Genomic DNA, 143,827 nt, shown 5'->3' on the forward strand with positions numbered 1-143,827 from the left:
AACTGGGTGGAGCAAATCTCCTCAAAACCAACTGCCTCACATTCTGTCCTAGCAAGGTAATCTCAATAATATCTGAATTATAAATAATACCCCAAGGATGTACTGGGAAATACATTATCAAAAACTAGGAGAAATCTCCAGAATGCAGTTGTTTCATACTCTGACCTAAATCCAGAGATAATTTAATGTAAACGCATATATAGCAGCTGCTCACTCATACCAATGAGCAAAGGGGCTTAATTCCTTTCCCCAACTCCAAAATGGAGTAGCACTGCCAGACCTGTACACCATCCTAGTTTGTCCATAAAGTTTGTGATGACTTCAGTGGACAATATTTCTGAAAGAATATACCAAAGCGAGAGCCCTCATTGCTTGGTGCATTTGCACTGATTGTGCAAACATGATGCTCTAAAAATAGGATACACAGTTGAAATCGGAAGGAGCATAACAGGCTGCAAATATAGCATGTGGCATGATATGTATATGATTAATGGCTTGGGTGCGCAAACTCAGCTCTCAACTTTCAGTATCAAATCTCCAGGTTTACATCAGCTTTTAGCGGGAAAATCAATTTTTTAAAGCATCTGCCTAGGCAGATTTTGAAAGAAGTATTGAACATTAGCAGCGTGGTTTATTGTTCTTTGTATTCAACTAGATATGAGAATATCAAACTAGGTCCAAAGTTTCCCAGATTATTCTCTTTGATCACTTTGATCTTGGCCACCCCAGATAAATCAACGTTTTGGTCATCACATCAACACGGCACCTGCATCCCTGTTGTCCAAAAGCCTACATGAGTTTTCGCCATGTATCTAGCTAAGGAAAGGCTATATAAATCTTTCCTTTGGGCTCCCAACATGCTCGCGCTCCCCTCTGGCAATGCTCAACTTGGATGCCAATTCATTCATGTTGCCCTGACTCCCTGCCCTGACTCCCTCCCCCCAACTCATTCATGCTACATTCTCCAAGCCTAGAATGGTAATTGTATGAACCTTACTGTCCTCTTCCCCAATGTAACCATTTCCTATCTTATTTTCCCCTGCTACATGTGCAGTGTGATTGCTTAGTGTTTGTATGTATTTTACTCCTTAAATAAAGCTACAATCTTATTTTTAAAAGTATTTGATGCTTGCCTTGGATTCCTAAAGGGCTTAATTACCTCATAAACTGTGCAAAAGATCCTTATTGGTTATCCCCCTTTTACAAAGCCAAATTCTTCATTTTTGATCAGAACATTTGGGATAACATAGAATGCAGATCCAGGTCATTCTTTTTTTCTTTCCTTTATTTTTTTAACTCCGGGGGCTGAGGGCAGCGCGACAGCTCCCCCACACACAGGTCTTTTCCACACACTGGTAAAAAGAGCATTATGCCAGCTGAATGGTGTAACACTAAATATTATTGCACCTTCCAGCTACTCCTCACCTTTTTGCTGTCTCACTCTTGTCTGCCACATTTTCACACTTCTCACGCTCCACAAGTGCTGCTGGAAATGGTGGAAGAGAGCAACGTGCTTTATATGTGACTCTCTTCCGCCTATCAATCAATTCAGGCAACCAATCCCCTTTCTCCATGTTTTAAAGGTCCCGTGATGCCCACTATTTTTTTTTTAATTATGCTTCTTCTAATCATAGATGCATAGTGTTTTTTGAACACTACCCCTTATGGAATCACAAGTCTTGATACTTCTAAAAATTAATCTCATTCCTGATTTTGAGGAGGGGGGACTTTAGAGAGGCATGCTTTGTTTCACAACTTTTGGAAAAAAATATGTCTGGCATCACCTGCATGCTTGTCCACCTATTCATTGCTCCAGGCAGTTCGCCTTAAAAAAAAAAAATCCTGTCCCCGGAAGAAGGGAGAGCGAAGCAGGTGCAAAGGTAGGACATTGGAGGCAGAGGTAGCGCTTCTTTGCCTCCATACATTTCTTTTGCTGCTGGCCTGCTGGTTGCCCACTGAGGGATAGCACTTTTTAGGTTGGTGAATCTACTTTTTGGGATTCACCAATTCACACTTTAAAATGTCGGATATAGCGAGCAGTTTGCTGGCCAGATGCGGGAGGTTGGGATGTCATGCAGAGCAGCCAGAATATAGTGTCTTCATCAGGTAAGCATGAAGCTAAATTTATGGCATGCAGGAAAACCCACAGTTATTGCTGGCTGCAGCAGCTCAGCTGGGCCTTCCAACCTGACTGCGATGCCACACTGGTCCCCAGCCACCACTTCCATCTCTGCCAGGCTGTAGCTCCATTCCTGGCTCACCTTCCCCCCCCCCCATCCCTCTGTGCCAGGCTCAGCTTTGTAAAGCCCCCACTACATATACATTCCCCACATATGCCAGAGTTTAAAAAAAAGACTTTGTTGTCAGACTACACAATCACTGAACAAACAACATCAGCTATGTCATCACAGGCTCATTGACTTGCTCATCTTCTAACATAGTATGCACAAAGAAATGCCAACAATGACCTGCTATGCCAAAGAATAGATGAACACAGTACCTGACATCAAGAATCACAAGATTTGTAGGAGAATACTTCCACTCTCCAGGACATTTAATGGGTGATCTCAAAGTAGCTGTTTTATTACATAGGAACTTCAGGAACAGCTTGAAAAAGGAAACTGCTGAGTTACAAGTTATTACAACACTCAGAACAAAAGAATCCCTAGGGCTCAACAGAGATATTGGCTTCTTATCTCACTACATGTGCTCATGTAATCCAGCCCTCACATGTGCATTTGACATATTTATTTCCTTCACTGTGTTTCTCTCTGAAATTAAACCCAAACAAATTGAAACCTTTTAACTAAGCATATTATTCCCTTTTGGCCCTTGAATATATTAAATATCTTCATTATGCTATATGCTAAATTACAGTTTCCTTTATTATCTATATGCCAATTTGCTCATATCCACAGGTGTTACCAAATGTGTAATTCCAATCCCAATTGTATTTATTGCTTAGTTATCTATGCATCTTGACTCTAATTATCCCCAGACATACACTATATAGTGTTGCAGGTTTTAGTGTACCTGAAGGAGTTTGCCCATCTACACATGCTAAGTCTCTCTGTTCTTGCTTATACCCAGAATAGAAATTGGATGTGCCACTGGATTCAAACTTGATTCTTGTGTTTGTATGCTAATCTATTGTTATTCATAGATATTATAAACCTCCTTAATCCAATCTCAGCTATAATCAGCCATTTACTTATGCATCTTGATTCTAACCAGTTCTTCTTGGCAACCACCCCTTCCCCCATATGTAATGGTTGAGGAAATTATGTTTCATTGTATATGAAGATTTTTTTCTTTCTTTTTGGTGTGAATCATAGATTTGAAAGGGGCTATGTAGGGGCTATGCTGGCCAGCTAGTCCAACTCCCTACTCAATACAGGATAAGCATCCATGATAAGTATCTGTCCAACCACTGCTTGAATATTGCTAGTAATATACTGTGATCTCTCATATTAGAAGAGAAGTTATACTGAAAGAGCAAGTAAACACAATTGCTATTCGCAAATTCCCTGATTCCTGGAAAACAACTGTAACAAGGTGGATTATTTGCAGTAATGTAAAGATTATCTTGACGTGACGGTTACTGTGGTTCAAGGTTCTTCTCCCTCCCTCTCCAGGGTGCTGTTGGCTGGTTTTGGTGGAGTGACTACACATTTACATAAATCCCTGTTCAACTTTAACCACTGACACTGGCCTTTTAGAGAACTGTTATGTGACAGCACAAAGTCCACCTACCTTGATAGCTAGAGTGATCTCTCCATTTCAGTGGTGCTTTATCAGTCTTTTATCAGCTAGATAAATAACTCAATAGCTCTTGTTTAAACACCTCACAACTCAAAGCATTACTAATCACAAACAGGGAAAACTGATCTCTTGCTCCAGCAGATGATACCACTGGAACATCTTTGCAGTGACCAAGACTTCTACCTCCAAACTCATATAAACTTTTTTCTTTCTCAGAGACTTCTTTTGCCTTCTTCATGGCTAACCCGTGTCCATCATAGTCCCCTGGCCTTGGTATCAGATTCTAGTGGTTTCCTGGAGACTGAGCTCTCCAAATCAAGATACAAGTTGCTGGGTCTGAAGCCAAGAATGCAGAGAACTAAGATGTTGCTCCAGAAAAGGCTGAAGGTGGAGGTCATAAGTACACCCAAAAAGAGGTGGAGATGCTGGAACTACTGTAGGAGCAGGCTACCAGCATTTTAAAAGTTGTGTCTAGTTATCATGGTGAGTGTTCTGATGGGGCTGGGATGTTTCTTGACCTTCTGGGGCTTAACAGGTCAACACCAAGGTGATACATAGAGATTTTCCGATGACTGAGAGCAATTCCCCTGGAGAAAATGGCAGCTTGGGATGGTTAACTCCATGGTTTTGAATCTCTAAAGAGTTCTCTCCCTTCCCCCAAACCCCACACCCTAATCTCCAAGAATATCCCAAGCCAGAGATAACATCCCTTCAGAGGGGTTCAGAATCTGAGTCCAGTGAGGAAGACAGAGTTGTATCCCACTTACAAAGTCTCTTAGGACAATTCCTGCTGAACATCAAAGCCATCTTCTGGAAGCCACCTGGATGCTTCTTTCAAGTGTAGTCCCTGGACTACAGTCCTCTTCTGCTTCTTTGCCTGGTAGAAAAGAGTTACAATTTGGATATTGTCATAGGAGTCCTGCCTTTCTCCCTCATGCAAACTAGAATTCTGTTTGCCAAGGCGTGTAGGGAAAGGACCACAGCATGATTGAGGTGGGAAATACTGCTGCTACAGTTGTACCACACACTCTATCTGCCCCAGAGCTGTTAAAATCGCTGCTATAGGTTCTGGGTTAGATCCTGCCATGCATAGTAGGAGTTGAGAAGCAACATTGCTACTGCATGAGCTGTGAGTATTCTGGTCTCCTCTATGCTGCAGACTCCCGTACTCCAATCATCAGCAAACGCTTTTGGAAACATGGAGGGTACAGATGAGGAGAGGAGAAGATGTGGAATATCTACAAAAGTTTCTGCTTGACAAGGTAGACTCAAACCCACTGTCTCTAGGTTAGCAGCCAGCAACCCTTCTTAAACAAAGTGAAAGCTATGTCAGAAACTATCTAGCATAGTTTCAAGTGGGTAGTCCTATTGGTCTGAGGCAACAGAACAAAATGGAAGTTACCAGTCCGTACATATTGGTAGAGGGTGAGCAGCAAATCAGCATACGTCATGCAAGGACCAAATGGGAAGAATAAGTTTCGTTGATATGTTTACAATTTCTTTGGGTTTAATTCCAAGGGAAAACATAATAAAACAAATAAATATATCAATATTGGAAACTGATGTGTAAATATACCCTTCTTAATTGTGGGAGGCTGAGCGAATACGCTGTTGTTACACTTTATCTATTTCTTCCCAAGTTGCTTCTATGCCAAAGGAGAGGGGAAGATATAGAACATGAAGGAGATCTCCCTAGAGAAAATGGCTACTTTGGTGGTTGGATTCTATGGAATGATACCCTCTTGAGGTCTCTCCCCTCCTCAAACTCAAGGGAGCTTTACAAAAGAAATTAAAGAGCAAAGGCCTCATCAAAAGCCTCCCCTTTGGTATAGCAAATCCTCCCGATCCAGGTTGGAGGTAGTGGCAAACCCCACCTGCTCAGTGGTTAAGGTGTGTGTGTGAATTAGCAGAAAAGGAGCGGTGGGGGGGGAGCCCAGGGAAGGGCCCATGTAATTCCTCCCACTCCAGGGACCCCGATTCTATGGTAATCCCTTATTCCTCCTGCTCTGCTACCTTTATATTTAGATAACACTCCAGGCAACTCAGAAATCTAGGGTTCTCCTCCCCCCAAATTATGTTGGTTTTTCATCTTCCCCATGTTATAGTTGTGCTTATAGAACATTTTGGTCCCCCCCCCCAGCTTTGCTGCATGTTTTCTCCCAACCTACTTTGGTATAATCTTTTCCTGAGAGAGATTGTACCCACACTGAGTCCAGCAGAGTGTGGAAGGGAAGCCATAGATTTCTATATCTTGGTCTCAGCCAACAGTCTGATGCTGTATCCTGTGTTTACCCTTCTCCCTTCTGCTATCATTTTTGCCTTTTACAAATTATCAATAGTAGTACATATAATTGGTCATTGGATGACAAAAGCTCTCTTACACAGGGGAGGGGGGTGAGATAAGATAGTGGGGAGGAGGGAAGAGTGTGGAACAAAATCTCCCTGCAGAACCACCATTGCTGAAGCTTTTGCATTCATGGTAGTGATGAAACTCCGGCCACCCCCACTGAAATAACCTTAGAAAGAGGATGAAACAATAGCATTAAAATAACAGAACCAAAACCAGAAAAATGACACTGATTTTTTTAATAGAGGAGATATTATTAAAAGTGTAGTTCAAACCACATCTTATTTGTTGTATTTATTTCTCTTACTGTACTTGTTTTTTGCCCTCTTTCCTGAGGCTCAGGGCAGATTACATTTAGATAAAATCACATATAAAGATAAAATATACAGATCTTTACTGGAAAATGTGTGATGACACTTCTTCATCAAGGGTTCATGTGCCCTATCCTTGGGTACATCTGGTCACTGTAGTCCTCATAAAAAGACATGTGATTCCATTACAGAGGTGCATTAAATCTGCTGTCAGGAATGAAAGAGGGAAGACTTTAATTAGTATGTTAAGTATTTCGTTTTTTTTTAAATCATGTTGACAACTTTCCCCTTAAGAGGCTCTATGCTAGGCTGTGCAGGTAGTAGAAGACATGATTTATAGAAGGCAGTAAGTCCAATCTTAATGAGAAATCTTGATAAGAATGTTCTTTATGGTAGTTAAAGAGGATTGCCATGCTAGAGGTGGAAAAAAAATCAAAGCTGTTGTGCCTGTTGGTTTTGCCTGCTGGCCATTAAGCAAAATAAACACTAGAGTACTTTTAAAACTTCTGATATCTTTGGCACATATTCTTTCCCCAATTAAACTCAGACACACTTCTCTCTTACGCCCAAGAGGATGGTTTTATGGTCAAAGTAGGCTTGACATCTGCAGTTAAGTGTATTTAAATATTGATCTACAACAGAAAAGTGGAAATAGAGGGCCATTTTTACTTGCAAAAGTGGTATGCAGATGGATGACTGCAGAACTCTGATTTATTGCGCTACTTCAGACCAACAGGGCTACCCATTTGAATCTATCCTTATGGGATGCAGAACCCTCCATTACTCTTCCCAAGATTCTTTCTCTGAGAGAAGTACAATTTCATCAGCAGAGCTCATCTTAAGAGAAAAAGCATGGCGGGGGGAGAGATCACAGAAGGGTACATCACAAAGAAGGTCACTCATCTTGTGCATCCCTTCTGACATGAAAAACAGAATCTTTTCACAGGATCCCTGTTCTACTGCTGGTGCAGAAGTAGGCCTTACTGGCCTGTAGCAAGGCCCAATCCTTTTTTCTTCCATCTGAGCCACAATTCTGAACAGGTCCCCTATGAGGACAGGTAATTCTGTTGTGCTACATCTCTACTTCAAAAGAGTTTTAACAAGCCAGTGGATTCAGAGATGCATCAAAATCATCTGCTTACATGTGGCTGAGGCTTGAAAAGAGTCATTGTGAGGACTTACCAAATATGTTCTCATGGTAAAAATCCCTTTTGGGGCTGGAAAACAGGGAAGAACACCTTTCAGGCTACTACAGGTCACAACACCTGCTTCTCTGGCTTTCTGTTAAAAGAAGCTGTGCCAGTGGTCAGTGATTCTTTCATCTGGATCCAGCCCACATATTTGAGGAATGCTTCGTGAGCAGGTTCTCTGTCTTTGAAATCTGCCAGCTCTTGCAAAGTTGTCAGCACTTGTAATTCATATCTTTTCCTGAGCTTTTGGGCTGTCCGCTGAGTTATGAGCATCATTCCAGCTTCTGAAGAGGTTTCCGTTGTGCATCCCATATCTATTTCCCTCACTTAGAAAAGGTACTGAATGAAGGGTAACTTGGCACGGCTGAGGAGCTCCTTCCTGATGATGAAGAGTTGCCCAGACTTGTTTTCAGTATATTAGATACTTTCTCTTTGGTTCGCCATCAGCTGTGTTTTCAGGTAGCCCTTTCTGATATCCATTGCCATCCACCCTCTAGTTGCTGAGAAGTAAACCCCACTGTTTTACCTTGACATGTTTGCTGAGAAGTAATTGTACCAAAGTTTGCCTGAGATTGACCTCCAATCAATGACCTTGCCACTCAATCCTGTGTTCTCATTTATGCAGAAATGCTCCCACTGAGTTCAGTTGGATTTTTTTTTAAGTATCCAGTATTAATATGATAAATTAAAGCCCACTATCAGTAGGACAACCTCCTATCCTCACATAATTGAATTTGGGGGGGGGGAGGAGATCATTTTGCTGCACGAGGGCCATTGGCTGTGTGTTCTTGGATGGCATGTATGCTATTTCAGATTTCAAAGTGCAGAAAGGCTGAATAAGATTGTAAGAAGGAACTTTTAAAAAATCCCTGCTTTTCACAACCTGGAGGAGTTCCAAAGTGGCTTACAAACATCTTTCCTTTCCTTCTCCCACAACAGACACCCTGTGAGGAAGGTGGGGCTGAGAAGGCTCTGAAAGAACTGCTCTGTGAGAACAACTCTGAGACAACTCAGAGACCTCGGGGTCCTTGTGGATCAAACTCAGATTAGTCTGCAACTCTGTAACCACCACACTATGCCAGCTCAGGTGTACACAAACCAAGTCTACTCTCTTGTGAGATGCAAGAAAACTGAAACATTTTTTATAAAACAATTCCAAGTTGTTTTATTAGATCCAAGAAGGTACATCTGGAAGGTTAGTAATAGAAATCTATTGCCAAGAATAACTGGCTTGGCAAGTCTTGGGGTACATATAGATACCCCGTTCCCCCCACCAACACACCATTTTCCCTGCCATTAGGTATTCCCACAGAAGAAGGGCTTTTATCTGCAAAGAATAGCTAGAACAAGGCAAAATCTACAGTTTTATGCCTAGTGGCCAAAAGGCAGCCAGAACTACCCACTGGAGCCATAACATGCAGAGCAAGAGATAATATCATAAAGGACATCTCCATTTTCTTGGGAACAGACTCCAGTGGGTGTGTGAGCACTGAGAGCCAGGCACAAGAGAAGGAGAGGGAGGAGGGAAATCAGGAAAACAGGTTTAGAGCTTGAAGTCTCCCAGAGCTCTGGTTCCCTTGTCACCTGAATCCATGGCATATAGTATGGGGCTACCTGATGACAGGTATATTTGAGGTTAGATAAGTTGCATCGCTTGGGAGCACTTGTGATTATTTTCATTTTTATACCCATGTTTGCCAGCTTTTTAGCTTCTGCTTCTGTGCCATTTACCGTATCCCAATACAGAGAAGTGTAGAGTGTGAAGCTTTTCTTGGTCCAGGGATGAAGCAATTGGGCAAATGTCATTTGATGACATGGCATCCTGGGCAGCTGAGTGAGACCAGCAGCACAAGCGAGGTGCCCTCCTGTTGCCTCTTCACATTAAGGGCAGGATTGCCATGAGTGTCGCATAAGACAGGCTGCTGCTGGCATTTTAAGCAAAAGGGTTTCAGCAGCACTTCAGTGTCTCCTCCAACCGCTAAAGGGATAACAAGAAAACCTCTTCCAAGAATAAACCAGGCGTTCACAAAGGTGAAAAGAGCTATGCTGGCCATGGCACCTGTTGCCCATCTTGTTCCCCCCAAATGTTGACAGTGCTGGGGGTGGAGATGTCCATTTCAACATGAACAAGAGTTAAACTCTCCCCTCCTCATCCTGAAGCAGAGCCTGGCGCAATGGCTATTTCTATTTTTAAAATTCCCAGAAAGATCTGACCACAGATCTTCCAGCATTTAGTTAAGAATGGATTAAACGGCTAAATCCATTTCTGAGAAATGGTCTTAATATATTTGGGAAACAGTGAAGTGGCTGCTCCATCCATTCTAATGCTGACTAAAGCTCCCTCTGCTGGCTGACACCACTCACTGGAATTCCTTTCCTGTTTACACTTTTTGTAAACGGTTTGACCCTTTCCAAATCTCTCTCTCCTTTCCGGACATCATATTTGACCAAGTGTTTTATCGAGAGAGATGAGTTGTTGCTGGGGGAGGGGGACAGAAATGCAAGAAGACAGGATGTCTCTAAGCTCTATAAAGTTAATTAAGTCTCTCTCTTTGAAGCCACCTTGAAAGGACTTTCTTCTGGCAAAGTGTTCACATTCTGAAAATACCAACTTAGAGTCCAGCAAATAAAAAACAGGCAGCTGGGAGAAAGCCTCAGACCTTGCAAGGCCTTCAGAGGCTGGGGCGGGGCAAATTTATGGATGATAGGATACAGCACTGTGGTAAGTCAGAAAAACTGTCTCCACAAAGGGTTCGGTAGATCCTGAACAATAGGAATCATAGCAAATTTGTATTATTGTTTGATATATGAAGTATGTATAGAGAGTTCTGATTCTGCCTTGATTCCTCTAAACTCAGATCTTGGTTGTCTTGGTGTTAAATGTCTATATTGATGCCATTCGATTATATTTTTATTATTAAAAATTATTTAAGAACATTCATTCACACAGCCTTTTCTAAGTTCTACATTTGTCTGTCATCTCTTTCCGCTTGGTTATCTAATGGTGGTGTTGTGGGAGAGCCAGCGTGGTGTGGGGGTTAAGAGGGGTGACCTCTAATCTGGAGAACTGGGTTGGATTCCCCAATCCTCCACACGCAGCCAGCTGGGTGACCATGGGCCAGTCATAGTTCTCAGAGTTCTCTCAGTCCCTACCCTACAGGGTGTCTGTTGTGGGGAGGGGAAGGGAAGGAGATTGTAAGCTGCTTTGTGACTTCCTCAGGTAGTGAAAAGTGAGGTATAAAAACCAACTCTTCTTCTAATGTCAAAGTAGACATGATGCACAGTTCCCCAGGTGCATGTATTTTGAAAAGCAGCCTAAGATGGCTGCAAGTTTGAGCACAGAAATGGCCAGTGACGGCCTGCCCCCATCCATCTTCCCACTCAAAGTTATCAAGGGTTGCTGTGGGACCTCAGTTATCAACTGTGTAGGACCTATCCTGTGGAGGGCACAATTCTATCTCCCATGCTTTTCAATCTCTATGTAAAGCCCTTAGGACAAATCTTCCATATCTTAAGGGTTGGATGCTATCAATATGCAGATGATACCATCTCTGTATAGCCTTGTCCTGATCCCCTTGTGATGTAGTAGAGGTCCTGAATCACTGCCTGGTTGCTGTGGTGAATTAGCTAAAGGTGAACAAATTGAAACCATACCAGGAAAAGACAGAGGTAATTGGAGTTGGGAAGGCAGAGATCTTGAAGGATATTGTACTTTCTACTTTTGATGGAGTCCAACTGATCCTTGCTGACTCTGTTAATAGACTAGGGATTATATTGGACTCAATGTTATTACTGGAGAAGCAAGTTAATGCAACTGCAAAAAAAGACTTCTTTCAGCTCAGCCTCACCCGAAAGATGGCTCCGTACCTTGATATGGGTAATCTGGGCACCTGGATCCATGCCACAGTAACATCAAGCCTAGACTACTGTAATGCACTGTAAATTGATCTCCTGCCAAAATCAATTCAAAAACCTCAGTTGGTGAAGAATGCCAAGCCTTGGCTATTATCAAGAACATAAATATTACTTCCATCCTGGAGGTACTTCACTGACTTCCCATTAGTTTCTGGACTCAATTTAAGACATTAGCTAACACATGGCTTTGGATCCTCATATTTTTGGGACTGTTTCTCCCCCTATGCTCCATCATGACAGTTTCGCTCATTCAAGCAAGATCTTCTGCAGGTGCCAGCCTGCAAATGGGCAAAATCAACAACTGACCCTACCTGGGCCTTCTCTGTTGTGACCCCCACCTTAAGGAATTGGCTGCCTGAGGATGTCAGAAAGGCTCCCCCTCTCCTGGCTTTCTGCAAACTGCAAAACTGAATTATTCCAAAGGGCTTTTCTATGCAGGCAATAGAGTCACGTGTACTAAATGTTCCACCAACTTCCTTGGATTAATTATTAGGGATTGTGGTCTATGCTACTGTGTGTAGTTTGTTGAAACTAGGATCCTACTATATAATTTTTGCATAGTTTAATGTATAATGATAATACTTAACAATTTCCTTCAGCGTTGTTGTTTTTAAGACTTCTGGTTGGTTCCACAACAATAGTTCCTGTTGCCTTGTCCACTGAATATCCCATCCTGCCAGTTGCATTGATTCACTCTGAAATGTGCATTGAGTACAAGTAAGAATGGAAGCCTATAAATAACTTATATTAAAATAAATAAAATAAAGAAGCTACTCCAGAAAACACACCCATAGGAAAGGGTTCAGTAGTCACAGGTGTTGCTGTTCCTTGATTCTAAGGCTTGGAAGACTAAGGCTGCTTTTGGGGGTTTTGTTTTGTTTTTAAAGTTTATGAAAGTTATCATGCAAAATATATTCAGTTGCCATCTAAATTCTCTTTCTATTAATATTTCCTGTTCTTTACATTGTTCTTTTTTTTTTCTCAGTTGGATAGTCATGACAATTTTCCTGTTGGTTTCCCCCCTCGTCTTTACCCTCTGATTTCTTCTTTTCATTCTTTTCATTGTCTTAGGACAGTTCTTTTCATTTACTCAGTTTAGGATTGCACAGTGAGTTACTATAGACTATAATGTCAGTCCTTTCTTCTGTGTTACGTTTTCCTTCTATATTCAAGTCCAGATTTTTGTTTTTAACTTTGAAGTGCATCATTCCCCACGGCTTTTCCGTTTGTTCTTTCCTCGCTTCCACTTTATTTTCCTCTGATCTCTTCTTTCCTTAGAGGTGTTTTCAGTAGTTTATCTGTTCTCTTCGTCTCATTTCAGTCCTTTTTCACTGTGGCCGTATTCTCCTCCCCCACCCCACTCCAGTGCAGGAATATTTGGCTGCCTCAGGGCTGATGAGAAATGTCTTCAACTTCATACACTGAGTGAGATCTTGAAGCCAGGGAATACAACCAAATGTCAAGGCTGACCAGCCTGGGGGTGGTCATCATATTTCTGGACCTTCTCAGCTCAGCCTTAGATGAGCAGGCAATGAAAGGTCAGATGTGGTACACAAGAGATGGATTTGGCTGAATGCTGCAGACTGCTAGACTTCCAGGCTACCTGAAGTAAACAGTAATCTTCCCTGAGCAAAAGGAAGGAAATTTCTTAGCAAAAACTAGTTGCTATTGATCTGCTGTTAATTAAGCTGATCTCAGATTCATTTTTCACACTTTGGATAATGCACTTTAGAAGTAGATTTCACTGTTTCATACAGGGAAATCCAGCTATAAAAGCACATTGAAAGTGCCATTATCCAGCGCATGCGAATGATATCTCAGTTGAACTTGGTAATGAGAGTCTTGTATCCTAATTTGAACTCATGCTGAGTTAACAGTCACCGGCTGGATAAGGTTTGCATGAATTCTTACCTCCATCACCTTGTCATCTTTGCCCCAGATGCCAGGTCACTTTCTCAACTCAGCTCCTCTGCTATCTTAATTTCTTAAGGACAGTGCTCAGGGGCAGGGCCTGCCATTGATAAGGGGGTACTATTATCTGGGCAACTTGGAAATAGCTGCTGTTATAAAACACGCAGCCTGCAAGACCAGTTAGTTGTGCATTTCATGAGTAACTCTGAATACACTTTCATCAGCTTAATCTATCCCAGCAAATTACCTGTGAGATAACAGATAAGTAAACATTGCAGAGAGGGAAACTGGGGCCATGAACATTTCAAGTTTCTAAAGGTTACATTTTAGAAACAAAATGCAGGGTTTGCAGCTTGAATTTCTCAGGCTATTCAGATTTTTAAAATGACAAAGAAGCCATGATTAGATGCAATTTAAACATCTTAAATATATTCTTCCCAATCAACCTACAGCCATCCACCCCTGGAGCAATGTCTGCACCCTATATTCAGCTTGCAAAGTGTGCAAAATTTCTGCTGTTCATTATTTTCATTGTCTCAATTTAGGATTGCACAGTTAGTTGCTGTAGCCTGTGAACATGTCAGTCCTCTGCTGGTTACGCCTTTCTTCTGTATTCAAGTCCAGATTCTTGTTTTTAACTTTGAAATGCACCAGTCCACACAGCTTTTCCTTTTGTTTCTTCTTTGCTTCCACTTTATATTCCTCTGATCTCTTCTTTCCTTAGAGGTGTTTTCAGTATTTTATCTGTTCTCATTTCTGTCGTGTTGTTTCCTTTTAGATATTACCCTCAAGCATACCTTCTGAATATGTTGTTGCATATTCATTATAGATCACGTCTATCCTGTGATGGGAGGGAAGGCAGCATGGTATAGCCAGTCTCTTCAGTGCTCAGAAGCTAAGCAGGGCAGGCACTTGGAAGTGAGACCTCCAAGGAAGGCTTTGCAGAGAAAGGCAACAGCAAACCACTTCTGCTGCTCCCTTGTCTTGAAAGCCTTTTGCAGGGGTTGACGTCACTTGTGCCTTGACAGTGCTTTACGCCCATGCATGCTCTGGATTGTTCTTCATGTGTGTCCTTTAATGACCTGAAACTGAGTTTAAGATCATCCAACCCAAACATGCACCAATGACTAATGTCCATTTAGTCATGCTACTGCTGCCGTTATGAATCCATATTGTATTCAATCCACAGCACTTCAAGCTGGCTTTCCCCATCCAAGTAATGGTATCTGGACTTGTAGCAATCTTGCTGATTTCAATAGCCACCTTTCACACTCATCTCACCCACGCAGGTAAGCAGGACACTGCATTATTACAGCAGTTGAGCCCTTTGATATCACAGTTGGAGGAGGAAGCCCAAGGGAGGTCCACCTGGCTTCAACCAGGACCAGGGCCTTTTCAGTCCTGACCCCAACCTGGTGGAATGAGCTTCCAAGAGGAGGGTCTTGGAGAACTGCAGGGCCTGCAAGATGGAGCTGGCTAGCCAGATTATTGAGAGGGGCCCCCCTGTAGTTGTCCCCCGGAGGCACTGTTATAGAAAGGTCTCCTTGTGCCGCGGGGTGGGAGGAGTGGGAGTCTTGCCATCTATTGGGTTTTATATGGGGGGTTATTGTTGGTTTAATGGGAAATGTTATTGTTGGGGTGATTTTCTTATGCGCTGCGAGCCACTATGTGGGAGCGGTGGGTTATAAATGAAATAAATAATAATAATAACTATCTCTGAGTTCTGCCCCACAAGGAGACAGGCTAGTGGGAAACCAGCCATCTGTGGCCATGATTCAGAAGCATTTTGGGAGGAAGCAAGCCTAGAGGAGTTGCAGAGCTCTGTTTTTCTGACCACTGATGGGGCACTTCTATGTCCTCCATGATATACTGGAGGTTCCAGGATGCAATAATTTAAGAGTAGATTAGAGAGCTCTCCTGTGGGTTTTCCCCCAACGTCCTACCCCAACTTCCTACCTTCCAAGAACCTTTTCTGTGTGCTGCCAAAATCCCTCAATTCATCTGACATTACAGAAGGTTCTGAGGAACGTTCTGAGGACTGACACTGATGGGGACCTCATCATACTCTGTAGGAAATGAGGATCAAGCTACAGATGCTGAGTGATCCATGCCAGGATCTTCTCAGTTATTTGAAAATGTAGCTGTGTGACACCCTTTCCCCCACCCCCTGTGCAGCACTGCCTTATGGCACTACAGGTGCCAGTCAGCTTGGCTTGTTCCAAAGCTGTTTTCATTTTCCAGCCTACTCCTGACAAATAACCTCTTTTCTTTTTGCCCATCTTTTTTTTGTCCATTAAATGTGCTGTGGGGTGTATGTGTGTCAGACCCAATGAAATGGTGGAAGGTTAAGACTAAACCCCTCTCCCCCCTTGCGTTGCCCAGATCTGGAATGGGGCCCAAAACATGTTTTAAAAAACACTGGGAAGAATCAGTAAAGGATCATCCAAGGATCTGGTCGACTTTGAACACACCAAATACTCCCAGGGAATGATAGGATCCAAGGAACTGAATTGGAGATGATCTGCTTCCAGGGAAGCTTATCAACTATTAGTGATCCTTGCTTATTTCTTGTGTTCTTGTGATTGGCCTTAATTGAGGTATTGCATGTCTTTTATGCTTAGCTTATACTATGGTGGATGGCAGCCCTGATAGGCTTCCAAGGAAATCTTGCATTTTCTGGAAGAGAAACCACTTACCCAGGTTGTGCCAGAGGTTGTGCTCAACCCTGGCAACACCAAGAGGAATCAACAGATGCCAGAATGTTGCATAAACCTTTTCCCAAAGCCAAATGTACTTTCTTCAGCTGCTTCCATCAGCCAATCTTTATGTTTGGATGGTTGATGGCCCTGCGACCAGGACACGGAACCCTGTATTTATTTTCTATCTGTTGACTACTGTTTTTTTCCTCAGTCTCAGAAAATGAGTCCCACCTTGATAGCTCATTGGTGAAGGAGGCCCTGGAACGGGCAAAGCAGCTAGTCTCCTTGGCGTACTACCGCTCTAGAAACAGGTACCAGCCCCCTGAGAAAGATGCAACTGTGACCCAGCTCTTTTCCAGTTCCTCAATCCTGCCCATATCTAGCATTCCAGAGGAGGAGCAGCATTAGTAGGACCCAGCAAGACTGAACAGTAGCCCCCTAAGAGGTATGCCAGCAAGAGCTGGTTTAATTTCTTTCCGAGGCAAAGGGAGCTCTGGCTGATGAAAGCTGATGCTGGAATATGTTTGGCTAGTCTTGAAGGGGCCACTGGACTTCCATGCCCTTGTTTGGTCATACAGCCTGCTCACCCGTCCACTGCATTGACCTATGCCCCAGGCCTTGGCAGAGTCCCCAGCCCCCTCTGCTTAACCTTTGATTCTGTCATCACAGAGGGAAAGCCACACTGGCCAAAGGATCCCTGAGTGCCAGTGACCTGCTGAGCCTGTTTAAGCACCCAGAGGCCGAGACCAATGTAGCTGTTCAGGCAGCTGAGTTGATGGACACGGCGGTGGAGCTCATTCGGCAGCTTGTTTACACTCAGGAGAAACGGAACAGCAATGGGACAGGTGTGTGCTCCCTTCGTTGCCTGACAAGGCCGCAAGCACCTACTCACGGCCTTCCGGAGTAGTTCCTTTCTTCTTTTTCTTCCAACAGGGATCCTAAGTGGCCCTGATCTCTCCAGCTTGGCCAAAGTGACCGGCTGTGCTGCCCAGCTCAGGCCCATCAAGTGCTCAGAGTCCTGTTTAGCAGATAAGTACAGATCCATAGATGGAACCTGCAACAACAGGTAAATCTAAAAATTAGACTTTGGGAACTAGCCAAAAACCACTGGCCAGTTGATTACCATGGAGAAAAACTCATCCAGGGTTGAACACTAGCACCTTTGCAACCAACCTAGTAGATATGCAGAGAGACTGTTTCACACACACACAGTGGCTTCCACAAGTGTTTTTGATATGCCAGAGTACATTGTGTCAGTTGAAAAGAGGGTACTGAAGAGTTGGGGCTACTTTATCTACCAGCATACAAACTGGGCAGGGGAGCAAACAGCAGCTGTGGAAACTCCTGACACAGCAGGAGGCTCCCCAAAGGAACTGCAGTAGCCTTGGAGGTCCTGTCCCTCACTCTTTCTTGCCATCTAGCTCCATACATTCGGTCTGCTTTTCCCAATCACCTACAGCGACATCCCTGCACCCAAATCACATCCTCCAGCTCTACAGAGACAGCAGGGCTGCCACGTCTGATCAAGAAGATTCTTGGAGGTTTGGGGGCAGAGATTGAGAGGGCAGAGTTTGGGGCGATGTGTGGTGGGAGCTCTGCAGGGATGGCATGCCAGAGTCCACCCTTTGAAACTGCCATTTCCCCCAAGCTAAACTAGCTGTGTAGTCTGGAGACCAGTTGTAATTCCCAAAGAATTCCAGCTCCCAGATGGAGATTGGCAGTCCTGCTTTCCAGTGGTGCAGTCAAGCCACAGGGGCTTTTTGCACGCCTTCAAAATAGCACAATGGTTGCCAATTGAAACGCTACTGATTTGCTGTTTTGCACAACGTCGTCGACAATCTGCCACACACCTGAAACCAATCTGCAAAAAGCGCTTCCTTGTAGCGCTTTCAGGGAAATCCCCAAAAGTGGATTCACCCTCCGGAAAGCGATACAGTCCTGCAACCAATCTGCAACACTAGCGAAAAAGACCTGTGCGTTAACATTGTTGTGGTTTCTACAAAGTCCCTCCCCCTGGCTCTCTTCTCTGATCTTCCGGCGAAGCGATCGCCATTTTTTTTTCACCGAGCGAGCGGGGATAAATGCACCAGCGAGCCTCTTTCTGTTTAGAGGCTTCCCTGGCTTCAGTCCCTCCCCTTTAGTCACTAAGCACAAACCACAGAAAAGCACGTTTGCTGAAATAAAGTCCCTTTATTTTTTACACATTCATTCAGCCGAAAATCGGGCCCGTGAGAGGGGGGGGGTTTCACTCGGAGGAAGCGTGGCAACGATCAAACGATCAAACGACAGCTCAAACACACCAGGCAGCTGGATGGGTCTCTCCGTTGCAACGAATCTACCCAGATTCGTTGCTATGGGTCTGTTTTTTTTTTTTTTTAAACCTTTCTTAAAGGGAAAGGGGCTGTTTGGGAGCATGCTAACGGCTGCCCATTGGCTGCTTGACGGCCAGGGGCGGGACAAGCTTGGCAATAGCGCTTCCTTTCTAGCGATTTCTGCCGAGACCAGAAGCCTGTGGGAAATGCTACAAAACGCAACTGGATTCCACTACAAAGGCAGGTATGCATAACGACGAATTCCACTACTTTAAATGGCGATTTTTCATTCAGTGACCAATTTGCAACAAAGATCCCGGTGCGTAAAGCCCCACAGTTTTACCGCAGCAATGTCAATGCATGTAATTTAGATTGCTGCCTCCCCCACTCCGTGATCTGACTGAGATTATATTCTCCCCTCTCCCTTGCAGGAAGAACCCTCTTTGGGGAGCAGCCAACACAGCCTATGCCCGCTGGCTCCCTGCAGACTATGAAGATGGCTTCTCTGCACCAAAAGGGTGGAATAAATCAAAGGTCTACAAGGGCTTCTCGTTACCTTTGGTATGTGACCAGGGATTTGCTTATGAATGGTGCTGATGAGTTTACAGTCAAAGGAAACAGGTCCCCTAAATCCCATGAAAACTCACATTCCCTTCCCTCTTTTTTTCCTCTGTTTTTTAAGGTCCGCCAGGTCTCCCATGAAATCTTGCATACGCAAAATGAGAACATCTCTCTGGACAGTTCCTATACACACATGCTGGTGGAATGGGGCCAGTGGATCGATCACGACATGGATCTCACACCTCAGAGTGGGAGCACAGTCTCTTTTATGGATGGAGTCGATTGTTCCCAGGCTTGCATTAACCGAAATCCATGCTTCCCTATCCAGGTACCAAAACAAAAATGGGGGGGGGGATGAGAATCTGCCATATTCAGCCTGTTTTATAGCAAGCATCTCTTGGCACTCTTGGAGGGTAATAGGGCATTTCCCACTCTGCTTCCCTTGCGCCAGATCCCTGCTGGCGACTTGCGTTTGAGTGAGGGGACTATGGCGTGCCTGCCCTTTATCCGCTCCTCTCCAGCTTGTGGCAGCGGCGAATCCAGCTTCCTTGTGGGACGGCTGCAACCTCGAGAGCAACTGAACAGCCTCACATCTTTTGTAGATGGCAGCGTAATATATGGCAGCACGGCATCGCTAGCCAGCAGGCTCCGCAATCTCTCCCAGGAACTGGGTCTGCTAGCTGTCAACCAGGAGTTTTCTGATGGCAGCCTCCCTCTTTTGCCTTTTGCTGAGAGAAAATTCCCAAACCCTTGTGCTTTGACACGGAACTCCTGTCTGGCCAATGTGTCTGACATCCCCTGTTTCATAGCAGGTAAACAAGAGGAATTTGTGTTGTTATGTACACCCCCCCCCACCTGCTAGCATGATGCATAATGATGGAAGCCGGTGGGGGGGTGGGGACAGGCCTTCTAGGGACTTTGGCAGAGCCAATGTTTCTCAGTCCTACATGACAAGCTGCCCCTGCCAAAATTACTCTCCAACACAACAATGCAGAGTGCAGGCATCTTCTCTTGCGTATCTGTACCTGGGCTGTACAAGTGCTGTGCCAAGAAGCACTAGAGCTGGTTCTGCACTTACTTTTTTCCCCCATTATCAATCTTGCAGAATTAAGATCAATCTGAACTTGGGTCTTCGACCCTTGTTTTCCCCGAATTGAAACAGACCTTGTGTTCTGCACTTAATTGTGTGGCTGCTCTCTCCTTCCTGCTTGATTGGGAAAGCTAAGAGGGGGGAGAGGAGCAGTGGTTACTAAGTTCTAGCTGGTATAGAAGGAGCACAAGGTTGGAGAGGGGTTTATTTCTTGCCATTTGTCTCCTTTACAGGCAAAGCAAGCTGGGAGGGGGGGGATGGAACGGCGCATGAGACTGCTGTTTATTTTTCTTTTCCTGAGCAAGTGAGGAAATGGCAACCAGGAACCAGGCAGTCTTTGAACTGATGCCCTGAACAATCAGCGACAGATTGCTTTGCTATGTCAGTGTTGGAGGTGCAAGGGAGGAAGTTAATCCGGCAATACACTGCCATCTACACTTAATACTGGGGCTTTCAGAGCGGTTGCCTCAAATGTAGCAAGTTATATCTGCTCCTGGATATCGCAGGTAGTGTCTTTGTGGATCAATCATAGATGTTTCAGAGGGAAAATTTAAAGCACTAAATATCAAAATGGAAATCAAATAACATGTAGATGACTTTCTTTAATTCAGGGTTACCGGAGATAAAAAGTCCAGTGCAGATTCAGCCCAGGACAGGGCCTTTTACTGTAGATGAATCTGTGGTAACTGTGTGTGAAAGGGTTGTTGTGAGGAGCTTGTGTTATTGATGCTGTAATAAGTACAACAGCACCAACTGCTGGCCATAGCTGTTCCTTTCTCCAGAATGGATTCTGTTTAGTCCACAATGGAACCCTATTGGTGGATCTTCGGTAGTGGATGTTAGGAAAAATGAGGAGGCTGAGAAACATAGATCCAGCGCTGTTTAAAGCTGCTAAAGTAGTTTCCTCCTCTCATTTTCTGTATACATTAAAAGGACGTCTCTTTGCTTCCAGGAGATTCGCGGTCCAATGAGCATTTAGGAATACAAGTCCTGCACACAGTTTTTCTGCGGGAGAGCAACAGAATCGCTACCACTCTCCACCAGCTCAACCCCCAGTGGAGTGGGGAGATTCTGTATCAGGAGACAAGGAAAATCATTGGTGCATACCTCCAGGTCAGAGTATCAAGCATATCATGGCCTCTTTACAACACTAGTGGCCTTTCACAGAGGGTCATGCACATCAGTGGTCCCCAACCTTTCCGAGGCTGGGGACCGGCAGGGCATTGGGCTGCGCCCCCGCGGACCGCGCCTGCGCGGGCCACGCCCGCAGATCGGGCCGCGCCCGCGGGCCGCACCCACGCCGCGCCCGGGCCGCGCCCGCGGATCGGGCCGCGCCCACGGGCCGCGCCCGCGGATCGGGCCGCGCCCACGGGCCGCGCCCGCGGATCGGGCCGCGCCCACGGGCCGCGCCCGCGGATCGGGCCGAGCAGGCGTGGCCCACACCGGCGCGGCCCGGCCCTGATTCCCTCTCCCCCCCTCCCGCAGTAAGTAGCTTCCCGGGCCGCAAGCTTGCAGCCTGGGAAGTTTTTTACTGCGGGGGCGGGGCGGGGAGAGGGAGCCGCGGCCCGGTGCCATGGCCTTTGCGGCCCGGCACCGGGCCGCGGCCCGCAGGTTGGGGACCACTGATGCACATGATGCTAAAGAACTGATCTCCAGCATGGTACCTGGGAGTGCCATGGCATCCACCCGGGTGTTTTCACATGCCATTTTGTGGGGGTGCCTACTTCTGTTTTGAATTTTTCCAAAGTGCTCAACAAGATTGCAGCTACAGGTATGTCAGTCACCTAGACAGTGTTGCCAGCAGGCCTGGAGAAAAATGTCCTGTTTAAAAAAATGTCCCTTTAATAGAGACTTGGTATGTAGACAGCTGGTCCTTTGCATGGCTTGGAGTTAAATAGCAGTGTTCAATAAATAACAACCCATTAAGACTCTACCAAAGTAACAGAACATTTTTCTTTCTAGGCAGCTGAAAGTCCTAGACACAAAATGACAGCAATTTGGTTTGGCTTCTCACAACCATTCCTACTCTTTCAGTGAATGCTAACATTGCTATTCATTTATTCCATGTGCATTCTGCCTTTCCATTCACATGTTCTAAGAGGACAATACTAATCAAAGTTGTATCGGTATCAAATAGCATCTGGGATATTGGTACGTCTCTCAGCTACTGGTAGGTGCTGATGTCCAGTGGTTGCAACAGGATTGGCAAATTGAGAGCTTTTCTGGAATCAGGGCTGCCAGTCTCCATGGATTACAAGTGATTTCCAGGCTACAAAGGTCAGTTCCCCAGCAGGTAATAGTTGCTTTGGAGAGAGTAGACTCCAAAGTAGACACTATGACAGGGGTGGCCAAACTGTGACTCTCCAGATGTCCATGGACATGCTGGCAGGGGCTCAGGCGAATTGTAGTCCATGGACATCTGGAGAGCCACAGTTTGGCCACCTCTGCTCTATGGCATTATACCCCACCCTTCACAGGCCCTGCCCCCAAATCTGCAGGAATTTCCCAACCTTGAGTTGGTAACCCTATCTGGAACTATACCAGAACACTGATGTTCTTTCTGCCAGCCTGTGACATGGTGGAGGAATGAAGAAACACTCAATATTGGGATGTGAAGACAAGAGTAAGTTCTGCTTTCACTGATGTGTAATTTTGGCAGAACTACAGAGCCCATGTGGAGCCTGGCAACACTACCTGCAATATCTAATTTGGCCTGACTAATAAAGAGAGTTGGGTTTGAATTGTCCTCTCACTGCTCTGTGATGCTACACAGAACCTGTTGTTATCAGATAAGATCTGCTAACAACTAGAAACATTCACTCACGTTAACACACACAGGTATGTCTCTATAAAAATCACTCTAATCTCCTGTGAAGATATCTAAGAAACTGCAAGCTAATGCCAGGATGAAAGTGTATCTAGGAAGGAACTGGAAATACCTGCAAAAAAGTGAGTGACAGAAATGTTCCCTTCCCAAAATAGTTTCTTAATGTGAGGGATAACAGACATATAATCAATATTTTTTCCTTTTAATCAACAGTACAATTTCACCAAATTTGGCAGGGTCAAAGGCTGCATTCAGATGACACATGATAATGGGCACAAACACATTTGTTGTTGAGTACATGCCTGATTTCTCCCTTCTTGCTCCAAGAATTGCTACACAAGACTTAAGTGTGTAGCCTACTCATTGACTGGGATTCTAAGGCTGGTTTAAACCCCAGTTAAGATACTGGTTAGTGGGAGGAGGAGCAATTCCAGTTACTCTGCATGTCTGCATTTTTGTGTGATGGGTAAATGGGATTTGTGTTTCACCACAATTCTCGGTATGATGGTGATGATGATGATGATAAAAAAGATGAAAAAGAAGAAAACTTTATTTTTCTATCCCACTCTTCCCATAAGGCTCAGGGCAGGTTACATCAGTCATAAATACAGTAAAAGTTAAAACTGTAATTTACAGTAAAAAATTCCAGCTAATTTGGATATTATGACACAATTTACTAATTTGCCACAATTTCCTTTTGCCTTATATATCTACAGTTATGATAGTTGCTCATTTAGTCTGAGGAAGAGTTCATTCACTCAAAAGCTCATGCCTTGAATAAATGTTTGTTGGTCTTAAAGGTGCTTTGGACTCTATTTTTGTTGAAAATTAATCTCCATTGGCATCGATCTAAACTCCCTACTACCTCTGGAAGAAAAATGTATCTTCCGGATTATTAAACAGAGAATATTAGACCATGAGCAGCAGGAACTCATACCTACCCAGCCTCGAGTCTGCTCACCAGCATTCTTTGGCATCACTATGCAGAGAAATATTATGCCTACATGTTTGCATCTTCTTGATGTCCCACCCCTGAGAAGAGCTTTTCTCCTGGCACGAATGAATGCGTTCCCCTCAAAGGTCTTAGAGGGAAGATTCCACCGTATCCCATACCATGCGAGACTCTGTCCGTGTGGTTCTGGTTGCCCTGACTCTTGTCTCACACATTTTGTTAGATTGCCCCTTATATGAGCAGTGTCGGGATGACAGCTTTGTTGCTTTGCTGGGAAACAAGCCTTCTGTAAGTAAATCTATGTCCTTGCAATTTCTGCTCTCTGACAAAGACCCAGAGATAACCATTTTAGTTGGCAGAGTTTTAACTAAGATGCTTTATAATATGCTGCCTACCTTGTATTTTATCTTTTATAGTTTATTTAATCATTTTAAGGTCTGTTTGGTTATGTAACCCCATGGCCTATTTTATTATTTTGTTGAAATTTTAAACCCTATTTTTATATGTCTTATACATATTTTATGCCAATAAAAGGTTACTGACTGACTGACTGACTGACTGGCTGGCTGGCTGGCTGGCTGGCTGGCTGACTGGCTGACTGACTGGCTGACTATTTTTGTTGTGCTACTTCAGGCCAACACAGCTACCCACTTGAAGCTAACCCATCTGTCATCTGTCACTCATTAATAATATTGTACATTCAATATTATTATTAGGAATATTCAATAATAATATTGTGCATTCAATATTCTTATTAGGAGAGTATCCTTATTTAAAATTTGGCTGTTCCTGGAAGGCTGGCTATGTCCCTGCACATAGTGGGTGGTAAAATTCTCCAAAGTGCTTGGTGGGATAACATTGATACAAGCAACCAGTTTACAGATTGTGAGATTCATGCTTGTGGTACATCGTCATTGGGCAAATGATTGTCCTTACTTATCCAGAATGGCAAAGGATCTTTCCCTCCTCCTTTTTACAGAGTGAAATCTGAGCCTCGTATTTCTTTGTTATTAGGGAATCAGCTAGATTAAAATAAGAAATTTCACAAGACAAAAGATCATGTCAAGGCATGTGTTTCCCTCTTTCTGTTTGATCGCTGTAGATTATAAACTGGAGGGATTATGTGCCAAAGATCCTTGGCCCAGATGCCACCAAGGCCTACCTGCCTCCGTATTCTGGTTACAATGAGTCCGTTGACCCCAGTGTCTCCAATGTCTTTGCCACAGCTGCATTTCGTTTTGCTCATGTCACCATCAATCCTTTCCTTTCTCGACTGGATGAAAACTATGAGGAGAATCCCCATCACCCCAGCATTTCTCTTCACCAGTCTTTCTTCTCCCCATGGAGGATCATTGAGGAAGGTACAGAAAAAGCACCTCTGCAAGGGGAGAGGGGGGCGGGGTAGGGCATAATTTCCTAGATAACATCCGAGGATCTGTAGATGGATGTGCTGACAGCAGTCCTTGCGTGACAAGGCTTGTAGGAACCCACCAAGTAAACCACTTTTGCTCTAGCTGGCTGTGTACCTGCACCATTGTTTACTTATTGTTGTTGTTATTACAATTTATTACCCTCTATTCCCCAGATGGGTTTGTGGCAGGTTACAATTGTCCATGCTAAAAAACCCAATAAAATCCCGTTAAACATTTGTAGAATGTATGCTGCTTGGAAGTTGCCCTTAGAACTGGCAGATTCCATTTACAGCTGTGAATCTGGTGAGGGGCTGCTACAGTCAATCACTCACAAGTGACCTGCTCTCCAAGAGTTCACTTCTGCTCAAGGATCTCTCTTGTGTAACTCCAGTGTAGTTTCTACATACATTGTAAAGACGGCAGTCAAAAGCTTTATTAATAACTAGTAAATAAGCCCGCTGTCTCCTAAATACAGCGGGAGCTAGGCACCATGAGACCCTTCCCGGACCGGCTGGCAGCATCCAAACCGGGCCCCCCGCAGGTGAGGCTGGCCAGGTGGCGTGCTTGGAGCCTTCCTACCGTTGGTGGTGTCTGCGTAGAACGGAGCGTCAGAGGTGGGCTCGGGAGAGAGCGGGGTTGGGCAGCTCATTGGCGGCGGCGGTGCTGGGTGCGGGCGGGGCCAGGTGCTTGTTGCAGCGTCCACATTCTCGGGCAGCAGCCCTCTTGCGATCGGCGGCGGGGGGGCAGCGGCTCTCGCAGCAGGCTTTCTGGGCGGTCATTGGCTCTTGGCAGGGCACGTGAGCCGCGGGCGTGACATTGTTGTTTTGCTGCTGGTGGCGGTAGGCGGGCGCGGCTGGCGGGCTCCGCCTCTTGGGCCTGGTCGTGGGTGGGGCGTCTTCGTCTTCGTAGCGGCTGCAGAGGCTGTTGGGTCGTGTGGGTGGCTCTGCAGCCAATGGCGGCAGCTGGGCGAATCTGGGCGAGACTGCAGAGGTTAGACTCAGGAGAGAGCGGGGTCGGGCGGCTAGCGATGGCGCGGGGTGCGCGCACGGGTGGGCGGGGCCGGGTGCCTCTCCCGGCGTCTGTGTCCTCCGGGCACCGGCTCTCTGGCGATCGGCGGCTCTCGCGTCGGGCTTTTCCTCCAGTCTGCGGGCGTGGGCAGGGCATGCAAGCCGCGGCCTTGGCGTCATCCTCTTGCTGCCTCTTGGGGCTGGCCGGGGATGGCGCGTCTTCTCAGCAGCCGGGCGAGGTTGGAGGGGGTTGGATCGGGAGGGCCGAAGCAGGGAGGCTTCGGGCGGCGGGCCGGCCGGCTTGAAGGGGCGAAAGGCTGCTCCGTTTTTTTTCTTTTTATCCTGCCGCTTCTCGCCGGCGCGCCGGCTTGTAGGGGCGAAAGGCTGTTCCTTTTTTTTTCTTTTTATCCTGCCGCTTCTCGCCGGCGCGCCGGCTTGAAGGGGCGGAAGGCTGCTCCGTTTTTTTTCTGTTTATCCTGCGGCTTCTCGCCGGCGCGCCGGCTTGAAGGGGCGAAAGGCTGCTCCGTTTTTTTTCTGTTTATCCTGCCGCTTCTCGCCGGCGCGCCGGCTTGTAGGGGCGAAAGGCTGCTCCGTTTTTTTTCTGTTTATCCTGCGGCTTCTCGCCGGCGCGCCGGCTTGAAGGGGCGAAAGGGTGCTCCGTTTTTTTTCTGTTTATCCTGCCGCTTCTCGCCGGCGCGCCGGCTTGTAGGGGCGAAAGGCTGCTCCGTTTTTTTTCTGTTTATCCTGCCGCTTCTCGCCGGCGCGCCGGCTGGAAGGGGCGAAAGGCTGCTCCGTTTTTTTTCTTTTTATCCTGCCGCTTCTAGCCGGCGCGCCGGCTCGAAGGGGCAAAAGGCTGCTCCGGGGTTTTTTTTTCTTTATCCTGCCGCTTCTCTCCGGCGCGCCGGCTTGAAGGGGCGGAAGGCTGCTCCGGGGTTTGTTTTTTGGTTCCATGTTGCGGCTGCCGGGGCTCCCAGGGCTGCGGTGACTGCCGGAGGCTCCCTTGGGGCCTCGGAGGCTGTGGCTTTGGAGGTCAGGTGAGCAGCTGGAGTTCTGTGTTTTCGGTGGCGGCAGCCTGACGCGGCGAGAGGCGCTTCGCGCCTCTCACCGCATCAGGCTGCCGGGCAGGGAGCCCCCGGCAGCCGCGCTCTGCGCGACTGCCGGGGTCTCCCTCGGGGGCCGGTCTGATGCGGCGAGAGGCGCTTCGCGCCTCTCACTGCGTCAGGCAGGGAGCAACTGCGAGCCGCGCTGCGCGCGGCTCGCAGTTGCTCGGGCTGGGAATCGGAGGGACCAATCGGCAGGCGCTTCGCGCCTGCCGATTGGTCCCTCCAATTGTCTGTCATGAGGAAGGGTCCAATCCGGACCCTTCCTCATCCCGGACACATCCCGCCCCAGAACCCCTTACTCTTTTATTTAGTCCGTGGCGCCCGTGGCGCCACGGGCGGTGTACAGACTAGATATTAAGCCCACTGTGGCCAAAATACAGCGGGCCCTAGCATGATGGGTGGGTGGAGGGATGGGGCGAAGGAAGGAGGAAAAGGAGAAAGAGAGACAGAAAGACAGAAAGAAAGGGAGGAAGATAGAGACAGAAGAAGAGGCAGAGAAACAGGTAGCCAGAAAGAGGCAGATGGAAGAGAGGGAGGAAGGGAGAAAGGGAAAAACAAAGTGAATGCTGGGAGGAAGGGAAGGAAAGGGCAAAGGGAATGCTGGGAGGAAGGAAAGGGCAAAGGGAATGCTGGGAGGAAGGGAGGAACAGAGGAAGGTAGGTGGCCTTGGGACCTTCTGCTGGGCCCAGGGGCAGGCTCGGCTGCTCCAGGGCCCGGCAGAAGGCTCGGGAAGGCGGCGGCAGGCTTTGAGGCCTACTGCCGGGCCGAGGAGCAGTCTCAGCAGCCCCAGGGCCCAGCAGAAGGCTCCGGACGGGGGCGGTGGGCTCCGCGGCCTACTGCCAGGCCTAGGAGCAGTCTCGGCTGCTCCAGGGCCCGGCAGAAGGCTCGGGACGGGGGCGGTGGGCTCCGTGGCCTACTGCCAGGCCTAGGAGCAGTCTCGGCTGCTCCAGGGCCCGGCAGAAGGCTCGGGACGGGGGCGGTGGGCTCCGTGGCCTACTGCCACGGCAGAAGGCTCGGGACGGGGGCGGTGGGCTCCGTGGCCTACTGCCAGGCCTAGGAGCAGGCTCGGCTGCTCCAGGGCCCGGCAGAAGGCTCGGGACGGGGGCGGTGGGCTCCGCGGCCTACTGCCAGGCCTAGGAGCAGTCTCGGCTTCTCCAGGGCCCGGCAGAAGGCTCGGGACGGGGGCGGTGGGCTCCGTGGCCTACTGCCAGGCCTAGGAGCAGTCTCGGCTGCTCCAGGGCCCGGCAGAAGGCTCGGGACGGGGGCGGTGGGCTCCGCGGCCTACTGCCAGGCCTAGGAGTAGGCTCGGCTGCTCCAGGGCCCGGCAGAAGGCTCGGGACTTCGGGAGTGGGCTTTGTGGCCTTCTGGGAGGCCCAGGGCTCGGCAGAAGGCTCCCTGGGCGAGGGGAAGCCGGCCGGAGGACTTACCGCTGGGGAAGGCTTCTTACTCTGAGCGGCAACTCCCCGGCTGGCCCAGGCGAGTGACACTCGGAGGGCGAGTGACACTCGGCTCCTGATTGGGCCCTCTGAGTTTTTATCCCGGACAGGGCCCGCCCTAACTCCTCCCCACTTGCCCTTACTCCTTTATTCCTCCCGCTCCTCCGGAGCGGGGGGAGGGTTAAAGATAATGAAGTATCATCAAGGCACAACTGACTCATGGCAAGTCCTCCTGGGGCTTTCAAGGCAAGAGATGAGCAGAGGTGATTTGCCTCTGCCTCCACTGCACAGCAGCCCCTGTCTTCCATCTACCTACTAACTATGGTCAATCCTGTTAGGTTCCAAGCTCTGATGAGCTCAGGCTAGTCTGGACAATTCAGGCCACTATGGACTTTTAGAAAAGAACCTATACTGCAGCAGGCTATAGTTCTTCCCTGCACCAATGTTGTCACTCTGAAAATTGGGGTGATGCCAGATGGCAGAAAGATCATTTAGCCTGGACCATAAGCTCAAAGGGAATCTAAGGCGGCTCCAATGAAAAAGAATTGTATTTGGTAAGTTTCACGGCTTGTTTATATACACACTGTGTGTTATAATTTCTAATTTTTGTTATGACTGTTGTTGTTGTTGTTGTTATTTAGATTTCTAGCCCACCACTCTCAGAGACCAGCTCATGGTGTGTTACACACAAAAAATCCACAATACAATGAAAGCTCACAAAATCCCATTAAAACCCAATATCAATACTTCCAAAGATTATTTCCTAACACAATACTTTCAGAGGCAGCATGGGGGAGCCAGATGTTCGGCGCAGAGATGGTGGATGCCAGCAGGAAAGGGCACCCATAGCATTTGCTCTAGCACTGGCCCCGACCATAAACCTGGTGGAAGAGCTCGGTTTTGCAGGCCCTCCAAAAAGACGAAAGCTCCCCGAGGCCCGCAGCTCCTCTGGGAGTTCATTCCACCAGGTAGGGGCCAGGTCTAGGGGCTTCAAAAGCTGTGGACCACTCAGAGGGCCTAGTACATACATGTGTTTCATTTGGAATTGGGTATCTATACAAGGCGACAAAATGTACAAACACTGAAAAGTAATCTTTGCTGTACATTACAGTTTTGTTATAATCAAGGTCTATACAGCTTTCTTCTAACTAAGTTTGAAGCCCCCAATTTTATTTCCAACCTTAGGAGGGATTGATCCTATCCTGAGAGGAGAGATATTCAGCTGTGCAAAGCTGCAGACACCCACTCAAATGATGCCAGAGGAATTGACTGAGAAGCTGTTTCATCCCAAGAAGGCTCTGTCCCTTGACCTAGCTGCACTGAATCTGCAAAGGGGCCGGGACCATGGACTTCTAGGTATGCGACACTACTCACAGGTGACTGAGAGGGGATGGTGCCAATGGCAGTGTGGACACCTCCCCTTAGAGTTATGATACAACATTCAAATGCCATCTTCTGGTGCTATCTGCAGGTTACAACTCCTGGAGGAGATTCTGTGGTCTTTCAGAGGCTCACACTTTCTCTGACTTACAGCATATCCTCAACAGCAGCTACTTGGCTCACAAACTACTCAAGTTGTATGGGACACCTGAAAACATTGATATCTGGATTGGTGCCATAGCAGAGCCTCTCCTCCCTAATGCCCGAGTTGGAGAACTTCTTGCTTGCTTGCTGGGAAAGCAGTTCCAGGCCCTACGAGACGGGGACCGGTAAGGACTAGTGTTGGAATATGCAAGATCTGCAGTGTAAGATATGCAATATATAAGATCTGCAGTGTACATAATTGAGCAGAATGTAACAGGTGTCCTGCAGGGGGCATTGGAGGAGATGTATATTTAGCATAGATAGGATATGAAGTACCTGATGATTTTCAGATTATCTCCTCCAGTGCCCTGATTGGCTCAACAGGAGACTTCCTCCTTTTGAGTACACTTCCTCCCTGTTTACCTCCAGAACAGTTGCTGAAGAATGACTGCAGACAACAGTTAGTTAGGGTGTAGGTCTCAGTCTCTCTCTTACTATACATAGTTGTTTCTCTTCTGAATAAAAACTTTATTTAAGCATCCTGGTGCTTGACTCTCTCTGCATATTCAAACTCTGCCAACAGCTAGCACAGCTGCTGTTAATGATTTCAAGTACTGTGTTCAAGTACTGTTTATCTTGGTACTCTGATGCTACTAATTTTAAAATGTGCAAAAACAACCTACCTTGACAAGTTAGGGACCCAAAGGTCAAGCTACAAGGACAATTTTAAAATGCAAATATTTATTACAATAAAGCACACAAGTTAAAAAATAAAAAATATGGATAAGTCATTTCACAACTACACATGGAACTGAGCCTTTTCTGACACAACACATGAGTATGCACTGCTGAATGAGAGCCAGGCAAGGGTGGAGAGTGGCGGCCTTTGGAGTTATTTTTTAAACTGTGGGCTCCAAACCAGACATTTTTGATATTACATAGGTTAGTTGGATCAATACCATGCACACTTTCTTTACCACCCAGGAAGCCCTAAAAATGTTTTGGGTTAGTGCATTTAAAAATAGCTTAACCACTAAGGAAGACCCTTTGGGTCAAAACACATTTGGTCTTAGTTCCATGTGTAGTTGTGAAATGATGTACAGTATACAATTGTGATTTATCCATGTTTTTAATTTTTAAGAGTTGATGCCCCCCTCTAGAAGATACGCTACCTTCAGTTTTGGAACATCCTTCTGGTGACGGCTGATTGATGCAGTCCCTCTGGCACCCCTAGCAGCAGTCGTACTGTGTAGGGAGGGCTGATTATTTTTACTGCCATCTTGTTTAATTCTTTTAATGGGTTTTTTTGTATTGTAGGGATTTATTATGTAACCCGCCATGAGACAGCTTGCCGAGAGCGATGGGAAACAAATCTAAATAATAACAACAACTTGTGTGCTTTATTGTAATAAATATTTGCATTTTAAAATGATCCTTCAGGTTCTTGATATTTTGAAATGTGCCCCATCACTGCAGAGGACAGCAAAAGTAAATAATTCTTCATGGCCAGAAACCCCTTTGTTAAAGTGTACTCCCAAAAAATCCATGGGGAGAAACAACTCTACTACGTAATTATTTTGTTACCTTGGGGTGGGAGGAAACCTGCTCCAGGTCTGGGGGCGTTTCTAGATGCCCACAAGAGGGAAGCCATGCAGTACACACATTGCTCTCCTTTTATAGTGGAACCAGCATCAGGAATATGTGATGTCTGAGAGCGTCCATAGTTCTAAGGATGTTTCTGAGGAGAATATTTTAATAGGACAACAACTTTTCAACCCTTTCGGGGACTGAGGAGTGCTTTCCTGCAGCTCCAATAAAAGAATCCCCTCTTCACATCATGGTTTCTGGTTCTCTTAATGAGTGCTCCAGCGACCTTCTGTCGTCACCACCACACAGCGTCCTTAGTCAGGATGGCTTGAGCGGGTCCCCCTCCCCCCCCCATCCTATCCACGCAGATTCATGTGTGAAGTGGGAACTCTTAAACTGCGTCAGTGTTGAAGAGCAGCAACGGAACTAGGGATTATGTTTGTTGTGAATAAATTAACGTTGAGCTCAAGTGGATAATTAACGTTAACTTCAAAGGCTGTGACTTGTCGAGAGCAGCTTTATGGGTTAGTGCAGGATGACTTGTGTTTGGGACAATGGGGCAGAACAGGCTGGCATGTATTGAACACATTGTTTGTCTCTCAAGAAAATAATAGGCATTGTTGGCATTTCGTGTATTCTGTCCCACAGGTGTGCGTGGTGCTTCAAAGTGTTTTAGGCTTCCCAAATAGTTTCAAGCCTTTTATTGAAAACTGTCCATGGGAATGCAATAGAGAGAGGGAAGGAAGGGAGAGAACAGGGAATCAAAGGATGAATATGTACACCTCTTTCTCTGTGAGGAACTGAAACAAAATCAGCCAGTATCCAAATGTCCCTGTATGGTGCAGCCTCATCTGGAGTCCTGGTCACCGCACCTCTAAAAAGAAATGATAGCATTGGAAAAACTGCAGAAAAGGGCAACTAAATTTTTTTAGGGGGTGAAACACCTTCCCTATGAAGAAAGGTGAAAGAGAAATGGAGAAATGCTTGGAGAAATGACAATTAGCTTGGAGAAATGACAATTGGGAGGTGACATGACTTAGGTTTATAAAATTACTCATGGGATAGAAAAAGTGCTTGTTCTTACAATATAAGTTGTGGCCACTCAATTAAATTAATGAACACAGCTTAGAACAGATAAAGAAGTACTTCTTCACCCAAATAAATCAGAGTCCAGTGGCACCTTTAAGACCAACAAAGATTTATTCAAGGCATGAGCTTTCGAGTGCTTGCATGCCTTGAATAAATCTTTGTTGGTCTTAAAGGTGTTACTGGAATCTGATTTTATTGTGCTACTTCAGACCAACACAGCTACCCATTTGAATTCACCCAAAGAGTAATTAACACACGGAATTCACTGCCATAGGAAGTGATGATAGCAACAGGCATAGACAGCTTCAAAGAGGACTAGATAAATATATGGGGCAGTGTTCCATCAGTGGCTATTAGCCACAAGGTATAGATGAAACACCATGTCTGGGGCATGATGCTCCTTATTCTTGGTGTTTGGGGGGACAACAGTGGGGGGGCTTCTGGAATTCCAGCCCCATTGGTGGACCTCCTGATGACACCTGGATTTCAGCCACTGTGTGATGCAGTGTTGGACTGCATGGACCATTGGTCTGATCCAAAATGTTTCTCTTATATTCGTATTAGTTTCAAAGCCCGTTCCTAAGAACTGACCTTGAAAGGGTCCCCTCTCCTGGACCTCGGCCAGCAACTTAAGGTGGCTTTGGACTGCAGCTCGCAGCCAGATTAAGTGGGGCAGGAGGGGACTGGCCAGCTCATTAGTAGGCCCAGGACAGTTCCTTAGCAGGCAGTCAGCAGGCTGGGAGGCCCTCATTAGCAGGCCCTGCTTAGCAGGAGGCCCTCATTAGCAGGGCCAGCCTAGCAGGCTGGGAGGCCCTCATTAGCAGGCCCTGCTTAGCAGGCCAAGAGGCCCTTGTAAGCAGGTCCTCCACCACAACCCCTTGCCCAGGGCCCTCTCCCCTTACCTGCTGCTTTGCTGGCTGGCTGCTTAGATTTGCTGGCTGCACCCTGATTGGCCCTATTCCAACTTGGACAGCCGGATACGTGTCAGCTGTGCAATCCACATTAACCCAGCATTGCAGAATGTGCTGATGTATATTACCATTTTATGCCTCTTTTAGAGAAACAGTGGGCTTCTCAATATGCGTGACAGATTTACTGCCCTTAAACTCATTGAGATAAATAAACTGGCCACATGATTATGTACTTGCTTTGATTTTGCAGATTCTGGTGGGAGAATGAAGAGGTGTTCACTCCACGACAAAGAGAAGAGCTGGCAAAGGTAACCTTGTTCCAAATCCTGTGCCAGAATACACACCTCAGCCACCTCCCAGCAGACGTCTTTTCAAGCAGTCACTTTCCAGATGACCTTGTGCCCTGCAAAAGCTCCCAGATTCCAAGAGTCAACCTGACAGCCTGGAGAGAAGATCCAGCAGGTAGAAGGAGGGGTCCTCACTTCACAGTTCTGTTCTCCCCTACAAAATGTAGCCAGCCTTCTGTTCCCACCAGCCAGGTTCTCTTATCTCATTCATCGAGTTGTGCTTATGCTGGGTAGACTGGAGCACAACTCTCTGGCACTCGTTTTAGCTCCATGCTGCTGGCAGCGTAGAAGGCAGCCAGGGTTCCATTTTCTCAAGTCTTTTTTCCATCAGGAGAGGGCCTCAGATAATGCCTGGGATGCTGCGGGGGCTTCTGGGGCCACCTCCCATTTCTCAGTAACACGAGGCTACTGAAGCGGCAGCAACATCCACGATTCTCTTCAGCTCTTCTTTCTCCTCTGTAATCTGACAATTTTCCCATTGGGAAATGGGAGGGTGTCTAGTTAGTTTCATTTAGGCTGGACCTTCTGTCACCGAGTGCCTGGCCATGGCATTCCCAGAGGTTGACCCTGAAATCTGAAGTACCAGTTTATGAACTAGAGGGCAAAAGCCAAGTCTCAGCAACATTCAGGCTTAAGCAGGAGTTGGGAGAGATTATCTTTTATCAATGGTCACACTTTTTGGGCAACTTTATTTTTAAAGCTTTTCCTGTTGCCTATGGACACAGAGGCAACTGATTTGTGTTCTGCTTCATACAATTCTCACTGCACCCGCACTGACTTCTCATGAGGCTGCAATCATCTTAATTTTTTTTTCTTGAACACTTCCCTTTTGTTTTGGAGGATACAGCACATGAAACCTGAGAAATACAGTGCATCCTTTAAAAACTATCCACTTCCTGGTAAAGTCCTTTGTTGTATTCTTTGATCGCCACAGATACACTATGTGGGCCAGTCCCAGTGGTGAAAGGTGCCTATTTTGTACGCTGCAAATCGCTGGTGTTCTTTGAATGCCACCAAGGTTACACCCTGGAGGGTCCTTCCTCTATTTCCTGCAATGCAGAGGAAGGAGAATGGAGCACCATCTTGCCTGCTTGTCAAGGTGAGATTTACCTAGAAACAGTAACTGACTTGCAACCTGGGGACAATTCATGGCATATGCCACACATTTAAAAAAACTTTTGAATCTCTCTCTCCCTTCTTGCCATGTTTTGGCCATGTTTTAACTAATGAAGCTCAACCCTTCAAAGATGGAGATCCTGTGGCTGGGTAAGAAGGGACCAAGCAAGGAAGCGCGCCTACCCAACCTGGACAGAGTGCGCCTAACAGTAGCTCACTTCACCAGAAACCTGGGGGCAATCCTTGACTCCTCCCGTTCCATGGAGGCACAGGTCACAAGAGTAGCGTGACAGGCCTTCTACCACCTCCACCAAGCCAAGCTACTAGCGCCCTACTTGGCTCCAGAACACCTAGCCACAGTGATCCATGTGATGGTCACCTCTAGACTGGACTTCTGCAACTCGCTCTACGCAGGCCTGGCCTTATCCTTGATCTGGAAACGGCAATTGGTGCAGAATGCAACAGCCAGGATTCTCACCAATACACCGTGGAGATCTCACATCCAGCCTATACTTCAACAACTCAACTGGCTCCCAATTGAATTCCGGATCAGGCTTAAGGTTTTGGTTCTTACCTTCAAGGCCATACATGGTCTGGGCCCAGTGTACCTAAAAGGCCATCTCTTTGCCTATACCCCCAAAAGAGCATTATGCTCTGCCACTGCCAACTGGCTAGTGATCCCTGGCCCCAAAGAAGTACGTCGGTCCTCAACCAGGGCCAGAGCTTTTTTCTGTCCTGGCCCCCACCTGGTGGAACAAGCTCCCTGAAGAGATTAGGGCCCTGTCCGAACTCTCAAAATTCTGCAGGGTCTGCAAAAGGGAGCTCCTCTACCAGGCATTTGCCTGGGACCGACAACAGGTGCCCCTTCAGACATCCCTCCATGGCCTGAACCAGTCTGTCCTCTTTAAGGACCTTAGCTAAGTTCCGTTCCTGTTATATTGTTTAAGATAATTGAAATTGTGTTATTTAGATTATTGTTGTTGTTGTATTTGTTTATGTTATATATTAATTCATTCCATGTATCCCCCATGTTGTATGTAAACCGCCCTGAGCCATATGGAAGGGCGGTATAGAAATCAAATCAAATCAATCAATCAATCAATCAATAATGTTGCTTTCCCTGTCCTGCTAATGTTCCTCTAGCCTCCATGCCTTGGCTGCAATTCATGTGCTCATTATATTTTAAGAGCATTGGTTGTTGTTTTTAATAGTTAATGAATGAACTTCCCCAGCATTGTTGACACATGCCTAGCAGCAATTCTCATTTCTAAATAAAAGGATTTGAGTCTTTGGCATGAAAGACCTTCTAGTTCCCTTCTTTAATATCAGACTGGCCCTCAATCCTGGGCTGTATTTATATGCCCACTTTCTACCATTGTTATCCCTGCCTTTGACACTGCTGAGGGGAGGTGACACAACACAAGGAAGGATGTACCTTACTTGCTTCTCTCCTGCTCCACATTCTAGTCAGTCTCAGGACTTTGTCCTGCCTCAGTCCATATACTGATAATATTGCCTTCTTTTCTCTGAGGTGAAGGAATGGGGCATGAACAATTAGGGCTGTAATCAAAGGGGTCAGGAATCCTGTAAGTAGTCACCCCTGCAGATTTTGCCACCTTGAGATTGCGAAGATAAGGTGGAGTATAAATATTTTAATAAATATTATCTACGGTAGTTGCCTTGGCTGTTCTGTTCTGTTTTTTTCCCTAAGTCATGGTTATTTCAAAAAGGCAACACATTTGTCAGATCTCTTTAATTTTTCTGTCTTATCTGTCAGACCTCTTTAATTTGGCTGTCCAATTTTGTAAAGGGTGGTAGAGAAGCAATGCTAATTTGGGATCTATGAAGGCCTGGTTCTTCTTTTTCTCTCCACCCCCTCCTTTTCCCATCTTGGTGCCTTCCTTTTAATTGGTGGGCAATTCTCTGAGAGTTCTTTTTGTTTTCTCTGCCATCCCCAATGTTGTTTAGACATCAATGAATGTGAGCCCAGCCGGGGAAATCCATGCCCCTCCTCACTGATTTGTGTGAACACACCAGGGAGCTTCAAATGTGCCTGTGAGGGTTCCCTGACTCTGTCTCAAGATGGCACCACCTGCATCAGTAGGTCTGAGGTGAAGAGGGAAGTAGGGGGAGGGATATAAGATGGGAGTTTTGCAAACTGTGGGCTGAAGGGTTAATAATGGCTTAATTTCCCCCCCCCTCTCCTCCTGAGGGGTGAAAGTTAGAAGGGATCTAGGTGTCTTGGTAAAAAACCAAATAACAGTGAGTCCATGCCCCCTTGAAAGGCTGACTAATATATTGTGACATAAGCTTTCCTGAGCCAGAGATCACTCACAGATGCATAAAGCCACCCCAAGTCTTTTTTGGAGAGGGGAAGCCTAGAAGTCTAAGGAAATAAAAGTGGTGAGTTTTTAATAACATCAATGAGAGAGAAAAAAAGTTCTGGTAGACTAACTGAATAACTGTACTTCATCTGAAGGCAATCAGGGAGTAAGCATGTTCAAAAGAACAGGAAGTCTTCAACTGAGCAAATCAGGACACAGAAGGAGATTATTTGAAGAACACCAGGAAGACCCTAATCTAACTGTTTTCACTGCACATCCCCTCCAATGCCCCTGTAGGATTTTCCTTTTTACTGTTGAGAAACCCCTGAAATATGTTTCTGGCCAAGGCACTTCCCCTTCCCATCCCCTTCAGGCCAATCACTGGCTACTTTGTGAGGGAGGGTGGTTAGCATGACCATATATGGTCATCTAACTAGATGGTCATCTAACTAAAGAGCCTCTTGTGGCGCAGAGTGGTAAGGCAGCAGACATGCAGTCTGAAAGCTCTGCCCATGAGGCTGGGAGTTCGATCCCAGCAGCCGGCTCAAGGTTGACTCAGCCTTCCATCCTTCCGAGGTCGGTAAAATGAGTACCCAGCTTGCTGGGGGGTAAATGGTAATGACTGGGGAAGGCACTGGCAAACCACCCCGTATTGAGTCTGCCATGAAAACGCTAGAGGGCGTCACCCCAAGGGTCAGACATGACCCGGTGCTTGCACAGGGGATACCTTTACCTTTAACTAGATTATTTAAAATATATATTTTCCCCTCCCAAACTCACAAAACCCTTGGGGGGGGCAGGAAACCCCAGGGTTTCATGAAGCCCTGGTTGAGAAACCCTGTACTAGTGACTGGACCTATGCAAGTGTGTCCACACTAAATTCTCTGCTTTCTGTTCTAGAGGCCCAAGGTTCTACTGCCACCACTGTGGCTATAGCAGCAGCTGGTATTGTTGGAGTAATCTCTCTCATCACTGTAGTTGTGATGCTACACAGAAGGTACATTTGAATTAGCTTGCAGAAAGGTTTTTTTCTCTTTTACTTTCCTTCACATCTCCTGCTTCTGTGGCTTTCCCTTGGAAATAAATGTATTTCATCCCAGCAATTGCAATTCCAGGCTCAACACTCTTCGGTTTCATGCAAAGGTTTCATGCTTATTCTATCTCCTTGTGATGAAATTCAGAGGCAAGAGAAAAAGAGGCACAAATCACACAGAATTCTGTCAACAGTTTTTTAGAATGGTCTAAAACTGTTTCCCAGGTGCAAAGCAAGTAATACTGCTGCTACCTATGAGCTTCTGTCCAGCCAATCTGTTCACAATCACATTGATCTTAGTGAAGGTTATTTTTTGGTTAGTATGTTCAGCCATTTTAGCCTTTAGATAAGCATCAGGGTCTTCTCTGTAGGGATCCAGCCACTAACTGACTGAGGTTTTATAGTCTGCAAACCTATGCCCATTTACTTGAACTTAAGAACTTACTTATGAGTAAACATACATAAAACAATAGACTATAGAAAGTGTGATCTTTAGAAGACTGCAGAAATCAGATCAGCACAGTGAGAAATATAGATCTCTGCTGTCCATAAATATAAATGGATGCTCTTTAGGTACATAAAGCCTATGTAACATGTATGTAATCCAGATCCCATTTCCAAATGTTTCCTTTAACACTATTTTTAAGCAGGTTTGGGATCTTGCAGATGTGGCTTTTTCTGCCCCCATTTAGGCACTCTACTCAGAAGACAGGTGAATTTTGTTCAGTAGAGCAGGGGTAGTCAACCTGTGGTCCTCCAGATGTCCATGGACTACAATTCCTATGAGCCCCTGCCAGCAAATGCTGGCAGGGGCTCATGGGAAATGCTGGCAGGGGCTCATGGGAATTGTAGTCCATGGACATCTGGAGGACCACAGGTTGACTACCCCTGCAGTAGAGATTACTCCCAGGTAAATGTGCACAGGATGAACTGAACTACTCCTCCGGCTTCTGCTGTTCTTTGGTCCTGTCTCTGCCCTTACGCTTTACTGCTGTCTGCTCTGCTGCCACCTCCTTCTTCTCATTTTAACAAAAAGTACTGGGCACTTCATTTTATAAAACAGATCAAGGCCAAGGCAGAAGATGCATGGCTGCATTTGGACTTCCTTGGCTATTGCTTGATAGGTCTATGGTTGAGGCTGGCGTGCTGAGGAAGAACTGGACCCCCCCCCCCTTCCTTCCTTCCTTCTTTAAGAATCTTATTGATGGCTGGAGTTCTGGTCTCTCATATCCTCCTCTGGAAGTCTTGGTTAAGGGGATTTTTAAAGCTGTTTTAATGCCGAATTGTATCTTGGATTTTGTATGGGTATTGGATATTTATATGTTATTAGGGGAATTTTATTGGTATTTTTAAATGTTGTAACCCGCCACGAGCCTTATGGGAGTGGTGGGCTAAAATTAATTATTTAATTAATTAAATGGGATTTCTGCCCTGATCCTCAAGGGCTGACCTTGATGCTGCTTCTGCTCAGCATCTTCCATATGTTCCCTAGCATGTGTAGTTTGTACCTAAAAAGGGAGGAAGAATGTATTCAGAAACCTTTTGAAGAGGACATCGGAAAGATCTGCTTGGTCTCTGGGCTCATAGAATGACATATTATCTTGGTTCTATTTCAGATATAATGGACTCTTTTTGTACGACAGTAGTGTGCAGTACATGAAAGAAATGTTATGGACCTCAGCCATTCATTCTTGTTTCATTAAAGCTGTATGACATATTGTGACTAAAGATCATGGCTTAATGTCAAAAAATTCTTTGCTTTACCACAAATCCTTTCTTTAATCCAAAAGAGAATATTTGTAGTGACATCTGTTTATTACCTTTTTGTCAAATGCTTTAACAGATAATACTGAGCTAGAAGGCAGCTTCATATTCCATGTATGCCACAAAGAGCTTTAACCATATGAAATGTTTTACAACCATCTGAAGTTCTACATTCCATTGGGTTCAATAGGACTTATTCTATTGTGAACCTACATAGAAATAAGTGCAATTAAATTTTATTAATTTTTAGTGGGATCACTAGGCTTGTATTTAATTTTTCTGCAGCAGACTATGGTTGCTACTCTTCTAACACTATTAGACATAAGACTGCAATGTTAGGCTAATTTGTCTCTATGACAATCCTGTGAAGCAGCATTTAATTATGCTCACAGTAGATAGAAATGATTGCCCAATTCTCACTCTTCCTCTTTTGCACACACACAATAAGACATTGTCAAGAAGCCAAGTCTGACATCCTGGGTTTCCCAAGCTCGTATACACAAAAAACAATTCTTGTAAAAATATGTGTTTATTTGAATGATGTTCAGAAAGAATTTTATTTCTAGGCAATACACAACTCTAAAATCATACAGCAAAGCAAAACAAAAAATCTATCTGAACTTTCTAACACATTTGAAACCTGCCTTAGATGGTCACGCTTCTTCTAAGTTTCTGTCCATTGCAATAGCCTTTAGTTGGTCAGAACTCAAGCTAGTTTTTCTTCTCCAGGCTCTTAGCCCAGTTATAGTTTTTTGGCCAAAAGGCATAGGGTGATGATGACAATCCAATCAGGATGTGTTCTTGCTGGAATCCTCTAGAAAATTATCTCATCACTCCTGATTTCCCCTCTCCCATCCTGTGGGCTGCAGGTTCTCATGAAGAACCAGTTATCCCATCCTTCACTCTGGTTTTGAAGGTAAGGGTCATGTAGGTAGAGAGGCCTAATTACCAACATATGCAAGATGCAATGAGCCTGTTACTATACACATTAACCCTTGAGAAGAATCAGGGGTGCTTTGCCTCACCAGCCTAGGCCAGCTGTCATGCATGGCAAGCCTGTCACAGCACTATGCATTGACCTCAGCATTTGTCACTGAACTCTATGCATGAGCATCAGATTTCACATAAGACCTTTCTCTAGATCAATGTGTAGTTTTTAGTCATATTTCCCCTGAGAAAATGCATTTCACAGCAGGTTGCTGCAGTCTGTCTCAGAGCCAGTAGCTGAACTGATGCATTCCTAGATTTCCAAGGTCCAGCATCTGCCCTATTCAGGCAGCCATCTCTGCTATGCCATTTCAGCATGGATGACTTTGCAATTTGTTTCCTAGGTGCTTCTTGAGCAAGAAGAAAGCATCCATTTCCAGCTGTCCTCAGGGCTGCTCCAGGGAAGCCCAGAAGCCTGACACAAATTAACTTGAACCACATTGCCCTTGCAGCCCAGGCATCTCAGGAACCTTCAGCACAGTGGCTTTCCATGTATATTATTCTGTGCGTCAAAAAATTCTTGCCACAGTAAAGTAAATAGATCCCATTAAACAGAGTCATACAGAATGCATCCATTGATGGCCATCAGTCAATATGACCAAAGGAAATGTCTTTGTTTGTTGAATGCTGAGCAGGGGGAGACAATCAGATGAAATCCTTAGCCTCTGTGCTTATTGTTACTGCTCTAGAGCAACTGGTGGGCTATTATGTGACAGGATGCTGGACTGAACATTAGCTTAATCAAGTGAGGAAACTCTTATGTTCATGTTTCCATAGAGCTACAGACAAAAATAGGATGTTAAGAAACATATGCTGTGACTTCAATAGATTTAATATCTCACTTACCATGCACAAAGGAAACTTTCCACCATAGCAGGAATGTCCAGCAGCAGGGGAGCCCTGTAGTCTGCTGTGGTCATTCACATGAGCAAAGGCCACCCAAACTCACTGTGTGTGTGTGTGTGTGTGCCACTTTCTAGCCCTTTCACATGAACATGCGTGAACAATATGAAGGCATTTTTTTAATGTGCAGAGATTTCTAATATAGGAAAATCAGGCAGGCTGTTCTAAATGTATGTGCATGGGACTGATGCAGATAAATTGACTCACTATTGTAATTGCTTTTCAATATACAGGCATATTTGGCTTTTTTACATCTGTGCAATAAAGCCTTCCGTTGTTTGTTATAAAGAAGAAAGCTATCCTCTGGGCAACAAATTTGGTTTATTTCTGCAGTGGAATATTATATACGGATGTTATGGGGAATAAGTAGTTGCCCAGTTCAAGATGAGAGTTGCTGAGCTGCTATGCCCATGGCTTGTTGTCCTGCCCGGCCTTTAAATGCTAAAATCAGCTTCCAGCTGCTTCCTTACCTCCTCAGAGTATCAAATGTAAAGGATAAGCATATATGTGAGGATTTACTGGGCTGGAAAAGAAATGGGATAGGTAATTCTGTGAAGAAAAAATTGGAGATTTTAAATCAAGCTGCTTTCAAAAACTTCATTGGTGGGGGAGAAAGAACATTCTGCTTTTACATACTTAAGCAGCATCAAGTGACACCTGATGGCAATCTCAGCAAGGTGCTTTTAAGGCAGGTGATTAAGCAGTGGTAGCTTGCCACTGCCTTCCTCAACAGCCCTCCTTCCAAGTCCTAAGCTTCTGAGATCTGACTATGCCATGGCCCCTTCACCTTCTCTTGCCCCGAACCAAGCAAGGCAGAAAGAGGTCTTTTGCTTGCTGTCCCTAGACACACATGCCTTTGATTTCATGGCTTGAGGTTAGCATAGCTTCTGATAGTAGTTAATTACTGTTTAATCAAATCAAGCCCCAGAGAGAGAGAGAGAGAGAGAGAGAGAATCCTGACACCACCACCCCTGCAGACCCAAGTGCAGTTGAGTTCATTTTGGCACACTTTAGCTCCACAGGAAGCTAATTTCTTCCTCTGAGAGCTAATCCTTGCATGGAAGAACAAAAAATAAACCACAAAATATTCTGCTTTGAAAATGTGCTATTTATTTTACAGCTGGAATACATGCAGACTTGAAAAGGAATAAAACAGCCTGAAGGCAGTAAAAACCAGCCCAACTCTCAGTACTGGAGTCTATTTATTAAATAGAGATCAGTATATTTTATTAAAATAGGAACACAAGAGGAGATAGTAATGAATCCAAGAGAACTTGCACAACCATTGCCCCACCTAAGACAATGCTTTCCAAGAGAGGGGAGGGAGTATGTGTCTTACACGAAAGGGAAGATTTTGATTTTTTTCAAAAAATATATTGGTTTATGGCAAATGAGGCCAAAGACAAGAACCTCGCTGCAGTTTTCATTCTTATGAACCAAAACACTAACTACACCAAACATGGAATGTTCTCTGTAATCATTAAGTCTTGTTTGAAAAAAAAAATCATATTCCCTGCAATTGGATATTCCATCAAGGCATGAATATCTGCTATTAAAAGCAACCATCTTCTGTGTAGGCCAGCTATTGAAAAGAAACAAAGCCCCTCAGCTCTCTTCTGAGAGAGCGGATTATCAACAAGAAGCCTCCTTCGAAGAATTGGTTCTTATACCCCGCTTGGATAGTAAAGAGAGTTTCAAAGTGGCTTACAATCACCTTCCCTTCCTCTCCCCACAACAGACATCCTGGGAGGTAGGTGAGGCAGAGAGAACTGGGAGAAACTGGTCTGTAAGAACAGCTCTAACAGGACTGTGACTAGACCAAGGTTACTCAGCTGGCTGCATGTGGAGGAACAGGGAGTCAGACTCGGCTCTCCAGATTATAACCCGCCCCTCTTAACCATTACACTGTGGGGAACGTTATCGATGCATCTTAAAGGTAAAGGTAAAGGTTTCCCCTGTGCAAGCACCGAGTCATGTCTGACCCTTGGGGTGACGCCCTCTAGCGTTTTCATGGCAGACTCAATATGGGGTGGTTTGCCAGTGCCTTCCCCAGTCATTACCGTTTACCCCCCAGCAAGCTGGGTACTCATTTTACCGACCTCGGAAGGATGGAAGGCTGAGTCAACCTTGAGCCGGCTGCTGGGATTGAACTCCCAGCCTCATGGGCAAAGCTTTCAGACGGCTGCCTTACCACTCTGCGCCACAAGAGGCTCTTATGCATCTTATAGGGAATTATATGAACGAGACAGTTCCTATGTTAACCTGCAAATATCAAAATGCTGAAAGTCAAAGGGTCTCTGGGCAAGTGCTGCAGGAAGAAATTCCAAATATCATTTGAGCCCCAACACAAAATTGTCATATGGTTCATGCTCACCCACTACAGTATTATTATTATTATTATTATTATTATTTTAAAAGCACCACAGAGAATTTAACTTAAAAATCTGGACAATGGCGTCAGGGTGGGAGCCTGTGCCTCCTATATGGCTGATTTACACACATCACAGACCTGAGTCACAGTTGTCTCTGGAACTTCAGAACATGAGTCTGGTTGCCACCAGTATATGAACACTTGTTTGGAGGTTAGCCTGCAAAACACTGACTTCTTAAAAGCAGATATACAGAGAGCCAGGCTACAAATGAAGCAATTGTGAAGTAGCTAGAATTTACTTTCCTAGTTAACTAGAGGAGATCCAGAGGTTTTCTGTGGGGTGGATCCTATGAGCCAAAAGGGCAAGGAATGTGAGACAGACTTTTCTCATCTTTCCTCAGTATGCCTATGACTATTAAGGTCAGTGTGCTGGATCCTATAAAAAACCCAATGTATGCAAGGGGGTGGTTTTTGCCAGTTCCCCCTGCTGCCTTATGCCTACAAATACAGCTTTGACAGGAGTCTCCTGCCCCTCCAGAACAGCATTTGAGGCAACAATGTGGGCTGCAGGAGGAGGGAAGGGGAAATCACTTCACTGTGGCCAGATGCAACCTAGTACATGCACAAAGCTGTCCCAACCCTTTAGGGCAGTATAGGGGGCTGCCAGAGAGAGAGGGAAAGTCACATCAGTAGGTTCCTTGTCCTTGCGGGTCACCAGATCCAACCTGATCCAATGGACACCAATCCATTTAGCCCCTTTGCTGCCCCTGCAGACAGGAGGAATGGAACTGGATCAGCACAGGGATGGAGGGAGGCAAAGAGGCTCTATTAAGCTACTCTTTGTCCTTTAAGCTGAAAGTAGGACTTGCCCAAAGCAAGAAGGGGCAAGTGTAGTTGCGGTCTGTCCTCTTGGAAGCATCATTCCATTAATATTTTCTCCCAGATATATCCTTGGGGAGAACTTATTTTGTGTATGTATACATACATATATATTTTACTATAATCCTTAGCATGCATATGCTTTTAGAAACTATAAAGATGACATTAAGTCCTGGTACATTTGCCAGGACCACCATGCAGCAAAGCATCAGGGACCTCCAAGGCAGCCCCAACAGGACATTCACTTACCTGCAATGCTGAGGAAAGACTATCCCCAAAGCCACTGCTGTCACTAAACTCCATTGCACACAGTCCCTATCGAGTACCAAAGATGGGCAATTATTCCATTCCAGAGCTCATACACTGCCACTCCACCAGGGAGAGGACTTGAGAGTACCAGCAATGATATGGAAACAGGCAGATGTAACAGACAACAAGAGACGAGAGGCAGCAATGCTGTATTCACACACTTCTCTACCAACAGGGTCTTGATACCAAACAGAATCTGAGATGATGGAACCAAGCATTTACCGCAATTGAGATTATTTAATTCCAGGCAACCAAACATGAATTTCTTGAAGGTTGTGAATTCAAGGCAGGAGCTTTCTTGGGGCTTGATCTGTCTCAATAGCAAAGATCATCCGTGGGAAGTGGGAGGGAATGAGTGCATTTCAACAGGAGCTGAGGGTCTTCTCCAATGAATAAACCCTTGACTAGCCCCCTTAAGCATGAGGATAAAGAGAAAGGCCTTCATATCAGACAATGCAGTTTGTCGATAGCAGAGAGTACCAGCAATGCTGGTCTTAAAAATCAAGCACTCTGTCCTCATGAGAAGTCTCAAGTCATTTAGCATCCAAATCAAAAACTAGACTTTCTGCTTTGCTATCGTTTAAAAAGCCTACCACATCTCCTCTGTGGGTTTCAAGTTAAAATTATTATATTAACCGCCTTATCTGGTTATAGGTTTTTGATTCCAAACTCTACTGTACCCCCCTGTCCATTCCTTTAAAAAAAAGTAGAACTGACACCCCACAAACTATCGTTCCAGAAAATGTTAAGAGTGAAGGTCAAGATGAACTCAATTTGTTATGCTCCATATTGATTTTAACATTAATAGAGCACAAAAGAAATGGCCCTTACATAGATACAGCCATCTGATGGGAAATCGGAACAGAGGAAAAGTTTCTTACACAAGTTTCTGTGGCCACACAGTGGAAATGACTCTCCAGCTGCTGCTTAGATGGTTACCGAGTACAATGAAGGAATTCAAGTGAGACACACAGTGATGTCAGTAGACAAGAGCCGCTTCATGGAGAGCCAACATGGCAGCCAAGTTTCCCCACAGGACCGTGGAAAAAACATCTGCAGCCTCAGGCCAGTGACCTCGACATAGTTGTGGGACACCCACTGTTATGCAACTTCCTCATTCTTACATCATGACTGAGGCTCCAGTCCGAGGTTTGGCCCAGGATACATGCCTGCCTTCGCAGGGTCAAGTACAGGATCTGTTATACAACCAAAAAGGCAAACCCTGAGTTATAAACAGAATGAAAAGCATTCTTTGTGACTACGCTGCCTCTCTGGCCTGAATTTTGCAGGCTCCTCAGAAGACAGAGGTCTGGGAAAGACTGGAAGAACACCCACTTGGGGGCTATAAAGCAAGGTGGTTGTGTAGTGCTAGCAATTGGAGAGTGACCATCCCCCCCCCCCCCAGCAACAGCTGGAGCAACAAGCTGGGAATTACAGCTCAAAGCTTTCTTTCATTCTTTCGTGTGGGAATTCCCAGTTACATTTGTAACTCCAAACAACATTCAGGTTCAACAACGGCATAGTTCAGTGCATGGCTCTTACAACTGCTGAAGCAAATTGTTCAAGAATACTAGACATAGGCTGGCTACAGAATGCATAGAAAAAGAATTCCATGTGTAATCTCACTTGATTGTGCAAAAGATCTAGAATTTGCTGGCCAAATCTGCATTTTGAAGGCATACACATAAAACCGTGAATGATTTCACAGGGAAAATTGGTGCTCCTTTGGTCTTCTTACTGCATGTGCCAGCTTCCATTCCTAACAGAGATGCTACACCAGACGATCTGTCTGCCATTTAAGATTGCCAATACCAGGCTACATCTCGCTGGAATAGTACCCCAGCTTGGCAAGGGCCATTTCTTTCCTGAGCCGCATGATTTCCCAGTACATCAGTTCCACTGCAAGGCAAAAGTGAAAGGGGAAGCAAGTAAGAATGTTATGCAGCTTGTTCAGCGCCCCACCCCAGAAATGCCATCTTGGGATCTAGAGTTTTTGGAGCTACAGGGCAGGTAGGCAGGCACTTCAGTTAGTCTTCTCCCACTACAGCACTCCATCAACATGGGAAGCATCTTCTGACAAATCCACTCCTGCTACATTGCTCCGGAAGGCTTGAGGCAGGCAATCCTGCCTCCTTTCTGCAACAGACATGTGCTCAACAAGCTAATGTAAAGTACAGCAACATCTAGAATGAGCCAGAGACATAGCTCCTTATCATCCAGCCAGTCTGCAGAAGACATTACATTTGAGACAGAAGCAAAAACAGTGTCTAGGAATAGTCTATTCTGTTACACAGGTTAGACTGAGACTGAGTGGGGGTTCAAATGAGGGTCTTCCTAATCCTAAATCTAACAGACCAGAGAGACTTCTGTCCTCCCTCCACCTTCTGGTGTCTTTCTTTCTCCTACACTACCCCTGTTCTTAAGACTGATCTGTATATTAGAATCCCCAAATGCATTTTTTTTTGTCCAGTACATATCTTTGGCTGCATGTGACCCAGTGCTGTGGACCACACTGGGGTAGCATGGGTCCTTATTGGAGGAGGAGGGCCTGTCCTCAAGCCCTCCTGTGGCAGATGCTCCTTCCGAGGTAGATTCTTCAGTGCCTCCTAGAAGGCCCCCCTCACCAGCACTAGCACTGCTCCCTGGCCCAGCAGAACCCTCAAGCCAGCATGGACCTACCTGATGTCAGACCAACCATGTTCTCTCCCATCACCCCAGGAGCAGAGAAAGCAAAGAACTAGGGCTGAGTCCTAACCTGAGCATGCAAGTGCACTTTTGGCTGCCCAAAGCCTCCCCCCTGGAGGAGGCTTTACCTGTTGGGAAATTCCCTCTATAAGCCTGCATTGAAGCAGGAGCCAATATGGGATCAACTTGCCTACAACCGTGCTCACTGTCCTACCAAGCTACTTGCATTTGCATTGCAAACCCTCTGAATCCTGCTGCCCGAGACCTAGACTTGCTTCTGGACTACACTCCCTGAATGTCACCCTAAGACCTGACTCCCAAACCCTGTCCAGCAGGTCCTGTTGCTGCAGAACTCTGATGTTGCCCAAGGATTTGCATCCAGCCTGGGGAGCAGGACACCCAAATGCAAACCTTGCAATCCATCCAGCCCAGACTTCTAACCAGCCAATCTTTACTTCTCTAACATTTCAGTTTGACCCTAATGCACTGTTTGCCATTGTCATCCCCCATTATTCCCTTCCCCATTATTCATTTAGATCAGACAGGAACATCATTCATTGTAATCCCTCTTCCAACAGTATTTACAGAGGGGAAGAAATGATTCAACTACAAGGGAGAAAAGGTCAAGCTCAGAGCTAATCCAGCTGATCCCATTACAGGAAATAGGCTGGCCGAACAGTCTAGCCAACGGGGAGTAGAAAAGCTTCCACATTAAAAGAGGAGGTAATGGGTGTGGAGAGTAGATGGTTACTTACCATCTTGCCTTACCAGTCCCTGCTGGATATAGCGAATGTAGGTGAAGAAGTTGCAAACGGCTGTAATCTGGAAGAGAGAAAAATGTTCCAAGATTTAGCAAGTCCCATTTTATCCCATCACATAATGACACAGGTCTGTTTAGCCTGGAGAGAAGATGACTAAAAGGTGATACGATAACCATCTTCAAATACTTGAAGCGCTGCCACATAGAGGATGGAGCAGAGTTGTTTTCTGTTGCCACAGAGGGCAGAACCAGAATCAATGGGGTGAAATTAATTCAAAAGAATTTTCAGGTAAACATTCAGAAGAAGCTGCTGACAGAGCAGTTCCTCAGTGGAACAGGCTTCCTCGGGAGGAATTGCTAATTCTGTGAATTTAGGCATATTGTAAGTGGGTGGGCAAAAGGGCTTGTGTCTGAGCTTGGGTCTTGTGGCCATTCCTTGCATTTTACAGGAGGCTGGAATAGATGACCCTGGAGGTACCTTCCAACTCTATTACTCTAAGATTCTAGGTCTGGTCTACATGCACAGCAGAGGAAGGTGATGGGAGTCCTAAAGTGGTAGCTTGGATGGAAGCGCATCAGACTGCATGTGAGACATGCCATTTCAACAGTATAACTATGAGCATATCCCACATGTTTAAAAAGACCAAACATGTTGGGGACAACAATATTAACCCAGCCCACTCTGTGCTACTTCCAAAGACCTTTTTATTCAGGAGTGCTTTCAACAGTGCAGTGTCAGGATCAGTCCCTGAAAAACAGAAAACAACTCTGCTCCATCTTCTATGTGGCAGCCCTCCAAGTATTTGAAGATGGTTATCGTATCACCTTTTTTCCTACACCAGCAATCTGAAATGGCCTGGCTCCTTCTAGCTCTCATTCTGCTGCATGCATAGACAAGGCTTTCGTCTCACAACCTCTTCCAGGGCCTGGGTAGAGCACACCAGATGAAAGAGAGGAAGGAGGATGGTAGATGGGGACCTGGACTAGCCACATGATTTTGGTTCCCCATGAAGGAAGGCATGCTATTCCAAAGAAGGGCTTCAAAGTAAGAAAGTTGCATGCAGCTGTTGGGGAGGGGGCGGAAGATGATAAGAGTGATCAGACCATGAGGTGACTTTTCTGAAGCCAAATGGCTCAAGCCTCAAAGCAGCTTACAATCACCTACCCTTCCTTTTCCCACAACAGATAAGACAGTGAGGTAGGTGGGGCTGAGAGAGGCTGGCCCAAGGTCACCCAGCTTCCTGCATGTGGAGGAGTGGGGAATCAAACCCAGATTAGAGGCCTCTGCTCTTAAGCACACACTCTTTATACACCTCTTTTCATAGAATCATAGAGTTTGAAGGCTCCATAAAGGTCATCTAGTCCAACCCCACGCTCAATGGTTGAGTTGTGTGAACAAAGAAAGATGGCATACAAATGCAACACAGTACTTTGGAATTTTATCTTCAAAAACTGGTTGTTTCTATGCACTTCACACATTCTGAGGTTTGCATTTTACACAGTTACAAGTAACAGCATATCAATGTTCTACAGCAGTCTTTCTCAAGCGGGGTTTTGTGAAACCCTGGGCTTTCTTGACAGCCCTGGAAGAGTTTCCTCAATGAGTGGGAGTTAATTAATTTTAACATATTTTTAAAATTTGTTAAACATTTATCAGGTGATATGACCATATATGGTCATGTCAAATCCGCCCCCCCCCCTCCCAAAATGGCCACTGCTGGGGCTGGAGGGGTGGGAAGCGGAGGGGCCTCAGGTGGGCATGCTTCCCAACCATATTCTGTGCTACTGCACCACTTCTGGGGAATCAAAGCCTCAAGAATGTTTCAGGGGGTTCTCAAAGGTTGAGAAAGGCTGTTCTAGAGAAAGATTATAATAATTTCATGACAATTATCTACTTAATCTGACGATGCACATTCTTGTCTTCAGATGCTAATACTACAAGAAGTTCATTAGGCTTCAACAGGCCAGAGGACTTTTTAGTTTTTTAGATGAGCAGGACATAAAAGAATGCCCTCTGGGTACCTGAGAGACACCACCAGGTCATCATTCTCTGATCATCAAACAAGTAGAAAGCCTGGTATGCCTCATTATAGATTAGAGTGTTTCACTTGGGAGCTGCTACCTAAGGCCAGTTTAAGACATGCTGAGGTTCCAGGCTACATTAGCTGTAAGAGGCACCATGGCATTACCCCAAATGGTAATTTAATCATTTTAAAGGGTTTGTGTGTTTAATCTGTGGCCCTAGACTGTAGTTTGCTTAATTTGTGCAAAATTCCAGCTCTGTTGCTACCCCTTGTCCCCATGAAGATAATCTCAGGACTGAGACTTACCCTGGCCCTGCAGGAAGGAGAAATGTAGTAATAATTCCCAGAGTCCCCTAGTTTGATGCGATGTCTGCAAGCTCGGGAAAGGCCACTCAAAGCGCACTTCCTGCAAAGGGAGAGGCAAGAGGGGTGGACAGTTTACTTCAAAGTATGAACACACCCAGTTAGGCAAGCTGCTACAGGCCAAAGCAGAAACCTTAACTTTTAATACCATATTTTCGAGGATTTGTAGAAAAATTACAAAAGTGTAATTTTTGAGAGAGGTTTTCAAGATACGTTATTTTGTTTTAATTGTTCTACATTGAAATAGTGTTCCTCTCCCCAAGAAGAAGGAATGTTATTAAATGACTAGAAGGCTTTTCCATGCTATTTATGAGCAGGCTCCTGTGTCAAGTCTTGAGACTTGAAAATACCCATAAAGCATTAGCTTTGGTTAAGGAGTAACCAGCAGCTGTGAAAGCAAAGGGAACTAGGTGTTAGTAACTTATTAGTGGAGCAAACATCTGTCATCATTCAGTTTAAAAAATCACTCACGTTACAATTTGGGACCGGAACCCACTGTGAAAAAAGGACAAAAAAAAAAAGAAAAAGGGGTGGGGGGAGAGGGAAACCAAAATCAGCATAAAGATACAAAACATATTCAAAACATGGGGTTGACATGGATGAAAACAGTGAGGAGGACACGGGGAGGGGGAAACACCCCAAAGGCATGCTGTCCAGGCACTGCCTTGTGACATTGTGAAAGGTAGCTTTTCACTGGCTCTAGACCACTGCTCAGAAACAGGACATATTTGGTGTATTTCCTGTTTTTGAGCAACTTCAAGTTTAAGTCCTGCCAATGAGGAAGGAGCATTTCAAAATTTCAGGGGTCTATGGTTCAGACGACAGTGTTCACACTTACTTCACACTTATTAATACATATATTTATTTAATAATTATTTCATAATGAAAATATTTACATCAAGTCCCTTCTTCATGGTTCAACATGGCTAACAATAATAGTTACAAGCATTTTTCAATTTAAAAGCAAAAATGAAAATAAAGTATCTCCAAATCTTTCCCTCTCTTAAAAGATGCCTGCCAATTCAAACTTCCTCAAAAGCCCTGGCATGCAAGCACGACTTGTTGCATCTCCCAGAAATCTCCAAGGAGGGGGCACCCTCACCTCTTCAGGGGAACCCATTCCACGGGGTCAGAACCATGAAGGCCTCGGCTCCCACTGATGCCAGAAGGACCTCCCTAAGTGGTGGGACAGCCAACAGATGGCTGCCTGATGGCCATCACTGATGCATAAGGACCTACAAATGAGCTCTATAACATGATCTGCCTGATTCATTTCTGGTTTTTCACCAACACTGCTTCAGTCATCTTTCAGTCTTCTTCATAATGCCTAACTGCCTGGTAAAGCAAAGAGCTGGGGGCCTCACAGAGCATGGAGGGGAATGCGGAGAAGCAACTCTGTCTCTCGTCCCAGTCAGGCCATCATTCCATGCAGTTGCAATGGTCCCCTCAGGGTCACCAGGAAAGCTTTCAAAATCCGCCAAAGCTGACTGGAAGCCAACAGGATCCATTCATCCCCTAGGGTGTATCATTTAAATGGGCCCACAGCCCTTGCAAGGAGGAGGCAGCAAACTCAACCATGCTTTCAGAAGACATGAATCTAATCACAAGGGCCAAAGCTCGAGCCCTCAGGTCACCAGCAAGTGAAGAAAAGAAGGTCCAGCATACAGAATCACAGATTCATAGAATCATACAGTTGGAAGGGATCTCCAGGGTCATCTAGTCCAACCCCCTGCACAATTCAGTAACTCAAAACAAGTCCTTTATCTTGTGTTGGGCCCATTATAATCTGAGGCGGCCATGAAGTCCTGAGGAAGCCTTGGCATTTATCTTGAAACCCCAAGAACAGTCACCCTTGAGGTCCTCAACAGGAAATACCTCTATCACCTCAGTCAAAGACTCTGCAGATAAACTAGCCAGACAATACACCAGTAAGATTCCTGATCTCTCCCTGGTGCCCAACGCAAGGTAAATACATTCAAAGCCAGACTTTGCCTGCACCAGATATCTAGTCCTGGATATTATAGAATTTGCAAACAGAAGAGATGAAATAGTATAAATAATCTAAGCCTAGCATATGAAATTCTCTCTCTGCTGTGGACTAAGAGTCATCAGACTATCACTTAATTATATCATCTGGAAATGGGGGTGGGATGCCTCCAAGGCATATACTAATATAAATATATAATAAACAAAGAGATTTAAACTCAAAGATACACAGTTTGGAAATCTGCAAAAACATTTTTTTCTGAGGCTCTTGAAGACTGATACTCTTTAACCTATTTCCATCTTTCAGTTTGTGCTAAACTGTTACTCAGAACTGAAACAGAGAATAAAGTAAATATACAGAGTGTTGGCAGCAGTAGCTAGAAGAGAATGCCCGAGAAAGCAATGATTACAGAACAGGGAACAAAACATGTCTGCATGGCAAAGACACAAAGAGCTCTGCTTTTAGATGAAAACATGGCTGAGGAAAAGTGTGCATTAACTCAGGTACCTACTCCTAGTTCTTCCCTTCTTACACTGAGAATTGTGTCTTAAATCTATATTGGGCTAGGGGAACCAGAACTAATTCCCTCCTCACACTAATTTGGATTAGAAACTCATATACATACAATTATCTATTTGAGTAAACAGAATCGTTACTGTAGGGGAGGAGGAGCAAGGTATTACGTTTGTACACATTTTTCCTTAACTGCAGTTTCATTCAATATAGTCGGCTTCCGTACATTCTAGAGAACAAAGGCCTGAGACAGAAGGAATGGCTTCTCCCATACAAGGTTATCAGTGCATGTAGGTCAGCGTATAGAACCCCAAGGCTACACCTTCTAAAACTATGTAAATGGCTATAAAGAGTTTTCTCACTGGCAGCATCATTCCTCCCTAGAGAAGCTTGCCAATCATGTTCACTACTGGTTTTGAGAAGACTAGTTAATATTTACTTGAAAAGTCTTTAGGTGAGCAGGTGTGTTGGGGTCATGTCAGCTCTGATTTCACCATCACTTTAACGACTGATGATGTTATCTGTTCAGACGGGTTCGACCCTTTGCGATTCTATAGGAAAGTTTACACCATACATTTCTGTCAATGACTGCTTCTTTTAGTTGGTTCATGGTCATCCCTGTATGGGCTTTGATCATGTCGAGCCAGTGGATCCTTTAACGACTACATTGTTCAATTTCATTATTACAATTTTAGTGACAGTCAATCTAAGTTGAAAGGTTCATGGTACAGACTGAAAGCAAAAATACAAATAAAACAATAAAAATGAATTCTATGAACAACTAAGTGGAAGATCTGATTCACAAAAGAAACTGCTGGTGCAGCAGGGAAGGAAGTCAGATATGCATCTGTGAAGATAAGGGAGGTAAATATCTGAGTGGGTTCCTTACTTTGGTCCACCACACTCAATGGCCGACACCTTCACCACAGGAAGAGTCTGGGTAGCCACTGGTTCAATGGTGAGCGTGTTCTGCTCCACAGCTGCCTGAACCAACTCGGACAACTGCAACAAAAGAAACAAAAGGCTGGATTATTCAGACAAAATTGATAAGGTAGTAAACAAGAAGCTGTCAGAAGTAACCCAAGTGGAGAAATTAACATGTGGGAGAAAAAATATCAAAAACACTCTTCTTGAACTCACCTCATGTTTGGTGAAGTCCAGGCAAGGCCCCACATCTTCCTGGTATATTCTCTCCAGAAACTGACATGATTTATCCAAAGATGGAAACTCCTTCCAAGCCTGGAATTCTGCAAACAAGATGGAATCCACCTGCAGTGATAGAGATGCATGGATGGAAGGCAGGAGACAACACTACCAGGCACGGCAGCAAGTTATTAGCATACAAGAGCCAAGAAGTTACCTCAGAATAGACAGTATTTACTATGCACCCCATGAGGTGAGCAAGCAGACTAAGTGTAACATTTGAACCAGAGTAAACTCCAGTGCCTTGGAATCTAGAAGTCTCCAGACATATAGCAGTAACTACACAAAGAAGAAAGGGCTGTGACAAGGCAACTTCAGGAAGAAATCATCTTTCATCAACTATAGCATATTAAACAGAAAAGGGTACCTTTGGCCATAAGCTTGTGTAAAGCCCATAGCTAAAAAAGGTAAAGGTATCCCCTGTGCAAGCACCGAGTCATGTCTGACCCTTGGGGTGACGCCCTCTAGCGTTTTCTTGGCAGACTCAATACGGGGTGGTTTGCCAGTGCCTTCCCCAGTCATTACCGTTTACCCCCCAGCAAGCTGGGTACTCATTTTACCGACCTCGGAAGGATGGAAGGCTGAGTCAACCTTGAGCCAGCTGCTGGGATTGAACTCCCAGCCTTATGGGCAAAGCTGTCAGGCGGCTGCCTTACCACTCTGCGCCACAAGAGGCTCAAAAAAAAAAAAAAAAGCCCATAGCTAAGGGACTCTATATGCCAATGGATGCATGGAGAATTAATTCCCTTCTACTGTTTACCCTCAGAAAGAAACCCCTAATGAGACAGAGCGCAAGAACACTGACAGCCACAAAAAGAGTGAATCCCACTGGTATCCAGGAAAGGAAGGAGCACTTTAGTCCATTGTGAGCTTAGCTGCTACCCTGCTACACCAGAATTGTCAACTGTCAGCATCAGGAGGGCGGGGGTGACAAATAAAAATATTTTTAATATATGATGTGCTGCTTTTTGGTCCAGTATCAGAAGATCTGGGATGCTGATGATGATAGGGTATATATGCAGCTAGGCATGCTGGAAGAAGAAGGAAGGATGCAGGAAGACCCTCCTTAAAGGCCTTTTCAGGGAGCAGATTCACATGATCAATCAAATGCATGGCTTTAACTTGGATGCTTTTTTGTGAACTTCTCTCAGCATTCACTTTCCAAGTGCTTTAAGCTTTCAGCAGCAGAATTGTGAAGTTCATGGGCAAACATCAGCAGATACTGCAGTTTCTTTTCTACCAACTTACTGCTCAAACTATTCCCAGCATGCTCTTCAGGCTTAGCAAAACCCAGAATGCCTCAAACATGAGGCATATTGCTGAACAGGAGAAGGAACAGAGCTGTCTTGAGTTTGGGTAGATTTTCAAGGGCCAGGCAGATTCCAAAGTGTATACTCAAAGAGTTTTGCTCCTCCCTGCCATTTGTGAGCCAGCTTGGTGGGGTGGTTAGTGCGGACTTTTAATCTGGCATGCCAGGTTTGATTCTGCACTCCCCCCCCCCCTTGCAGCCATCTGAGTGACCTTGGGCTTGCCACAGCACAGATAAAGCTGTTCTGACCGAGCAGTAATATCAGGGCTCTCTCAGCCTCACCCACCTCACAGGGTGTCTCTTGTGTGAGAGGAAAGGGAAGGCGAATGAAAGCCACTTTGAGACTCCTCTGGTAGAGACAGGCAGCATATAAGAACCAACTCTTCTTCTTCTTTTATAAAAGCCAATATTTAATAATGGGGGGAAAACAGACATGAGGAGAACGTAAGAAGTGAATGAAGCTGCCCAGCCCCCAGAGAAAGGTCTGGACAGCATGGAAGTGCTATGCTACAGAGACTGCTCACCTGATGCCAGGAGTCAACTTCAGAGCCACAATACGGAAAAACAATTAGAGAAACAAAACAAAAAAGATGGGTGTTAGTATGGGGGGGAAAAGAACCAAAAAGGGTGGAAGCTGTAAGAGGCTGTTGTGCTCAGAGTTTACTGCCTTTCCCCCATCTTTGGTAGAGAGTGACCCACTGGGAAGCAAAACTAGGCCCCAGTCTTTTATACTTGTAACAAAACAAAGCAAAACAAAAAAAAAGGATTTTTAGTACACATAGTTTTACTATACTTGCATAACAAATTCTACTTCCCCCCCTCTAAAACCACAGGAGACCAGTCCTCCAATTCACTGTGTCAACCTATTGCTGCTCCAAGTAGAGAGAGATTACCTGCCGTAAGGGAGCAGAAGAGAAGGAAGAGTCTGTTGCCAGGGACTGCCAGCCTGGCTCATAGGTGATGTGGATAGCCTTCGCAGGGACGATACAGAGAAGCAGGGAGAGGAGAGTGGGCACCCCAGACTTTGAGGAATGGGACAGTCAGACAGATGGGCAGACAGGAAAGAAAGACAGAAAGACAAGGAGAGAAAGAAAATGGTGTGAGAGGGAGAGAAAGACCTTGTTCATAAAGATGCTGAGCATCATTCAAGAAACACCTGGCTGCCACAGCACTGTCATTCAGTAGTGACCTACACTTGTACTTAAAGAACTCTAACACACTCCTAACAGCCTTACATTACTGAGCCTAGCTAAGTTTGCACCATCAGTGCAAGTCAGTTACTTGGTCACTTGCTTAATTGGAACAAAGAAGGATTCACAAAACCATCAGATCTCATCAACCCTCTGGAAACTATGCTGTAAGCAGTGCCCTGACAATGTTGGTGGGAGGCCTGGTGAAAACTGTTGTGTCCTATAACACCCCCATCCACCTCCCTCCCTCAGGCAAAATTTTCCCTCATTTTTCTTTCCTTTTTGTGACTGAGCTGCCCTAGATGTCTGTTTTCTTTCCACCCCATCACAATATAATATTTTAGCTGTTTGCTCAACCCAGGAACCTGAGGGAAGGAATAGGAGCCCCCTTTAACTTATATGAATGGCACTCAAGAAGTTTTCACATTCCCAATTAACAAAATAGTTTATTCAACACAGAGGGAAAAGGTCAGATGAAATCAGGGGTAAATTTTCTGTGGTAACTCAATATAGATAACGCGGAGGTAAAATCGGTACATGCACAAACTTTAGTCCTTCTATTTTGGCTTGTTTCAGTTTCCGAAGCTATTAAGAGTTACTTAAAATCTTTATTTTGAGAGGCTTTTGTTCTAGTATTCTCCCCCAATACTTCAGTTTTCCCAAACACTCCAGCCTCTCAGACCCTCCCTTCTCAGCTTACCCTGTTCCACTTGGAGGCATGCAATCCATCTGCAGATTTATGATCCATGTCAGGGTTCCAACACAGTCTGAGAATCAAGGGATCATTCTGACTCTTTTGGTTTCCCGAAGGCTGGTACACTCTTTCCACTACTCAAACTGCTTCTCTTGAAACACCAGTACTCATTGTGAGTTTTTAACTGACTCTCCACTGCACTCCTCAGAGCTAACTCCCTGTTTGACTGGATAGAGAATTTTCTTCTTTCTCTAGAAGATCTATCCCTTTCCTTGGCCTGGATGGGAGTCTCTATCTCCTTGTCCTTGCCAACTCTCCACCAATTCATTGTCTGTGTTAAACTCCTCTCAACTCCAATCTCCTCAGCATCTAGTTCAGAAGTCTTTCTCTGATCCCTTGATTCTAACCAATCAGACCTATTGGAACAGCCTGTCACTTCACAGTCCTTTATCTGTTTACACAGCACCTCTGTGCTTTTAGAAGTGTAGACCATCACATGTCCCTTTAAGAGAGGCTTCGTGTGCAGAAATGAGCAGCAGAACCTTTTCGTAGCATGGAAGTCAACATCTCCTGGTAGACTACATACTGTTAAGCCTCTATTAGAAGGGACATGACATTTTTTTCCAAGGCTTGTGGCAGCCCTATACCTTCCTCCTTCTTTTTTTGTTATGCTGACAAGTAAACTGGACTCACCTCTTTGAACTCACTGCCAACTGACTCTGAGGGTGTGTTCTGGTTTGTGGCAGTGACAACAGCACTGCTGGTGCTTTTGTTACGCCCGTGCCCTTTCCTGAAGGCAGTTTTCGAGGGGCTTTGAAGCTGGGGGTGCAGCTCCCGGTTTGGAGAGGATGGGGTAGATGTTATCACCAGAGTCTTCAAGGCTGTCACTTCCGCCTGCAGCATATCAATCTAGATGTCAGAATGGAAAGGATTAGGAGTCACCAACACCATGCTCTCTGGGCAGCAGAGAATAAGTTCCTACAACAAAAACAGATGCTACCTGGGATTTCTTGCAGATAATCTTGGAATTTCTGGTCACTGACTCATCCAGAAGAACATTCAATGGTTCAGTCAAACCCACACAGCTCCATTAACTCCTTAAATTTTAGAAAGGTCATAGACACAATTATGTACACGGCCAGGTGTGTCCTCATGGTGATGTACCAGTATTGGGATTTGTTTTTTTCTGGAAATACCACAAAAAATTCCATCCCATATAGACCCAAATTGAAAAATATTATATTTTAAAAAATTGCTGACCCCTGAAAGAGACACAATGTCTTTGGGTGCTTTACTTTCACCCTGCCAATAGATGGTGCTGTAGTCACATTACAATAGGATTCTTTGCCTACAATTCTCAACAGCTTTCTGTGAATTCCTTTCAAAAATCTTTAGGCATTTCCTCTGGGCTTGCAGTATCCCAGAGATGCTAGAAATGCTGTTTCTAACTGCTGAAATGAATAACACCCAGCTGATATAGTTCTCAACATCCCACCCCCCTTTTATTCACAAACTGAACAAGACCTCTACCATCACGTTCACTTGTTATGTGGGCACATGGCTCATATGAAGGATAATGAGAAGGCAATCCTGCACACTTTTCAGAGCTTCTGTAGCTTCTCCCACAGCATTCTCCAATGATCTCCATTTGTGCAAACCAGCAATAGTTTTTTTTAAATATCTCTTACCCTGCTTTACATATGTTGTGTGAATTTCAGTGGGAATTATTGATTCACTATGCATTTATTAGAGCCTCTTGCGGTGCAGAGTGGTAAGGCAGCAGACATGCAGCCCATGAGGCTGGGAGTTCGATCCCAGCAACCGGCTCAAGGTTGACTCAGCCTTCCATCCTTCTGAGGTCGGTAAAATGAGTACCCAGCTTACTGGGGGGTAAACGGTCATGACTGGGGAAGGCACTGGCAAACCACCCCGTATTGAGTCTGCCATGAAAACGCTAGAGGGTGTCACCCCAAGGGTCAGACATGACCCGGTGCTTGCACAGGGGATACCTTTACCTTTTTATGCATTTATTAGAGTCCTTATTTTCTAGAAATTATTTGGAACACTGATTTAATGAAACATTCACCTACTCAGTAATTTCATACCTTTCTACAAAGTCTCAAAATCAAAATATTGCCTAATCCAATGCCTTAAATGGAGGAGTTATCATCTTCTCAAAGGTTTTTCCTATGATGGAGGACCAAAGTTGAATTTGTCTGATTGGAAGCTGTATGTTCCAGACTGAAAGAATGTCTGGAAAGGGGCCCCTATAATACCCCTCTCTGAGAAGGGGGAATGCAGAACCTGGAAGGGTTAGGGGGTGGTTCAATCACATATAAACACAAAATTGTGTTTTTCTTAAATTTTGTTCTTATACTCTGTCTCTCTCTCACACATATATGCATACAACCAGAGGTCCCTAACCTTTTGAGCCTGCAGGCACATTTGGAATGCTGGCACAGAATGGCACAGCAACAAAATGGCTACCACAAGAGGCGGAGCCAGACACAGAGTTATTGCCACAGATTAACTTCAGGTACACAGTGCAGATCCTTGTGCTGCGCTGGCAGCTCTTGCCAAAGCAACATTTTAAAAAATCTGCACAGCCAATCAAATCTCCAATAGCTTTGCTGTCCCTTCCTGGCCCTGTCTACTTGCTAAAACACTAAGCAGGCTCCAGAAAAGTTGCCAGAACAGAACTATTCTGAGGCAAACAATAAACCTTATGGAATAAAAAATGAGAGCAGTCTCTTCTTGTGTATTCTTTTTTTGCTTTCTCTATTTGTTCTTTATTTGTCAGGACTTCTACCAGAACAGCATCCTGGTAATGTCCATCTTCAATAGCAAACAATTTTCCTCAGTGAGAAGTCCTCCAATTAGTCAATTGTCTTAATATAATGGATCACTATCCAACAGCTTGTTTTAAACCTTCTTAGTAATCTTATACAAATACCCAATAGCTCTTGACAGTTTCCGCTGAGGAAAACTGTTTTCCATTGAAAATGGACATTACTAGGATGCCGTTCTGGTAGAAGTCCTGACAAATAAAGAACAAGTAAAGAAAGCAGTGAAAGAATACACAAGAAGAGACTGCTCTCATTTTTGATTTCATAAAGTTTATTGTTTGCCTCAGGATAGGTTTCTTGTTCTGTTCTAGTATTCACTTTGAAACTGTCTTGTTTTGCTCGTTATACATCCAGAAAAGTTGCCAACAGGTACCACAGTGCCCACAGAAACCATACTGGGGACGATACAGAGTTGAGGTCTCTTTTGGAGCTTTCACAGTTCTGCAAGGCTTGTAAAATGGAGTTCTTCCGACAGGTCCTTGGGTGAGGCTAGGGTCTAAGATCAACTGGGCCCCTCCGTGGGATCAGGTCCCTACATTAACATCTGGGCACCCCACCTAGGGTGGCTGGCTGGGGGTTGTGGGTCAGATAGTTTTTTCCACCAGTCTTGTTGCGCTGTTGGGGGGTATTGTTATAAATGGGGTTTTATGGTTTTATTCTGTGAACTGCCACAATTTCTTGGAGAAGTGATGGGATAGAAATCTAACAATATAAATAAAATAAATCAATAAATAGTGATGGATATCAGCATAAGCAAAGTTATTTTACAATAATAATACCTAGGAAGAAGGTATTCATTTCCCATCCAATTTTTTATTTTAAAGAATCAGGTCTGGTCCAGTAAGAATGATATCTGCTCAATGATATTTAACACCAAGCTATTCAAAACAGAAATTAGAGGCAAACATATGGGAAAAATCAACTTTACTGTAAAGAAAGCCACGCAATTTTGGATTCAGATCATGGAAACTGTTAGCTCTATTTTAAAACCAAACATACCCTTTTTCATCCTAATCTGTTTGTTAACCTAAAACAAACAAACCGTCCTCAGTAAGGAGGAGATCACTGCAATTAGATTAATTCATTCTACACATCAGAAGCCCTCAGATATCCCCAGACTTTGTGGATGGGATGTTAAAATAAGGAACCTAGCTCTAATGGACAAGATTACTTCTCGCATCCAGGCTAAGAAAGGCCATCAAACATGAGCCAATCTACAGAGAAAACTGGTACCAATTTAACTATTTTTTTTATTGTAATGATTTTTTTTATTTTCATAAAGATAGAAATATAGGATGCAACACGAGTTATTGATACAAAAAGCAGTAAATAAAATATAATCATCATTTGAAAATATACGACCCCACATTGACTCCACAGTGATATAAACTTTTGCCCAAAACTCTAAGAGCCATGAGTCTAAGAGCCATCCACATTTCCACTACATTAAAAAAAAAAAGGCCTGTTTAGATATACAAAAGAAAAGTTATTATTAATCAACTTACTTGAGAGATCGTAGACCTCACGTTAAATGCTTGATACAATCTAAGAGCTATCCTGGCAGATATTTCTAGGTTTAAGTTAGATGCTTAACATTAAACATTTCTTATAGACTATTTTGACATGCTAATCATAGAATCATAGAGTTGGAAGGGGTCATACAGGCCATCTAGTCCAACCCCCTGCTCTACGCAGGATCAGCCCTAAGCATCCTAAACAAAGGCTGAGATCATTCTATTTTTTTCGTATGGCTCTATTAGGGAATGAGTGTAGTGCAGTGGTTACTGTGGGGAGATCCAGTGGTTACCCAGGAGATCCAGTTTCAGATCCATACTCGCTCTAAAATTCAGTGGGTGACCTTGGACGAGTCATTCTCTCTCAGCCAAACTCAAAGTATTATTTGATAAATTTGATAAAACAGAGGAGGGAAAAACAATACACCCTGCCCCGAACTCCTTGGAGAATGCGTAATATTTTTAAAGAGTATACAGAATTTTTATACTGAATAACATTGTTATAAACATTAAAGAGATTTTTTTGAAAAAACAGATAGCACATGTAGCTAATGTAAGCCTTGCATATAATAAGGCAGATTGATAGAACTCACCTTCCCTCTTGCTTCTCTCAGTTGTTTTTCTGATGCCGCCTGTTTGGTGTTTGCTTCCCGAACCATCTTATGTGCCTCCTGTTAAAAAAAGAATTCTGCCAGTAAATTACTCAGTCAGATATTCAATATAAACTAATGAACTGCTTTGAGTGCTTGACTCATACTACAAAAAGTTATATACAAAATGTTATATACAACTCTTTTTAAAAAATAATGACATAAATAAATCTAATATAGTCTAAGACAGTTTTAATTTTTTTACTAATGTAGAACTGTGAGTTGGATGGACACCAAACAGGCTGTACAAAGATTTTAAAAATTGGTTAATTTCAGGTTCAGGTTGAATTAACCCAAACCTAATTCAGCATTTCCTCACTCACTTGAATTGATACTGGGATTTGGCTGGCTTTTTCAAAGGGACTTAAATGCCTCCAGAGCCACTAAACAGCTGATCTGTGGGCTGTGGGAGAGGGCTGGCTTTAAATTATGGAGCAAATTTGGGAATCTGAATCAAAAGCTGAAGAAATTTGGGTTTTTGCAATTCAGGTCCCACACTGAACAAAGGATTCTCACTTCAAGTTTTTACCACCCAAATGTACACTCCTAGTTATGACATCTCAGCTACAGAACTTTCACCCCTGGTTCAGCATCAAGCACCAAACAAAGACACTTCCTTTTGCTCCAGCCTTGTTGCTGAGACTGATATAGGTGTGGATGGCAAAATGAACTAGGAACCCAAGTGGTAAAGCAACTTTTACTAAGTATTCAATAGTCAGAGAGTTATATGCAAACTATCCAGACAGCATTCTAGGCATCACCCTTCTAAGGGGTAAAGACAATTTTACTACACATCAGATGACAGGTGGTAAAAGTATCATGTATTCTCACCTAGACTATTCCTGCAGAGCATAGAACACTTCTGCTCTGTAGTTCCCAACCCACGTTTAAGGAACTACAAATCCGTCTAGCTGGAGAAGGCTATTGCATATCCACTCCCATAAAGACTTGAGCTCACCAAGTAATGCACAGTCTTATTTAAGAGAAGGGCTGTGGAAGAGATCCCTTCTGTGGAAGTTCAGTCAGCACTAAGATGCACAATCAGGAGAATTACAAATCTTGTAATCCCTTGGTTCTCTGCCTTTCAGATGGGGTGAATCACTCATTTCAGGGCTCCCCAATACAATGACTGTTAGACCATAAGAAACTATTATGCCAAGGAGGTTGGGTCAGAACTTTTCTCCCTAAGAAACCAGTTTTCTCCCTGCATGGAATTTATTCTCTATCTACTCAGAAATGAAACTCTCACCTACAGTCTGAAGTAGCGTGACTTGCACAAGTGGTTTTGCTATTTGTATAAATTTGGTTCCCCATAGTCAGTTACTAGTACAGATAGAGAATGAGGAATGATCTGTATTGGTACATGTGTGCATATACTTGTGAACTCCATGTGTAGAGCTCGAATCTGTTCCAGAAGAACACCCCTTTGAGGTCCAGGTACTGATCTCAGGGGCAATACCTCAAACAAGCTTGCTGTTAACTCTTCCAGTTCCTGCTCCAGCTGTTCTCTCACTTTAGAAAGCCTCTCACATTCTTCATCTTTTAACTTCAGCTCCTGCAGAGGAAAAACACGTAAGAAACCAAAACCTCAGGCATGGGGCAAGGACTCCCCATATAAACATGAGCACATAAGATTCCCTCCACCGACATTTTAACAATCTAAGGAGTTGCCTTATACCAGTGGCCCACCTATGCCAGTACTATCTAAACAGTTTCAGGCACCTAACCCAAAGGCTTTTCACATCACTGATGCTTTTTTGTTTTTTGCGGGGGTCTAGTTGCAGCCAACTTATAGCGATTTCACAGGGTTATTAAAGCAAGAGACATTGAGACATGGTTTGGCATTGCCTACTTCTGTGTAGTAACCCTGGACTTCCATGCTGGTCTCTTATCCAAGCACTAACCCAGGTCAACCCTACTTAGTTTCGGAGATCTGATGAGATCAGGCCAGCCTCAGGTATCCACATCAGGGCTTGATACTCCATTGTTAATTTATTATCTTAACTGCAAGTGCCTCAAGCAAGACTGAGGCAACACAAAAATATTTTAAATAAATACATACAATAACTAATACAGTAAAAAAACATAAACCCATAAAATTGTCAACAATAAACCATCTAAAAGGTTGCCAGATCCCTCCTGACAACTGGCAGGGAATGGGGAGGAGGGGACTTAGCAGGAGTAGCTGGGAGGCCCAAGCTATGTTGCTGGGAATGTGGCATCACCAATTCCAACATGTACCGGATGTAATGTCATTGTTTTGCAATGTCAAGTGGCACACCATGTTAGGACAAATACTCTAAGTTAAAAATGGCTTCTATCATAGACTTTTTGCCCAAATACTAAAAAATTGCCTGGACCTCCCTCATGTTCCTAGTAATTCCTCCTGTCAGCCAGATGATCAGCACCTGAAAGAGGGGCCTGATGGCAGGGGATCCCCCACTTACAGAGGTGGGGGTGTAGCAAGCCTAAATAAGCCAAAAACTTGTCAGTATTAAGCAGTTTAAAATTGTATTTATAAAACAGGTTACAACCAGGGCATGGGAATTACAGTTAAAGCCCGGCATCCCTCCAATAAAACCTGGGAAAAGATAAATGTAAAAAACAGTAAAGTATACTATGGACAAGGTTGAAGGAAGGAGCAATTCACAAGTGGTACACCACCGTGGAAAATGCCCTGTCTCTGGCTGCCACCATCTTATTTCTGAAGGTAGGAAAACAGAGTGCTTGGCTTAAGAATCAGTCTTGCATAACTGGCAGGCTGGACAGTATAGAGCAGGGATTCCCAACCAAGGATTCCGCAGACCCCTGGGGGGGTTACGGGAGCACCAGAGGGGGTCCACGGACTTCCCCCTACTGCCTTAATGGCCAAAGCTGGCTGCCTGCACCCAAAGGGCTCAGTGAATAGCCCATGGGTGTAAATATCAAAGGGGAAAAGTTGGTTGTGGCATGGTACAGGGGGTCTGGGCTGTCTTCTCAGCTCCTGGCCTTCTTTCCAGCCTACATGAGGCAGAGCCACCTTAGTACTAGTAAAGGCAGGAGAAGGAAGCAAAAGGAGGGTGAAGAGTACAGGTGCTGATGTTGCATCTGGTGACATGTCACTTCTGGGGCGTGATGCAGGGAGATGTGGCCATTAACATCAATTCCGGGGATCTGTGAAGTCTGGAAATATCTCTGAAGGGCTCCTGTATGGTCAAAAGGTTGAAAAAGGCTGGCATAGAAAAAGGCCATCCTTCAGATACCCCAATGTCAAGTAATTTAGGACCTTCTGTCTAAAAAGCAGCACTCTGAATTTTGCCCAGAAACCAATATATGTATATTCTAAGCATCTGAAAGTCAGAACTATTCTGCTTCTGAATGTGGAGATTTTAACTTTAGAATAACTAATAGGTACTGAGAGAACATCCATTTATTGAATCCTTTAAGCATCAAACACATAAGAATGGATCCTGTGATATGAAACCACTAAGAAACAATAAGATTATTAAAGGAGCGTTCACGTTAAAAGAGTAACATTACACATCTGCCACAAGTATAAAAACACAAGACCACTAATGATTTGAAGCATGAAACAGTTCATATAATGCTTCGAAACATAAAATGTTATGCAGTTACAAGTTTGACAAAGGAAATGTAAATACACCAAATGCTAAATGATGGTTTGTGTGGCCTTTATCCTCTAGTGGGTTTCTAGTTTCTTATGTGTTCAGTAATAATTTTATTCAGGCAGCAAAGATAAATATCTCTGATCCCAGAGAGCAATTTCTTAAGGAATGCTCAAAACATCTACTGATGAGCAATGCAAAAGAAGCTCACGCAGATTCATATAGACTAGGGTGTGTGAGCATATGACTCTGCTCACAACTTTGTTGTCCCCACTTCTTTGCAAAACCTTACCTTCAGCGCTCTGCGGAGCTCTTCTTTCAGGAACTCTGACCCTTTCTCACGGATCTCCACAGAGGAACTGCGCAAGCGGGACACGTTGAGTTGAGCCATGGACTGGTTCTCATCCCCAGTGGAACAGTCCTTGCCAGGAAGCTCTGAGAACTGCAGCTCCTGTTCTGTGGTTGCTGAGGCAAGTGCCTTCCACTGTCCCACTAGTGGCTGCTTGTGGAGCTGATGCCGGGACTCTTCAAACTGGGCCTGGCTGTAGGAGAAGGATCCATCAGGTCTAGGTTGATTAAAAGGACACTGAAAATAGGTTTCCACTTTCCCCACTCTGCCAGACCTCTGCGCTAGTGTGATTTCATCTCGCGGCAACATTAAACACCTGATTTCCCAAGATGAGTTCAGAGATGGCCACGGACGCAAATGAGGGACATTGTAAAAGAAGACACAACAGGGAAGGGAGATTGCTTTGAAACAGAAAGTTATGCAAGACAAAAAAGAACTTTCCCCTTGATGAACCACCATGAAAGGCTTCTGCCAATTTCAACAGGGAAATACCACGGAACTTGGTGCAGCCTGGTATTTAGTAAGGTGGGGGGGGGGGCTTCAGCAGTGTATAATGTCATAGAGTCCACTTTCCAAATCAGCATTTGTTCCAGGGGAACTCTGGATTTTCCAGGATGTGTTCTGGAGATCAGTTGTAATTATGGGAGATATCCAGGCCTCACCTGGAGGCTGGCAATCCCAATTTCCTAACTTTCCAACTGTATTTTTTCCAAACTGATCCCTGAAGTCAGAAATATATTTCCCCAAAGAAAGAAGCCATGCATAGGAGTTGCACAGATTATGCATTTTAAATTTTCCTGTTGTTATGCATGAGATGCTTTAACAAGAAAGGCTCTTGAAAAACAAAATACTGTATGGTTGTTCTTCCCCAGCAGCGCCACTAGGTGGCTTCAGCAGGATTACTTCACTGTGCGCCTTCAGCCCAACACTGGGAAACCCGCCTTCCTCCCCACACCATGCTCTGCAAGGCAAAAGCTGCCTCTCCCCACTTGATTTGTATGGTGCCACACTACTGGCACCAGGAACTGAACTTCTACCACCAAAGTAGAGGAAAGCTGAATCCCAATCGGGACTTTCACACAAAAAGTAGATGGGCACAGAAACAAGTGTGCATGCAGCAGCCATAATGCTGCTAGAGGCACATGGTGTCCCACAATACAGATTGTCAGCCCACCATTATTTCTCATTGCAAGATTCAGCAGTTGCAAACAGCTGCCTATATTTAGGAGCCATATCATAAAAAAACATGGCTTCCCCTAAAGCTTAAAAAGGTGTAGCCCAGTGATGGCCAACCTTTTAGAAACCGAGTGCCCAAACTGCAAAAAAAAACCCTACTTACTTATCACAAAGTGCCACCACAGCAATTTGACCTGAATACTGAGGCTTCAGTTTCAAAAAAACAGCTCACACATTTACATATTTTGTCTTAAGGGAAAACACAATAACAAAGCCCTTTGTTGTTGGGCTGTTTATTTTTAGGTTTTGTTCCCCCCTTTCCTCCCCCCCTGCACCTTTCCCTTCCCTTCCATTCCTTCTTCACCTTCACTCCCTAGAGGGGAGGCAGCAAGGCCAGGCGTGCACGCGGTCAGCAGTGTGTGGCATCTCTGACGGGCTCTGGCCCAGCTCTGCTCTCCCCAGGCTCTGTTCAGCACAGTCTCCCCGCTCCCACCACTGTATGCAGATGCGAGCCCAGCTGAGCAACCCAAGCCAGCCAATCGCTTCCCGGGCCAGGGAACACATGGGGAGAGTCTTCCCTGTCCTCTGGGCGCCAGGATGCCAGACCTCATGCAGACTGACTCAGCGAACTCTGTGCCAGCGTGCCCACAGAAAGGGCTCAGAGTGCTGCCTCTGGCACACGTGCCATCGTTCACCACCACTGGCACAGCCTGACATTAAAGAACTAGTATCCAGTGCATACACAGCTGGGCTGGGTGGGTGGTTCCTTGGCAGTTCCCAGTCCTTGTATTCAGGCAATGATCCAAATTTGGCAGAGTCTGCCATTCAAATGAGCACTAAAGCTTATTAACAATCCCTGGAAGGACAACAAATTGGGTAGTCACAACTTCCTACTTTCTAGGGAATATGGGGTGTAGTGAGAAAGGCAAGAAGAAGAAGTCTAAGTATCTTAGCTGCCAGAAGAGGCTGACAAAAAAGCCAAGCAGCAGTGAAGCACTGGACAACATTCAACATTGCTCAGTCCATTCATTGCCTGAGATAAATTTCTCATGACTAATAAGCAGGACGGTCGTGACTGCATGAACTTATCCCTACATGATGGGGCCCAAAGATCACATGGATTCTATAGAAGATTGCAGATACCCATCAGCAGCATTGACTGGCATTAAGCATCCCAGAACCAGGGAGGATCACTACTCCCTCTTCGTATTCCTCACAGTATGGCATGTCTTAACTGCAAAACTATTACATTTGCTTGTAAATTCTCACAAAAAGCAGAAAGAATAACCCATCACATTGCAGGATTCCGTATGCCTGAATGCTTCCCCATACAAAATATATTGTTCCACACAGAAAACCAGAAGGTCATGTGTCATCACCTTGCCTTCTCATTGATATGCTACTTTTCTACGTGATTTTTTTCCAATATGGGAGAGCATTCGTTACAGTATGGGAGACCCCTACTTACAGTCATGGTACAACTCCAAAAGCAAGCTTACCATCTTTAGAAAGAATGGACTGGATGGAACAAACCAAAAGAAAAGAAAAGAAGATGGCCACAAATATACAGAAAAAATGTGAGTGAGAAAGTAGAAAAGACAGATAGGGAAGGGCCCAAATAGCCCTGAAAATTCCATGATAAACAGCTGAATCCCTCATTTGTGAAGGAATAAAGAACATGTGCTGTACAGATATGGGGTGGAGATAGAGGCTGATGATTAACACATGGCCTTTGCCTGGCTTGTGAGCAGTAGATAAAAAGCTGTCAAGAGTGTAGTGGTTAAAGAGCAGTGGCCTCTAATTCAATTCCCCACTCCTGCACATGCAAGACAGCTAGCTGACCATGGGCTAGTCACAGTTCTCTCAGAGCTGTTCTCACATAGCAACTCTCTTAGAGCTCACTCAGCTTCACCTACCTCACAGGGTGTTTGTTGTGTGGTAAGGAAGGGAAAGGGATGTGTAAGCTGCTTTGATATTCCTTCTGGCAGTGAAAAGCGGGGCATAAAAAAGCTGCTCTCCTTCAAAATACAAAAGTAGGTTTCACATAAGGGAAGCAGGTTTGGTCTTGCAAAACCTGACCTTCCTGCTATGAATCCCTAAAGAATACATTGGTCCCATTCTGGGTATGCATTTTATACATAGATAACAATAACAATCTTTTGTCTAAATAAGGAATAAAGAAAAAATGAGCAGCAAACTAAAGAAGCAGGGATGGAATGCTGAACTTGGCTAGAGAGACCTAAAATGAAATTCGATCTTGGATGACAGCCTCTCTCTGCCTCACATTATCCAAGCACAGAACAGGCATAACCAAGGTCTGTTTCACAGGATGCATGCACAAGCAACCATGAGCAAGGCTGTAATGTTCTTTATTTTTAAGAGGGATGCATAAATAATTAACAGCTTTACACTTATTGCAAAGAAAATATTCAGTGGGGGTGGGAGAGAAATCCCACAGGAAAGAGAACTGAAGAGCAAGAAGGGATGGCTGTAATCCAGAGAACCATATGTACAGTTAAGGTGCAGTGTTACCTATGGGATGCAAGCCATTCATTAGCCAACTATAAGAAAGTTCAGGCTGTGGTTTCAACCTTGGTCACTGGACTGACCAGTTTCTTGAAAAGAGACATGGTGTGGACCAGCAGAATGGAAAGCACATAAAATGATATTTATATCTGGAGTATGAGACATATATACTCTCTCACAGAAAGAGGCAGACGGACAGACAGACAGACACTCAAACATCAAGCAGCCAGACATCTGAATGACTTAGCTTTGAATTCAGATTTTAAATGGCCTAAAGTTCAAAAGACCATCCGTTCCATTTCACTAAAACAGATATTGAAAGAGATATTGACTAAGAAGATGTGAGACATACATGAGTGATATGAACCATATGGAGACAAAAATGTAATTGTCATTTCACAGGAAAAAGAGTAATCAGAAAAAGAATGTCAACAGAGAACCAATTCTGCATAAAAAGGATGAAGATTATGAGACAAATCCAATTGTAGTTCCAAGAAAAATACTACCAAGGCAGCCAAAGAACATGAGCAGTGAATAAATAGATGGAAGAAGACCAAATCACATCAAAAAGTTTACTTTGTAGCTTGGAGCCTATTTACAAATGAGAGAACACTACATCTCACGTACAGATGAATATTAGCTCTAAACACCAATACTTTGGCACACAGTCACAGGTAACAAGGCCAATCTCTAGACTTACAGCAAAATTATGCTTTCTTTTCCTGAAGCCCCTTCCCCTTCCCAGAATGAATTCCCACTAGAATCTTCACAGTTTAAGGGGACATCAGAAGCAACCATAACCAAAGGAAGGTAACTAGGCACACCTATACACATACACACACAACTTAATACCAGCGTATGTTAAAAACACAATTTAGCAGACAACCTGCAGTCCAATACATTAAATTGCAAACATTAATTCACATAGCTCATACAGTATGTTAATCCATTTTAAAATGGAATCATTCTGCAGTCACTCCACTGGTTACTAATCTGTTGCCAGGTTCAGTTCATGTTGCTAATTATCATCTACAAAGCCCTTGGACCCAAATAGCTGCTGGGCTCCTCTACAACACTTTACTCAGATGAACCACACCTTCTGAAGGTGCCCCTCCCTGCAAATGGGTACATTAGATAAAGGCCAATACACTCCCTGCTGTACACACCTATGCTTCCCAATCAGATTCTGCATGATCAATCCACTTCTGGGTTTCTCAAAGCCTGAAGAATGTTTCATGGGTTTCTCAATGGTAAAAAGTTGAGAAAGGCTATCCTAGGCTAAATAAAAGTTACAGGACTATCTATTAGCAATACGTTCTTCTCCAATCCAGTGGCCTTAAAAACTGTCTGTATTCTAATTTAGGCTTTTGTGGACTAGTTCACATATTTATACTGGAATAAGAAATCATTATCTTTTAATAACTTGCAGGACTCCCAAATGCATTTGCTACATGAGATCAACATGCATACCCACTTCGGAATTCACTTACTTTTTTTAAGGACATTTGAAAAATTAAGGCACAGAAACTTTGTGAAATCTCCATATAAGGAAGTTAATAATCAGAGTGTCAAGTTCCCCAAACTGATAAACTTTCTCTTCCCTTCCTTCCATCCCAGCCTGTTTCATCTCCAGGTCTTACCTAACTTATTATTCCAATCTCAGCTATATTTATTGCTCAGTTAACTCTTTTATTATCTGAATGTTAATTTGCTCCTATCTTAACAAATGTGTAATTCCAGTCTTAGCTGTATTATTGCTCAGTTACTAAGCATCTTGATGATAATTAGCCCTGCCTGTCAACTACACCCAATCCCAGCTACCTATATATAACATTTGAGGAAACCTGTATCTGAAGGAGCATGCATTTCTCAGTTTTCACTTCTACCCAGACTCAAACTTTGTTGGTCTTGGATGTGCCACTGACATCAAACTTGGTTATTGCATCTGTTAACTCTCGTGTTTGTATGCTAATTTACTGCTATTCAGAATTGGGGATTTGTAGCTTGGAGAAGAGGGCAAGGGGTGATATGATAGGTGTGTTTCCATCAAGGACCCCTTCCCAAAGTCTATCAAAGTCTAGAGTCTATTAGACCGGCACCCACTCACTCCTAGTGGAAGAAGACTCGGCCTCCATCTGAACGAGGTGGGATGGGATAGATTATTGGTGTTTTTGACCACTTGCTTGTTTTATTGTAAATTGGGGTTTTATGGGGTTTTATTGTAGGGAATGGCAAACCACCCTGTATTGAGTCTGCCAAGAAAACACTAGAGGGCGTCACCCCAAGGGTCAGACATGACTCGGTGCTTGCACAGGGGATACCTTTACCTTTACCTTTATTGTATTTTAATGTTTTATTCTGTGAACAGCTGCGGGTTCCTAGGAAATGCGGTAATATATAAATTGAAATAGTAAATAATATTAATAAATAATAATATAAAAAGTAGACAGGTTGAAGAAAGGGCCAACTTGTTTACTGCAGCTTTAGAGACAAAGACTAGGAGCACTGGATTCAAATTATAGGAAAGGAAATTCCATTTAAATATTGAAAAGCATTTTCTCATAGTGAGAGCTGTTCATTGATGGAATATGTTACATTGGAGGGTGGCAGTGTCTCCTTCTCTGGAAGTTTTTAGGAGGAGATTGTATGGGCACCTGTCAGGAGTATGTGATCTTTAAGCCCCTGAAAGGGTGGGGGGCTGGTCTGGATGGCCCTTGTGGTCTCTTCCAGCTCTGATATTCTGATTCTCTCAGCCTTTCCTCATAAAGCATGGGCTCCAACCCCTCAACCATCCTGGTCGCCTTTCTCTGAACATGTTTCAACTAGTCAATATCCTTTTAAGAATGTATTTAATGTTGGGATTTCTTGACCACCCCTCTTTACAAAGCAGGCTCAGGGCATTTTCCAACAGTTTCAAATAGTCACACAATAATTCCTAAAAACAATATAAAATGATACAACTGTTCCGTTTTCAGATTTGGGGGGATTCTAGAGGGGGAACCTGGTGATGTTATTACTGGAGTTCATCAGCCCCAGCCAAATGCCTGGTGGAAGAGCTTTGTTTTGCAGGCCCTGTGGAACTCAGTCAACTCCAACAGGACCCTCAGCTCTTCTGGGAGCTCATTCCATCAGCGGGGGGCCATGACTGAAAAGGCCTTGGTCCTCAGTGAGGCCAGACTGATCTTTCTTGTGCCAGGGATCACCAGCAGTCCATTTCCTTCTTGAATTGTGTCTCCCAGAACGGGACAGTATTCCAAATGAGATCTTACCAACTGTCTTAATCCAATCTCTGCTATACTTGCCCAGTTACTTATGCGTCTTGACTTGAACTAGCCCATCCTGGCAACTAACTGCCCTACCTATATGTAACAGTTGCAGAAGTTTTGTTTTACTGTATCTGAATAAGGGTGCATGCACACAAAAGCTCATACCTGGAATGAGCAGTTGAGGCTTCATAGGGGAGCGTTGGGTATTGACTGTTGCTGCCACCAAATTGTCTTGATTGTATTAATTGTACTGGGTTTTAACTTTTAAAATATTTTTAATTTTTAATGGAAACTGCCAAGAGCCAGCCGGGCAGAGAGTGGCAGTCTATAATTTTTCAAAATAAATAAATAAATAAAACTTTGTTGATCTTAAAGGTGCCACTGGTCTCAAACTGATGTATATTTATGTAAGTCTTCCATCTTGTTCACACCTTTAGATAACTAATTTAGTCCTCAAAGCCGCAATTTAATTATAGAGAGCAGAGCTAACTATTTTGGGGAGAAACTAGCTGACCACTGCCAATAAGCCCATTTGTATTCTTATACTTTGCAAATTAAACAAAATTGGAAACTGTTGAAAACATCATCTAAAGAAAGAAAAATCAGGGGAGAACAGCCAAGAAACAAACATCAAGTTTGTTAGGAGGACCAAAAGCTAAGGTCACTGAGTAATCCAAAGATAGATGGAAATTGCATATTTGGAAAATAATGCTTTAACTGCTTTATATCAGAGGGAAGAACAGTATTAAACTAGACACAACTTGATTGCATTGTAAGAGCATTTAGAGCTGAATTCAAAGGCCCAGTTCACACTGAGGTTATACGCTTGCGTCCGGAATACAGATGGGCGCTCACAAAACTGCGTGTTTCTCCATACCCCACCCCCATTACTTCACACAAAAACTTAGTATATCAGGGAAAAGACTGGGCTAGAACCTCTCCTCTGTTTTCCATGTGAATGGAATCTCTCCTCCACCCTGTTCATAGTGAAGCATATTCAGTTAGGTGGGAGGGGAGGCTTTGCATGAAGTGATACAGCCCAGACACGCCTTCTGAGAGCCAGGACAAAGAACTACCATTGTCTCCAAAACAAGAGAAGTAGTGGTTCTTTGTTTAGGTAGCATCAAGCACACCTTGCACATTAAAACTTCCCATTCATCTCTTGATTGCTTGAATGGCTATGATGACAGGGATGGAAGTATAAATCGAAGTGAGCCAAGGAATTTGTCTCTTCCCCCTTTTATTAACTGGGATATGCTACAAGGCTGGTGGAAGATAGCAAACATATATATTCATTCATAAGAGAGGAAAACACAGAGAGTAAGCAGCCCCCAAACGTATGCGGGGTTATAACGCTGTCCAGTCGCATGGTTCAACATGCACTGTGAAGTGAGTAAAGAAAGCCCTTGATTCAGACCAGAACAAGATAATAAAACATTACTAAGAAGCTCTGTGTTTCAACAGGAAGTACAGAAAAGTTAATTGCAGCTCAGTTTACAAAGTATGGGTCAAATGCTACAGGTTCTTTAGCACAGGTATTTACTGGAAATTATGCATAATTCTTAAACCCAAAGAATAGCTTGATTTAAGTTTAGCAGTCTTTCCATTCCAGCAACTTAACATATATAGAAAATCTGGCAAGATTTGAAGAGTATGACCCATAGTCATATGGCAAATTAGATTTCTAATATTTTATACATTTTCATTGTTTTGTCAAAATATAAGTTTTTACAAAAATTGGATGTTTTAGATGAAAATTAAAATGTTTAAAGGAGATGTTTCTAAAGTAAGATTTAGAATACCGTAAGTAAGGCAAAGTTAGCTCCATTATAACCCTATGGAAACAAGGTATGATTATACCAAAGACCACAATGGAAAGTTAACAAACCTGCCAATAGTTTCCTACCCCCACGAGAGGAAAAGGAAACTTTTATAGTCTTTCAGATGTATTTCTTTGGAGAAAGTCAAGAACACTTATTGTCCAAAAAATGACATGGATCCAAAGGTTGGTGCTTCAGCTAGAGAAAAGAAAATCATGCTGCATGGCTAAATTCTTCTGTCTGAATAAACATTTGAAGGAGAGAGAGAGAGAGAGAGAGAGAGAGAGAGAGAGAGAGAGATCTCAAATGCCCTTGGGAATGACCACTGTCTATGCAGGGAAGGATAAACTGCATTCAAGCATGACTTGCCCAAAATCATCCAGCTAGTATTCAGAATTTGTAATTAGGCTTCCCAGGTCTGACTGGTCCAAACACACACTCTGCTCAACTTGTTCTGCTGCTCATGCTGCTTGATCGGTACAGAACCAAAGTGAGCGAATCAGATTTCAGTCTTCAGTCCCCTGTGGCAGAGATCTCTTCCAGAGTCAAGTCCTGATTAAGTGCCCCAGCTGCCAAGACTGACTGCCACTCCCTGTTCTGTCTACCATGTCTAAGGAACTTTGGGCAAAGTAATCAGCAAGCCAAAAGAGGCGAAGAACCCCTTGATTGAGTCATGAAATACATCACATAGCATACCAAGGCACAACACCACAGCAAGCAGAGGTTAGAATGGCTGCACAGTAATTTTCTTAATCTAGGTTAAGAAGGCCTCACTCAACAGCTTTCTTTGCAGCACTTGTTAACTGAGCAAAATGGCAGAGGTTCCCATGGCTTCCTAGAGCAAACTTGGAAATGGGGAGCTCGTGTTGAAAGTTTTCCCTCGTTTCCACAGAAATTCCACTACCTTTTATGCGCACATATATCCATTTTCACAAATAGAAATTAGGAGTACATTGCAAATATGCAGAGGATGGAGTTCTTGGCAGCAGATCTGTCTGATCAATCGAGCAGAAGTAGAACAAGGGGTCACTGGTTGCCTCTTTCCAGTTAAAGGGGCAAAATCTGAGCCTTTCTTCAAGGGATACAAACAACACTAAGAATTGAATTATTTTCATAGTGGGGTTGAATATTTAACTTTAGTTCCAGTCACTTGTTCATAAGAACCCTTTGCAAGGTAAACACAAAAGTGGAACTTCCACAGAGGATAGAAGGTCTTTATGCAATTCGCAGCAGTGATAATGTGAAGAAATGGTCCTTTGCGTTTAAACAGAAAGTAGTCTATTATAATATTGACCTGTCTTGAATCCATGATCAAGCTTATTCTGTGCTACAAGCTAAGAGCTAAAGGCACTCAGTCTTCTGGCTTCAACCCCAGAGCTCATGCCTCTAGCTATACCCAAATTTATACATAAAGAGCAGGAAAAAGCACATATGTGAAATACTGCAGCTGCCTGTAGGGATGTCAGCCTCCAGGTGGGGCCTGGGGATCTCCTGGAATTACAGTTCATCTCCAGATTACAGAAATCAATTTCCCTGGAGAAAACATATGCATAGGGCACCGCATACTGTACTTTACTGAGGTCCCTGTCCTCTCCAGGCTCCATCCCCAAATCTCCACAAGTTTCCCAACTTGGACCTGGCAAGCCATGATGTTCATCTTATTCTGCCCTCCTTGCTCCTTTAGTCTTAAATCTGCTGCAAGGACCATCTTATCCTCTAGAAACATGGAGCGTCACATGTCAAAAAACACATCTCATGCAGTGATAGTAGTATTCAGAACTTGGTTGTTTTTCTATTTATACAAAAGAACTCTCCTCTGTTAGAGTCTGCTGTTTTGTCAGTTGCTGTTTTTGCCCTGCAATGTGGAAAACTGTCCATATATTCTATAGCAAGAAAAAATGATCAGCCCCCATACACTTTCAAAAGCTTTCTCAATAGAGAACTCAAAAGAAAACTGATCATAGCAACAAAAAATAACTAAAAAAAAAGTTATGATCAAAATGAAAGCAAAATGGGTTTTTAGACTTTTGGATTTTTCATTAACTTTTGTAGTAAAAATAGTGGTAAAGCAAAAGATATAGGTTTGCATATTGGTGCTGTTAGTCTGTGGACTTCAGATTTAGTCTGTAGACTCCAGATTCTGCAGTCTAGTTTGGGAGACCAGCAGGAAACACAAATGTTTTTTGCAAAGGGATGTGTTAGCTAGATTTGTATAAGAAAATCAGATTCTGCCACAAACTGAGAAAAATGTGCAAGATTTGCACTTTTACCAGCAGGCCCTGCCAATTTCCTGTGGAGCCCATCTGACGGAGCTGTTTCCTGTATGAAATGCCTGTGGGTCACATTCAGCAGAATTCTGTGGGGAATCTACAGAACAAAGAATGCTTCAGCCTCATCATTTCCCTAGAATCAGCCTTGAATATACATCCAGTATTGTGGTGTCAAGAAAATATTCACCATGATGCGGAAAAACAAACTTGTCCTTACCATTTTGCTAGCATTTGCACCCAGAACAACTGATGCAATCAGCTCTCTTTTTTCCCATTTACCAGCAGAGACAGTTATTAGCTGGGACAGCATCAACATCCTTTTTATATGAAGTTGCCAACATTAACTGAAGTCCTATGAATACAGATTGCATGATAGTAACAAAAATGGTATTTAGTAGAATGCTTCCTAGTGAGGTAAATAGTATTTTTATTTAGAATCAGATTTCTTTTTATTGAGTCAGTAGTCATTCCCTTGGGTTTGAACCGAAAACATATTTCTTCAAGTTAAACTCAACCACCTTAGCTGGGGAGATTCTTAAGGATTGTACACATCACTCATAGAACTCTTCCTCCAAAATTCCAGATAAATAAGAAAAAGTATCCTGTGTCTAGATACAATGGCAAATAAAGTTTTTTGGCTTGAACTCTCTCTTCTGCCTCATTCAACTGACATGAAATTATCTAAGACTGTGGCCCTGCCCAGAGAATTCTCCTGGCAAATTACAGAGAAAGAAGAGTTTCCATTTTCCAAACCATTAAAGTTCTTCCTTACACAGGAAGAAGCCTCCCCACCCCCCACCCCCCATTCACCACTAGGATTCTGATTTGGGCAGACAAACAAGACCTGCTGAGTGCTGAACTTGCACAAAGCTCATTCATTTCAACATGTTTTTGCCAGACTCTCCCTAACTTAACTTGCTTCCTGGTATCCTCCAAGAAGTTGGCAGCTTTCGTGGAAAAAAATTTAAAAGCTTTGATAGTACTGTTTGAAAGTATGGAAGGACTTCCTTTCCCTTTACCAGCATGCTCTATTTTTAAGAGGAAAACAGCCTCCTACTTTAAATAGAAATTGATAAGACTCACGCATTCTCATGTTGTAGTGGCAGGGATGCTTCTCTCACTAGACCTTTCATTTGTGGCTTTTGACTTTTTAAACAAACTGTAAAAAGAACAGGTTCAGGTGGGCAGCCTTGTTTGTCTGAAGCAACAGAACAAAGTTTGAGTCCAGTGGCCCCTTCAAGTCCATCAATGTTTAATTCAAGGTATAAACTTGCATGTGCATGCACATCACTGTATCTGGTGAAGTGAGCATGCACACAAAAGCTTATATCTTGAACACAACATTATTGGTCTTGAAGGTGCCATTGGACTTAGACTTTGTTCTGTAACGAGTATAGGAGGCTTATTATTTACTATGCATAGGAAGTGGGCCTCGGTTGGTGAGCAGAATATTGGGACACACAAGGACCTGCATCTGGATCTTTAGCTGTCCTCCTAGTGGCACAGCAGTCCTGCCCACTTTACATTTAAGCACAACTTTTGCCAGGGCCCCTGAAAGTGCTAGGCTTCAGTTTCCTAACACTGCCTAGATAACAAACCAGGAGATTTTCAGGGGAGGGTGGGGTTTGTAGGAATTTCCCCCTTCTCCAAATATCAAATTCAATTCGGAATAGTTACTACTTGTAAGATAATGAGATGAATATTAAGGTCAGAATTTGATTAGTTAAATTCTTAATTTTGCTAACGATTGGTGAATTTCAGTAAGTTCATTGGTATTAAACCAATGGTTATATAAATGTAGTCCTATGGCTATCTTCTGTCCTCCTATCAGGCAATCTAAATACTATTACAATTATTGCTCTTACACATTGACAGTCACTTTCACAAATTAACTTTACACATGTCTTGGGTCAGTTTGCTTAACAGACCTTTCCAGACCATCTTTAATCAAAACTATTTTTGCCATTTAATTTTCTTATTCTCTCTTATTTTCCCCTCAAGAAACCCCCCTATCCTTTGAAAAAAGACAAAAGGGAAATGACTTTAGGTTGAGCAGCTGAAGACTAGTCATGACAAGACACCTTACAAAGATATGGTCATCCTAAAAATAATCATACTAGTCTGTTGCAATAATGAGTCTCATAGGCAGAGATGAAAAATTCTGTGGAAGTAAATCAGTTCTTGGGGTGGGAATCTGCAATACTTATATTCTTATCAAACTTATTTTACTGCTTTAACAACATAATGCACATAATTGTAGATCACAGTATATACAATTGTAATATTGATATATTTATAAATTTTAAAAGTATGGCCATGGAGTTTCCACTTAACATAAGAAGGTCACAGGTTCGATCACTAACATCTCCAGTTAAACAGATTAGGTAGTAGGTGATGTGAAAGATGACCCTGGAGACACACTGCTAGCGTGAGTAGTTGATACTGCCTTTGATGGACAAATGCTCTTCCACCAGGCATTTTGCTGAGGTTGGGCTGAAGCCCCCAGGTATTTGACTGGGTCTTCCCTCTCCCTGACTTCCTGGGCTTGGTGCGAGACCAGACCCAGATGATAACTTACCCAATGTACATCCAGAGCATTGTTCACCATATCACAGTTATTAGTCCGTGGGAAACAGGTTTTATATTATATATCACTATCTCAATGGTAATTGAAATTGTAATTTTGGGGGATTTTATTATTGTTTTATGGGGTGTTTTAAACTGTTATGATGTTTTATTGTTAAACCACCACAAGCCAGCTTGCTGGAAGCAGTGGTCTGTAAACTGAATTAATAAATAAAAATAAATAAAAGAAGTCTGATTCAGCCTATTCAGTATCTTACAGCTTCATGTATGTGTTCATGTGTAAATGCTTTATTTTTCTATAAGCAAAACTGTTAACATAACCAATACTGCAGAGAGACAGCACACTGCCTTATCTGTCATTGAGGAATTAGGAAAAATAAACATTTATAGAAATGTTTATAGAAATAGAAAACAGAAATGTTGTAGTAAACAAAAAATACTGGATTTCTTTATTTGAACAGTCACAATAGGACTAGCAACATACCCAGATGTCATTAATTCAACGGTGAATTCAAAAGTGTTTTATTATCATACACATTGCAGAAAATAATTGTGGACAAAATCAGTCACGTGTAATATTCAACATACTTTTATCTACAGTATAGACTGAAACAGAAAAAGGAGAAGAAGAAGAGAGGAGGAAGAGGAAGAGTTGGTTCTTATATGCCGCTTTTCTCTACCTGAAGGAGTCTTAAAGCAGCTTATAGTCGCCTTCCCTTCCTCTCTCCACAACAGATACCCTGTGAGGTGGATGAGGCTGAGAGAGCCCTGATATTACTGCTTGGTCATAACAGTTTTATCAGTGCCATTGGGAGCCCAAGGTCACCCAGCTGGCTGAATGTGGGGGAGTGCAGAATCAAACCCGGCTCACCAGAGTAGAAGTACACGCTCCTAACTACGACACCAAACTGGCTGAAACAGTCATTCGATTTCCAAGGCTGCAGATTATTTACATACAAATTCTTTATAATACAGGACACCAGGTTTCTCTCCCCCACCCCCCAATTTTTGCAGCTTTACTCACAGCAGCCTCAAGATTAACAGATGCCCTTCTGAAGTGGGCTTTTGCCCATCAAAGTTTATGTCACTGTCAGCTCTTTAAGAAAAGTACACATCTCACAGCAAGTCATGGGAATGCTTGATGTTCAGAGGAACACCTCAGTCCTCTTGAGCACATCCACAGGAAGAAGGCTAAAGCTGAAGGAGGCATGAATCTGGAGGTCAATACTGTCCACTATGACTTGTGGCAGCTCTCCAGGGTCTCAGGATGAAATCACTCCTCTCACCTTGATCTTTGTAATTCAAGATGCTGGGGACAGAACCTGAGGCCTTCTGCATGACAAGCAGATGCCTAACACTGGGCCATAACCCCATCCCACCTCTCATCCACTGTTGAAACCAAACCCAAGTACATAAAACAACCACAGTGTGTCCACACTCATGCCTTGGGATCTTGCATCTCCCTTCCCTCCCTCCGCCTTAGCCTCGGAGTAGAGCTCCTTCCATGACTGTTCTTATCAAGATTCCCCCTCAGCCAGCACTTATTATAGCTGCCTCTCCCTACAGTTCAAGGAAAGGTCTCCAAACCTTTCCTCGGGGCATCCAGGTGAGTAGTTGCCAGGCCGCAGTTCAGACACGGATCTACTGGGAGGGTCACCTTTCTCTCAATTATATGGTTCCTCTCCATAAAATGGGGATAAATAGCAGGCCACCTCGCAGCGTTGTTGTGAGGTATTCCAGCTTCTGGAAAACCAGAGTGTGGCCGGCTAATGGCATCGCAGTATAAGGAGGCAATGCGACAGCTTTTCGTTCGTTCAGCTCTGTGCCGGCCGACCTCTCTCTCCCCCCCCCCCCCCATCATGCCAGCAGCACGGTGCCTGGAGAAAGTTTGTGAGTCAGGCTGCTGGGAGCTAAAGAGGGGGCTGCAGAGGATGAGGACGAGGAGCCGTCATGCCGCTTGGCTCGTCCCGGCGCCTGGCACGGGCTCTTCTCCTTGCTCTGCGGCATTCCGCAGGGGCGCTCCGTGGGGAGCAGTCCGACTCCGGGCTCGCTGGAGTTCAGCGAGACCGGCCAGGCGACCGCGACCGGAGGGGCGGCGAGGGACGCGGCCGATGTGCCTCCTGCTCTCGCCAAGCGGCGTCAGACAAAGGACAGGACAGGGCGCGCAAGCCTCCCCACCGCGACCCCCGGGCGGGAACCGAGGCCAGAGAGACGACCTTACCCCCACATGCCGGCTCCGCCGCGGTTCCAAGGAGGCAGCCCAGGGAGACCCGCGCAGCCCCCTTAGAGGGAGGACGGGGCAGCCTGGCTCTGCCGCAAGCCAGGCTTAGGCGCGGCGGGCGATCCGGGCTCTCCCCCTTGCCTCCTGAGCGGGACTGCGGCAGTGGCTGGGGAGCCTCCGGGCCAGCTGCTCTGCGCTCTGCGCAGCTGGAGGGGAAAGGGAGCCGGAGGGGTCACGTGACCTCTCGGAAGCCTCCTCTCCTCCCCCCCGCCCGCCCCCCTTCTGGAGGATGCACGTGCGCGCCCGGCGCCGCCGCGAATCACGTGACGTCCCATCCCCTGCGATTTTTGTGCCCGAGCGTGAAGGGTGTTCGATGATATCCGCTGCTTCGGCGATGCAGAGCTTCCCAGCGGCGCCAGCTTTTCCTGGCCTGCGCAAGCTCCGACTGCACCCTCGAGGTCTCCATCGGTCCCCGTTTCACCTTGAGCAAGGGGAGTGGGAGAGGCCCGAGGGAAAGACGCAGCAGGATCCGAATATTCTGGTCCCTTCTTCTCTCGCCCCTTACCCAAGGAGCTCGGGAAGGTTTGTGTCGTTACCTTGTCCCCATTTGATTCTCACAGGCTCTTTCCTAGATTCAGGTGGGTTCTCACCCACAATAATACAACATCTCATTTGAATAGCTTGCAGTAAACCCAGATGCCAGTTTTGCTGCCACATACACCCAGACAACACAATCGCTGGACCTAACAGCATCCTGCACCATCTCAGGTTCATTCAATTGCCCATATATTAACACTGTATGTGCTGTTAAATGTCAACTGTGCACTTCAGTACTCCACATAGCAAAAACAGGTCAAACCCCACCAAAGGATAAATGGACAAAATCTGACATCCAAGAAAAACCCGTAGGAGAACATTTCAGTTTCCCAGGACACTCAGTGGAGGATCTCAAAGCAGCTGTTTCATTGTAAAGGAATTTTAGAAACAGACTGGAACAGGAGACTGCTGAATTACAAGTTATTCCAACACTCATGAAAATGGAACTCCCTGGGCTTAACAGAGATATTGACCTCTTATCTCACTACACCTGCTTAGTCAGTTCTCACATCTGTTGCTAATTCCTTTATTATCTGTATGCCAATTTGATACTATTCATATATCTTACCAAACATTCCAATCTTAGCAATATTTATTACTCAGTTACTTATGCATCTTGACTCTATTTAGCCCTTCCTGGCAACAACCCCCTGGAGTCCTGTTCATTGTGGGGCAACAGGAACTGCTGAACACTTGTTTTGTTGTTTTCCCAGCTGTAGCAAAATTTTGTGGTTGCCATTTGGGAATGAAGTAGAAGGATGAGTTGATTTTGTTGTTGCATTTCTTTGAGCAAGTCTTTCCTACAAAGCTTATTTACCCATCCTGCCCAATATCAACACCAAGAGCATTGCCTCTGTTGCCCTGGCAAACTTGCAGTGAAAATGAAGAAGGGCAAGTAGAGAGTGGAAACATGTATACTGCATAAGCTGTAGACTGTCTTTGGCATTTTGAGATGTCCTTGAGGTAGTTTAAGTCAAGAGGCTGATGTTTTGTCCAGATGCTGAGCTGGAAAGCCAGCAACTGATGAAAATGTCAGGCTTCTAATGCCATGGACCGTTTCTCCCTCCTCCCCTATTTAACTTGGAGTTGGCTCCAATGGTTTGTTGCAGACATTTTCATTTCATTAACTCCTGCCGGACAAGTTTTAGGCACAACTAAGCAGATAATAAATGTCATGTTTCTCACTTGTTAAATTCACACTCTGATCAAACCAAGACTCAGTCTGCTGTTTTATTGGATGCATAAACAAAGCCAAGGCCAGGAAATTTACCATAGATGGAGCAATAGATAGGAAAGCCAATTGATGTCAAATTAAGAAAAATATATGGTCCCAGGTGTAGAAATGGGCAGTGGAAGCTTTGCATGGCAGAGGGGTAACTAACATTCCAATTATGCCTCTATTAGGCCCATTATGCACGGAGTGGAAGGTCCACATTCGGGGTGGAATGGCAGCGGCTAAAATCACTAATTATGCACGCTGCTGGCGGCAACCAGGCGCAGAGTCAACATATGCCGCCGAAAAAGCTGCGTTAGCAAGATGTGGAAGAAAGTGGAGCTTCCTGGGACCAGGGCACAACCAGAAGCGGCTCCAGAGTAGCCCTGTGTATAATCGGATACTCTGGGTTTTGCTGCTGTTGTGTTCCGTCCTGTGCGTAAGGGGTTTGCTTTGCTTCTTCCTCCTCCGCGTTCTCCATGCCGCCGTTTCAGCGGCCGTGCATAATAGGCCTTAAAGGTACAACACATTTTTCTCCACTATTGTTGGCAACCCTACATAGCAGTAAAATATTTTTTTCCTTCTCTGAGTGAACTTTTTAAAACCTCTGCAACACAATTATATGCAAGGCTGTTCAGAAATCCTCCTGGCTTTGATGGGTCTTACTCTGAATTAGGTGTGGGGTGGACTTCAGACTGACAGTGTAATCACAGCACCTATACTCAGAAGTAAGTCCAGCACTGTTCAGTAGTGTCACAGGTAAATATGCATAGGATTACACCATAATAGTGGGATTCTTTGCAGTTAGTGCTATCTAAGCACACTGAAATCTAGGGTCTTAACCTGGAGTAACACTGTGTAGGATTTCTCTGTAAGCCACATGTCCTTTCTAGCACTGACCATCCAACCCCTTCCTTGAACTCTTATAAAGTTTGAATCCAGAGGCACCCTTAAGACCAACAAAGTTTTATTCAAGCTTAGACTTCAAATAAAAGCTTGTTGGCCTTAAAAGTGCCCCTGGACTCAAACTTTGTTCTGCTGCTTCAGGCCAACACGGCTTCCCACTTGAATTTAACTTTTATGTAATTATTTTGAAATATCATGAATGCTTCAATTTGGATTGGTTCAGAAGAGTCACAAAAAATCTGTGAATGACTTTTCAAAAATATCAGATGACTAAAATACCTGCCCAGCATCATCTGACAAAGTCTTTATGGATTTCGTGCAACCGTTAAGTGGAGCATCCCCCCATGTCTTGTACAATTCTGTACATATAACATTCATGTAAAAATCATAATTGCATTCCCATAGTCAATTATTTCAGGAGACATTTTTAATCAGACTAGCCTCACTGTGGCTTCTAGCAGCAATTTCACAGTCAGAAAAAGCATGCACCATTATCTGGTCTTAGTATCACAGAGTTGGAAGGTACCTCTAGGGTCATCCTATCCAGCCCCCTGCAAAATTCAGAAACTCACAACTATGCATACCCACAGTGACCGCAGTTTCTTGCCCAAGTGATCCACCACCACCACCACCACCAAAAATCTCCAGAATCCAGCCTGGCCTGGAGGAAATTCACCAACCATCCCATAGTTGTGATCAGCAATTCCCCAGGTATGCAAGGAAGGGCCACAATAGACAAACATGGGCACATCCCTTCCTGCCCACTTACTAAGTTCATAGAATCAGCATTTCTGTCAGATGACTATCTAGCCTCTGCTTAAAAACTTCCAAAAAAGGAGAACCCACCAACTTCCAAGGAAGCCTGTTCTTCACTTTCCATCTCTTGCTGTAGTTTTTCAAAAAATAAAGTAGGGAGTGAAGTTGTTGTATAAAAATGTTGAAGGCTGGCCAGTTGGGATTGCAGAGTTCTGGATGTTTTGATCTTTCTTGCATACAATGCTAATTATTGTAAAACCCAGTCACACAATAACGTGACAGTTTTTCATGTAGTTCAATTTCTTGCTCAATTTCTTGGCCTGTCACAGTAGTTTCTCTTCAACTCTTGGGCAGGACCCTCAAGTGAATAAAGGAATCCTTTTTGCTAGGTCACAGTTACCTGTCAAGCTGCCCTATTTGATGACTTTTAGAAGTACCTTCTACTTAGAGAACAAGGCTGTCATGCGTTCTGCTTCTTTTTGCACTCATGCAAACAAAAGCAGCAGCACAATGAGGTGAGGTCACTCAGTGATGTAGAGCATTTTTCCATGGCTCTGACCTATGGCTAGTTCCTCATTGTGGTATACCACATAGATCCTGCCTTGTGTTTCCTGTCCCCCTGCTCCTTTGGTCTGGTGCCCATGGTTCTGGGTCTTGAGACCAATGTCTTTCTTTTCCTGTTATATTAACTACTAACTGTATCACCTGATTTCCTGTCACATCACTGCTGCTCAGTGTGCCTTGGGTCTGGAGAGGTTGAGACCATTGTCCTACCATATACCGGGAGAACAGGTGTGTAGCAAAATCTCATGCTTGTTTACTCAGAAGTAAATCCCACAGAGTTCAGTGGATTTTTTCCCCAAATAACCATACATAGAATCAAAGCCTGATAGTTAATTTTGGCATCTGTACTTAGAGGAAAATCCAAAAGGGAGTTAGAGGAATTTTCTGCCCAGTAAGAATGCCTAGGATAGGAGCCCTATCAGTTTCCCTGTAGCTTAAACCACAGTAACTGCAAACCAGAGTCCTTTTATGTGTGCAGATGGCTGTATGTGAGTGCAAAAGGACTCTTTCTTTTCCGAACAGTTTTCTTCTAGGAGCTTAAAATGTACTTAAGTGCATGCTGCTGGGGAGGAAGGAAGCCTTGCTTAATTTATAAATCCATCCAACACACACCTATGGATTGGGGGCACTGATTTTTGTCCACTGTTTCCTCCTTGACATCTTTATTGACATTTGGAAAGCTGTCAACCTACTTCCCCTTGAATTTTTGTAATCAGCAAAACATATCAAGTTTGTGCAATGTTTGATTTGTCTCTTAAACCTTTTATTATCTCATAGCTCTGCCTGCAATCCTTTCCGATTTGTCATTATCATTCTTGAATTGTCATTTCTGGAGCCAAACCACACTCCTGATAAAGTTCTTTCCACAATTGAGTGTACTTTAGGAATTGTGCAATGACCATTCAAGGTACCTTAGGGTGATTAGTCAAAGAGAAGGTATAAACAAGGAGCATTAGCGTCACTTCACATGCTGGTAATTTCAGTATATGCAGAAGGGTGTGAATTCACCACCATGTGTCAAAATCAGGCACATCCTTATCCATGGCTCCTCTATATATTTGTGAAACAGCCTGGGGGGTGGAACGTGTCCAGCTGTCCAAGTTGGAATAGGGCCAATCAGGGCAAAGCTGGCTGCACCCAAGTCCCGTTCTTAGGAATGGGCTTTGAAGCTAGTTCATCTTAGAAGTTTAATACTTTTCCAGTTGTCACAAATATCTGGACAAGTATGTTAAACAGGGACAGTAATGTGCACATTTATGCCTAATTCACATGTCGATTGGAACACATGAATGCATATGAAGCCTTCTATGGAGTCAGGCTGTCAGTCTATCAAGATCAGTATAGTCTGCTCAGATTGGCAGCAGCTTTCCAGGGTCTCAGGTAGAGGTACTTCACATCACTTACTGCCTGATATTTTAAAGATGCTTTTAAGAGCCAGTGTGTGGTATGAGGGTCAAGAGCAGTGGACTAATCTGGAGAACCGGGTTGGGTTCCCTACTCCTTCCCCTGAAGCCTGCTGGGTGACCTTGGGCCAGTTACAGTTATCTCCGAATTCGGTCAGCCCAGCATACCTCGCACGGTGTCTATTGTGGGGAGAGGAAGAGAAAGGCAATTGTAGGCAGCATTTGACACTAGGGTTGTGTGCTTCGGCTGCCGAAGTAGCCGTTCATGCCTGAAGCGGCCAGCGCCACAGGGGGGAGGGGCAACGCCAGTAGCGGTATATAACCTGGCACCCGCATGAAGGCGCAGAGCTCAGTGCCTGCGTCCATGTGCTGACTGGTGCGCAAGGGCTGTCCAAGGCGAGCTTTGGAATGCTTTGGCTTGCCTCGGTGCCCGCCCACCCTGGGCTTGGAGGGACAGCTGGGCCTCTTACCTGCCCTGAAGGGACGAGAGCGAGAGCCCTACACTTGTCCGCTCCCTGCCCAGGCTGCTGCCACTGCTACACACCTGTGGCTGGGTGGTCCACAAAGTCCGCAAAGTAAGTGCACTGTGGGGGGAAGCGTTCTGCCTAACACTGCCAAGCGTCAGAGAAGGCCTGCCCCCGCAGCGCTCTTACTTTGCCGTGCTGGGGAGGAGGTGGAGTGCTTTCCTCCAAGTCCGGAAGGGGGTCGGGTCAGCCAGCCACAGGTGAGTGTGTGGTGGCGGCGGCCTGGGCAGGGAGCAGGCAAAGGTAGGGCTCTCGCTTGCCTCCCTTCAGGGCAGGCAAGAGGACCAGGGCAATTTCAGTGGCTGAAACGCTTTAGAGATGTCCAAAGCACTTCGACTGAAGCCTTTGCATAGGGCAGAAACTGGTGGCCACCACCACTGAACAATGGTGGAGTACTTTCCTTTGGGGGGGGGGGAGGCAATAGATCTCCTCTTCGCACTGTCCTTAACCATAGACCTGATGGAAGATCTCCGTCTTACAGGCTCTGTGAAAGCTGAACAGTCCTACAGGGCCCGTAGCTCACCCGGGAACTCATTCTACCAGTTGGGGGCCAGGACTGAAAAGGCCCTGGCCCTGGTTGAGGCCAGGCAAGCCTCTCTGGGGGCTGGGAATGGCCAACAAGTTGGAACCCGCAGAGCACAAGGCCCTGCGGGGGGGGGGGGGGTGGAGGGCATTGGGCAACAGGCGGTCTCAAATCAAATCAAGCCTGAACTCTCTCTGTAAAAGCTAGAATGATTATACTGTAGCTGTTATACATTGGTCAGTAGAAAATACAACAATGTTAGGAAAAGGGAAAGACAGCAAAAAAAGCAGATGACCCAACATGGGGTGGAGTGACTCAATAAAAGTAGCCACAGGCTTCAGATTCCAGGACCTGAGCAATGCTGTTTTGGAGGGTAGTAGTTCATAGGGTCAGCATAGGTTGGAAGTGACTTGATGGCACTTAACATACATACTGAAGCTAGCTATAGCTGTGGTATGTGTAGTTATATGAAACTGGGTATCAAAGAGCAGTTATCCCAGCTAGGGGAGCCTTATTATTATTATTATTATTATTATTATTATTATTATTATTATTATTATTATTCTTCACTCATGCAAGACAGGCTAAGAAGCTTACCTCTTGGTAACTGCAGCTGGGAAAGCCTACTGCAATCTCAGCATGGTTTCTAGTTAGTTATTAAGGGAGTGGAAGACCAGACTGCATTCTAAGGGTCAAGCTAGTTGTGATGCTGGGAATTCTGTGAAGGGAAAGTCCAGCATTTTTCCCATTCAAATAACAGTGATGTTGGAATCCAGTTTGAACTGGGGCACAGTACACAAAAAGAGGGGTTACGATTTTCCTGTGCACCACTTGCCTGTGCACCACTTGCGAACTGGTCCTGGGGAATACTGGGGCAGACTGACAGCCAGTACCTGTGTCAGAGCAAATGGTAACTCAATGGAGTCACTTCAGCTTAGGAAAAATAGTTGGAAAGGAAGGCTTTAAAAAACACCCTCCCTTCATGCTATGGTCCTGATCCAGATCATGGCGACATGCGCTTGTTATTTAGAAAAACCCTAACTCCACTCCTGGAACTCCCAGCCCCACATTTATTATAGAACTTTAAGCGCAAAGTATAGTTTTTTCTCATTGGCCTTGGGAGTGGATCTATCTTTGCTTGCAAATAACTTTCAAAATAACTACTCAACAGCAATAATAGGCCATCTAATAAAGACACAAACCCAGGGATAAGACCGTGAAATAAGCTCAGATGTTAACTGTTTCCGCTTATCCACTCAGGCAACATTATTACATCAACTGCTTGTTCATCAGCTAATCCAGGCATGATCAAACTGTGGCTCTCCAGATTTCCATGGACTACAATTCCCATGAGCCACTGCCAGCATGTGCTGCTGCCTGTCAACAATGCCCTTCTGCTCTCCTGTCCACCTGGGACAAATAGATCAACTCCCGGGTAAAATAATAAATAGCAAGAAAGGAACATAAAAACAGGAAGGTTCAGAATTCAGTAGGCGTTTGTTTCAGTTGTGCAGGATACTCTGCAGTTTATCTGAAAGGCACTGTTGTTCACCAGATAACAGCATGGTTATGGTACACAGCAAAACTTTTCCAGGTCTCGCCTGTGCTTGCATGGAAGATCTCCTTGGAATCTGTAACCATACTGTTACCTGGTGAACGACACTGATGGAAGTCAAGTAAATATAGTATACAGAAGGGTTTGGAAAGCATGTGTGAAAATGCTGCATTAAATTTTATAAGGGAGTTTAATTGTACTCATCTAGATTTGAAACAATAGGGGGAAATTCCTACAGCAGTTCAAGTGGGTTAGGGTGGTGATAAGCAATAAGAACTTCAGAATGGGTCCTGGAAAACCTGGGTTCAAATACCAACCTGGGTAAAGAGCTCTCTGAAGACCCTCTCTCTGGCTAGCCTTGTTGTTGTTGGGTGCAAAGTTGTGTCTGACCCATCACGACCCCATCAGCAATGATCCTCCAGGCCTTCCTGTCCTCTACCATTCCCCAGAGTCCATTTAGGTTCACACTGCTTCAGTGACTCCATCCAGCCACCTCATTCTCTGTCGTCCCCTTCTTCTTTTGCCCTCAATCGCTCCCAGCACTAGGCTCTTCTCCAGGGGGTCCTTCCTTCTCATGAGGTGGCCAAAGTATTTGAGTTTCATCTTCATGATCTGGCCTTCTAAAGAGCAGTCAGGGCTGATCTCCTCTAGGACTGACCGGTTTGTTCACCCTGCAGTCCAAGGGACTCGCAAGAGTCTTCTCCAGCACCAGAGTTCAAAAGCCACAGTTCTTTGACGCTCGGCCTTCCTTATAGTCCAACTTTCACAGGCATACATTGTAACTGGGAAGACCATAGTCTTGACTAGATGCACTTTTGTTGGCAAGGTGATGTCTCTGCCTTTTAGGATGCTGTCTAGATTTGCCATAGCTTTCCTCCCCAGGAGCAAGCGTTTTTTAATTTCTTCGCTGCAGTCCCCATCTGCAGTGATCTTGGAGCCCAGTGATCTTGTCACAACTTCCATTTCTTCCCCATCTATTTGCCAGGAATTGTGAGGGCCGGATGCCTAGCCCACCTCAAAGGTTTGTTATGGACCAATGGGGTGAGAATCATACATGCTAGCTTGAACTCCTTGTCGGAAGAGTAGAATAAAAATAAATTAAAATAGATAAATTAGTATGACAAGACTGGTAAGATCATCAGGATGGGTAGCTAGCTGTCTTTGTATGTAGCAATAGCTTTTGTCAGTCACTGCTCAATTCTTCAGACACTCATGAAAGCTCATACCCTGCCACAAATCTTGTTAGTCTTTAAGGCGCTACTACTCTTTTCCACTAGGAAGATTGTGTGACTGCTGCTATGGTCACCATGTTTACCCTTTACATATTTGTTCACACAGAAGTTAAGCGGGCTGTCTCTTGAATTTCCTGGCCACATCACTGTGCTGTTTACAGTTTCTTTCCTCTATATTGTTGGGCTTATTTATCTGCTAGTTGAGGACACACAACTGATGAAGCGGGCTCTACTACAACTGTTTATGCCATAATAAATCCATTAATTGGCTACTGCAAAAAAGAAAAGTGGCTCCTAAAAGAGTAACATTGCTACTCTGTTGAATGTTGTGTGTGTGTGTACAAGCTACACAATCAGTTTTGACATAAAAAAATTATGTCTTTACATTTGCTTTCTCTTTAGCAGATGATACCAAGCCGAGAGGTCATTGCCACCTTTAGCACTACAGACAGCCCACTGTGCTTGAATGTGAGCATGGGATCTAACTCGCAACTGCATTTCAAAGGGGGGTAGATCAACGTCACTTGTGTTATTTTGTTTGTGTACTTAATTCACAGAAGAAGAATGTCATTGTCTGGAATTCATTCCATATATATGGAATATGTTTGTTGTTCAACATTGATATACATGGTGATTTATAAAGTAGCATAAATAGAAAGAAGGTCCTGGCCTTGAATAGTTTGCAGTTGGGATGGCCTTAGGCACAGGGCCTCTTGGATGGCTGCCTCAAGCCCTGAACTGCAGGGGGCACTGTCTTGCAGCCGTCTGGTACAGCTACCCCCGCTGCTTTGAGATCTTGTCTGAGCCAGCAGTGGAGGTGGGTATGTGAGCCAGAAAGGGAGACCATTCATTGGCTTGGCAGGAGATCAGCTGCTGTGGTGGCGAGTGAGCTGGCCAGTCCGGCGAAGGTAGCAGTCACAGCAAGGAGAATATAAAAGGGATCCAACAGTCAACTGGAGACCCAAAATAAGGCCAAGGCTGATGGTGAAATGTAAGGTAAAATTCCCCATATTCCCTACCGGGCTTTACGCACCGGTATCTTTGTAGCAAATTGGTCACTGAATGAAAAATCACCATTTAAAATAGTGCAATTTGTCGTTATGCATACCTGCCTTTGTAGTGGAATCCAGTTGCGTTTTGTAGCGTTTCCCACAGGCTTCCGGTCTCGGCAGAAATCGCTAGAAAGGAAGCGCTATTGCCGAGCTCGTCCCGCCCCTGGCCGTCAAGCAGCCAATGGGCAGCCGTTAGCATGCTCCCAAACAGCCCCTTTCCCTTTAAGAAAGGTTTTTTAAAAAAAAAAACAGACCCATTGCAACGAATCTGTGTTAATTCGTTGCAAGGGAGAGACCCATCCAGTTGCCTGGTGTGTTTGAGCTGTCGTTTGATCGTTGCCACGCTCCCTCCGAGTGAAAAAAAAAATCCCCCCTCCCTCTCACGGGCCCGATTTTCGGCTGAATGAATGTGTAAAAAATAAAGGGAAAATACATCAGCAAACGGGCTTCTCTGTTCTTTGTGCTTAGTGACTGAAGGGGAGGGACTGAAGCCGGGGAAGCCTCTAAACTGAAAGAGGCTCGCTGGTGCGTTTATCCCCGCTCGCTCGGAGAAAAAAAAAATGGCGATCGCTTCGCCGGAAGATCAGAGAAGAGAGCCAGGGGGAGAGACTTTGTAGAAACCGCAACAATGTTAACGCACAGGTCTTTTTCGCTAGTGTTGCAGATTGGTTGCAGGAGTGTATCGCTTTCCGGAGGGTGAATCCACTTTTGGGGATTTCCCTGAAAGCGCTACAAGGAAGCGCTTTTTGCAGATTGGTTTCAGGTGTGTGGCAGATTGTCGACGACGTTGTGCAAAACAGCAAATCAGTAGCGTTTTCAATTGGCAACCATTGTGCTATTTTGAAGGCGTGCAAAAAGCCCCCAAGTGTTTCACCAACAGTCTCATCAAGGAATCTTTTTAACTGGCAGTAATTCTTCAAAAAGAGTACACCATGAGCAACAAATTGACACTGGAAACACTCTTACTTCCAGTGGCAATTTGCTGCTGAACGTATACTTTGGGGGAGGGGGGAGTAATTACTGCAAGACTAACAGATTCCCCTGACTTGGCTTGTAGGTCAAATGCATAGCAAATTCGGGTGAATTTCATATTTTTACTTTATTTGGGCCATGGCCCCTAATCTTATTTTTTATCTCCTACCAGTCATGGAAAGCGACGTCTTCTTCCTTTCCTCCATCTGCTGGGAAAGCCGTCTGGAGGGCTGTGTTTGTCTCCCATTCAGAGACTGTGTTTGTCTCCCTGGCCAAGGCCTGGGGGAGAAACAGCCCCACAAGCATTCAGCATTCCTCTTGGCACTACCCCCACCTCCTCTGGCTCCCTGATGTAGTGCTGATGCATAGGGCCACCAAGGGGGGTGGGCTGAGAGGGCAAAAATCGATTGGGGGGAATTAGCAGGAGGACCCCTGAAGCCAGCATCATGCTGCATCCAGCTAAATGCCTCCCAGTGGTTTTCCTTTTGATGCAGTTCTAGCTGCAGTCACTAGGGCCCTGGGAAATCTAATGAAAGGAGCACTATCAGCAGATCTCAAACCTTTTTGGGCTGCTGTCCCCTTGGATCCCAGGCCACATTCCTGGTGGCACAGACACATACACACATGCAAACTCACACCTCTTTCCTAGAGTTAGGTTTAATGGAAATTAAAAACATGGTATATTGCCTATAGTTCTTTGCAGTGTCCATATTTTGGTCTGGGGGAAAAGGTTTTTGTAAAAGTGATTTGTAAAAATAACTTTGGGTCCTCATGTGGGAGAATGACAGACAGACAGGGAGAGGGAGGGAGGGAGGGAGGGAGACAAGCAATGGAAAATCCCATGGCCAGGAGCAAGCCGAAGGCTTTTCCAGTCTCTTAAAGATGGAGACTTTTGGAGAAGAGTCGTCAACCTTGGATTAAGAAGTTCCTGGAGATCTGGGGGGAAGGGAGCCTTGGAAGGGTCTGAGGAAGGGAAGGAATATGATCCCATACAGCCCACATTCTGAAGCTGTTGTTTTCTTCAGGAAGCTAAGCTGGGCTGGGAGACCACCAAGGAAGTCAGATGAGCATCCTGATGTTGATGAGAACTTAGAGAGGTACCTGCATCAGCTGCACACATGTAAGGCTGCTGTCTTGCAACAGATCTCTCTGGGAGTATCACAGCACATGACTCCAAACTATCTTCAAGAAGAAGCAGAAGGGAAGGGAAGTGAGTCATCACAGAAAGCAATCCTGTAACTTATTAGTCCTAACTAATAATTAACTCCTAGGACTTTGCTGTCAGAGAAGAAGATACTGGGACTTTAGAAACATGGAAAACTAAACATTAGCAAAGGGAAGAGAAAATAGAGAAATAGAATGTGTTGTAGGTTTTAGCAGTTCTGCAGTCCTAAAAACGTTAATGACCACAAAGGCCCCAAGTACAAGGACGAGGGATGTAGAGAGGACCCAATATGGAAATAACAGAATCCTAGTGACTTTGGTGGGAAACCCATGGGTCAGAACTGGCATTCAGCCCACAGGAAAAGATTGCACAATAGTGCCCTGACCACTGCTTATTTATAGATAATTCAGGTGCCATCTCACTCCACAGCAAAATGCAAATGTTAACACAAGCCTAACTGAGGGCAACCCAGCCACTTGGGCTACATCTCTTACAATTGCTGAAAACACTAGAAGGGACTCCTGACAAGCCATCTCGCAGCGGGTTACACAATAAAAACCTCACAATAAAAACCCTATAATATCCCCATTGAAACTATATATATCTCAGCAACAAAAATATCTCCCACCCCCACAGCACTGTAGGCTGTCTCTTGTGCACCATAGGGGCTGCAATTGCCAGCGGTCCACCAGTGGTGATGGTCTGGTCCGGTGGTGCTCTCTTCTAGGGGCCCATAAGATCTTCCATGCCACAGCCTCAGCCATGGTTTCTTGAGGAGAGGGTGAACCACCGCCTCCTTCAGCAGCTCAGGGAACTTCCCAGTAGACAGGGAGAGATTAATAATATCCCTGAGTGGACCTCCTATCCGCTGGCCACCCTTTAAAGGGGAATGGAGATCCACAACTTTTGTCATGCCTGTTTTGACCCAGGGAAAAAGCAAGATTGTTGTGAGGAAAATGAGATTGATTCCTATCTCCTCGTATAAGTCACATTTTGACTTATGTGAGGCAGTCCTGACTCAGCCTTCCATCCTTCTGAGGTCGGTAAAATGAGTACCCAGCTTGCTGGGGGGTAAAACGGTAATGACTGGGGAAGGGAATGGCAAACCACCCTGCATTAGTAAAGGTAAAGGTATCCCCTGTGCAAGCACCGAGTCATGTCTGACCCTTGGGGTGACGCCCTCTAGCGTTTTCATGGCAGACTCAATACGGGGTGGTTTGCCAGTGCCTTCCCCAGTCATGACCATTTACCCCCCAGCAAGCTGGGTACTCATTTTACCGACCTCGGAAGGATGGAAGGCTGAGTCAACCTTGAGCCGGCTGCTGGGATTGAACTCCCAACCTCATGGGCAAAGCTTTCAGGCGGCTGCCTTACCACTCTGCGCCACAAGAGGCTCTACCCTGCATTGAATCTGCCAAGAAAACACTAGAGGGGGTCACCCCAAGGTGCTTGCACAGAGGATACCTTTACCTTAAGTATGATGATTCTCCCCTTTAAATGCCTCCAGACCATTTCCCATCTGCTCCCTCCCTGGGGAGTGGGAGTTTAGCTGAAGAAAAAGCCTTCTGAGGGGCACCTAGAGGCTAGAGAAGGTTGAGCTCCCCTCATCTGCTAGTGACACATTTCCTCCTGTCCCCCTGATCAGTGGGGGAAAACAGAGTGAGGAACCTGGGGCTCGCCTCATCATGATGTGCAGTTCAGTTTTCGGAGGCTGTGCAGGCCCACACGTAGCCAAGCAAGGCGTGGAAAGAGCTGATGGAAAACAGAATCTTGGCACCTTCCAAGTTGTTTCTTCTTGTCTTCCAATTTTTAGCTCTGAAATATCACACGCACGCGTCTGTAGCCTGTGTTTATAAAATGTGCTTACTCCAAATCCTCAGGAACACACCATGAGCCATCCAACTTACTTGCTGGAGAGGACAACCAGAGCCAGGAAGTATTGCCTGACACACCAGCTGCTGATCTGAAGCCAGCCAATGCTCGGCCTTCAGAACTGCTATGATATTTCCCCTCACCTACCCCTGCCACGTTGGTGTCATTAGCCTCGCATGCTGAAACCTCTGGCTTAAAGAATGCAGCAATGTTGTGTCAGTTCTGTAATTACAGAGCCCCTTGTCAGGAGCTGCAGATTGTCTCCCCAAATTTAAAAACTCACAGAGGGCATGACAGCCAAAAAAATAAGAGAACAAAAACAAGGAACTTGGAAACACAAGCTTCTACCGCCCACATGTTCCCCTCATCCAGCTGTGTGGAATGTTTGCACAACTGGATTGAATGTTTTTACTGGGAATCCCCAAAGGATTCCTGGATCTAAAGATCTCCAGTTTCAAAGAAGGGTTTCCAGGGGAAGGAATACAGCATTATATCATAGTCAGCATGAAATAATTTACTTTCAGTACAAAATAACTACAGGGAAAGGGTCTGGCTAAAACTAGGGAGGGAAAAAGAGAAAAATACAAAGAAAGATTCACAAAGATTTAATCTTATCCTGCAGATTTGGTTGGAGAAAAGAGGGGAGATGTGGTGAGTTTGGAGCTAGATAAAAAGAGGACCACTTTTCAAAGAGCTGAAAATTATTTGATAGAAGCTTCTTTATTAGTAGTGTACACATACATCCCATTTATCTCTGGTCAAACAGGACTACCATCATTTCTGAAGCTCCATGAAAACCAGTGAGAGGAGTGTATGCTTTATTCATGCCACCTTCAATGCTGGATGGGGGAGGGGACTGTATCCAATCTAAATTGTACCATACTAGGCCCCACTTGATAGTCTTTTTGGGTTTTACCATAGTAACCAACTCAAAGTTAACTTGGATTTTGCTACCCGTCCTTCCAGGTAAAGTACCTTCACCAGCAGCTACAATTTGAGGTGAAGCTTTTCCTTTCCCTCACCTGATTAACCATGGTAGAGTGCCGAAATTAGGTACACACCTGAGCATCCCATTTGGCAAAGACTTTTGAAACTGATTCCCCAGCTTTTTTCTTGGACATGCTTTAGAACAGTAGTCCCCAACTCCTGATATGTGGCCCGATGCTGGGCCGCGAGAGCTTCGGCAGCGGGCTGCGGCTCCCTCTCCCTGCCCCCCCCCCCGCAGCGAGAAGCTCGCCAGGCTGCGAGGAAATCGGCCGCCGAAGCAGCCCATTAGCTTACAGCCCTGCAAGCTTCTTGCTGCAGGAGGGGGGGGGAGAGGGAAGCGCAGCCGCCGGCACGCTGGCAGCGCAAATGTGCATGCGCGGGGCACCAGGTCGCCCTCTCCCCCCAACCCTTGGCAGGGGGCTGCAACCTGAAAAAAGTTGCGGACCGCTGCTTTAGAAGACTCTGTGTGCCTAACACAGAGTGACCATTTCCCAGCCATTTTTCTTGAGCCTCGTGACCTATTCATGACTAACAGATTTACACTGCAAAGCTATAAACTTCTGTCAAAGTCAGTGGGATTAGAAAGGTACAGCTCAGCTCAGAATTGCATTGTTCTTGTGATATGTTGATTATAGTCCATTTCATCATATGCATGGTCATATATAGGCTGGCCATATGGAAAGAGGGCCCACTCAAGGTGTTTTGCCACCTCAGACAGTGTGGGTGATATCAGATGCATAAAAGCTAGGTTGTTGCCACCTTCTAGCCGCCACACCGTGGTCAGATGGGAGCAAGATGAGCCACTAGGACTTCTGGAGTTCAGCTTTTGACTCAAAGTTGTCCACCTAGTTATGAAGTGAAATGCACACCCATCACCTTATCCTACCTCACCTGTAGCAAGATCAAGACAAGCCCTGACTGCATATATTATTAACTCCAAGGACATTTCAGTTACTTTTATTTATTTGTTTGTTTCTTTAATTTTTTCTCAGCAAATAAATAGACAAACAGTAACAAAAAAAAGAGATTACACCAATTTCAAAGTCTGAGGAAAGATGGAAAGTCTACTATGAAATCAGAAGATAAACCTAAAATGAAAAACATTTTTAAAGTATAACTATATATAGAAATAGAAGCTGTATTATAACAATTATATTTTCTTTACTGTCTTCCTTATGATACCTGATTAATGTTGATTTATTCCGAATTATAGTATAGCAATATCTTTGTCCAAATGTTAAATGTGGATTTACAGAAACTGATAGTCATCATCATGCCACATAAAAACTGCATGGTTCTTCCAATGACATGCTCTGATTGGCCCTCACTCAGGGACATGCCCCCAATAGGCTGACAGCAGTCCCTGACTGAAGGCGGGTCAGATGCTCTTTCCCACCCTTCTGATCCTCCTCCTCCTTGCTGCTTCCTGACACTTGGCCTGAGGAGGAAGATCAGTCATAAGCCAGGGAGCTGTGGGCAGTTGTACATGAGTGCTCTGCATCATTCTCGCTGGCCTCCAGGCTGTCAGGAGACCTAGGTGGGGCCTCCAGGGCCCCCATATTTTTAAAATGGGCTTCTCTACTAGTACGGCAATAAACTTTGAGAACCAGTGACAGCCTCTAATCTGGAGAACCAGGATTGATTCCCCACTCCTCGAAATGCAGTCAGCTGGGTGATCTTGGGCCAATCACAGCTCTTTCAGAGCTCTCTCAACATCACCTACTTCACAGGATCTTTGATGTGGGGAGAGGAAGATGTTCGTAAGACACTCCTTTGGATGGGAAAATGCAGAGTACAAAAACTCAGCTCTTCTTAATATTGACTATTGTTAAAACTTAGATTAAAAGGAGGTGGAGAGAAGTATGCAAAGAATTTGAGAAGGGGATAATGTGGTGCTTATGAATCTATCTTTTATTGCAATATATCACAGAATCATAGAGTTGGAAGGGGCCATACAGGCCATCTAGTCCAACCCCCTGCTCAACGCAGGATCAGCCCAAAGCATCCTAAAGCATCCAAGAAAAGTGTGTATCCAACCTTTGCTTGAAGACTGCCAGTAAGGGGGAGCTCACCACCTCCTTAGGCAGCCTATTCCACTGCTGAACTACTCTGACTGTGAAAATCTTTTTCCTGATATCTAGCCTATATTGTTGTACTTGTAGTTTAAGAAGAAGAAGAGTTGGTTCTTATATGCCGCTTTTCCCTACCCGAAGGAGGCTCGAAGCGGCTTACAGTCGGCTTCCCATTCCTCTCCCCACAACAGACACCCAGTGGGGTGGGTGAGGCTGAGAGAGCGCTGATATCACTGCTCGGTCAGAACAGTTTTATCAGTGCCGTGGCGAGCCCAAGGTCACCCAGCTGGATGCATGTGGGGGAGCGCAGAATCAAACCTGGCATGCCAGATTAGAAGTCCGCACTCCTAACCACTACACCAAACTGGCTCTCTTAAACCCATTACTGCACATCCTTTCCTCTGCAGCCAACGGGAATAACATCCTGCCCTCCCCCAAGTGACAACCTTTCAAATACTTAAAGAGAGCTATCATGTCCCCTCTCAGCCTCCTTTTCTCCAGGCTGAACATTCCCAAGTCCCTCAACCTATCTTCATAGGGCTTGGTCCCTTGGCCCCAGATCATCCTTGTCGCTCTCCTCTGTACTCTTTCAATTTTATCTACGTCCTTCTTGAAGTGAGGCCTCCAGAACTGCACACAGTACTCCAGGTGTGGTCTGACCAGTGCCGTATACAATGGGACTATGACATCTTGTGATTTTGATGTGATGCCTCTGTTGATACAGCCCAAAATGGCATTTGCCTTTTTTACCGCTGCATCACACTGCCTGCTCATGTTTAGTTTACAATCCACAAGTACCCCAAGGTCTCGTTCACACACAGTGTTACCTAGAAGCGTATCCCCCATCCAGTAGGCATGCTTTTCATTTTTCTGACCCAGATGTAGAAATTTACACTTATCTTTATTAAATTGCATCTTGTTCTCATTTGCCCATTTTTCCATTGTGTTCAGATTTCATTGAACTCTATCTTCTGGAGTATTTGCCAGTCCTCCCAGTTTGGTGTCATCTGCAAACTTGATTAGTAGTCCTTCCACCCCCTCATCTAGATCATTAATAAATATGTTAAAAAGTACCAGACCGAGCATGGAGCCCTGAAGTACCCCACTACTCACCTCTCTCCAGTCTGATGAAACACCATTGACAACAACTCTTTGAGTGCGGTTCTCTAACCAATTCCCTATCCACCTAACTATCTGAAAATCCAGATTGCAGTCCTTTAATTTATACATAATGTACTAGGGGCAAAGCCTGTTGTATCCAAGAATATAATGGGTGCTAGAGCTTGGCAGTGGGAAGAGGAAGGGAGGAGTTGTCCAGACTGTAATGACATGGGATTGAATGTGTGTGTTGTGTGGGAGGTTGTCGTGGCATGGTAGCAAATGAGGGCATGTGTGTGGAGATATGGGTGTCAAGAAACTGTTGTTTGGAATGTTTGTTGAGTGTGGGAGAGGACTGACCTTTGGGAATCGTGGCATAGTGGCTACAAATGAGCTTTCCAGAGCCATGTCTTCAGATATATGATGGGAAAATCAGACTGGAGACTCTTCTTAGGGGAAGATTACATGGCAACCAATTCCTCCCAGTTCTGCGTCATTTCCCTTCTTGTGTGAGTTAGGCCTCCAGGAATATTTCCAACCCAAACCTCCAGGAATATTTCCAACCCAGGGGTAGCCAACCTCCAGGTGGGGCCTGGAGAGCTCCTGGAATTACAGCTCATCTGTAGAGTATAAATATCAGCTCCCGGGGCAGAAAGGGCTACTTTAGACAGGGTTGTGGTAGAGAAGAAACATTTAAGGCCTCTCACGGAGGTTGTTGTTGAATTGAGACCTACTGCACAGGGTTGTTGTGCAGATGAAACATGAGACAAAAGAACCTCCACAACAGCATCCAGTTTCATCTGCAGAATAATGCTGTGCAGTGGCCTCAAATCGGCAGAGAGTTGCAAAGAAGAAATACACATGGCTTGGCTGTGTCTAACCCCCGGCCAGAGCAGTATTTTAAGTGAGAAGGGGCTTTTCTGTGGCCTCCCTATCAGCCAACAGTTAGGCAGAAGGGGAAAGTTTCCTGCCCTCAAAAGGAATGCCCTTAGGCTTCCCTGCATTGCTCTTGGAAACGCCTCCCTCCCCTCAGTCAGGGGCTGTTAAAGGTTCCTTCCCAGCAGGCCTGAAGGGAGGGGGGAGCGCACTCACCAGCCTCCTGCCAGCTCTGTCAGGGTTCTGAGGCAAAGTTACAATTGGACATGACAGTTAGGAGAGCCTTGGGGCGAAAAGGGTTGGCGCAGCCTGTCCAAGCCTCTGTTCTCATCCCCCTTGGCAGCCCTATTGACCTGTGGTGGTCAGGGGCAGATTGCCCCTGGCTGGGCTGAGTGGGTGGGCCCTGTCAGAACTTTGGCTTTGCACCACCCGACTGGCTGGAACTCAGGTCTGTCCTGATGAGGTCCCAATAGGAAGGTGCTTTTGCACCTTCCAATTGGGCCCTCACCCGGACTGGCCCCGCCCACTCTCTCCCCACTTAGGCCTTAGCCTTTTATGTTTATACAGCAACAGCTATATAAAGATAATAGTTCCTAAACCGACACTTGGGGTACTTGAGTGGAGAATCATCCTTGTACAAAGAACAAAATTGTTAACAGTGGAGTAAGAGGCTGTAAAATGTAAGAGGGATATCTGGAGACAGTTTTGCACAGATAAATGTCACAGTTCTTGTACTGCAGTTCTTGTATATTCCAACACCGCCCACCAGTGAAGAGCCTGAAAGCTGCAGCATCATATGAATCACAGGTGACCAGACATTTTAAGAACCATGGGATATTTTTCACTGAGTCTGAGCAAAACACCCCAAAACATCTGGGGTACACTGCTGTACTGACTTCAGTGAGCAGACAGGATAACCCATATCATTCTTGGGAGAAGCAGCAAAAATTGGGAGGCATCCAATAGAAAATATTAAAATCAGCACTTAATCAAATGCTGTGTATACAGTCACATCACTCTCCTTTTGACCTCAAGTGGCTGTGTACTGGTAACTAAGAAAACGCTAGTACTAGCCAAGCCAGTCTCATCCTTTCCTAGCTCTATGCCACAATGAGAGTGAAAATATGCAGGTAATACTTATATTCATTATTATCTCCATCTTTGTTCATGCTTTGGCGCCCTCTAGTGATACTTTGGCTTGATACAACCTAAAGTGCAGAACCCATTAAAACATTCAAACCCTTGTTCTTTGAAGCCTTTATGGAACTTTCTCCCTCCCTCAATTATATTGTTTGACTTTGTGGTGCTAATTCTTCATTTATAACTTGCTTTTCTTGATAAGAATACAAAAGCTCCCGGAAGAGATCAGGGCCCTGATGGAGCTTAAACAGTTCTGCAGGGCCTGCAAAAGGGAGGTCTCCCACCAGGCATTTGGTTGAGACCAGGCACAATCAACAGCGAATGAAGGGCCCCTGCTCCCCTCCCTCCCAGAACTCCACCAGAGTGCTCTGGACCAGGTTGCACTTTTGCATTGTTTACACTGTTCTATTGTTACAACTACCAGTTATTAATATTATTGTATGGTTATTCATGTGTTATTGATTGTTTTATGTATCGTTCATAAGTTCCATGTAAACCGCCCTGAGCCTCCATGGAGGGCGGTATATAAATCAAATAAATAAATAAAACAATCAGAGAACTCCAATTAACACTGAAGTAGGACTAGGGTTACAGAATTGGGCAGCAATGTAAACAAAAGGGGGGTGGAATAAAGACAGAAAACAATGTCATAAACAAGAGAACGATGCAAAAAAAATTGCAATAGACTACGACCTTCTCCATTATAGAGCAACTTCCTGCATTGTTCCCTTATGCTGCAGTTCCAGTCCCTTTATCAGTAAATGCTTCCTGAACATTGAGAGTGGAACTTACTATAACACACTCTAGATCAGGAGTAGTCAAACTGCGGCCCTCCAGATGTCCATGGACTACAATTCCCAGGAGCCCCTGCCAGCATTCGCATCCAACCTTTCACTGGCAGGGGCTCCTGGGAATTGTAGTCCACGGACATCTGGAGGGCCACAGTTTGACTACCCCTGCTCTAGATAGATCTCCCATTGAAATCAGAGGCTCCAACTAGTGCAGAATGTCACAGCTCAGCTATTATCATGAACTAGCACATAACAGGCTTCCTCGGGAGGTGGTGGGTTCTCTGGAAATTTTTAAACAGAGGCTGGATAGCCATCTGACGGAGAGGCTGATTCTGTGAAGGCAAAGCGGTGGCAGGTTACAGTACATGAGTGATTGTGATGTAAGTGTCCTGCATAGTGCAGGGGGTTGGACTAGAGTAGCGATCCCCAACCTGTGGGCTGTGGACCACATGTAGTCCTTCGACTAATTGGAGGTGGGCCCCGAAGGACGCCTTCTCCCCCCCCCCCCGGCCCTTTACTTCACCCCCCCTGGCGCTTTACAACACACTTCGGGTGTCATTGTCTCCCATCACTCCCAGATGGGACTATCTCATTGCAGAGAAACAAGCTTAGGGTTCCCATTGATTTGTCGTTGTCATGAGTTAAAATTTCCATGAAAATAAAATGTTCCTTATGTTCATTGTTGTGGCGTGTCTGTATCTTATTTTGAAGGGATGTTTAAACATTACCATAGCGATCAGAGAGCGTTAGGGCAGTGGTTGAGAGTAGAGGAGTAAACTACCCTCCCCCGAGCCAGTAAAATTGTCAAGCATTGAGTGGTCCCCAGTGATAAAAAGGTTGGGGACCACTGGACTAGATGACCCATGAGATCCCTTCCAACTCTATGATTCTATGATTCTTTCTCTTCTACAGTCACTCTATGAGCTATCTATCCATTATCAGGCTTCCTTCAAAGCATTGGCTGTAATATACAAAGCCCTTTGTGGTCTTGACCCCTCATATCTTGGAACTGCCTCTCCCCCTACGCCCTAAGGTTCATTCATCCAAGCAGAGCTTTCTGCAGATGCCAACATGCAAAAGGGTAGAATCAGGAGTCGCCTATACAGGTTCCTTCCCTGCTGTGGCCACTCCTTACGGATTGGCCAGACCGAGGAGGTCAGAGAAGCTCCCCATCTCCAAGCTTTCTGCAAACTATGCATACTGAATTATTCATGAGGTCTTTTCTGTGCAGGCAAAGTTGCAACATAAATGATTCACAAAGTTAGTTGGGAAAATTACCAGGGACTGCGTGCTATGCTATTACGTGTCGTTTGCTGAATCTAGGATCCTACTTTGTAATTTTTGCATAAGTTAATGTGTCATGTTAATACTTATGCTTTGCTTCTGTTTTTCAGATTTGATTGGTTCTACAACACAAATCCTATTGTATTGTTTATTGAATGTCCTATCCTGTCAATTCTATTGGCTTACTCTGTATAATCTGCATTAAATCCAGGAGGAAAAGGCAGGCTATAAACAATACAATAAAATAAAAATAATAAAACCAGATCATTTACCAGACAGAATTTAGAATCACTTTTTCCTCTCCCCTCTGCAGAGTTGGTGGACCCATCAAGATGGTCCATCCCAGGCTCTTGGTGGATTGTGATGGCTTCCTGACTTTGGTCTTAAAAGTGCCATTGGACTCAAATTTTGCTGTTATCACTGACCTTTTGTTTAACACTGTAACAGAATGCACCTCATTCTATACCTTTTTTCTGAGTGGTGCTTCATACCTTTGTGTGAAATGTAATAAATTCTAACCTCTTGCATGTTGGTTTGTGCAAATGTATATTATTAAAGAATATCCTTCATTCTGGATATTGTCACTCTGTTAGAATACTTGGGCAAGAATGCTACCATGATCAGTAACAGGTGCAATACAGGGGTAGGGGCCAAGAAGCAGAGCCATGGGAGATGGCGAGCAGTAACAATGCACTGCACTTCGGCATACATTACTGGAGGACCTGTGACTCACATTGCAATCCTATACATAGTCACTCCACTCTAAGTTCACTGATTTCTTTAAATTTAGACTGGAGTAACTTATAGGAACACAACAGCAAACCCCCTCCTCTTGTCTCTTGCCTGGAATGCCCCCTGGCTGGGGTCACTATGAGTTGTTTGTAACTTGAAGGCATGTTTTTCTGGTTGCTGCCCACATCCTTCAACAAGTTGGGCACACAGACTGTGACCCTGACTGCAGGTCCATATGGCGATTGTTGCACAAGCCTCACGAACAAGAGGCACCAACATCTCAGCTCACGCCATGGAATAGTTTGGGCCACAGAAAGCCTGTGTAGGCTGTGCTCAAGCCAGCATGACAAACTCCTCAGAGACTTGGTGGAAAATTCCAGCTCCACTTAATCCCTGGGCCTTCCAAAAAACCATGACATTAAGCATAGATCCAAACAGGAAAGAATTAGCAGGAGAAATGCCTTTCTTCTTGTAACCGCCACGGCTGTGCCAGGAGTAAGCAGCAGCAGCAGCAGCTGAGGGTCCTCCCCTGCTTCCCCTCCCCCGACTGCCTCTCCAAACACGCAAGGCTTACTTGGAAGATTAGGAGAGAACGGAGCAAAAGACAACAGAGTTCCTTTTGTAATGGGAATGGGATTAAGGAATCAAGTGACCGGTTGCACTCCCAAGTGGTTTTCCGGCTTCTTAGAGCCCCGTGCCACTGTCAGGTTCAGTCCCTGACAGGCCACAGAGGTGGCAAGAGGTTAGGTGTGGAGTGTGCCGACAAAATACCCAACCAGGACTCATGCCAGGCCAGACTTTGGAAGTCCCAGAGCTTTCTCCTGTAAGTACCACTCTATTGATGCTGACAAATCTAATCACGTGTGAGATTTCTTTTTAGGTTAAACACTTACATTTCCACCTTTTGTGTCTGGATATCTTTTTCAGCTTGTTGGCTACCAATTCCAAATGTTCTACAATCTCAGGAAGCGTGACATGAAAAGCAAATAAACTTTATAACTGAAAGTCTCTTCAGACTTCCATTTCTTAGGCAGGTATGCATTTTAATGGTCTTCCATAACCAGAGGGTAACATGTTGCAAATTATATCAGCTGGGCAGTGGGGACTCTTTGACTTCTGTGAAGTGAATTTGGATATAAATCTTTTTTTACAGTGTGCACCACATTAGGGTTAGCTATATAAAGGCTTATAGGATTGCTCAGTACCCGTTATGTTTACCAGCTTACTAATGAGAATCAGGCTGTATCCCCTAACATCTGGGTGAGAGGCAGCCATTTACCAGGAAAAATCATGTACTTTTGTTACAACACTGAGATGTGGAATTGAATTATTTCTCAGATTAAGGGACTGGTTTATAGCAATGGTATACCTAATATTAGCTGTTCCAGTATTTAGGTGCACAGGTGGCTCTGCAGAAGAATTGAGTGATTTTGTTCATTAGGTTCCAGTATTCCACATGCGGTTCAGAGTTGTTCTGTACATCAACATTTTTTCTTCTATATCAAAGCATCCTAGTATCATACAATAAAAAGAATGTCCTTGTTCCATTATACCTGAATATCGCTGAATCCCATTCACTAGAGAAGTCACAGTATATCTCTCCTGATTTTAGAATTCTTCTGTGGTAGAACGAAACATCCCCAGGCAGGACTTGGAGTCTCTTTCGGTTTCCTCCAAAAATGAGCAAGGGATTCAGGAATCCATTTTAAAATAGGGAGGAGGAAAAGGCAAAAGAGGACATCATGTATACTGTTGAAGAACTGAGAGGCATTATTTATACAGGCGGGACTTAGAGGTTTCCATGTTTGGTAAAGATGTATTCTGCATTTCAGCTGCATGCTGTGAAGTAACAAAAGTTGCTTCCATGATCAAGAATTTAGTAATATCTCCACATGATGTGTACATGCATGTATTTCTGATATCTATTCCATATTTACAGGAGAGTTAATCCACAGTCCCCCAGTTTAGCCTTTGTCACAGAGTGCATTGTAATCCCAGGAAATCTCCATCTACCACCTGAAGACTAGCAACCGCATTTCCTGCTCACCTAGATCTGAACCTCAGAGGCCTAGTTCTCCAGTACAACTGCCCAGAAATAGGTGGACAATAATTTGCCCTGAACCTACAAAGCAGGAAAGTGGTGTTTTGAGCTCTCCCTCATTTTGCTGCATAGAAGTTGGAGGTAGGGAGTTGATTTAATCTCCCATTCCAGCACACTAAATTGTTAGGGGCTCAAACATAGCTTAAAAGAGTTGGGGGGGGGGGGGAATTCAATGACTGGAAGCCATTTTTTCTTCAGTCCTCTTGTAATCTTACACCATTAGAGCCTTTTGAATAAATAGTGTTCTATACTAAGCTGGTAGAGGGGAACATGAATTGGGATCTGATATGTGCACCTCACCGCAAGCATTTCTCCTTCCAGGGAAATAGAAGTTTTGAACTGTTTTCCCTCCCCCCACCCCACCCCTGCTTGTTTATTTCCTTTATTCGGCCACCTCAACATTCTGTTATGCTCAGATCACTGGGCAACTGAGAGGGACTGCTTCATTTATTTTACTTCCCTATGAAAGGTAATTTACTTTTCTGTGAATATTTGTATTGTTTTTGACCCAAGATAATACATATAACAACAAAGTAATCACATAATCCTCCTACCCACCCTTTCCGCTAACACAGTCCATCAACAAGAGAAGAGAAAGAGAAAAAGAGACAGATTGGGCTGCCTACACAGTCAGCTGAGAGTAGGGGTTTAAAAAACAGGGGTAGAATATGCATGTGGGAGGTGGGGGGCTTGAAAGGTAGCAATATGGAACCACTTAAACAAGGAATGAAGGAAGTGAGGCATCACTGCTTAAAGCAAGAAAAAAAATCTTGTCAAGTGGCAGTGAAGGTCTCTGCAGGATCGGAATATGCTCTAAACATGCTCTTTGGATAGAGATATTTCCTGGCATTGTGAGGCCTTCAATATGCCAGCAGCATTTCCCAAGTGCCCTATTAGAGGAAGTGCTGTTGTCTTTGCTACTCTGGATGCTGGGTGGGTGAACAGGTAGTTTGACAGCCATTCAAGAAGAAGCCTGGAGATGCAATGTTCATCAGTACTTGAATTCTTGCAACTGAACATGTGACCTGCTCCACTGATTGAGAGCCATTGTTGTGCCAGGATTGGAGAGCTGGTTTAGGATTATTTATTTATTTATTTATTTATTTATTTATTTATTTATTTATTTATTTATTTATTTATTTATTTATATTTCTAGACCGCCCATTTCTTTGCAGCTCTGGGCAGTTTACACTGAACATTATATAACTTACATGGAACATTATACAGACTATAACATCAAAACTATAACATCAAAACAACTTTCAATAAAGCATCAAAAGATTTCAAAACCACATTTATAATATATAATACTAGATTAAAAGCCCATTTTATCTTGGAATAAAATGGGCGCTAGAAGGGCTCTCCTTTCCACCCCCAGCCGAGTTGACGAGGATTGTGCATGGGTGGGGTGGGGCAGGCCAGCAAGGCAGGCTGCGGCGGCCGTGAGGATGTAGAATCCCCCCCCACAGAGTGCCAAACGCTCGTGGGAGGCGGGTGTGTGAAGGGAGGAAGGAGTCGTACCTGCGGTCTCTGTCGGTGGGCCGGGAGTGGCCAGGAGGAGCGTGGAAAGTGGATCGGCGCCACCTCAGAGGCGGCCGGGCATGTGCCGCAGCATCGCGGCCGCGGGTCAGGTGCGTCGGTCGCAGTGGCAGGCCAGGCAGGGCGTTGGCGTCGTCGCATGTGCGCGCCGTAGGCAGGCGCTCGTCGGGCGTTGGGGTGGCGGTGGCGGGGAGAGCTGTGGAAGCAGCGCACGGCAAATGTTGGAACGCGAAGGGGTCGGGCGGGTGGCGGCGGCGTACGGACGATCGTGTCGGGGGTGCGAAGGGCGCGCGGCGGGTCAGGCGGGGATGGAGGGTGGCGGTCTGTTGGCTCCGGAGGCAGGCAGCAGCGTTTGGGGAGGGGGGTTGGATTCATCGGCAGTTCCTTCGTCGGGCAAGGGCAGTTGCTGGGCGGAGGGAAAACCATTTTCCCAGAGCCCAACGGCTTGGGGCAAGGTTCCTCCCCAGCGGCCATCCGGCAAGGATGGCGGCTCGGGAGGAATGAAGAGTTCGCGGTGCGGTGTCCGGGAGACGGGTCAGGTGTCCAACAGGGAGGCGCGCTTTGCGCGCCTCCCAATTGGACACTTGGCCCTGGAGTGCCACTCGGAGTAGCGAAGCAGGAGCCGCTTTGCGGCTCCTGATTCACTCCTCCGAGTTTTTATCCCGGACAGAGCCCGCCCTAACTCCTCCCCTTACTCGATTATTAAGTCCGCGGCGCAGACTTATTAAAGATAAATAACAATTAACAATAACATTGGGAGCGTCATGGGCAAGCGTCTGGGGGCACCAGCAGGTGTTCTGAGTCGGTCGGCCTCAAGCACATGTGCTAGTCTTTGGTTCAAATCCTTAGGTGACCTTGAGCCAAGGTTGTAAGAATAAAATGGAGGAGAGGAAACTTATGTAAAACTTCTTTGGGTCTCCACAAGGGAGAAAGGGAGGGTATCAGTAAAATAAATAAATTAATTTAAATAGATCATCAGATGAGAATCCACTTCCCATACCTGGATCTCAGTTGCCCAGATCTTGCAAAAAACATCTGCCCGGGAGCATTTCTTTTGCATGAGTTGCAAGAGCAGATGCCTGTCTGGATGCTCATCCCTATCCACATGGTAGTGTTTATTTGAGTTGTGATGTGACTTTTGATATAGGTGACAATGGGTATCTGATGCTACCATTTGTTCCTTATGACCAGTTGTCTGTGCCTACAATTCAATGGCTTGACTGGAATAGTCTTTATTTATTCATTCATTTATTTATTATATTTATTTACTGCCCTCCCCAAAGGCTCTAGTGCTAGCCTGATCTTGTCAGATCTCAGAATCTAAACAGGGCCAGCCCTGGTCAGTATTTGGGTGGGAGAGCACCAAGGAACGCCAGGGTCATTACACAAAGGCTGGGAATGGCAAACCACCTCTGAACACCTCTCACGTTGTCACCATATGTTGGCTGTGACTTGACAGCAAAAAGGTGAGAGAGTTCAATCAGTGCCGGTACGTTTACCAGAGGTGTTGTTACAATATAGGATGTATGTAATTGTTATCTCCGAATCCAAGAACTGATGTCAATTGTCAATCCAAACAGGCTTTTCCCTTTAATCGAATACAGCCTTTGGGGCTGCAAATTCAAGGAAGAGGACAATACGCTGTGGATAAGGCCATTTGAAAGTTTCCTCTGCTGTTTTTCCACTAGTCATCCCCAAGCTGGTCCTATCCTCACTGTAGAAAACTTATGGAAGAGGTAAGCGGGTGTAGATTAAGAAATTAAACTATTATGGCTGACCTGATAGGCATGATTGCCACCCATACAGAAAGAGAAGGAACCACTGTTCATTTGCAAATTGTTTTAAGTGTTACATTCCCACACACTAATCATGAGAACAAGAATTTCTTTTAAAAATCAGATTGCAAAATTACCAAATGGCAGCCTCAGATTATGCTGACCATTCTCTTGCTCTCAACTCAGTAACATATGCAGGAATCACTTCTGGGCATGAAAGGAATTAATGGTTCAGTTTATAGAATGCTTGGTCAAGGCCTGAACCATCCATCATCGAGAATGTATAACCTACCTACGTACCTACCTTCCTACCTACCTACCTTCTTTCTTGCTTTCTTGCTTTCTTTCTACGCTGGAGTAAGCTTCCTTTAGCAAGCACACAGGCAGAAATACAGGGCAAAAGACACCAGGATATTGTGAAGACTATCCATCATATTCAGCAGTGACATGACTGAGCCCAGAAATTCATTTTATACAGACATGATGAAATTTACATGACCAGAACTATGCCCCAGTGTCCCATTGTGTTTCAGCAATAATGCTTGCACCTTGGACATTCCATTCTGGGGGGAGTACTCCATGCTCCATGGAGCATGGACAGAAGATGTAGAAGGAGCTTTTCATCCCCTGCTGTGCTTTACTCCTTGTCCCTTTGGCACCCCCCCTCCCAGTCACACCATCTAAGCTCAGCCATAAACACAAAAATTGTTGATGATTTTGTGGAGCAAAGAGACAAGGCCCTTCTGAGTATCAACATTGCTTTAGCATTCCCTTTAATGTGTAAACTATCTCCTGGGCAGCAACCCAAAGCAGAGTTATGGTATTTCTTAACAAATTGTGTTTATGGCCATCCCACCCTGCTCCATTCTTCTTGGTGTGCTTTTTCAAACTCTTTCAAATTTTCCCCGTGTTACCTTTTCCCAGTTCTTGTCTTGCCTGCCTGTTATTAAATGCTTCTCCAAAATTATTCAAAAATGCCTCAGAGCAGTCTTATCATGAAATAGCTCTGTGTTCCATCCACAATAACAGCAGCTTTTGATTTCTGAAGTAGTACAAACATATACTAAAGCTGTCCAAAGGTTTGTTTGTAAATGCGCACAAATTGTCTATCTGTGCATTTATATTATGGATTTCCTTCATTTTTTGGAACATATTTTGGGCGAATAGGATGGAAACCTCCTGGGGCCTCCTGAAACATTTTTTTCCTACATAGTACTTTCATAGTTTCCTTGGGGTTCTTCCATTCCACAGGCTGTGAAGATCTGATTCTGTTTTTCCTTTTATATATAGGGCCCCTGTCTCCTTAAGAGAACCTTAGTCCTTATCATGTTACTTGTTTCTAACAGGACTTGTGATGACAGTGACATATACCTACCGTGTAGCTGATGCTCACCTAGGCACCTTCTCACAGCTCCTGCTCCAATGGAAAGGGAGCATCTACAAGCTCCTCTACAGTGAATTCTTAATCTTTATCTCTTTCTACTTTGGCATCAGCATTGTCTACAGGTGAGCATCTCCTGAGCCTGGCGTGTCTCTCTAGGACCTCTGTATAATTCCTGGAATCCTGTCACAAGTGTACTTTGCACACAATCTTTGCAGAAGTGACTGTTCAGTGATAAAAGCTCAGATATTTGTACTCCTGCCCCTCTTTTCTGGCTAAATGTGCTTATCTTCAGGAATGATGTCTGTAGGCCACAGGAGACAGCAGATGCCTTTCAAAATATGTTTGCCACTAATCCTTGTGCTCCCCTTGCCACATAGACCTAAATAAGAAATATAAGGTAAAGGTATCCCCTGTGCAAGCACCGAGTCATGTCTGACCCTTGGGGTGACGCCCTCTAGCGTTTTCATGGCAGACTCAATACGGGGTGGTTTGCCAGTGCCTTCCCCAGTCATTACCGTTTACCCCCCAGCAAGCTGGGTACTCATTTTACCGACCTCGGAAGGATGGAAGGCTGAGTCAACCTTAAGCCGGCTGCTGGGATTGAACTCCCAGCCTCATGGGCAAAGCTTTCAGACAGCTGCCTTATCACTCTGCGCCACAAGAGGCTCTTATAAAAAATAAGAAATATAGTTGCATGCATTACAGGAAACTAATTGTCAAAACAATCACTGTATATTTAGGACTTAGTATGAGTGTGAGTTTTCTTTTTAAAGCCTTCGTGCTGTTTTGAATACACATGCTACCCATTCTCTTTCGCTCCGCTTTCAGTTCAGGAAGAAAGAGCAAGTGGATCTTATGGTTGCCACCAGGTCTGGAGAAAAACAAAGGCTAAATGAAATGTTATTTACCTCCAGGACATGAAAAGCTTCTGCTGCCTATTTCTATACATTAAACCTTTAGTAAAGGGACTGGGCATACTTCTCCAGGCTGGGTAGTGAGCCTAGTAAATGTGTAAGAGGGAGGCCTGCAGTCCTGAGTCCAGTCATATTAAGCTGTCCTGCCAGGAACATGAGCCCTAAGGAGAAGAAGTTGTTTTTTATACTCTGCTTTTCACTATCTGAATGTGTCTCAAAGTGGTTTACAATTGCCTCTCCTTCCTATCTCCACAACAGAGACCCTGTGAGGTAGGTGAGGTTGAGAGAGCTTCTGACAGGACTGCTCAGTCAGAAAAAGCTCTATCGGGATTGTGACTAGCCCAGGTCACCCAGCTGGCTGCATGTGGAGATGGGGGGAATCAAATCCAGCTCACCAGATGAGAAGTCACCACTCTTAACCACTACAACAAGCTGGGTTGCCAACTCCAAGTTGGGAAATATCTGGAGTTTGGAGGAGGGCTGAGGAGGGCAGAGTTTGGGGAGAGATTTCAATGAAATATGATGCCATAGAATCCACTGTCCAAAGAAGCCATTTTCTCCAGGTGAACTTATCTTTGTCACCTGGAGATCAGTTTGTTTGTTTAGATTTCTAGCCCACCCCTCTCTGAAAAGGGCAGTTTACAACATAGAAGGGATTTTACAATAAAAACATTAAAATCTTAAAATTCAATTTAAACCATACAATTGCTCCATCACAACCACTACCCAGGCCAGATGTTAAAATCAGTAAAGTTAAAATAATTGACCTGGCTTTGATGGCAGGGAAATAGTTCAGACTAAAGCTTGAGCAAGGGGTTAGGCAGTAGGCCCTTTCAGATGGTAAGAGTGCAGCTTTGGCCTCAACCAAATGGCTGGTAGAAGAGTTTCGTCTTGCAGGCCGTACAGAAATTTGGGAGCTCCGTATGGGCCCGGATCTCTGATAGCAGCTCATTCCAGCAGTCTGGAGTCAGGGCCAGAAAGGACTTCTCTGGGGCTGGGGACAACCAACATGCTGGTATTTGCAGAGCAAAGAGCTCTTGGGGGGGGGCATGTGGGGAGACACGGCTCCTCAGGTATGCAGATCCCAGACCATATAAGACCTTAAAGGTTAAAACCAACACCTTAAACCTGGAATTTAAGTGTCAACCAGTGCAGCTGCTGGAGAACACGTTGCATATGAGCTCTCCATGGTGTCCTTGTAGGAACCCAAGCAGCTGCATTCTGGACCAGATGTAGTTTCTGGGTCAGGGATAAGGGAAGGCCGATGTTTGGCAAGTTACAGTAACCTAGCCTGGAGGTGACCGTTGTGTGGATAACTGAGGCTAGGTATTCTGGGACCAGATAGGGCACTGGTAGCGTAGCTTGACGTAGATAGAAAAATGCCTGGTGAGGTGCTCCAGAGACCAGCACCTCCATAGATAAGGAGGCATCAAAGGTCACTCCCAAATTCCTAACAGTGTGAGCAGCCTGAAGCTGCACCCTATCAAGAGTTGGGGGATGCACTTCCTCATCTGGAGTTTTTATATCAGGAGATCTCCAGCCACCACTGAAGGTTGGCTGCCTAGGAGGTTTAGTATGAAAGATCTGGGTGCTCTGCATGCGCACACACTCATGCACACAAGCTTTTCTAGGTGGCTACTCCCTGCTGGTTTGTTTAGCAACCCCATCCTTTATTACTCTGTGAACATAGCTGGTTTAGATGAAAGAAGAAGCCTGGAACATCTCACCTATTCCAAAAAACAAAAACAGTAGACTGTGGAGGAGACTTATGCCCACATATGACTATGGAAGTCCTCTATCTGTTTTTAAATACAAGTATATAGGGTTTCCCCAGAGAGTGATGTTTGTCAATTTTAGAACATTTCGTTAAATAATATGTGTCAAAGAAAAGCAAGTACAAAAAAACTCAAATACTTTCATCTTCCAAAGATGCTGGAATTATGGAATCATTAATGATTATGGAATCATTAAAAGAAGAGCTAACAACATAGCTGCCAACAAATACATCTTTAGAACTCACTAACATAGCTTGTGGCAAAAAACATTTGCTTTATAAGCCTGGGATGGGTACATTGTCTCATTGACTTAACAAGGATTCCTAATTTACTATAGATGCTAATAGCTATCCTGCCCGTTATAGCTGTTCATTTGCTTTACTGTCCAATTTCATCCTGTAGTAGGTTTGATGTTTATTCTACTCTATGGTTGTCAGATGGGCACCAAGTGCAGTGATTTCTCCTGGCCTCTCTTTGTAACACCAAACCTTTAGATGTACTTCTGCCTTTGTAATTATACTCTATCTTGCCTAGGCAGCTTCTGCTTTTCACTATGTTCTAATTCTGTAATTCTAGTCAACTCCATTGTTCATTTGATATCCTATCTTGTAGGATTGCATTACTTTTTTTAAAATTCTGTACGCTATTTTGAGCCTCAATGAGAAAGGTGCCCTATAAATAAAGTAAATCAATACAGTTCTATGTATGTAAGGCAGGGAGCTCTGATTCACAACACTTTATGCTGAAATAAATGTTGTTTGTCTTTAAGCTACTACCTAACTCCTCTGTATTGTGCAGCTACCCCTGTAGAATTATCCCTTTGTATGAGCAAGTGTATTTTAGAAGAACTAGAACAATTCCATCTTTTTTCCCAGTAATATTCTTTACATATGAATTATCTTAGAATCTCTATGCACAGAGAGAGAGAGAGAGAGAGAGAGAGAGAGAGAGAGAGAGAGAGAGAGACTGATTCCACATGGGGAATAAGCCCCACCTCGCCACTTGTCTGGGGGCAGGGTAAATCCCCATGTCCCCATGACGCTGGCCCAAATCAGGCTCCCTGTCTCCCCATGGCAAGGGAATGTTGATTCTTTCATGTTCCTTTTCCTGTCATGTGTGCCATTGGTGGTCATATCTATGGAGTCCCAGAAAGGATTATGCAATCCCAACTTCATGCAATTTTTTTTAAAACCTGCTCCCCGCCACGTACACACACACAAACAGTGTAACCTTTCCACCCTAGCTGCATTGTGGGGATGCAGAAATCCAGAGCAAATAGTGTGTGCCACAGTAAATGGTCCCCTGCTGCCCCATCACAATGAAGTGTGGCAACCTGGATTGGTGGTGCCGGTACGGAATCAGTCAGAGAGAAGTAAAGAAAATATCTGAATGGTTTTTTTTAAATTAAAATAAAAACAAAATGTCTGCAAAATTGTAAACATTGCTGGGGTAAGCAGTTCCCAACATATTTTTTACAAATAACAAACATAGCACAAGTAAGTGAGATCATCCTCAAACAATTTCTCCTGTCTGCCCACACCAACCCTATTCTACACAGAACCAAAGAATGTGGTACCTGGAGAAAATGTTGTATTTGTCCCAAGAAGAAAGTATTATGATTTGTGCAGCAATAATGTGATATTCACAATCACAGAAGTGCTATACTGAGAGAAGACATACCAATCATGCACAACAAATGGAAACAAATGTGCATTTATTGGGCATAAAGGAAACAACTGGTCCTGCAGAATGATCCATGCGGGCAGCCGAAAGTCCAAGTTCAATATTTTCGATCAATGAGCAGTCTTTCTTACAGTTTAGAAGCTGGAAATATTTCCCTTTTATTGCAGGTTTATTCTGAGTGAGAGCCAAAGGCTGACATTTGAGAAGCTGGCTCTATACTGCAATAGCTATGCTGAACTGATCCCTGTATCTTTTGTGTTAGGTAAGAATTGATAAAAACATGAAGCTGTATGAAAATTTAACGGTTCTTTTGAAATCTTCCATGAAGGCTCCACTGCCTATTATTTGAAGTGCAATAGGTAAATGCATGTGACAGGGCTTTCTCATGAGTGGCACCAAAAGCATACCAGGGAGGTTTGTTCTGTTGTACTACTGTTGGCCTTCAGATGTCAAACTGGGATGTTTTATTATGGAAATAGTTCCTATATATTTGTGTTATATAGGCTTTTCCTGTCTAGATGTGCTGCCAATTTGGCTATGATACTACGTTAATTATTACCTTGGTTTTACATGATGTTTTCATACCTTTGTTGGCTGCCCTGAAGATCCTGTTTATGAAAGACAATGGAATAAAAAAAATGCTAAAACACTGTCTCACATCAACATAAAGCGTGGCTTAACTTAATAAAATATGTTTCAAAACATTTATTAAATCACCATCTTGACCCGACTCATTATCCACTCATTATGCATCTCCTATCATTTAAAAATAATTAATCACATCTGAAATATTTGTGGTATTTTCAGGACTGTATTAAGACATGTTATATCCCTAAACTATATTAAGCTTAATTTAATGTATATATTTAATTTATATTTATAGACCGCCACTCCTGACACAGCTGGCTCATGGTAGTTTACATAAAAACCATAAAACAGCATAAACAGTAAAATCTGGGAGAGGGCCTACTGTCACCCCAGATCATCCTCGTCACTCTCCTCTGTAACCTTTCAATTTTATCCACGTCCTTCTTGAAGTGAGGCCTCCAGAACTGCACACAGTACTCTAGGTGTGGTCTGACCAGTGCCGTATACAATGGGACTATGACATCTTGTGATTTTGATGTGATGCCCCTGTTGATACAGCCCAAAATGGCATTTGCCTTTTTTACCGCTGCATCACACTGCCTGCTCATGTTTAGCTTACAATCCACAAGTACCCCAAGGTCTCGTTCACACACAGTGTTACCTAGAAGCGTATCCCCATCCAATAAGCATGCTTTAGATTTTTCTGACCCAGATGCAGAACTTTACACTTATCTTTATTAAATTGCATCTTGTTCTCATTTGCCCATTTTTCCATTGTGTTCAGATCTCGTTGAACTCTGTGTCTATCTTCTGGAGTATTTGCCAGTCTTCCCAATTTGGTGTCATCTGCAAACTTAATGAGTAGTCCCTCCACCCCCTCATCTAGATCATGAATAAATATGTTAAAAAGTACCGGACCGAGCCCTGAGGTACCCCGCTACTCACCTCCCTCCAGCCTGATGAAACACCATATCTTGATGGTGTTCTCTGTTGTTGGGTTATAAGTTTCTTCCTTTATGTTGCTGTAACTCGGTTTAACTTGCTGGGTTTAGAGTTGGTTATTCTAATTGTTCCATGTATTGTTATTATGTTATTATGTAAACCGCCCTGAGCCCCCGGGGAGGGCGGTATATAAATATAAAAAGGTAAAGGTATCCCCTGTGCAAGCACCGAGTCATGTCTGACCCTTGGGGTGACGCCCTCAAGCGTTTTCATGGCAGACTCAATACAGGGTGGTTTGCCAGTGCCTTCCCCAGTCATGACCGTTTACCCCCCAGCAAGTAAGCTGGGTACTCATTTTACCGACCTCGGAAGGATGGAAGGCTGAGTCAACCTTGAGCCAGCTGCGGGGAATGAACTCCCGGCCTCATGGGCAAAGCTTCCAGACGGCTGCCTTACCACTCTGCGCCACAAGAGGCTCTAATATAAATATAATAAATAAATAATTTATATAAATATAATAAATAAATAAATAAATGTTTAGAATGGTGTGTTGTATTAGCTGCTTTGTGTAGCTTTGGGGTTGAGAGGCAGCAGAGAAATATACTGAATAAAATAAATAATTTTAAAAATTATGTATGCATGCATAGGTGACAGTTATATCCTTATCTACCTCATTATGGCTAACATGTGATTTCCTCTCTAGGCTTTTATGTTACCCTGGTGGTGTCTCGCTGGTGGGGACAATATGAGAGCATCCCTTGGCCTGACCGCATTATGAACCTGGTTTCAAGTAGTGTGGAAGGAAAGGATGAGTATGGGCGCCTCCTGAGGCGAACCTTGGTACGCTACATCAATCTGCTGAGTGTGTTGATCTTGCGCTCCGTCAGCACTGCCGTCTTCAAGAGATTTCCAAGCATAGAACATGTTGTGAAAGCAGGTATGATCCAGGCCTGTGCTGAAGAGCTAGAATTAAATGTACTTGAAATAGACAGGCACCTATGGTTGCCACCTCTGGATTGGGAAATATCTGAGGATTTGGGGGGTGGAGTGTAGAGTAGATGGGACATGCAGCGGGGAGGGACCTCCCCACTCCAAAGCAGCCATTTTCTCCAGGGGAAATCTCTTTAGTTTGGAGACTAGCTATCATTCTAGGGAATTCCGCAAGTCCTACCTGAGGACTGGCATCCTTATGGTCACCAATTATGATTTGGGGGATCCCCGAAGTGAGACCAAGATATGAGGAGAAGGAATCTATGACTTCTAAGGCTCAGTTACCTGTCCTGGTGGCAGCCATGTGTACTCTTGAAACCTATCAACCAAGTGCAGGCCATCATCTGTACTTAGAAGCCAGCCAGATGTTATGAGCACTGGAAGCTGCCTAACAGCATCACTCCACCTTTTTTCCCCCTTAGAAAATGCCACCTCCCCAGACACTTGCTTGACATGGCTCATAAAGTACAAACAGTACAGTAAAGTTGTAAAAAACTATAATTTATCAGTATTTGAACAAGCCATAAACTGGCAGAACATCAAACAAAATTCAGAAGGCTACATTGATATCTTTAAAACAGTCAGGCTAGAAACAGACCATAAAAGCAGGGTGGTTTTGTTTGTTTTTAAAGAGGGAAGCTCTCAGTTAAAAGCTTGGTAGTTCAGTGTTCACTTATCTGACTGGCAGCAGTTTTCCAGAGATGGATCTTTCCTAAGACTTGCTATCCTTTGACTGGAAATAGCAAGGATTCAACCTAAGACATTTCATATGCAAAACATGTGGTGGCCCCATGCAGTGTTTCACAACACATCTTTGCAGGCAGGAAAAAGTAATTTAAGCCCTATGAGTAAGTTGTATTAAACTTGGTAGATACAAGTTTACTTTAAGATCCACCAATCTTAGCATCTGCTAAAACACCCAATTTGTAAAAGAAGCAGCTGCCAAAATAACTACTAGACTTGTCTAGAGTAATGTTAAATAACATAGTGGAAACACTGTGTTGCACTGTTCCAGATAAGGCAGCATTCTTTATGGAGCAAGACGGGACCAGTCTGCTCTGTCCTCTTTTAGGGAAACCATAACACTGCTGATGGTGGAAAAGCCAGGAAAAGAGGAAGGCTACTTCCTTCTAGTTTTCAGATATGTACTGCAGGGGTTGTATGGGGTCCCATTCTGGGCTGCGGAAGAAGGAGGAGGAGGAGGAGTTGGTTCTTACATGCTGCTTTTCTCTACCAGAAGAAGTTTCAGAGCAGCTTACATTCACCTTCCCTTTCCTCTCCCCACAACAGATACCCTGTGAGGTGGGTGAGGCTGGCTCGATCAGAACAGCTTTATCAATGATGTGGCGAGCCCAAGGTCACCCAGCTTGCTGCATGTGGAGGAGTGGGGAATCAAACCTGGCTCACCAGACTAGAAGTCTGCACTCCTAACCACCACACCATGGGGCTTGAAGATCTCCCAGAATTACAAGTGATCTCTAGAGCCCAGAGATTAGTTCACCTGGAGAAAATCACTGCTTTGGAGAGTGGACTCTAGGACATATACCAATGAAGTCCCATCCCCCCCACACCTCACCTTCCCCAGGCTCCATCTCCAAAATCTCCAGATACTTCCCAACCAAGAACTGGCAACCCTACCATCTATAGCTGTGCAGCACAAGTGTCTCCACATAGCCCTGCTGCGTTGTATGAAATAGAGGGCAACATATGGATACCAATGGATGTTCCACCCTGGTATTAGATTCAGGAATGTGAATCCACAGCACCACCTTCTCCTATACAGTAGGAGAGCAGAATTTACCACAGGGATGCTGATCCCTGGGGTGAGTAATGTCCAACTAACTCAATGAAGTGTTTATGTCCATGATGAAGCCACCTCTCCTTCATAGCTCCTTAAATCTCAACAACTTGTCCAAGACACTGCTACCTCTCAACCTGGCTTGTCAGTGGAGGTTTTGGAGGGATATCACGAGAATTGTCCTGGCTCCTTTTCTTCCTGTTGGCTTACAGGTGGGGAACAGGTAGCCGAGACAGACTCGCTCCTGCCCATATTTCCAATCCCACTTGTGAAATCTTTGAACCTTCTAATTCAATTCTGGGTTATTTTCAATAAGCCAGTAGCTTTCCAAAAGAGGTTACTTATTGTGTTTCTTTAACAAACATATCGCATTCCACATTACAAAAAGTCCTCCTCTGTGCTTATAAAGATGCAATCATGTGCCTTCAGGTTTACACTGACAACAAGTGAGAAAGGCATGAAATACCACATTACAGTGCCTTTTCTGATACAGTGGCTCTATCTAGTGGCCATTTTGTATTCTATTTTTGGTATTTTTCATTTTATTTTTTTCTGTTAAGTATGTCAAATTTGGTTTTGAAGACCCTGGAATCTGCCCATGGTAAAAAGCAGCAGCTGAAAACAGAAAAACTGAACAATAATCTTTGCTAGGCAGGAGCCAGCTATAGGCACTAACAATTCTGCAGTCAAATTAAATAATATTATAAAGATAGGAATCTAAAATTAATTGAAGTTATTCAAAAAGTGGGATGTTCAACAACAGGGAAGACTAAATAGCTAACCATTGAACAGGAAATCTGGTTTTATTTCCATCCATCTGTGGTCCCGGTCATATTATCAGGTTGCCCAGGAGTGGTGAGGCTGAGGGACAAACAGTCATTTTAAAGAAAGGTTAACATAATTTGAGATGCTTTGCTTCCAAGGGCATGCACATGTATTTCTATTGCCGTTTACCACAAGCAGCCCTCCCCCCCCAAAAAAAAACAGTGAGTGCACATACAATCTCCAGTCTCTGGAATAAATGGTGGGAAATGTGGTCCAGTCTTAGAAAAAAAATTGCATGCTACCTTAAAAAAGGCATATGGTTTTGTGCTTTAGCATGGACCACTCTATAAGATGCATGAAGCCCCAAAACACCAACAATCTGATTGATGTATTGAGGATGCACAAGGGCAAGGCATGGCCTATTCATCATTCATGCTTCCTTCTTTTTCTCAAGTAAATAAACCACGAAAAATGGTTTACAGTGTAGACAAGACATACCTGGGGGGAAGAGATCATCAACCAGGGTTTGGGAGTTAATAATGCTTTGTTCAGACATGTAAGACCTTAACAATGTAAACAAACTTTGGTGGTTCACAAAGTAATTAGGTTTCCATAGAGATCGCTATAATTATGTAAGGTAGACTTGTTGGAGATACTTAGTCATCGTAAACCAAAAAGATACGCACTTATTAATCCTATTTTGCTTCATCTGAGTAATTATATTGGAAGTAAACCATTTATTAAGGAACTTTTGAAACTAAGCAGACCTGCCAGGAAATTAAGCCCTTTTAAACTCAGATGAACTTCTGAGAAAACATTTGTAACTGGGCTGTAATGGGCTGACCCTGGTTACTGCTTAGTCAACATATTTCTGAAATACAATGGGACAGTTCTACCTTATTTCAATTGAAGTCCAGATCAAGTCAGAGTCAGCTAAGAACTCAACAAGAATGCCTGGTGGTTTGGTTCCAAGATTTGTTACACAAGCTGTTTACATGTTTGCAATAAGCTTAAGTATAAAAATACCAGCACAAAGATACCAGTTCAGGGCATCCCAGCTCCTGTAAAACAAGAACCTTCTAGTACCTGCTTGTCGGGAAGATATAAATCTAATAAATAAATTAAATAAGATCACTTGTCCTTTTGGCCAAGTTCTGATAACTGACAACAGACTTTCCAGTGGAAAGTCTTTTCTGAACATAATGGTTGCCAGCTCTGGGTTGGCAAATACCTGGAGGTTCTGGGGGTGAAGCTGGGGAGGGGTAGGGTTTGGGAGGGGAGAGATATCTTTGGGAGGGGAACGTTCACCTTCTGCAACAGCCATTTTATCCAGAGGAACTGATTAATCATCCGAAGATCAATTATAATAGCAAGAAATTACCAGTTACCAACTGGAAGTTGGCAAACCTACTTCTGTGGGTCAAATTAAACAGCTCTTCAGAGATCTGTGAACAGATTCTCTATGGTTCTTAAGGGGTAAATAGCAGCAGCGGGAGATAAGAGAACTAATCATATGGGAACTGTAATATAGAGCAGTTTAACCTTTCACATTGTGAGGAAACAGACTCACAAACCCCATTGTCCCAAGTTCTGGGAGTTTGGAGAGTTCCATGGCCATGTCTTTTCCCTCTAAATCCTGGAGGGTTTCCATCTTCTCTCTTTGCGTTATCCACTGTAACCAACTATTCTCGAAAAGTATTTTCTGCAAGAAGCATTAGTACTTCTAGCACTCTTTACCACATCATCATTTTGTCAGTCAGTCACTCAGTAACCTTTTATTAGCATAAAATATTGTCATTTAAAGACTCCACCTATTTGCTTCATTTCCCATTTTGCTCATACTAACTAGAACTGGGAATGATCTATTGAAATTTCACAACCTCATGATCAGAGCTTCAGACAGCATGTCGGCTGCCTTACCACCGTGTGCCACAAGAGGCTCTCATAGATGCATAGTGTGTCTTTATTACCACCACTTATGGAATCACGAGTCTTGCTTCTTTTAAAAATAAATCTCATTCCTGATTGGGGGAGGGAAGCTTAGAGAGGCATGCTTTGTGCTACAACTTTGGGGGTGGGGGTTGCCTTTGCCTGCAGGATTGAATGCCTATTTGTTGCTCCAGGCTATTGACTTAAAAAAAAAAACCTCCCATCCTTGGGAGAAGCGAGAGGGAGGCGGGTGCAAAGGCGGGTGCAAAGGCGGGACATTGGAGGTGGAGATAGCACTTCTTTGCCTCCATACAGTTTTTTTGCTAGTGGCCTGCTGGTTGCTCTCTGGTAGGTAGCGCTACATATGTTGGTGAATCCACTTTTGGGGATTCACCAACTAGCACTTTAAAATGGAGGATGTAGCCAGCTGTTTATTACTCAGACACTGCATGTTGGCAACGTCAAGTGGAGGGGCCAGAATATAACGACAACGAAAGGTAAGTATCTCACTATTTTTAAAGGGTGTCGAAATCCCCTCTGAATTTAATATTTGGCTTCCCAAGAGTCTGCCAATTCCGCATATGTTGGATAATGCACTTTCAGTACACTTTACAATGATATTTTCCTGTTTTGCATCTGGGTAACTATAAGAGCAGAAATGCTCTGTTCTTGAGAGAGAGAGATCTCCTGTAGTTTTCCTTTTGACAATCTTTCACTAGCAACCCAAGATTGAAATTTTATGGTGAATTGCAGGGTGGAGAGCATTTCTTCACATCACTCATGTCATGTTCCAAATATCACTCCATCCACACCCAAAGCGGCTGTTTGCTCCACAGAAGGACACCTACAGGGATCTGTCTCCTTTGATCCTTGGATTCCTTCGAGGGATTCTGCACTCCAGCCACATGGTTTATCATTGAACCGCATTAATAAAGGGATGTTAACAGTCTTTCACAGAAATGTTATTGCTTTGGGCACTCTTCTGATTGGAAATCTGGCAATGTTTGCAATAGATTAGGATGGCCAGTCTCCAGGTGGGGTTTGGAGATTGCCTGAAATTATAACTATATCCAGACTACAGAACTGCTGCTTTTGTAGTTGTATATGGCATTATACCCCACAAAGGCAACTCCCCACCCCCACCTTCCCCAGGCTCCTCCCCATATCTTCAGGAATTTCCCAATCCAGAGTTCACAACCCTTCATTAGACTGCAATCCTATCCCCTACCACAAAGCTACCACAGTCAGAGATAATGTTTCCTCTTTTTAAAAATCCAGTTTCTTTTTGTTTCAGTAAATGCTCTGCAATGAAGTTTAAGAGTTTGAGACTGAGCCATGTTGTATGCACGATATTTCAAGCACAGCCTTCTCTCACATGCATGACACCTGAACCATCAAAAAAACTCTATGACATATTGAGTGTTGATATGAGTTTTTCCTTCATTGTGAATCTTTTTGCAGATTTTAAGTGCTGTAGAACTTCCAAAGCATATAATTTCAAGCAAATACATACATTCTCCCTGATGTAAATGTTTTCCTGTGGCCTAAAATTCCTCAACTGATGGAAACATTTCCCATATACATAATACTTTTATAAGGTTTATATCTTCAGTGTGAATTCTCTCATAAACAATAATGCTGAGTAATTTGCAAAGCCTTATTGACACAATGAACATCAAAAAGATTTTTCTCTAGCATGTTCGATTCGTAGATCTTAAGTTTTGTGGAAATATGGAAGATTTCCCTATTCCTTGTCCTTGCCATAACCAGCAAAATCATAGCCAGCAAAATCAGAAATCACGATGGGCGGAAAAACAGCAAAAATTATATGTGTCTGCATAATTTATGTGGGCAATAGAATTTTACATGCCAAATAATGCAGAGTAAACACAGTTGTTTAGTTCTGCTGCAGAGGCAGTGATGCTCTTCTCCAACCCTTAATCCATACTTTTCATTTACAAGAAAACATATCCAGTTAGTGCATGTTGATCCCACCCTTCTTTCAAGGACATTTTCATGTTCCCATCCTAAGAGGTCTCATCAAACGCACCAGATGATTTTATTTCCGAGAGTAAAATTCACTTTTGGATTGTAATGGCTAGGATCCCAGGGTTTACAAACCCAGGAATTTCAGCAATAGAATTCAAACACTACTGTTTTCAGGTTCCAAAAATTGTTCTTGGAACTAATAAATTTTATTTTTCCTGCCAAAAAATTGCACCATCTGTGTAGGGCTGATGACTCCAGAAGAGCACAAGAAATTTGATAGCCTGACCTCACCCCATAACAAATTCTGGATCCCCTGTGTCTGGTTCTCAAATCTGGCAGTCAAGGCACGCAATGATGGGCGGATCCGTGACAGTGTGCTGCTCCAAGGCATCCTGAATGTGAGTACTAAATATGCTATAGCTTATCCAAGGACTGGGTATGGTGGCCATTAGGAGTGAAGCAGACTGCTGAAAAGACAAAGTGGTTGATGTCTCCTTCCAGCTCTAAGGGTGTACCATAAGCATCACTATCCCACAATCCTAGCTTTACCAATGACTTCTAACACCGGTCTAATGTCAGTATAGTGGTGTTGGCATGTGTCAGGAAGGGAGAGTCCTTTAAGGCAGGGGTAGTCAACCTGTGGTCCTCCAGATGTCCATGGACTACAATTCCCATTAGCCCCTGCCAGCACTTGCTGGCAGGGGCTCATGGGAGCTGTAGTCCATGGACATCTGGAAGACCACAGGTTGACTACCCCTGCTTTCAGGTGAGGTTCACATGAGGCATATCACTTTAGGAAAGTAATGGCTATTCTTTATCGATAACGAAGACCATTCTGTGACAGGATCGAGGAGATAAGTGTTCTAACTAGCTGTGCTCCTGTTGCCCTCCTGTAGATCAGAGGGAGAGGGCTGCCAGAAGGAAGGAAGTGCTAGTTCTACTCTTCCCCCCTCCATCATGAGGAACTATCTTTCTAAGAGACGCTCACAAGAACTGATTTAAACCAGCTCTAAAAAAAAGAGTTTCGTTTGTTCATGTAACAGAGTAAAAGACTCTTGCAAGCAGAAATATAAATTCACTCTCTGAGTATTCTTTATGATCATAAGCAGAACATCTCCTACAGCATGGGTATGCTTGCAAAGAGACAGTGTGTCATCCTTCGCTTCCAACACTATGCAATTCCAGTAGCTCTGCTGAAAGACAAATAACAACACATCAAACAGCACGGAATGTAATGATGGCTTCAATACCAATCATAGTGCATGGCAGGCTGATGCCACCCCCATATTAGACATGTCTGGGAGGAATTAATGCATGCTTAGCAAAATGCAGTGCCTTTATGACTTCACTGTCTCCCACTGTTGGTTTTGTGGTTCCTGCTGAGGGCTGAGCTTGAGGTCCAAGGCAGGATTGAAGCAGGCAGTGTTATTGACCAATGTATTGCTAGATCCCTGTCTCCGGATCCTGTCAGTTTAAACCAAAACTGATCAAAAGTACATACTGAAAGGAGGATCCATTGTTCTCAATTGTATATATTGGGTTTTTTCAGGGGTGTCTCAGTTCAGTTTTGCCACTTGTACCACCATGCTGGGATCCTAATAAAGAGCTGATTGAACTCCCAGTGGTCCTGGCTTCTGTGAACTCATGGATTTTACACTACCATATGACAAACAAAACATGGAAGAAGGACTAATAATACCTCACCATCATGAGTAACATGAACTGCTGTAGACTGGACAACAGGATAGCTGACCCACCTTTCTTCATTTATTTCTGAAGATGAGGGAAATGAATTCCTATATATCACACATACAACCTGCAAATAGCCACCCTTTGAAATGAAAACACACAAAGATACAGAGAAGGGAGGATGGGAATTCCTGATCCATCGTCCAGTAAACCACAACTCACCTGAGAAGGGACATACACAAAGCCCTTCTAACCTACGTGGTAGGATTATTGTGAGGACAAAATGGAGGAGATCACTGGAGTGCTCTGAGCTCCTTGGATGAAAGGCAGGCTAAATATATGACAAATAAATGGATAAGCAACAATAAATCCCTATCCAAGCAATTATCCTGTCTTTGACCCAGAGTAGCCAGACTGAGAGGAAAAAGGGAAAACAGGGTGAGGTAAATCCATGAGAGGGTTGAGGAACCTCCCAAGAAGAGGCCTTTTGGACTCATCAAAGTGCAAAAAGGTTAGCCTCACAACTATTCCATGTTGGAGACCCCAACCTCACCAAGATGGTAAGAATCCCAAAAATGTAGACAGAAATATTTTCTTTGGAACCTCTGTAGTCCCATTTGGAACATAGCAGGAGAGCATTTGCAGAAATGAAAGTTTCAGGATGATGAAGCAGAAAGACAACAGTGGGAAGAAATATAATGGAAGAGCTGTGAGCTGTTTATATCAGAAGTTGGAATAAAGAATAATAGAATTGTAATAAAGAAACTTCAAGTCCATATATTCTTAATAATTCCATAAATAAAATGTATAAAATGTGGAGTGATTAGAGTAGACACACATATATAAGGTTTTGATCATTGGGTTTTGCAAGACTTCTGAATGATTTGCTAAGAGGAAGGGGGTGGAAAGAGGAGAGTCTCAAAAGTGAGTTGGAATCAGGGCTTCATTTTAGCTGAAACTCAGCCTTGAAGCATGTTTTAATGCAAACGATTACAGGCATGGACCACTGAATAATAACAAGAAGCACTATGTCTCTGAGTTCATACAGTTTCTTTATACTCTATGGAAAATAACTACAGCCATCCTCCAGACAGCTGAGTTTTCAAGGAGGCCTTTGGAAGGTGGATTTAGACTTTTTTCAGTTTAGATTTTTATTTTTGTTTTCCATTAGCACAGAGTTACAGAAAGGAAAACAAAGAATAATAGCTAGATTTTATAGTTGTTTAAAGAATTTGTCCCAATGTCTTTGAAATCCTCCAATTGGTCTTTGATTGGCCATATTTGTAAGTTTGGCCATCACTGCCAGTTCTCTAATCTTCTCACACCATACACCCATCTGCAGTTCTTGCTGTTGTTTCCATCCAGAAGCAATTATGTGTCTTGTGGCTGTTGTCCCATAGAAGAACAATTCTGCACTGAAGGTGGATTTAGATCTTGAGTTGAGATGGGAGCACTGTACAGGATAGGCATGTTGCTTCCTGGAAACTATTTGTTTAGAATCATCAGTTACTAGAAACTGGCACAGGCACTGAAATTTCCAGAAAGAGATTTCTGTGCTGCATTCTATGCTATGCAACCAAAATATTTAATGTGCTCCATAACAAGTTGGATTCAGAGACATACAAGGCCAATAATGTGAGGTTGAGGCCTGCAATCATGGATGAAGGAGTCCAGAGAAGTGAAAGTAGGTAGTCTCATAAACAGTGATGGAGCTCCTGGAGGGTTTTTGGGGGGAGATTGTCTATAATTTTTTTTTTCTGCCAGGAAATGAACACTTTGCGTAGTCAATGTGGAAGACTCTATGGGTACGACTGGATCAGCATTCCTCTGGTCTACACTCAGGTGAGGACTCTGATAAACATTTTCCTCTGTGATTACAACCAGAATAATTTCATTATTTCAGAACAATGAGCAGAAATAGTTCCAATATGTATTCTAGTACACCGTTTAGATGTCTCTTGCTGGAAGCTGGATGTTGCATGCTGGCTCAAACTACAGTATGATTTAAACATGAAAACTACAAATGCATAGCCTGCCTACATGATAACCTTCATTCTTTCACACATAAATCGACCAAATCCTGATCCAACTCTCCCTCATAATCTACTTTTTAATCCCATAAATATGCCTAATGATTTACCTCAGTGTTTTACTGGTATTAGCCATTTCAAGCAATATCTCTATCTCCTCATGACAGAAATAAATTGGATTCATTGCTACAGCAGGGCTTTGATTTTCTTTTGTTTTCAACTGCATAAAGTGTGCAGACCAATAACAGAATCTCACAACCTCCAGAAGAAGGGGAGGAAAATAACCAGGGAAAGGGTTTAGCACAACACTGTATGCCTTTGGGGGGGTGGCAAGACATGTGATATGCCTTGTAGTGATATTATAGGCAACATTGGCCAGCCTATGCAATAGCAAAAACACTTTTCACACAACAAAAACGCAATAATGGTGTATGTGATTTTAAAATGATGGAAGCCACCCTAAATTCTGACAACTGTGGTTCTATAGCAACAGAAATGCTTTCGTATTTAAGCTGTGGTTCAAGCAATGCTTTAAGGTTTTCCTTTCAATTAAAAAAAAAGGAAACAGTGCCTTGAAAGGCCCTAACAATGGCTCTTTCTCCCAGGTGGTTACTGTTGCTGTTTACAGCTTCTTCTTGGCTTGTCTGATTGGCCGGCAGTTCCTGGACCCAGCAAAGGCATATCCTGGCCATGAGATGGACCTCTTTGTACCCATCTTTACCTTCCTACAGTTTTTCTTCTATGCCGGATGGCTAAAGGTCTGTACAAAAGAAAGAACCTTGATCCTCAGAAATTTCTGTTCAGAAGTACAGATTATTGGAAGTGGGTTCTTGAGTCTCCAAAACTAAAGAAGTGTGGCCATTTCATACAATCTGTATAGATGCATCTTTGAACTAGGATTAGCCCATTCATGTGTGAAGCCAGAGTTCAGGGTCCTGATCTAAAGGGTGGGGGCTCTTGAACCTTCCTGCTGCCCTCTGCTAGTACTTTCTTCCCAGCCAGGCTTCTGTCCTGGGAAAGAGGATCTGGAGCAGAATCCTGTGGACAAACAACTGCTGTATTTGTGATCTTTCCCAATCATTTCACAGGTAGCTGAACAGCTTATCAATCCATTTGGGGAGGATGACGATGACTTTGAAACCAACTGGCTCATTGACAGGAATCTGCAAGTGAGTTGGAGGTCTCCACCGGAAGCTCTTTTTTTACACTTCCTTGGTAGTATAACCTTCCCCTTTGAACCACGGGAGACTGTAGCAGCTCTCCAAAGTTCTTCTGTTGAAATAAGCATTTAGGCTTCGATCAAATGGTATGAATCTGCATTCTCTGCCAGCTGCTCAGGCACCATACAGTGGCCTCTGAGAGCACAGCACTGAAAGGGCACTTCATATAGTTGTCAGGAGTCCTCCGAATTGAATCCATGCCTAACTTAGTGTTCAGCTCCATTGTCATAAAGGTTGTGTGTTTATAACTTCAACAGTGGCTTTTAAGATTAGATTTTAAAGTGTATGTTTTAATTTGGTAAACACCGTAGTAGTTCTATGAGGGCAGAAAGGTGGGGTAAAAATCTTGTTAATAAATCATAAATATTTCTCTGTGTGACCTTCCTATTTCCTGCATATGAAGATAATTTTTTAATGTTGAGGCCTCCTGTGCTCACCTCTCACTGAGCTTTCACTCGTGCTGCTTTTCTTGTACTTTGATCTTTCTCTTGCCACTCATGAGCTGATGCTCCTTCCTGTGCCTCAAATATGCCCCCTTTGGCAGCTCCACACAACTTCTGACCCACCATACTGAGCAGAACCCAGCAGGGATTCAACAAACACCGTTATACTCCACCTTCCCAGAACAACAGAGAAAATGAATGGGGCACAATAGATGCTTATCTTGGAGTGCTGCTCCATAATTGTCATAAGCCCTCCCACATATTCAGTTACTACAGCAAACAAGCCCATCTTTTCAGGTAGCTTTTATATTACAGCCCTTCCCCAGTCATTAGAAACCTCTGTCTTTATCCAGCATGGCAGCAATGCTAAGTTAATATAAATGCAGTTTTTAGCCCATTGTGTCTGACATGCACATCCTCTTTTGGCAGGTCTCTCTTATGGCTGTGGATGAAATGCACCAGGATTTGCCAGCTCTGCAGAAAGATCCATATTGGAATGAATCGGATCCACAGCCACCCTACACAGCAGCAACTGCAGAATACAAGCGGCCATCTTTCCTCGGCTCAACCTTCGACATCAGGCACGTGAAATGGCCTAAAACAATACTGGCAGTCTAACAAAGTGGATTATAAAAACCTCTGATATATGTTGCCTATACACAAAACTTGTAGCAGTTTGTAAAACTTTACATTCCCTGAAGTTCAGACATTTTTGGCTGAGCTACATCTACCCATGTTTTTGGCTGTTTTGGTTCTCTGTGAAGCTGTTATTATGGCTTTCTGTATAAGCTTTGTCATCCAAACCTCAGGGCTAAATTGTTTGCAGTGCTAAGCCCCACCCTCCTCTTCAGCAGCAGGATAATCTTCAAATACTCTGCAGAAAATAAAGTTAGTATCATTGGCCAAGGTAATCAAGATATTTGCTGCTAAATAAGCAGTACGGACACCCCATTTTGTAATCTATGAGGTGTCACTTAGATTCTTAAATCATGTCTGAAAAAATGTACTTGACCCATAATTCAGCTTTTCTTGGTGAAGGATATGGAGCTAGAAAAGTATGCTGTAAATGCAGATTTACGTGTAGCTAACACTGAAGAGGCATATAGCAATGCATTGCCCCACTCTGCTATGAGGTCTGTGCTGGTAGTGACTGAGGAAAGAGATCTTGGGGTTGTGCTATACTCAGTGAGAATATTGATGGTAGCAGCAAAAAAGGCAAATTCCGTACTGGAAATTATTAGGGAAAGAATTGCAACTAGAATAACAAGTATTACAGTGCCTTTGACCATACATGACCATATATGGTAATATCACCTGATAAATGTTTTTAATTTTTTTAATAAAAATGATTAACTCCTACCCATAACATAATAAACATCCTTTGTAATTCCATGGTAAATTGATGAGAGATGCAATAATAAAATCACTGCTGAAAAGGACATTATCTACAAAGGAAAGGCTAAACAGTTTGGGACTCTCATTTTAGTGAAAAGGTTATAGGGACATGATAGAGTTTTACAAAATTATGTATGGATCTTGAACATAGAGCTCTTGACAGAAGTTATAGGTAGTAGATTCAGGCCAGACAGAAGTAAATCTCTTTGACGCAATAATTGCTATAATTCAGTGGCACAGGATACAGGGATGGCCACTAATATACAAGTTCATGAAGGAGAAGTCCATCAGTAGATGTTAGCCAAAGGAAACTAGATAAATGAAAATTAAATGAAACTTCCCTGTCCAGAGGCAATGTGCTGGTAGACCTTGCTTTGCTTGTAGGCCTTCCAGAACATCTGGCTGGGTGCTGTGTGTAACAAGATGGACTACTGGTCCAGTGCACATACTGCACTTACACGCCAGTGAAGCTACCTGGGAGGTTTTTTCAACCTAATCTACATCTATTTGTAAGAATAAAGAGAGGAGGCAGCATGCTGACCTAAGATTCTTAAAGGAACAGTGAAGTAAAAATGGAATAAAATTCCTTTGGGGTATATATACATAGAATCATAGAGTTGGAAGGGGCCATACAGGCCATCTAGTCCAACGCCCTGCTCAACGCAGGATCAGCCCTAAGCATCCAAGAAAAGTGTGTATCCAACCTTTGCTTGAAGACTGCCAGTGAGGGGGAGTTCACCACCTCCTTAGGCAGCCTATTCCACTGCTGACCTACTCTGACTGTGAAAATTTTTTCCTGATATCTAGCCTATATCATTGTACTTGAAGTTTAAACCCATTACTGCATGTCCTCTCCTCTGCGGCCAACAGAAACAGCATCCTGCCCTCCTCCAAGTGACAACCTTTCAAATTCTTAAAGAGGGCTATCATGTCCCCTCTCAACCTCATATGAGCTTAGATCCATGTTGTGATTTTTCACTTCACTCACTGTTTATGTGCAACTGCCTCTCTCTCTCTTTCCCAGCATGCAGAAAGAAGAGATGGAATTCCAGCCCCTGGAAAAGATTAAAGAGAATGAGGAAGCCAACCACTCAACTCCCTTGCTGGGGCACATAAGCCGCTTCCTGAGTGTCCAATCCCCCAGTTTCACCAGAGCATCTTCAAGAATGAATCTGATGCGTCGGAGGAATGAAAATATGCCTTCCTCCCCTTATTATGCATACCCAGATGGGAAATCTGGCAGCCCTACTAGTTTTAATCCACAAAGGTTTCACACAGGCTTAACTTCTCAAGATCCGTGGGACAATGAAGACAGCAAACTGAGGGAATTTGATGCTTTCATGTCAACTCCATTCTATGAGAGGCCTGGTTTTTACAGTGCTCCACAAACACCCATCAGCTCCATTCCAATGATCTTCCCCTCCAGACGTCTAGGCCGCAAGAAGCCTCCTGCTCTCTCCAGTATTGTTGCCTGCTCTTCGAGGGACAACTCTGCCTGTCAATCTCCTTGCAAGGTTAGTGATAAGGACAGAAGTCAGACTTCTCTTGGTTCAGGACCTAAAGAAACTTCTGCTTGGCCAGCAGAAAAAAGCCCAATGCCAGACTCCCTCACGGTGACAGTAGAAGAGGCGGGAAAACCCACAAGCCATAAATTCAAGGATGTTGTTCCTCTTGGAAGCCCAGGGGCCCTGTCTTCAGGGGACTCAGGAAGTCCCATTTTTCATTTCTTTCCTGAGTCCCCAAACCCTGAGTGGCAGACTAACAGCAAGAACACTCTGAAAGGCTACCGCCATCCATGGCTGAATCCCGATAACCCAGCAACTCCAAACCCAGATCGCCCTACCTCCCTTCACGCCCATGGCATCAGGACCCCTAGCAGCAATGGCCCTACCTTCTTTTCATTCACACCTTTGACATCCCCAGCGCTTGAGAGGTCCCATCTGAACAAAACAAAAGCTGCTGTGGGGCCAAGTTCAGATGATGCTTCTGGAGTCCCTGAGCAGGATCCTGCAATGGTTTCTGGGCACACAAAAGACATGGGGAGTGGGAGCACCAATTCCCATCACACTAAAGATCAGAGAAAGGCAGCCAGCTCTTCACCCAATGACTCTGGCATCTCTCTAGCAGAAGGAGACCTTGTAGGATTAATGGAGGTGATCATGGAAACCAGTGAAAGCACAACTGATGAAGGGAAGATGGACAGAGACAACTAAATAATATGGTCTCACAGATTCTTTAGGATTCTTTAACCATGCTTTATCAGTGCTCTGCCTTTTAGTACATTGGGCCAAAGAGGCATCCAGAGTCATGTACTAGGAAAAACAATTGAGAACTCAAGCACCTTAGTCTGAGCAGCTAATGTGTAGTTCCATCAACCAGTATGTTACAAAAACTATACTCATTGCAGTATAGTTTCCAGCAATTCCAGCAAGACTTGTTAAACTGTTTTAAGTTCAAGACTTTTTGAAGTATTTGTAACCGCCAAAGAATGGAAATGTCACTAACACTGGAATCAGTTTCAGCTGTAGTCAGTTTTTGCATGACTAATGTTTCCTTTCCCATTCGTGATGTTCACTTGGTGAGCACCTCCACCAGGGCCACCTAACAGGCTGAAGATTTCTTCACACAATATCAAGCAACTTAGATGCAATGACTACAGAAGGCTACTGCCCGCTGGAAGAGACTTGTGGCTTGAATGAGTTAACTTACAAGGAACCAAATTACAGTAAATGTCCCTGAAAGTTTTATCCATTTTAAAGGAACATCAATATTTACAGTAGGGACTCTACAGCAGCAGTTCCCAAGACATGTGCTCCAGGAATGGATGAAATGTACCTTGAAAAACCAGTAGGTTTTTGGTTGGTTGGTATACCATTCCATGGACAGCAGTGATAATAACTCATGCTGCACCAATTCTGATTTGCTGTCAAAATATGCAGAGGAATTCCAAAAACTTCACAATTGATCTCAAGAGCAGCCTAACCTCTTGAGCTGAAAGACTTACTGGGTAACAGGAGGGCTGAATACTAGCTGCAATCTTAAATGCCCAAGAGTGAAGTATGCCTCCAATTTTAATGTCAAAACTTTAAAAAACCCTGAGTTCTAGGTGAGGATAAAATGGAGGCTAGAATGATGCAGCCACTTTGGGTTCCCATCGGGGAGAAAGTTGAAATATAAATGAAGTAAATAAATGTTTGAGAAACCCTGCTCTACAAGTATAACTGCCTTTTAAAAAATAAACATACACAGAATGATGGTGGCCACTCTGCATCCTCATGGAGGAGAATGTCAGGGAATAAAGTTAAACATTAAAGTCACAGACATTCATAACCCAACAAACATTTGCAGTTTTGATGAGCTATAGCACAAATTATTAGAACAGGTTTCTTACACTATAAAAATTCCTGACATTGTACTCTAATCCTTCAGTAAGAAGCAAAAAGAAAATGTCATACTTTGTAGGTCCTCATGCACTAATATCCACTTCTAAAAAACAGGTGACAAGTGAAGCCACCCATGAAGAAAACATTTCACTTCTCAATTACTTAAATAGGATCAGCAAAATTAGACACAACACCCTGTTTCACCAAGTTAAATGGTCTAATTGTACTTTCCATAACACCTTGACCAACAGATAGCCCAAGAAACTCTGCCTGCCCAGAAACATCTTTTAATTGCCAAAATTACATTCATGTGGCTATCAAAATTTAGGACTAACATCTGCAACTGAACACTTTTTTCCATCCTGGAAACAGCAAAAGATGTCACATGAGACTTGTGGTCATTCTCACTTCTCTGTGCTACCCTCTTGCTGTTTGCCATACACCCTGTAGCACAAACCATGAAGGAAATTCCCTTGATAAAAATAGTCTCCAACGTTTTCAGATATAATAGATTGGCACTAAAGAAGCTCCACTATAGACTATAATAGATGAAGGTTCCATCCATGAAGCTTATATAAAAGCGTGAGGCAGGCCTGTGCATTCTACACTGTCAGAGAATCAACATTAATATTGATTTTAAAGGGGAAACTGCTGCAGCTGTTATTTGCTGTTGGATTTCAATCTATTGCAAATGACCAACTCATTTGAGGGAGCTATGCCATTGGATGAGTATCCAACCACCCCACAAGACTCCTTCAAAATAGTCAAAATATACAAAGTAATAGGATTTATATGATTTACATTGACAGTGGTCCCCAACCTTTTTATCACTAGGGACCAGTCAACGCTTGACAATTTTACTGAGGCCTGGGGGAGGGGAGTAGTCTTTTGCTGAGGGAAGTCACCGCTGCCACCTGAGCCCCTGCTCCATTTGCTTTCCTCCGGGGCCTCTGACTTCCCGCCGCCCACTGGGGGGTGCTGCCAGCAGCAGCTGTGGAGTGCCACACCAAGTGGGAGCCCCAGCCATGGCAGCCACTGGAGAGCACCAAAAGTGAGCCGGCAGCAGTGGCAGGGCAGCCCCCAAGACAGCAGCTGGGGAGGAGGACAAGGAGCCACAGCCCAGTACTGACTGATCCACAGACCAGTCTGAGTGTCCAGCCCTGGGGCTGCGGACAGCTGATTTACAAGATCATAGGCTGTTTTATGTATTTCTACTGCAGCCAATTACAGCTTAGAAGTTTCCAAAGCATCACTGCATGGAGAGACACATGACCTTAAAACTGCTGACACCTATACGTGTAATTACCTCAGGGTGTTCATAAAATAATGTTGAAGTAGTAGGATTAGTAAAAATAAGTCCCAGGTTCAATGCCAGAATACCCCACTGAAGAGTCTGGTAGCAGCTGATCTAAAAAGTCTTGAACTGAGACTCTAAAAAGTCACTGTGAGTCTGAGTAGACAATAGTGATTGACCAATAACCTGATAGCATTATGTATGTGAAGCATCCTTTTACCAATCCCAGCAATTACAGAAAGAATAGTCTTGGCATCATAAAGTAACAAATGTACTGAAACAGATCACATCCAGCTATGTCTTAACGAAGATCGGGCCCACAAAATCATATGCTATAGTGGGTTAATCCATCAAGGATAGCATCTGAGCATTTTTACCTCAAAAATGTTTTAATAGGGAAAATACAACTCTGTGCATTTGGAATGAACAAGTTTTGAGCACCAGAAGTTAAAAGTTTTGTCCTACTTGTCCTACTAACTCATTGGTACCTGTCAGTGGCAAAAAATGCTGTTGTGTATGCACCAGACAATGTCCCCAATGAAGGCACCGGGGACCAATGGAGACCTAAAAGCTATAGTAACCTCAAGAGAAATATTTTAGTACATCACAGGCAGATTCCCTATACAAGACAACATGGCTGAAACCAACTGGAACCAAGTCAGTTTATTGGGCATGAGATACAACACAAAAAAATTGATTTTTTTTACAGTCATGGACGGTGTTATGGATTAACCTAAAGCACATGCATGGTCAAACAAAAAGCTTCAGTCCCAGTGAGGCATTGATGGCAGGCTTCTAGTTCTCATTGTCACTTTCTCCCAAGGTGTGCTTGTCAAATAGGTATTCTGCCATTCCAGATTTCGGTGCCCCCATCTTGCGCAGATTGGTCACATGATCACCCAGCTCCTTGATAGATTTGACCTGCTCATCCAGATAGTGTGTTTCAATGAAGTCACATAACTGGAAGGAAACAGAGTGGTGTAGGTTAAACATAAGTATACAGAAAGCCAAGAAGCCCTCAACAAACCATGCAAGAATAAGATCCAAAGAATCAGTGTCACATCATCAGCCTGGGTTTTCAATTCAGAGATGCTTCGCTTTTTCCTTCTAGTCCTAATTTTCCCCTGCACAGATGTAATTATTAGATTTTATCAACTCCATTAATGGGAGAAATGAAGCAGTCCAAGGAGATTATTGTTGACCCTCAGGATCTGTGGGTAACTCACTGTGGAGTTCCGTTGTCAAGTTAAGTTCTGCAGCAATTAAAAAGCATCCTGCTAGCATTTATTAGTTACCCTGACATCTGGATGGCCCAGGATAGCTCAATCTCATCAGATCTTAGAAGCTCAACAGGGTTAGCCCTGTCTAGTATTTGCTTAGGAGACCATCAAGTAGTCCAGAATAGCTACACCGAGACAGATAATGGCAAACCAACTCTGAACATCTGTTGCCTACAGTCACCATAAACTAGGTGCAACTTGAGAACAATTTCCACCATCAGCTCATGAACAAAGTTATGCAAACTTACATTTTGGCTTATATGGTTTACCCCAGGGGTAGTCAAACTGCGGCCCTCCAGATGTCCATGGACTACAATTCCCAGGAGGCCCCTGCCAGCGAATGGACATCTGGAGGGCCGCAGTTTGACTACCCCTGGTTTACCCTATAATTTACCAATTTCTACAGTTCTGTTTTGCTGGTATGAACTGGACAGGTAAACTGAAGCCATAACCACAGAATAGCCTTATTCAACTTCCAGATTGAGAGTTCAACAGGTATTGCTTGTATTTTTGGAGCCATCACTGATAAAACCTATTTCTACAATGTTTTTCACAGCTGAAGAAGCTACAGTCTACTCCCTGCCAACACACCTGGTTGGTATGCACACCCTATCAGCTTGCCATTTTAATTTACAGTTCTTGCTAAAACTTTCTGCAAATAATTTCTCAAGTGACTATATCTTTGTTTGTTTTAAAGGCTACAGCAAAATTGCTAGTGCATTCACAGGGACATGGTGCAGATCAGACAGTCTGTACTACAATTTCCTTTTGATCATGGCATTGTCATTGGTTACAACTTACATGGGGATCATTTTTGTCAGTTGCTAGCTTATGCAGTTCCAACAGAGACTGGTTCACATTCTTCTCCAAGTGCAAAGCACACTCCATTGCTGTCAGCCCACTCTCCCAGTCATCACGATCTGGTTTCTAACAAAAGAAAGGCAGCAGATTTTTACATTGGAGGTCCAAGCAGATATTCCTGACAATACAGCGTGCCTGTCACAGCAGATCACCTTCTTTAGCACTCACGCACTGTTTTTGCTTTCATTGCATCATGGTTCTGGAAGGCAGAGAAATATGAACTTAGCCTTGTGCGTTTTGAGCTCTTTACCTAAGGAAACCCTTTCAAAGTAAAACTGCCTTGACCATCTTTGCACAGATCTGAGAGAACTTCTACAATGCAAACTTCTACAATGCAAACACAAGCCAAATCTGCTGGGACGCACTGTGGCTCTAGATAATTCAAATCTATCCTAAACACTTTTCATCATGCACAGCTGTTCAGCAGCAATGGCTGGCAAGCTTGCCGCTCACTGATATTGTCATAGAGAGACCCTCCTCTCCACGAACGCCAGAGCTCTCTGGAATATAGTTTGAAGCCCACATTCTTCAGGTTAACTGTATCATGGTTATGTACATGTGTGTGAATGCTTTTCACATATACAAGAGGTCCTTGCATGTACATGACTACTGTGCGCAGAGGAAGGTTCTAACTAGGTCCACCTTTTTCAACATACTAATTTTGCATAAGTAGGGGGTAAAACCAGAAATCTCATTAGGAGGAAAGGCAGGATAAAACTGTGAAAAATTGTGTCCCACTCCAGAATACAGCCACACTATACAATCTTAATTATCGAGACTTCCATAGTACAACTAACCTTGATGTCCTGTAGGAAAATACGACCACCCCTCTGGTTTTGCAGTTTCATAAGTTTCTCTGCATGCTCTCGCTCTTCATGAGACTGGTGCAAGAAGTACTTGGCAAAGTTCTTCAGAGCCACATCATCACGGTCAAAATAATAGGACTGAGAAAAAAAATCCAAATTCTTAAATTACAAGAGCCAGTATTCCAGCCATTAATACTCAATCAACTATTTCTAACTGTATGGAATGGGTAGGCAGATGTTTGCTGTTAAGAGTTTATTAAATGTTTGATTTTTATCAAGCCTGGTTGAGGGTAGGTTTCATAGGCATCCTTTGGGAGTCACGCTGATGCCCTTGTAATACTTATCAAATTGAGACTATCTCACATATATTACTGCATTGTCCCTCCCACAATAGTAACAAGAATAATTTAATTTTGCCATTGCTGTCACACTATACTAGACATTCATCTTTATTCTCTTATAACAATGACATTTTAGTTACATTTTTAATAAAGACCTATTAATCTCCAATATGGTAGCAAAATGTCTTTATATTTCTACCAGAATAAGGTAAACAAGAATGTCTGAACGACATAAAGCATAAGTAAATATTAGTTGATTAACTGATTGCACATGTTTAAGGGTTAATGGATTGAATAAGCAGACTCGCCATTCTTGTAGCCAATATCCTATTTCTTCTTCATATATATTAGAACATGACTATCCAGTCAACAATACCTTTCTTCTTATGGCAAACAATATATCTGCTCCTCATACTTGTTTGTTTTAATATTGTTTAATTTGGAGTAATATTTTTGTATTCCACCCATGATATTTTATTATCTTTGGCTATGAATTTATATAGCTCCCAGCTTTTGTAATACCTAGACATATCTTGCTAGTAGGCCTGGCTGTACTCGGGTTCATAATACCCAGTTTAAGACATAACATGCAAGTCTGAGAATTTCAGATCCAATGATGGATCAGATTCTTTGGTACAGCCCCATAGACCCCACAGCAATGCAGTTGGGGTTAAAACGAGTAATGGTGGTCCCTTGAAGGAAAGAGAAATATTTATGCTTGGACATTCAAGAACTCATCTACTAATACTAAAATGGGATTTGAGTGCCTGAGACATACTTCCCCCAATCTAATCAGTAAGCTACCACCAGCATTACATGGCAAACTGGCCATTCTAGCCCAATCCCACATAGGGTACACTTCAATCTTTGTGAAGAAAAGTTCATGGACACAAGGCAAGTAAGGTGTGTGTCCTTTCTTTGTTTAGGAACCAGAGGTCATTAGCACCAGTTTGTTTTTTCTCTTGCAGTTTTTATATTGCAATTTGTTTTATAGCTGCAACCCTTCTCATAGCTTGCGGTGTATGTGCATTCCTTCAAATCCAGTACCTCATGGTCAACATTCTCAGAGCTGAGAGGCCTCTAATAGTGGACAGCCAGATTGCAACCAAACATATATATTTAAAATAAATGGGCCAGCTTTCAAGAAAGACCATTCAATGTGGACTCTTAAATAAGTAAATATTACTGCACCGAGCATCTTACTGCTTTGTTCTGGCGCATATGTTAAGTATTTCTCTCACAGTACACTCCGGCTGCAGGTTCCAATAAAGATCCACATACCACGAAACTTTTCATACTTTAATCACAGGTCGCACTCCTCTGGCAGGAGCCAAAAGCTGCCCGCATTCACACCCTTAACTGACTGCTGTTCTCAAGGTGATAGTGCTAATCCCACCCCCAAATTATCTAGTGCTTGGGAACGATTCGTACTATCTGGTTCACCAGAGCGGCTGACTCTCCAGTCCAAAGGCTTTAGTAGCTGCAATGCATACAAGCAAGCCCAGGTCCAAAGTGTCCGAGAGAAGCCCGGTAGAGGCTGCCCCCAAGGCGAGTTTATTTCGCCAACTGGAACCCAGCCGCCCGGCGGGCCAGAGTCCTCCGAAGCTCCGTCCGCCTCGCCCCTTTGGCCGCGTCACGACCGGCCTCCGGAGACCCGAAGGCGCGCAGGGCCGCCCAGAGGGGCTCTTCGCCTGTGGCGCAGCCTGCAAGTCGCCCGTCGGTTAAGTGAGCTGGAGGGGGGCGCCTGACGGCGGCACGCCTCGGCCTCGTTCTTGCGGCCCCGCCTTCGCTCTGCGGGCCGCGGGGAAGGAAAGCGATGGAAACCCCAGCGGGCCGGCCGGACAGACCCCGAAGGTCGCCTCTGCCTGCGCTTCCTGGCTAAGGGCGGAGGCCGGGCTCCAGGGTGGCCCCGACCAATTCTGCGCCTAGAGCAGGCCGGCAGCAACCGGAGTCATTGGGGACCAAGTGCAAAGCGCCTCGACAGACGCGGTTGTTTACCACGCTGCTGGCCCCGGGGGACTCGTCCCTCGCTACACGCCCGCAGGGAGCCCAGCCAGAAAGGG

At 44.2% G+C, this 143,827-nt stretch overlaps 4 protein-coding genes across 14 annotated transcripts in view; 2 read left to right on the forward strand and 2 right to left on the reverse strand.

The window, feature by feature from the left end:
* Positions 1-10,223: 10,223 nt before the first annotated feature.
* Positions 10,224-43,108, forward strand: LOC143829790 (eosinophil peroxidase-like). 2 transcript variants are annotated; one of them, XR_013228233.1, is made up of 17 exons: positions 10,224-10,332; positions 14,626-14,725; positions 16,347-16,446; positions 16,805-16,980; positions 17,069-17,201; positions 18,879-19,008; positions 19,130-19,336; positions 19,460-19,820; positions 21,051-21,211; positions 24,980-25,238; positions 30,021-30,191; positions 30,307-30,544; positions 34,197-34,408; positions 35,228-35,392; positions 37,378-37,520; positions 38,634-38,730; positions 41,862-43,108. XR_013228233.1 is itself a non-coding variant. In XM_077321190.1 (17 exons), exons 1-17 carry the CDS (start codon positions 10,312-10,314, stop codon positions 41,944-41,946), a joined length of 2,748 nt encoding a protein of 915 aa, XP_077177305.1. In that variant the 5' UTR covers positions 10,224-10,311; the 3' UTR covers positions 41,947-43,108. The 2 variants fall into 2 exon arrangements, 1 of the variants encoding a protein (XP_077177305.1); XM_077321190.1 differs by having other exon boundaries at positions 37,378-37,509.
* A 399-nt stretch (positions 43,109-43,507) lies between these two features.
* Positions 43,508-83,749, reverse strand: RAB3IL1 (RAB3A interacting protein like 1). Of its 9 annotated transcripts, none has more exons than XM_077321194.1 (12): positions 83,537-83,749; positions 67,615-67,864; positions 65,177-65,272; positions 63,661-63,738; positions 59,401-59,616; positions 57,717-57,794; positions 55,452-55,580; positions 55,201-55,313; positions 52,283-52,306; positions 51,755-51,854; positions 49,420-49,486; positions 43,508-47,878 (listed from the first exon to the last, which is right to left on the reverse strand). In XM_077321194.1, exons 1-12 carry the CDS (start codon positions 83,542-83,544, stop codon positions 47,796-47,798), a joined length of 1,242 nt encoding a protein of 413 aa, XP_077177309.1. In that variant the 5' UTR covers positions 83,545-83,749; the 3' UTR covers positions 43,508-47,795. The 9 variants fall into 9 exon arrangements, 6 of the variants coding, with proteins under 6 accessions (XP_077177309.1, XP_077177306.1, XP_077177312.1 ...); XM_077321191.1 differs by having other exon boundaries at positions 57,717-57,845; XM_077321197.1 differs by lacking the exon at positions 83,537-83,749 and adding an exon at positions 69,212-69,345 and having other exon boundaries at positions 57,717-57,845.
* A 23,697-nt stretch (positions 83,750-107,446) lies between these two features.
* Positions 107,447-137,006, forward strand: BEST1 (bestrophin 1). 2 transcript variants are annotated; one of them, XM_077321199.1, is made up of 12 exons: positions 107,447-107,673; positions 107,778-107,884; positions 112,071-112,226; positions 113,612-113,771; positions 118,189-118,283; positions 120,255-120,488; positions 127,266-127,420; positions 130,476-130,553; positions 131,347-131,499; positions 131,830-131,910; positions 132,834-132,985; positions 134,824-137,006. In XM_077321199.1, exons 4-12 carry the CDS (start codon positions 113,620-113,622, stop codon positions 136,010-136,012), a joined length of 2,289 nt encoding a protein of 762 aa, XP_077177314.1. In that variant the 5' UTR covers positions 107,447-107,673; positions 107,778-107,884; positions 112,071-112,226; positions 113,612-113,619; the 3' UTR covers positions 136,013-137,006. The 2 variants fall into 2 exon arrangements, with proteins under 2 accessions (XP_077177314.1, XP_077177313.1); XM_077321198.1 differs by lacking the exon at positions 107,778-107,884.
* Positions 137,007-139,124: 2,118 nt separating this feature from the next.
* Positions 139,125-143,827, reverse strand: part of FTH1 (ferritin heavy chain 1) — a 5,114-nt gene continuing 411 nt past the window's right edge. The window contains exons 2-4 of the mRNA XM_077321200.1: positions 141,415-141,561; positions 140,558-140,683; positions 139,125-139,436 (exon numbers count right to left, since the gene is read on the reverse strand). Of these exons, the coding sequence (XP_077177315.1) occupies positions 139,272-139,436; positions 140,558-140,683; positions 141,415-141,561 (438 nt within the window). The 3' untranslated portion in view covers positions 139,125-139,271. The remainder of the gene's footprint in view (positions 139,437-140,557; positions 140,684-141,414; positions 141,562-143,827) is intronic.

Source organism: Paroedura picta, chromosome 2, assembly GCF_049243985.1.
Source record: "Paroedura picta isolate Pp20150507F chromosome 2, Ppicta_v3.0, whole genome shotgun sequence".
Lineage (NCBI taxonomy): Eukaryota > Metazoa > Chordata > Lepidosauria > Squamata > Gekkonidae > Paroedura > Paroedura picta.

Excerpts from the sequence above, each read along its gene's own strand:
- LOC143829790 (XM_077321190.1), top strand. The coding sequence starts at position 10,312 with ATGATAGGATACAGCACTGTG. Across the intron at positions 34,409-35,227 it reads CTGGAGAGAAGATCCAGCAG|ATACACTATGTGGGCCAGTC; the intron begins GTAGAAGGAGGG and ends TGATCGCCACAG. Across the intron at positions 37,510-38,633 it reads AGATGGCACCACCTGCATCA|AGGCCCAAGGTTCTACTGCC; the intron begins GTAGGTCTGAGG and ends TTTCTGTTCTAG.
- RAB3IL1 (XM_077321191.1), bottom strand. Across the intron at positions 65,273-67,614 it reads AGCTCCGCAGAGCGCTGAAG|GAGCTGAAGTTAAAAGATGA; the intron begins GTAAGGTTTTGC and ends TTTCCTCTGCAG. Across the intron at positions 59,617-63,660 it reads TGAGAGAAGCAAGAGGGAAG|ATTGATATGCTGCAGGCGGA; the intron begins GTGAGTTCTATC and ends TCTGACATCTAG.
- BEST1 (XM_077321199.1), top strand. The coding sequence starts at position 113,620 with ATGACAGTGACATATACCTACCGTGTAGCTGATGCTCACCTAGGCACC. Across the intron at positions 118,284-120,254 it reads CCCTGTATCTTTTGTGTTAG|GCTTTTATGTTACCCTGGTG; the intron begins GTAAGAATTGAT and ends TTTCCTCTCTAG. Across the intron at positions 131,500-131,829 it reads TCTATGCCGGATGGCTAAAG|GTAGCTGAACAGCTTATCAA; the intron begins GTCTGTACAAAA and ends ATCATTTCACAG.